The 144,179-nt window shown below is 39.4% G+C and overlaps 3 protein-coding genes across 16 annotated transcripts in view; 1 reads left to right on the top strand and 2 right to left on the bottom strand.

Moving 5' to 3' along the window:
* Positions 1-10,075, bottom strand: part of LOC122539039 (sex determination protein fruitless-like) — a 31,493-nt gene extending 21,418 nt beyond the window's left edge. For 5 of the 13 annotated variants that reach the window (XM_043673620.1, XM_043673619.1, XM_043673617.1 and 2 more), the window contains exons 1-4: positions 6,424-6,528; positions 5,231-5,784; positions 3,821-4,000; positions 935-1,061 (exon numbers count right to left, since the gene is read on the bottom strand). In XM_043673620.1, the coding sequence (XP_043529555.1) occupies positions 935-1,061; positions 3,821-4,000; positions 5,231-5,761 (838 nt within the window). In that variant the 5' untranslated portion in view covers positions 5,762-5,784; positions 6,424-6,528. The other 8 variants (XM_043673623.1, XM_043673622.1, XM_043673621.1 and 5 more) reach the window with 7 other exon arrangements.
* A 16,352-nt stretch (positions 10,076-26,427) lies between these two features.
* Positions 26,428-28,224, top strand: LOC122539051 (E3 ubiquitin-protein ligase TRIM23-like). 2 transcript variants are annotated; one of them, XM_043673643.1, is made up of 5 exons: positions 26,428-26,671; positions 27,041-27,310; positions 27,387-27,469; positions 27,677-27,880; positions 27,962-28,224. In XM_043673643.1, exons 1-5 carry the CDS (start codon positions 26,563-26,565, stop codon positions 28,094-28,096), a joined length of 801 nt encoding a protein of 266 aa, XP_043529578.1. In that variant the 5' UTR covers positions 26,428-26,562; the 3' UTR covers positions 28,097-28,224. The 2 variants fall into 2 exon arrangements, with proteins under 2 accessions (XP_043529578.1, XP_043529579.1); XM_043673644.1 differs by lacking the exon at positions 26,428-26,671 and adding an exon at positions 26,759-26,935.
* Positions 28,225-28,242: 18 nt separating this feature from the next.
* LOC122539050 lies at positions 28,243-97,839 on the bottom strand. Its single transcript, XM_043673642.1, has 3 exons — positions 97,532-97,839; positions 30,644-32,211; positions 28,243-30,353 (listed from the first exon to the last, which is right to left on the bottom strand). The coding sequence occupies exons 1-3, from the start codon at positions 97,743-97,745 to the stop codon at positions 30,000-30,002; spliced, it is 2,136 nt and encodes a 711-aa protein (XP_043529577.1). The 5' UTR covers positions 97,746-97,839; the 3' UTR covers positions 28,243-29,999.
* Positions 97,840-144,179: the final 46,340 nt, after the last annotated feature.

Below are 144,179 nucleotides of genomic sequence, written 5' to 3'. Positions count from 1 at the left end.
ATATATGTATGTATATATATATATATATTTGTGAATGTGTACAAAGTAACATAAATAATAAATAAAAAAAAAAAAAAAAAAAAAAAAAAAAAAAAAAAAAAAAAAAAGAGAAAGGAAAAAACGCAACACATACGAGACCATATATACAGTCCGTCAACCATACAGCCGTTTCAAAACAATTCAGTCAAACAGTATTGTCCATTTGCTGATACCAACAGAAGAAATGTCCACTTCCCAAGGAGAAAAACCAACTATGTGTTTTTTTTTTTTTTTTCTTTGGTTAGATAATAATATAGTTCCTATTGCATTATTAACACACTTACAGATTTTGTAACTACCACATACATATGTAACATAGCAAATGCACGATACCATCACCACAACACCAAGGATGAATATATTGTGTCATCTATACCCATATATATATATACATATATATATATATATATATATATATATAATACACGCACGCACATAATCGGTTCATGTATGCATATATATACATACACATATACAGGATACGTCGTAGCAAAGAAAGTTGTTCGTGTTTTCTAAAAAAGAGGTTACCACTCACTACGCTTGCCAGACTTGGAAATAGAGGGATGCTCGCTTCGTACGCCTATGTACGACTCGACGCGCAAAAATTCTTGCAAACGTGCATGCACATCTCCCTCGATTCCTTAGATCTCCGGTATTTCCATCGCTCTTTTGGCCATTATTCACTTTATTATTCTCAAATTGTATTTATTATCATAGAGGAGAGGCAGTAAAAGAAAAAAAAAAAAAAAAATAGATAAAGCATGTATAGAATCACTCCAAAATAAATTCTTGAACTATGATTTAGCAAGATCATCATTGCAACAAAGGAGCTAAGGAAATACGTGAAATCTAAAATGTAATTTTGATTGTAATGATAGATATTTGTAGGTCTTACCATCGAGTCCGTCGAGCATTTCTGGCGGATTATGGTGTTCAGACGATTCAATTCCTCCTGACACGCCATCGCTTAGCGTGCCTGTTGTTGCTCCACCTTCTTCTCCTAGCAGTCCAACTGGATGACCCTGCAGCACATATCAAGATTATACATTATAAATTACATTAATTTATGAACAAAGGAGGCATTTATCTAGGAAAACTTTTCTCCATCTTGAAAAATATCTATTACTAATATCTATTGTGCCAACTTAAATGACAATTAGATAAAAATCTATGCGGACAAAAATTCACACAAAATATGATTTGTTTGAAGATATAAGATAGGGAAAGAGATAATAATTCTAATAAAATTTAAATGTTATGTTTTTTAAATAAATTATACAAGCATAAAACGACTATTAATCGATTTAAATTAATAAAACAAAGTTTATGGCAGTCGCTTCTTTATTTATTATACATATAATCAATAATAACAAATAGGGAAGGAAAGAAAGTTTGATTTTAATTCACATGTTGTGATTTATAGAAATCCTAAATGCGTATTTATTCGTATATATTTTATATTTCATATTTCATATGAACAAATCAATATTTTCTATAATAAGAATATTTGGACTTCCGTTTACATTTCACGCGAGATATATTCATCACAGAAGCGCATCACCACAAAAAATGCACATGCTTTGGCAATTCGTTTTACTCTAACAATATTTCAATCTCCACAATATACATCGGCAGTTCACGGCTATGTAAATATTATTGCATAAAAATATCGAGTCGAAAAATCTACAAATATAAATTTTGACACGTGACTCGTGAAAGCATAAATATTTTTTCACGATGAAAATAATGTTAAACATAAACGTACTTATTTCACTTAAAAATCTATATTCACCTTACATAACATTAATTTTTTAATTTTTTAATTTATACAACTATTGCGTTGTAATGTAATATTACAAGTTTTCATAAAACTTTCTATAATATTCAAAATTTTATAGGATTCTATTTAAATATAATAATTATAATTCTATGCTGTATATTACAATTGATATAAAAAGATAAAACTTACAATTATTAATTATTCAAAAAAAAGATAATGCTAATTATACCAATATATTTATAAAATGTTACGATTAAATTTAAAATTCTTAATCCAATTGGAAATATAAGAAGAAAGAATGTCCATTTATCTTTCAAAATACTATAGCATAACCATGATTGTCTACTATTATATTTTATCAAAATGTGATATGACTGGTAAAATTTTAAATAATTATGAACATACATGCAACTAAAATTTTATAATAACAGAAAGTAAAAAAAACTGTTTACAAAGGTCTTTATAATATTCAGCATTCTTGTTTTGCATGATAAGAATATTTTGTTAATGATTGAGATAAAATTGAATCTTAACTGAGCAAAATTAATTAAAAAATCAGCTGCTATTAAGATAGAATTATAAAAAGAAATCAACAAGTTTCCATGATATAAGTATAATTTCCTTTTGCTTCACTCTCTTTAGTTACACACAAATTATGAGCTTTGCACTTGTCATGATGATTGACTATCTCAAGTCTAAAATTACCATTTCCAGCAGCAAATGAAGTGCGTATTTCAGGAATTGTATCACTCCATTTTCTACAGTATTTACAAAACATAAGATTTGACCTTTCATCATACTGAAGCCATGGATACATGTCCAGCCATCCAATTTTGAATTTACCAGTTTTTCTATTTTGAGGAGTTGTACGTTGTGAATTATTGCACAAAGTTGATTGTATTACTGACATGCTTGGCTGTGGATTTACAATTATTGACCTATGTACATTGTCGTTTTGAAATTGTTCAGCATTAGCATTAGTTTCAGAAATTGAACCAAGTAAGGAATTGAATTCTACATTATTATTCTTGTGTGAATTAGATTGATTTTGTAAAGATACATAAGAATTGTCATAAGATTCAGATGCAGTTCCTGATATATTGATAGACATAGAACCTCCAGCCATGATAGTGCTTTGGCACGAAACTTGTATCACAGCAGGATCTTGTTGATTTTGGGTCATGTTCTGTATATCCATTGTTTCGTCACTCTTCCCATCTCTCTGAACTTCCCACTCCACATTAGTCTGTCAACAGAGAAGGAAGGATATGTGTTTAATCAACACATTTTTGATTTTGTCTTTTAGCATATAAGAAGCCAATTTTGTATCTCAATTTAGATATCCCTTCCTTCCCATGTCTGTTTGGACTGAGTAGTTGTAGAAAAATAGTAGAAACTCATTGATTACAGGAACAGTAACGAAACTTCATGCTATTTGTATAATTTGCATATTGCATAATTTCATGAATAGCTCACAAGCTACACATGAAGAAGCTTTTTGTAAAATATGAATCACAAATATAAAATGCAGCAACAAAACAAAAATATGATAATATTCTGAAATAAAAGTAACACATGACACACGAAGTTAATTCCATTAAGGTACATTAATATCAAAATTTATACTATGTCAAAGCAACTATTAATTATTACAAATATAAAGAAGAAGAATAATTGATTTATAAAATGATTCAATATTAAAAATGATCATGACAATGTTTATTAGAATTAAATGTTGTATTCAATATTTGAACGTAAATTTAATTTAAACATATATTTTTGAAATCAATAAATAATTAATGCAATAAAAGAATTGTGAAACAAAATATATTAGAAATTGAATTCATAAATTTTATGCTTCAAAGAGCATATTCATTTTATTAGCATGTATCTACAAAGAGCCAAATATCATAAACTACATACATGCTACAAATTACATTACATGCATATTGTAACACGTTCTTTCATAAATACCTGAAAAGTATACACAAAGTTACTCACTGGGAGGGAAATGTTGTCATGGAAGTCTGGTAAGTGATGATCTAGCTCTTGCTTGATTGAAGGTTGTGGCTGTGATGCAGGAGACATAGGTCGACCACCATCTTCCATATCACCTCCCATGGCATTGTTTAACTTTGGAATCACGGGGGGACTCGATTTGTAACTACATTGAGACGATGCCTGAAAAACAATAAAATACAAGATCATGCATTTTGGAAACAAGTTAGAGATGTTGTAACTATATATAATTGTAATAACATTTATATTCAATTTATTTAAATTTACAATGTAAAGGGGAATTTTTCTTCATAATAATGACAAAAGAGAGAAAAATTGTTATGATTGACTAAAATTTTAAATTATTTTCCCTATTGTACATTATTTGTAAAGTTTCTATCAAAATGAATAATACAGAGAAATTATTTAAAGAAAGGAATTATTCAGAACATCATTATTTCTGTACATCATCTTTCATCTAATGGATTAGCTGTGACAGAAATGATATTTTAAGATCAGCATTTGCTATATATCTCAAGGTTACAAGTACAGATATTTGAAAAGCTGTCCAATCACACAGATATATAGTTTAATGATAATAAAATACGGTCATTATCTCAGAATTTTAAGCGCTACCTGTAAGGAAATTTTGCCCATGTACACGTGACTACACGTGCATACGTGTACGCATGCATGCACAACGCACGCGCACAACTTCGCGGGAGCATATGTTTTGAAAATGATTTATTCAAAAGTGATTAATTTACATTAATCTACTACTAAAATATAAATTTACACAAAACATAAAAAAAAACTGTAATTGAATCATAAAATAAACATGTAAGAAAGAAAAGACAATAAACATTTTACACATTTCATTTTTAAGAATGCATGACATGTATAATTGTTTTAACATTGTTAAAATGTTAATGTTTTCTCATTGAAACAATTTTCTCTTCATTTTATCATATCAATTTCTTAAACATTGCAAATAGGATACAGATAACCTAGAAATGGTGGCAACTAGTATTTACAGTTATCGGAGTACAAAGAAGACATGTTAAAAATCATAAAGATAATGGTCATTTTATGCTTTTTATATTGTTGAAAGAACAACATTGACAAATTCATTGCAACAAATATTCTAAGAAAATATGTACAAATATTTTTGGAATAATCTGCAAAAATGAATTCAATTAATTCACTATTTTTGCTCTATTATTGTTTTTGTAAGACTTTTTGCTAAATGCCTATTTATTATGCATTCAGACATTAAAATAATGATAATAATTATCGTTACAAAGGAAAAAAATAGGTGGTACTTGAATGGTTAAAGAATAAAAACATAAATCTAATGATACTTACATGCACACAAACTAATAACATCAGTATAGACCACTTAAAATTACATACCTGAGAATCTGACATGAACCGTTCACTGGGTGGACCACTAAGGGAAACGTCATAGCTGCCAGAAGCCTTTCGTTTCCTCTTTTCAGGAAGAGGCTGAAGGTTAGGCGATTCAGTATGCCTAATACCAGTTTGCGTTTCTGGTTCTGGTGATGGACTTTTCTCTTCTGCCTTGTTATTAACACTATTATCAGTGAGGCCTCTAATCTGTAACGCCTCAGCTGTTTTAAGGAACATTGGTAGCAGATGCTGACTAACGTTAACTTCTCCCTTATACATAAAGTGCAGCAACGCCTTCATTTCCGTTTCATTGACATCCTTCAGGAATATAATTGGATGGGGATGGGTATTCTGGAGGAAAATGCTCTCGAAATATGGACTGCATGCAGAGAGTATCGTTTGGTGTGCCTTGAATGTCTCTCCAACACAAGCCAGGGTTACATCGCACAGTGCCTCTCTGGCAAGCAAGGAGCTGAGAACGTCTGTGAGGTTGGCTGGATGATTGTTCCATCGTAGGCAATACTGTTGGTCCATCTTGTCTATCTCCAATCCCGACCCTACAACCAAACTAGCTGCCCTGAACTGTCCACACTAAAGACTTTGATCACCCTGACTACAGAATGACTCCCTAACCCTTAAAACGTTAACTCACACGCCTTCTTCACGCACACTCTCCTATATCGGCCTGACGATATCTCCTCAGAGATTATATCGCAACTCTAGACCCACACAACTTCCTCTGTGCTTCTGCAAATGTGCCACATTGCAGTATAACTGTAAAACCCTTCAGGGTTCACGCGTCGCTACTATACGTACCGAAAACATTTTTTCGCATAACCTCGACAACCGACAAATAACACTGTCCGCGATTTCACTTCGATAAATGTAGCGCGAATTAAAAGAAGGTTAGAGTATTAATTGCGACGTAGTATGTGTCACCCACGGATATGATAATATCCTATATTCGAAGATAATGTTTTCGGCAATGTCAATATTCGCGAGGCTTGGGCGCCATTGTCGGCCGTGCTCGTCTAGCCACGAGCCTTCTCGCGAAAACTCGATTTGTTGATGCTCGATTTCTAACCATTCAAACACGCTTCACACGCGGCTTTATTTACCTAAACCCAGCGCCAGCTAACTAACGCATCGTCTACACTAACAACCCGAGTTTGTTTATCGTCCCGATGATTACTCACCTTTCGCAAACTTTTTGCCATTACAACGCCACCCGACCCTTAACGTCCACTACCATACCAATCTGCCAATGCCTACGGCCTTATTTTTAAAATACTTTTGACCTTCGTGCATCTGCCGGGGGGAATGGCGCGAAGGGCGCTCGAATTCAAACGTTGCTAGTCACGCAACGCGAGTTCTCTCACAGTTTCGATTCAATTAAACATATCTTTCGCTCTACATTTACGTATCTTTGCATCGATACTTGTATAAAAATGATAATTTCATTATTAAATGCATTATTAAATGCAATAAATTAGAATAATCACTGATATTTAAAGAAATGCTTATTTGTCTTTTGAAAAATAGAATTCAATGAATTATATCAAATATTGCTATTTCAAAATTTCTCTTTTCGTTTCTGATTTTCATATACCAAAAAATTAGCAGTTATTAAAGCGATATGTAATATAATGTAATTATACAACACAGAATGAAATGGTACATAACTTTTACAAATAAAATTATCCATTGAAAACTACAGTATGCGTAAATGTTGAAAGTCAAAATAAATAAATAAATGTTAAATTTTCAGTTATCTTTTAAACAATTCTATTCAATATTCTATTCGTTTGTCAACAAAATTCCTACCATTGTAATATCCAAAATATAAACAATTTTAATCGTTTCTTACAATAACCAATTTTTCATTTTAAAAAGCTTATTACTTTGATTAAATGGAGTCGTCGCAATAAATAATAATTTCTCTTTCGCTTTTTTTTTTTTTTTTTTTTTTTTGACAAACTACTTTAACGGAAAACATCGTGTTATACTGTCGAGATATTGCAATGCACATGGTACACGTAAAATTCATAGATCATCGATCCATGAGGTGTTACAAAAAGAAAGTTTTAAAACTCGTATCTTTCTGAAACATTGTCAATTAAAAAATCGAAGTGTAATCTAGAGAACCGTTTACACGATTGTTATCTTGTAACTACTTCCGCGAATGGAGCATACGGACACGAAGATCTTTGAAAATTTTTCCCTTTATCAGAAGACCTGCTTCCCTTTTGTTTGCACTTTGGTTAAAAGGAGATGCGTTTGCATCCACGTTATTACGAGAGTGGATTACATTACACGGAAAATCATGCAGTGCAAAGGGATCGTTCGGCTTCATTTGACTCCAATAAACGATAATTCGCGCAAATCGTAAGCTTTCTGATATTAATTTTGGCCGTTTGCGAGCCAGACGATAATCGCGTTAACCGTACGAAATCAATAGGTAGCGGGAAAATTGGAAAATCTTCTTAATCGGTTTTCGAATATGGATTTACAAGCTTTGCTCGGCCATTAACAGATTTAATCCGCACTTTGATTGGCACCGCGCAAAATTACTATTCGCTTGCTTGTCCCCCAACCAAGATACGGCCGCGCTGCTAAATAGGAATTCAGTGTATTAAGCGGATAACACAACGAGCATAATTGAATTTATCTCTGGACTCGTGTGTTTCTGAGGATTTTTCAACGGGTTGCCCCTGACGACGAGGGCCCCGTGAAATGTGCGCCCGCGATGTATTTTACAGTGATAAACCGATGTTTCGAAAACGATAAATTCGTTTAAAGGAAATAAAACACCTCGCATTCATGTTTCGCGGCCTGACATCGTTATAAATTACAACTGACAAAATTGTCTCGTTTCAACAGAGACGCATAAGTAAGCGAGATGAAGAACTGTAACAAACTCGAAAAATCACCGCCGAAGGGAGAAACGATTCGTTTCTCGAAATCGCTCGAATGTTTCCACTTCGTGAAAATTTGCAGAAAATTTCTCTTTCCTTTTTTTACTCTCTCCTTTTTCCCCCCCTTCTCTTCCTATCTGATTATGACAAAACGTACAAGCACAGCAGACAAACAGAGAAAAAAAAAAAAAAAAAAAGAAGAAAAGAAATAGAAGAGCGAGTAATCGTGTTCGGTGGTATCGGGTCAAATTTGCTCGTTTCGTCGACGAATAATTATTGGAAAGCTTACGGTAATTAGCTGTTAGCGCGTTTACACACCGATCCTTTTAATCGCGCTCGGGTGGCTTTTAATCGCGTCGAAGAACAGAGAGCCTATCGCTAACGAAAAGACTGCGCATTTGCTAAACTCTGGCGCGACATCGTCCTGGCACGACTAAATGGTTACGCAATTAATTGTGCGAACTGGTTCCTCGAGCGAGTTGCCTCTAGTTCAAAAACAGGAAATCTGCTTCTAAAGTAATATATGTATGTATCATATGCAAATGCATATGACGTCTACACGACACGTCCGAACAAATGAAAATCAACAAGGATATTCAACGTCGAGTCGTGTGTATTATGTATATACGTGTGAAAGAGCAAAGATCGACGTTATTAAAGGACAGACAGACTCACAGAGAGAAAAAAAATGGCTGAAAGCTTATCTTTAGGCAATGAACGGACCTGTAGATCCTCCATGCGGCTGGGATACCGGCGAGCATCACCGTTATCTGCATAATTATCTCACGATGGCCTTGATTGTTCCACAAGGAAAACAAGTGGAGGCAGGTATTGCGGCTCGGCGATACGTCGCCGCTTCTCGCCCTAGTGCGATGAGAAGTTGCGCGACGATCGGCTGACGTAGCGCGATGGTAAGGAAAAGAAAAAAACATTTTCCTGTCTTCCGTGAGGCTAGCGTAAATCTTCAGGATCGATCTTGGCGCGTTGCATACCGGAAGCGCAGCGATGCCACGCTGCTTGCGCGATCATTTCGCGCCGCGCGCATGCTCGCGCGTTAACTGCGCGCGCATCGATTCCTCGTAAATTACACGACACGTAGAGCTATTAGCGTGGCGTTTCGCGGTAAAATTTCTCGATCGTCCTTTCTTCTCTCGTCACATAATCGACGAGACGACGTACGCATATGTACGCGACTTTCCTCAAAGTATTTGTTAAATTTCCGTCCAATCGCTCGGACTGAAGCTCGCAGCGAAGAGAACGTCGCACGCGATAGCATGGTATATAATTCACGCTCGAACAAAAAGCAACATAGATTCGCGCCAGTGCAGTAAAGTTTAATGCAGTGGTAAGAAAGTTCGCATAAAATACGTTGTCCCGATAAACAGACGCACGTTGCTGCGCTCGGCCATACGTTTTCTCAGCGACAATGCGACGGCGTCGCTTACGAGGGGACAGAGCACGCTTTAAACGCGTAATCTTGAGAACAGGCGAGAAGTTTTGCCATGGAAACCCGGCGAAATTCGCCATTCTTACGCGTTTTGCAAGCATGTAGTCGCGGATATAAGGACGGTTTGAAAATCGCGAATACGCTCGCGTAATTTCGCCGCAACTCAATTTTTCCTCCCTCTCTTTGACCAGCGATCGAAGGATTCGATCGATGCGTCATCCCGGCGACGTCACGGTACGGTACGAGAGACCGTGAGGTAAAAGGAAGACGGGAGTATTTGCTTTCTGTTCTCTCTCGTCGTCTTTTTCACAAACGATCGAATGTAAACACGTTGTTTGGCGTCGATTTATGCTTGAGCCTTCGGCGAGCTCGTTTTAATAGAAGCACCGTCTGTCGTTTGAAGCGACAGAGAATCAACGATAACAATTCATATATAAAATGCGAAATGTTTTCCCCCACCGCCACGTCCCTTTCGTTGTTACGATAATATTTTTCTTTCTTCTGGTTTCTTTCGTCTTTCTCGTTGTTTTTTTTTTTTGTTTTTTTTTTTTTTGTTTTTTTTTTTTTTTAAATTTGATTTCTATCTTAATCTATACTCGATGCACGGGAAAACAATAGGCGCACTCGGGGCTAGAGTACCGCTCATTGCGGCGGATTAAAAATTAATCTTGATATACCGTTATTGCAATATTTGTCCACCGGAATGTATCATCTAAGAAGTTACGATGTTTTGCACCCGTATACGGAAAGAACGTTATACGAAGAAATATCATGCGAATAATTTCGAGAAAATTCTAACGTAGCACGGAGTTTGTTCTTTCCTTCATTTTTTTTTTTTTTTTTTTTTTTTTTTCGATTTTTTCCCCAAAAAATTCCCACCCTGGGTTTTATCTCTTCAGATTTTATTTATAGACCGTAAAGCGACTAGCATATTTCTACGAAATTTGCATGACGGACTTTTATGGAAAAAAAAAACCTGTTCCCCGTAGGACGTTGCTTTTAAATTATATCTTAAGGAATATTTCGCTCGCACGGACCGAAGAACGTTTTACGTAGTCCGAATAAACGAATTCCAATCCAGAAATACCGTTTCGCGTATTTCGAATTCTGATTCCAGGAGGAAATGAGTTTCTTTCCTTTCTTTTCTCTCTCCTTTTTTTCTCGCCTTTGTTGCTCATGACAAATACAAAATTTAATATTTATTGCGTCACGCAACCAGCTAAATTATAATTTTAGACGTAGAATAATGCTAGATAATGAGTATATTCAGCTCTGTATATTTATTCGTCGCGCATCTTGGCTAATTACGAGAACCTTAACTCGAAACGAAGAAAAGCAACGTTTGCTCGTAATTTCTCCGACGTGAAATATCTTATCTCTATCACATTTTTTCCCCGATTTTTCTTATTTAACGCGTCTTAAAAGCTACTGAGTCTAAAAAAATAGATTTGATATCGTTTAATTGAGCAGAAGTCAGTCTTGGCGAGCGTCAACTTTCGAAATGTCTCTTGCCTATTGAAATTTCATCGCTCGTAAAAGTTCCCCTGCACTGATTTAGAGCGTGAAAGGATATCTTTCATCTCTCTCTCTCTCTCTCTCTCTCTCTCTCTCTCTCTCTCTCTCTCTCTCTCTTTCTCTCTTTCTCTCTCTCGTTTTGCTATTCGAAACGGTGCGAACGGTGCGCGATTATGGCGTGGCCGGAAATCGTCTACGTTAGCGCTGCGTTAGCACGCGTCGACGATTACGTGTATATATTCTCGAAAATTGACAATCGCGTTACCGGCGCGATTTTTTATTCGCGCTCTTCGCGCCAGTTTATGTTTCAATCACCAACGGTAGACCAATAAATGCAGTCTAGTTTACAGAGCACATTATCGAAATCCGTTAAACTATCCGGTTTTGCAATCAGTAACGGAATTTAACTGGCGGATTCTCGCCCGTTTGCCCCACCTCTGCGTTCTCTGCATATTTTCTGACGGTGTTCCCCTTATTTTCCTATTTAATTATCGGGCTGGCGTAAAAACCGAGAGGGGCAAGTGACGAAACGACGAGGCTCTTGTATCCTCGTCAAGGACTGGCCAAACAATCGTGTTTCAACGAGTAGCGAGCAGCAAGGGATATCCGGGTCGCGTTTGATCGGTGATGACGAAACGTTTCCCCCTGGTCGCGTAATTCGCACCTTAGTCTCTCGAAGGGAGATTGACGAAGCGAGAGAGGGAGGAACACGCGACGCATGCCTCTAGATCTCGCGATCGATGGGTCCGGTCCTGGTAGGTTGTTTGCGGGCCGTGGAATAGGCGCGTATCCGTTGCTGCCCTCCCCTCTAAGCGAACGGCCGCGTGCAGCAGCGAGAGGAAGGCCGAGCGCGCAAATCGAACGTACTCTCTCGATAGCGGTAACGACGCGAGGGTGTCGCGCGAAGGAAAATCTGAAAATCGACGCGCCGATACCGTGTAGGCGGATTAGGCGCATCGTTACCTGGTTTACTGAAATTCGTGAACATGAAATCCTGTCGACCTGGCGGGGTAGCCGCACCACGCAGATTCAGAGGAAGGATCCCCTTTTTTTCCGATCCTCCTACGTGACGACGATCTTCCGTGACGATCTTACGGAAACGGTCCTCCCTCGGCCGACGAATGACGTGATCCTCTTCACATACACGAAACGTGGAACGATCAGGTGGCTTCTCTTGCGTTTCACGATGCAACTGCGATCTCTGTCGTCTTGAACGGACAGTACATTCGCGCACACGACAGTTACCACCCGGGAAAGAACGCACTCGTGATAATCGTTCGATACACCGAGCCAGGTAGGTACTACGCAGTGTCTTCAATTCGTCACGGTGTGATCATGACACCCGTTAAAAACGCGTCGTGTCGAACAGACGCTTGAACGAACGAACGAACGAACGAACGAACGAACAAACGGACGAACGAACGAGCGTGCAAAACGAGTATGCCAAGAAAGTATGTCTTTGATACGAAGAGAACGAAGAGAAACACAGACGACGGCTGGACAGTGTCAGTGACCACCGATGATTAGTTTTATTTCTCGTTGAGAAAGTCGATCAGAGGATCGAGACGAAATATACTTCCGCGTATATCGCGAATTATCTCGCGACGCGACGTCGATGACGTACAAAGGCGGACGAAACTCCGAGAGGGAGAAACAACAAAGTGGCGTGTGTACCAAGTTGGCCGCGAAGCGCGACTGAGGCCAGGGGTGGCGCCGAGAGAGAGAGAGGGTGGCGTGGATGCAGGTCGACGTGTACGCTGCACGGACACATCCCCCCTAATGAATGCACCAGGCATGTGCGAGGGATTTTATGTTCGCCGCCGCCGCCGCCGCCGCCGTTGCTGCCGCCGCCACCGCCGCCACCGCTCTCTCCCCTTCAGCCTTCACCACCACTACCACCAACCCGAGAATCGGCCGCCACCCCCAATCGCCCAACCTCCGCCAGAGCTCACCTGTCCCCTCTAACCCCTGCCACCCTTCTTCCTTCTCCTCTGTCCTACTCTTCCTCTTCCGTTCTTCACCCTTCCTCCTTCACGCATCCCTCTCTTTTTCCTTTTCACGTCCCTGTCGCTCCTCGCGCAACTTCCTTGTTTCGCCTTTTCTCTCCGACGAGTGAACAGCCAGCGGGCCACCACCCAACCGAGTCGCGTTCGAGCCCGTTTTCGCGCGCCGCGGTACTCAATGTGTTGCACTCGTCGCAGCGCGAGCAGACGCGCGCCGGTCCCCAGGAAGCAGCGTGGGCGGTTTTGCCCCGTTTGCCGGAACCGTCCGCTCCTGGGGCTGTGCCCGGTTTTCGCCTCCTCCTGCGTGCCTGCGGACGTACCCTGCACCCGCGATTGGTACGCACAACTAACCCGCCCGTACGCGAATCCTCTCCTGCACCTGCCACATGCCTCTCCCTCTCTCTCTCTCTCTCTCTCTCTCTCTCTCTCTCTCTTTCTCTATTAGTCTCTCTCTATCTGTTTCTCTTTCGTCTCTCTTCACGCGCCCTCTCCCTCACCATGTCTCTCTTGCCTTTGCTCCATTTTCCTCTCTCCATCTTTCTCTCCCTCTCTCTCTCTCTCTCTCTCTCTCTCTCTTTCGCTCCTCTTCGCCTCCTCTCTTTTCCTCCTGCTTCCTGTTTAACCCTCTCTCACCCCCCTCCATTTATTCCTCCGCTCGTCTATTTATCCCCATACCGCCTGCGCGTGTTCCGTTCATCTTCGTCCACAAAGCCTCGCTACTCTCCGCTACCACTGTCCCTATCTGTGTTCGAAGTTGACCACTGAGAACGTCGCCGAGGTTCGGCTGCGGTTTTCGTCCTCGAGTTCCTCGCACGCTCGTGGCCGAACGAAGCGCAGCCGATATTATCGTTCGGATCCAACCAGCCCGTCCCTGCCAACGGTACCATGCTCCATGCACCCGCTGTCCACGTCCGCGCGAGAGAGGAACTTACCACGGACGTTACAACGGTCGGATCCATGTATTTCTAGCGAAGGCCTTGAGACCATCTCTCTCCGCGCGTTACACGATTCCGTAGGTATTAACGTCCGTAACGTAGTCGATGTTTTCGTCCACTCGCTAATCCTCCGTACGTTCCGTGTGCTCGAGCACGATAACACACACACACACACACACACGAGAGGAACTTACACGCTCTTCCAAAAACGCGCCACTGATCCCTAGTTCTAACATTCCCGGTGTTGAATCGCAACGCCAGCCCTGCGCGCGTTCGTCGACGGACGACTCGTGTATGTGAGTGTGTTTCGTAAGAACGCCGTGTGTCCTAAATCAAAGTCCTCCACGGCGAGCGGCGGAGGCGGAGGCGGCGGCAACGGCGGCAGTGGCACGCGAAGGGTAACTAACGACTAATAGCCCTAAAGGGTAACGAACAAGTTGCACGTTGTTACTCCGATACTAACTCACGGCGAGAAGGGTGTCGAACGCGCTCGTTAGCGTTCGATTCATCGTTGAACGCGCTGTTGACGCTCAGTTCTCCTCAACGAGAACCTCCGAATGAAGCGAATACTTCCTACCGTTTTCTGCTGGCTTTAAATCCAAATCCGATCTACCGGTTTTTTTTTTCTCTCTTTTTTTTGAACCCAAGTATCGCTTGCGCCCCGTATCGTTACAAGCGGAGCTTACGCGTTAATCGTTGACAAGAACGCGAGTTCTCCGCGTCCTCGTAACGATAAGACGTAAGGGGTTATCGGCGAAATATAAATCGGTACGAGTTCGGGATTACACGTGGACAAGCCTCCCACGGTCAAGCGGCGGATAATCCTTTCGGGGTGACTCTGCTTCTCGAAAAGAGCTTGCATGTCCAAGAGAAATGTACGTAACATCGTACGGGGGTGTTAGAACATGGCTCGGTTGGATTTGCGTGACCGGAGAGAGGAATTTACGTGCTTACCTTCATTTTTGGGGAACTCGTAGCCCCGTAGCCTCTACACGGCTACGTTCGCTGGCTTTAATTTGTATTCAGACCGAGCGCACCCCGCGTGGACGTCTTAAGTTTCTTCTCGTTCTCCCGGACGCTCACGCGCTCGCTTCGACCACGTATGGTAACTCGTAACTCGCGCATTAATTTCAGACTACTTTCGAAAACTATCAAGGCCAGAAGCGTGCCATTGTTCGCCGTTCCAATGATTCTCTTCGTTTCTCGTCAGTAAGAATGGATGGACGAGTACAACCATCCACGAGTTTACATCTTTCCTCGACGAGGCGGACTTTGAATGCACGTTCGCGAAGCGAGCATACTGTACATTATCCGATTGAAAAGATCGTATTGTGGACCTACCCTTTTAGATAAGAGACACCGAGTGTCTAAAGGTTGAAATAAAGTATTTACTCCCGGTTCCTCCTCCGGCAAAGCGGAGCCTTCTCCCGAAATCTTTCAATAAAAACCACAGCGCGACGACGTTGGGATTTCTTATTTAAAGTATGTATACGTATATATGTATAGGAAAGAGGAGACGGTGGTCGTTAACTGGATGTATTACAACGTTGGCCGCCGCTCCGAGAGATAAAAAAAAAGAAGAGAAAGGAAAAAAGAAAAATCGTGGACGAAAGATGAAAACGGAGGGCGAGAGAGCGAAAGAGGAGGAATTAAAGGAAGAAAAATACCGTGGACTTAGGTGAAACGGCGATTCAGATAACCGTATATATTCAGATGAAATTTTCCCGGTTGCCGCGCGCGTCGAGAGGCCAGCAAGTCTTTAATAAACCCTACCGGGATTCTCCTTGCCCCGTTTCCACCAACCGTTGCCTATTAGTTGTCAAGTACACGCTTTATAGACTGTATCAATACCCCAAGTGAGTGGCTGGTACCTGTAACGTGGAGGCACGTAAGTCCACGTAGATGTAGACGTAGTGAACAAAGGGCATGGAACCGGCGATCAACCAGCGAAACTCTTTCATCGGGGAAAGAAAATGGAGAAGAAGCGAAAACCGAGACGTTCTCTGAACACTGTGTCACGTAGACATAGTTTCCTCCACGTCGTTCCGGACGAAAAGAGGAATACCTTCTTGCTTTATTTTCCTCTTCCTGTCCGCAATTTGGAATCGCGCGATCACGTGGAACTGTTCATCATCGGGGAAGAAAAATGAAGAGGAGACTCGACTCGAGCGAGGCGAAAAAGAAATTCTCCAAAACGTTGTCGCGTGGCCATTTTTTCCACCCATCACGTCGTCCCGAAGAAGATAAAGATACATTTCGTCATTTTCGTTTCGTCTTTCGTTTTATCAGAGCCTGTCTTACGGCGATGTAGCTGGTCTTGCTCGTCGGAACTCGGAATAAAGGGGACAGATTAACTAGCGTCGAGGGTAGAGGAGAGAAATTGCAAGAAAAGTAAGGACACGCGGATCGATCGTGACACGGCGAGTGTCTCGCCGGGAGCGCGTGGCGATACACCAAGGGGCCATCATGGTCGGTGTCATTAACGAAGCGCAGTGGCATGAAGTGTCCTACAGTGTATCATCGACGTGGATGAACAATGGGGCCGGTCTAGGCACCGGCCTGTTATTCGAACATCTAGTTATACATGGTTATTCAGAAAATTGTGCTTGAATGAAGTGTGCATCGCTGATTAAATAATACCGGGACTGTGCAATAACGATTTCATCAATTTATTGCGCATCATCGATTGAACCTAACGCTGGCTCTATTAATTTACCGACATTGGGCCCAGAGGGCATCAATTTGTAGCCGTCGCGTCGGTTTGCTAACAGCACGCGCTACGCCAAATTGCGAGGCCGCGATGAATCCACGCCCCGGCTCGTGATACTAGCGATCGCCACCCTCCCTCTCCTCCCCCCTCGTGCAATTTTCCATCTCGAAAATTATAAATTCAATCAGACGCGAACGTACAGAGAGAGAGAGAGAGAGAGAGAGAGAGAGAGAGAGAGAAACAAAAAAAGAGAAAAAGAGAAGGGGAAAAATAGGGAAAAAGGCTGTTTACCATCAACTATCGGTTGCTCTCGCGCGACCGGAATAATTCACCATCTTATTCCGACCACGTTCCTGCAGCGGGATACGTCATCGTATCGGGACGAACATCTCGCAAGACCTTTCCCTTGTCTTTCCCATCGACGGGGAACTCTCCAACGATTGTTCGAGAGGCCACGAACTTGCGAAAACAACGTTTCGGTAGCTGTGCTTTGCGTGCTTCCTCGCGAGCCGATGATGATATCGACGCTGGCCGAGTCGCGGAAGACTGTCGGCACGCGGAATGTTTTCACTGTGCGTTTCCGACGCGAAAAGTGTGCGTTAATGAATTTGGGAAAGAGCCTGTAAACACTCGCTGATTGCCCAACTTGTACCCGCAACGTACAAACATTACGCTAGCGGCACGCCAGGAACACAGCAATCGGAAACAACCCCTCTGCCCGGAACCTGCACCTGCCGCTGCTGTTGCTGCTGCTCTTCGTTTTCGATATTTTTCCTTTTTTTTGCTTTTTCATTTCAGAATTAGTTGTTATCGAACAAATATTAATGATACAACGAAAAGGAAATGTTCGCAGAGTCGAAATAAAATTTGCGATTATTGGGCTGTTCGAAAAGTTCGTAGCGCAATTTAAAATAGAAAGGCAATGCATCTTCGTAGGATTAATATTTTACTGAGATACGTACGATTTTCGTATTTTAACTAACTTTCCCAAAAAATGATTCTCCGAGCAATTTTCGCAAGCCCTCAAAGTTTTATCATTGCGAACTCTTTGCGAACGACTAATACAGTGCACAGAGACGAATAGAATTGAATCCCAACTAATATCGTCTCGTTGTATCAATTTCAGTTTCCTTTTTGAACGTGGAATTTAAATATACATTAATATACGATCTACTTCCAACCAAAATATGATACTGCGAACTTTCTGATCAATCTAACACTTCCAATTTCATGGTATACGATTCCCACTAGCTTCCTGATTGCTATTTCAAAATATTCCATATTAACTTTTTGTATGAAATTATCTCTCCACGGTTAGTGACTGTGATAACAGATTCAAATATGGATTCGCTAGGTTACAAAGGATTGCGGGGCAAAAACGTCCAACTACAACTTGTAAAGTCTTACTAGAGATTTTGTATGTCTCCAAAGTGTATTGATTCGATATGATATACAGAGTTAGGCTCTTTGCTTTGATGATCAACGATGGACAAAGATGTACAATTGCAAGGGATTCAAACCAGATATTTAAATATTTCGATTCGAAGGTGGAATGAAAGGGATATTAATCACGTCAGATTAATTAGACATGAAATTCCTGTTATCCAAGTCGATGTAAGTTCGTGACTGCATGCTGCACTCGCTCCACTGTGTTGGAATTCGTTGTAACAGATTGGAAAATGGTTTTATGAAATATCCGAGGAACGAAGCAGTTGTTAGTAGAAGCCAGTTCCTGTAACCAAGTCACATTTCAGTAATGTTTCCTTGGAAAATCTTTTTGTTCGAATCATTTTCCTTTCCTGAGTAGCGGCAGGATTTCATCAATACCGTATTTTCTAGCATTGTAAACTCTTTGCACGATTATTCTAATGATATCAGCAAATTGGCAAGTTACAAGTTGCAGATTATAAATGTCTCTTTAACACGTCAGTCTAAATTTAAGATAATCAGACGACTTGTGATTTCTAAAATTTACTTGTGAAACTCCATTTACGTTATCATCAACTTGGAATATGTAGTATAACACTGTAGTAACTTGGAATTCGTAAAATGAGTCTCCGAAGAGCCAAACTGATCAACTTCAATCAATTTCATTATTCAGGCATGCGATAATCAACGAACGAATTATTCATTTCAAGAAAATGGCTCGCCACACGATTGTCCATGTCTGCTTATGATCAGTTTACGAAGTTGATCAACAGTGGTCTCTAAATAGTTCAAATTTCGCTAGCGATTTTAATTGAATCGTGTAGAAAAAGATTTCGCTCAGATTTATTTCCATCAAATAAAATCTCTTTCTAGCGATTAAATCTGTCTGTCGTCTAAACCGGTTTTACCATAATTGGAAGATCTCATTGTTTAACGCACTCGTCTGTGCGAAGGATGTAGCCCATTTGGCCGTATCAGAAGGAACAGGGGCGGAAAAAGGGTGACTGAAAGAGGGCAGAGACGCGGGCGAAGAAAAACAAGTCGTCGTCATTGTTGCTGTCGACAATGTAGCCGTACGGTTCCATTGGAACATGTATCGCAACGAACTCGTATAGATGCTGCGTTAAACTGCGAAGAAAGCGAAGCACGGTGGCCGTCGTTCGCATGGAAACTGGAGTGAATCTCGCGAGGAGGAGTACTGGAAAGGAAACGAGCTAACGGGGATGAGGGAAGCAGAGTGCTGGAAAGAGAGCATCGTGCAGCTATCGACCACTCTCACTTCGTCATCTTCTTCGCTGCTGTGTACCGGGCATATCTTGGTCGTTTCGAGTAGATCCCGTGCAATCAGCTAGTAACTAGCCAATGAATCTGCCTACCGAGCGCAGGCGAGAAGGTCGCAATAAAATTGACGATCGAAGAAAAAGAGAAGTCGTTAAATTTTCTTTCTCCCCTCTCGGCGTTACGCCCCGCCGACGTTACGACAACTTCGATCACGACGTCGTTAATCTATCGGTGTTCCAACGTCATCGTCTACCTTGTGTGCACGCGTTTTCTTTTTCCTCTTTTCTTCTTTTTCTTTTTTTTCTTTTTTTTTTTAAATAAGGAAATAAAAAGAAAAGGAGAAGGAAGTGACACTGTGACATAAAAGTTCCGAGCTACGGTGTACCACGATGACGAGGGCACGACGCGACGTTCGTTACGTTGTTTCGATTACTCGACGAAGATTAATACGCGCCGGTTAATTAATACGTCGGCTATCTCCGTGAAAACTTTCTTCTCGTCGCCGAGTGTATCTTACGGTGTTAAAGATTGATCAAAAGCATCCGAAGGAAGGAAACTGCTCGTCGCCGAAAGCAGCGTCACTGTTGGATGACCAACCCGGACAATATTGAATGTAGGAAAATACTGACAATAAGCTAGCAACAGTCCACATAAAAGTGAATAGTTGGACTGTGAATAGTTAGTCATAAGGGCAAAATCCAATAGTTGGTCATCTATCCTCCTTCCCCTTCCACTTGACGATGATAACCCAATATATATAAGGACATGCTTTAGAGACATTTGTGCTCTTACAACATTCTAAATCATTGTAGATTCAATATCGCTAACTCATAAAACATTCTAAATCATTCTATATCGTCAAGAGCATTAGACATTCATCATATTCTAAGACATTCTAAATCATTGTGTATCATCCTATTTCATACACGACCACGACTGTAAGGGAATAAACTCTTCTAAATTGTAAGCGTGTTGACTCCATTACACGGAATCCAACATCACTATCGTCTGAATTGAATTTGGCGAGGCCAGAGGGCAGAAACATACGACCGAGCAAATCTACTACGACGGACAAGCATTACGACAAATCTGACTTTTAATCGATTCATTGAGGAAGGTTCCTTCTTACCGGCCATTGAAAGAGTTGGCCACAGCTACTACAGACTACTGCACAGCTGTCTCATTGACTTTTCGCGGCACGGTCGGCTTTTTCCCTCGAGGGAGAAGATGCTATCCGGCTCAGACACGGAAAGGAAGGATCAGCTGTGCATCGCCGGGGATAGAAAAGTAAAATGGGGACGTGGAGGAAGCCGAGGAGTCGCGTGCCAGACAGCCGTCTCTCTCCCGTGCATCGAAAAAACAGAAGTTGCACGAGTAGTTGCAGAAGAATGGGACCGTCTACATGGGCGTGTACGAGAGAGCGCGCCGAGTTCTCGATTCGCTGGAAAGTGCGCAGAACGGTGAAAACTAGAGCAAAAAAATTACGAGAGAGAAAGAGAGAGAGAGAGAGAGAGAAATAGAGAAAGATGGTGAACGAAGGTGGTAGTAACGATATCTGAGTGAAAATGGTCTGAAAATAAGGGGCTGAAAGAGAGCCATGTACACGCGTCGCAACCTGGCTAAGCGACCGTCGCGAGAACGAGATAGTCGCCGCGTCTTTTTCCTTTTGCGAACAGGAGCGAGAGGAAACGGTTCGGTCGGCCAGAGTAGAGCTACAAGTGGTGATAAACGAGGCCGAATCCTCGTTATTGCCCGTTGGGGAAGCCTCGAAAATTCCTGCGGAATTTAACCAGCTGACTCCGGCCTGAACTTCCCCATCTGCTTTTATTATCGTTTCTCGTTCCGTGGAATACGGCTTCATAATACAAAATGCACGTGTTGACGCGTACACGCGTCCCGATGTTTGCATCGATGTTTGAACGAAGAACCCGAATAACGGCGCAACTTGATAAAAGTTCCCTTTTTACATGCAGAAACGCGAGGATTTAATAATCGAACGCCGCGTCGTCTTGAATTACACGACTATCACTTGTGAAAGAAAATTCTGTTCTTCTGTGTATGATGAATCGATTTCAAGGCAGAGTGAAGAATACCGTTCGGATGTCCGAGGAACGTTGTGCGATATTATTACATTACGTTTCTCATTTCTTTCGCCGCGTTCAACGAGACAGAAATATCTGGAATAAAAGTAGTTCATCATTATTCGAAAATCAATTACAAGAGGTCGATTTGATAAATACGTCTGTGCGTTCTGTTCTTCGAAATGGTACATTGCTCGGCTCCGGCTGTATTTGAGAGTATTTCCAGCGTACTACATACATACACATGTATCGTGCTCAAAGGAAACGCCTAGCATCCTAGCTGGTCGCTCCGCTCCTAGTATAGAATATACTTGTTCCAAAGGAGGACAAGAGAAGCGGTGATCGCGCAAAACCGTTCACCGCGGCTGGTGAATTTCACTCGCCGGTTCTTTCTCCGAGAAATCTCCGGTCCTATGACGGAAAATGAAACTCGATATTGTAATTCCACGCGCTTGTGTAACGCGACCTGTCGTTGGAAACGTCGAGAACGACATGTGCGTCGCCCTTTTTCAAACCCGACGCTGCTGCACTTCGTGAAATGAATTTAAAGCGTGGGCGGCACGATGACGCGAACGTGAACACCGCGATATTAAAACACAAAACGGCTGAATGTCAGACTGAAATTCACTAGAAACCGCTGGCTGTGCTTTATACAGGATACAGACACCTAATAATAACGTGACGGTGTTCCCGTCGTTCGTTTAAATTCGACGCGTGAACGCCAAATATGAAATTAACTGTATCCTAAGTTATCCTTTCGTCGAGTCGAGCGTCGAAAGGAACGGTGCTCGACAGGATTAGCTTGAAAAACCTCTCGACGACGTAATCCAGCCTGATAATTTCTCACTAAACTTATAAAAACCGTTTGAGATCTTCTCGCCCTTTTTCTTCCTCGCCTCTTTAGTCTCTTTTCATCGTCGAACCGCACGCTGTTCGTTTGCTCGTTCGTTTGCACGCCAATCCGACTTGTCTGCTTGTTCATTCGTTATTCCGTGAATAAATAATTGAACGAACATGCGCGTGCGAAAGCATGATGAAAATTTCAATCGATGGCTTTCCGTCCGTTCACTGCTGCAAAATTATTCATTGATCTCTTTTTCACAGTCTAGTCTATTTCACTATTTCACACTCCCTTCATCCATCTCTCTCTCTCTCTCTCTCTCTCACACATTCTATCTCTTTGGCCTGTCTCTGTTTCTCCCTGCGAGTCCTGCGACAAGCAATTCTCTGCTCGCGCATATTATCTTTCATATTAGCCTACCTACGAAACCTCGTTTCACCTTGCATTTTTGCCTCGTTAATGCGCCTTACAGGACCTGTTCCGCGATTGTAAAACATAAGTGGTAGATACATCCGTGTGTCTGTTTCTTTCAACGGCAACAGAGTCGAAGAGAAATGGGGAATGGCCTGTGAATCTCCGCAGCTAGTGCCTAATCTAGGTCAACGGAATTGAATGTACAATCGAGTTGGGATGGTATGACTATAGTATCAAGACCAAATATATTCCAAGTAGTACTGAAATTTGATGGAATAGATTCGAAGTAAATAGCAAATGACGTCTACGTCTGGTACCCTCTGCAAAACGTTTATTCTGCAAGAATTTCTACAATTAGTATTCCGTGTTGAAACGAAGTCACATACACGACAGACGCTACAATAAATTTTGTCTTATTTAGAATGTTTCTTACCGATGAAAATCCCTTTTCTGAAGCTACCGTCACGACAAAGTATAGCTAGGTTTTGTTTACGAGAAGTAATTTCCAGAAGCTCTGCCGTGCTCGAAAGAAACACCTAGCATCTTACTCCGCTTCCTTTTTGCTCTTGCGATGAAACAAACGAGGATAGATGAGTGAAACATTATCTATTACGACAAAGAAAATCATATTTGCAATAAGATTTCCCATTTGTATCGTTCAAATCCTGTGCTTAATAATTATATTCTAAACTTCATAGCAACGTTTCATAAATAATTCAGTTTCCGCGCGTTAAACGATGCTCGCGTAACAAGTTCTTTAACATTCACAATCACTCATTGAACTTGACCTCTAAACATTCTCAAAGAAGTTATTTATTCCAAAATAACTTCTAAAAGACTATCTTTTGTTTCTCGTTATCGTGTTCATACAAGTAAACAAGGTAGAGGCAGATTCAAATAATTCTGAAAGCCCGAGATTCCGTGTCTTCACTACGCAACAAGATCCCCGTTTTTTTTCTTTAATACCTAGCTAGGCAAGCCTATGTAACTAGTCCGCGTGTATGTATACGCGGACGTACGAGAAGAGGCATGTAAATAAACAATTTCAAGTAACAGTAGGCTACACACTGCTGCTGTTGCTGCTGCTGCTAAATTATACCGCGAATCGATCATGCTTTTATGTGTTGCGTATTACAACGGTGAATCCGGGAACGAGAGACGACGAACGCCAGCCAGGAAGTAATAGACGAATGATAGAGTTGAGCGCGGGGAATTTTTATGGGTAAATCGATGTTGCACGCGGAAAGGGCAAGGCGTGAGAGAGGAATATCAGGAGAACTCGTAGAGGGGCATAGAGAAAGAGGAAGAAGGAAGGCAGCAGAGAAATAGCAGGTAGAAAGAGAGAGAGAAGCCTCGATTGGCTGAGGAGAAGGGAGAAGCTGCGAAAGAACGAGAGAGAGAGAGAGAGAGAAAGAGAAAATGAGAGGAGGAGGGAGTAGGGAGAGGAAGAGAGAGAAAGGAAGGTGAAATGTTTGTACGCATACAGCAGAGCGACAAAGAAGGCGAGAGGCAAAGGGCGCTAGAAATCTGGAGCGGGGATGGATCCGGGGGCTTTTGCGCTGTGCACACGACCTTGAATACCAGCCAGCCTAGACCTTGCCACAGCTCTTTCGCTCGGCTTGCCTAGTCCAGAGACCGCTTCGCCTCTACATACACACACACACACTACATATACATAGACACATGAACACATGCATACATACTGTTGTTTCGAACGCCGGCCTAAATCCGATATCTCGCTTCCTCTTTCTTCTTACCTTGTCCATCCCACGGCTTGCGGCGGGTTTGGACCGCGCGCGATTGCATCGATTACGTAAAGATGGAAACTCGAATAATCACCGGCTGGATCTCGGGTAATTTTACTTAGAGCTGCACTGGACGGCACAATTATTTCTGAAATGCAACAACGTTGCAGTTTATATAGGAAGTTGGAATTGGAGTCATATTTTGCCACGACTAGAACGTAATTACGAACTGTAATTTGAAATTTGAAATTTGCACGCAGAAGCAAAGAATGTCCACCGTAGTTGAAGAGAAGATTACGATATTTTCTGTTTTCAAGTCAAACATTTGTATGCCCCTTGACGCATGTCAATGTGTCGCTCCTTTCATTTTCAATCCTGTGTTCGAAAAATTTTAAAGAAACGATCAGACTGAGAAGCCTACGAGAATATTCAAAAATTCTAAAGGACATCACCGTATTTACCACGCAAACATCGAAAGCTAGCAAACTGCAGCTTAGCTTTCTATTTATATTCTTTTAATGATGAATTCGTTGAACTGATTTATCTGACCTTTATTGTAAATACACACAAGTACAGCAGACCGACGTCTGGAAAGCAACAAAACGAATGGTATACTTCTTGTACACAAATCCAGAAATATTTATACTTACATCGAGCATTTCCATTCTATTTCCATTCTATTTTAATTTCTCATTTGTAAATGGCAGCGAAAACATCGTTTATAGTGTATGTACATATGTGTATGTGTGACGGCATGAATGACATTTCAAAACAGATTCGCGTCGAACGATCATGGAGCATTTGAAATACGTTTGCACTTTTAATATTGTAAGAACAATACAGCTAAAGTATAGTGTTCGAGGTTTACGATCTGTTCCTCGCTGAAGCGTTTGTGCTAGGCAAGATCATAACGGATCTTTGGTCGCGACCGCGCCTAGAATCCAATAGGTCCAACATAACTCCGCCGTTTATTCATCTGACTTTTTATGTTTTTGCCAAATTGTGCAGTTCTCAAGATTATAGCGGCATCTATCTCGAAAATCGTGAAACACTCGTAATCACGTGACAATTGCATCGGTTATACCAGAATGTTACCAATCACACGATCTATCAAAGTTACATTACATTTCTAAATACTCGCCGTTAAATTTGAATTATGTTTTTCTCCTTTGTGCCGTCTTTTTCTGTATTTTACGTTTCGTTTAGAGAACTGCAAATTATTGAAATGAAAATTTCCAATGAATTGAAGTTTTAAAAATTGGAACGAAAATGAAATATCTTTCTGAATAAAGCAGTAATTTGTCATACGTGTATTAATTCGTATGTTATTGCATATACATATGTGTCATTGTAAGTAATTTTGTAATTGATATACTTAAATTTCAAAATAATGAAAAATATAAAATATTTAAAAAAAATGAAAACAAGGATAAACGGAAGTGAATTCAAACATAACTGAAGTTGTCGCTTTTTCAAATTGTCACGTGGTTCATCAGCAATTAATAATGAAATGTTATAATTTATCTAATTACGTTTGATATTTTATTAAATAATAGCATTACATAAAAATAGTTCTAAGTTCTAGTTGTCTTCGTTTTAATGGAAAATCGAAGTAATATAAATTAAATTATTATTTATTGAAAAATATTTCGAAATAATCGAACTGGTTACAAATGTTATATTTAGCGCCGATATGTGGCAGTGTGCACGCAACGTATAAACTTATGAGTTTACAATTTGATATAATATTGAATCAAAGTGTGCATTCTAGCCGGGTTTTGTCTGTTGGGATTAATTTTATTAAATATAAAAATATTTATTACGTATAAGAAATATTTCATTCTTTTACTTGAAAATCGAATTTGGAGAAGGGTGCCCAATGTCTTGAGTCGGCACTGAGCTAGAATTCAAATGCGATACTGTGTTTCCGCGTGTCGTCTCGTCGTGTTTTACTTGAAAATTTGCAGATTCGGATTGTTCGTGTTTGTAGTTGTTTTTACATCAATTCATAACTAACGAAATGATGAGTACACGAAGAAATTATAAGTACGTCAAAAAGTACAATTTCCCATCTACAAAACTTCGAAATGTGTTTTGCATACAGTGTAAACATCAATTCTTTTTTCAAGGTAATCATTCACGTTTTCATTCATACGCTTGCCGGTATTATCTTTTTTTTTTTTCATTATTCACGTAATGTATGTATTGACAACAAATGAAATACTTATTTATAATCTTTCGAAATATGATTTCAATGATTTGAAAAAAACATTTTTCAATCCACGTTTGAAAATATATATTTTCGATAATATCATACGATCGTAAGAAACATGATTGCTGATATGCACGTTGTTGAGCTTTGTAAATCTAAAATGAATGATAGTATCGTGAAGGTTAGGATAATATTTCTATTGTTATTTGGATTTCCTTTGCACACATTCATTTGGGAAATGTAATTGGAAAAGATGCTAAGAAAGCATTTAATTATTTTGTTTCAGAATTTGTTCCTTTACGTGGTGTAATGCCTTTATTATTAAACTGTGGACACATGATATGTGATGAATGTGTTAAATCATTTGCTAATAAACCTTGCCCTATGTGCAACGTAGTTTCACAATGCGATGATAATCAGGCATTTTCATTACCTTTAAACATATATACTTTGGGACTGATGGTTATGTCGCATAATAGATCAATTAATTCAGATGATTTAGATATTTCTTTCTCTAAACCTTCTGCATCCAAACCAAAACAGCAAAGCATGAAAGGTCTGTATCGTTTCGAAGACTAATTAGATATATTAAACGATGCCTTAAGTTGCAATAAAATATTCTTTATTTTCAGGTTTATGTTATGAATGTGGAATTCAAGCAACCATAAAGTGCCAACAATGCTCTGTTCTTTTTTGCCATATTTGTTACTCCAAGGTATATTGCTTATTGTGCGACATTGCTTTTTATTACATTATTGCTTGCTTTTTTGGGAAATATAGTGTTAATTATGTTCTTTCTAAATATTTCAAGAAATGATAAACATGTAGAATAAAAATATATATAATATAATACTGTTGTATTATAATATGATGAAAGTACAAATAATATAGTTAATGATATTTTGTGTTTGTGTTTTATTAGATCCATGGGAAGGCATTACAAAATCATTCAAAGATTATGCTAACAGAGGAAAACAATGATAATTCTTTCAACATAATAAATACTTGCTCAGAACAATGTTTTGAACCAGTAGGGTACTACTGCGAAAATTGTGAAATATCTGGATGTTCACATTGTATGATAAAATCTCATAAAAATCACAATTACTTGTCATTAAGCAAAAAGGTTTGTATTGTAAGCGATGTAAATAATTTCATTATGTTACATTGTTTAGAAATAATATGCTTTTATTTCTGTGTTTATTAGAATAATGAATTATTGATGGATTTCTACGACACATTTGACCGTGTGAGTGAGAACCTGAAAAGAGTTCAGCAGGTGCAAAAGGTAAGTAGATTTATTTATTTTTTCTACAGAAAAGGAATCATAATGCATGTATAATGAGTAAAAATATTCGCGTTAAACGATAAATAAATAATTTTATTTTATATTCGCAACAAAGTGTTAAATAGAAATATGAAATTGAAAAATTAATTTGCTGCAATTAATTGTACAAACCATTTTTTCAAGTAAAAAACTTTTAAATTAATTTATTGTCATGCTTGTATATTATTGTGTATATAATATATAATTGTTAATTTCTAAAATGCATGTGTAAATGCAAAAGTTTTCTATAAAGTAGTAAAGAATATATTCTTTACACAGTACAAATATGACTAGAGGGAAAAGAAATGTTTACTGACATTATCAATTATTCCATATGTGTTGGTTTCTGGCATTTCCAATTGTTTTAAACACATTACAATAATTTGATTTTTTCAACGTACAGATTGTATACAAAAATTTCCTTATTAAATACACAATACATAGAAACAAATAACACGCAAACTTATAATAAAAATATTGCACATTTTTGAGTTTCACAAAATTTCTCTATATCCAACAATGTGGATAAAAGTGAGACACAACCTATAATTGTACATTGCTATTTATAACAAACAATGGCAACATGATATATGTGAGGGTCAATCAAAAAGCTAGTTCACATAATTATATTTCATATTACAAAATATTCATGGCGCTATTTTTTTAATCTCTTTGTCAAAAAGATTCTGTCTTAAGATAGTCATTCTTTGTTTAAATAATATTACTGCTTTGTTTTCATTGGTCTAAAAACATGGAAGTCTCAAACTGAAAATTTTGGACTATTTTGACTATATGTTGTCATACTTCCTACTTGAATTTCTTCAATGGGTTTTTCAGGAAGCATGTCAAATGTGATATGGTAGATATGGAGGATAATCCCTTTCTTCACTTGTCTTGGTTGTCACTCTTCAATTACTTTTCTTAGTCTTGTCAAAGTTTCACAATATGTGAATCTGTGTGTGTTTGCATTGACACTTTGAATTTGTGTTTGCAAATATAATATTTTATTGAATGAATAAAATATATATATTTATTTGTCTACAAATTAAGACTTTATTATTTAAATTCAATATATTTTTAAACAAGTATAAAAATCGTTTCTATGTGAGTAAATAGAATTCTCCAGAAGTGGAAGTGACACTCAAAGTGTTAATGATAATGCTCTTGAGGTGTGTGAATTCATAATGCCTTGATTATCAAAGAATACTATTGTCATTCTAGCAAAAAAGTGTACAGTACTTTTTGTGAACTTTGTTTCTTTTCAGAGTGATTTAACTTTCATTTCCAATCACTATTCTATCTCCAGAAATTCATTCCCTTCATTGTACCATAACAATGCAAAAATACCAAAGCTGCTCGAAATCGTTCTTGTGTTTGTCAACAATTGAGATATCCATCGAGATACACAAACTTTTTTTGTAGGAATTTTTTCTTTAGATATTTGCCTACTTGCCTCAATCGGGTGCTTAACACATTCAACATTAACATTCGTTGTCATAGCTGACAGTCTTCTCTTCTGGTAATCGTCATTCTTGAATAAAACGTATCAATAGCTTGACGAGATATCTTACTGTGATCATAAACGTCATTGACGATAAATTTTACTACGGGGACACTTGTTTGCCCATAAAAAACGAATCACAGCGCGGATTTCCAATTTGGACGCTACTTCCAGCGGACACGCCATGTTTTACGATTGATGACAAATGAAAAACCATTGGAACGTCGAAGCCGTTGACACAACTTCGGAATAGAGATATTAAACATTATTTCCACCAAGTTTCATCGGGATATCTTTAATACACAAGAAATTTCAAGCGAGTGAAACTTTTTAACTGACCCTCTTACGTTAAATACGTGCTAAGATTGAACCAGCAATATTACATAATAATTTAACTACAACCTAGACACATATCGATTATTCATTTTGTTTCTCTTTTGTTGTTGTTTGTTCTTGAGCTTTCCCTTCTCTTTCTTTTTCTCCTTTCTCCTGCTGCTTCTTTAGCTTCTTCTCCTTCAGTTTTGCCTCCATCTCTTTAAACTTGAGTTCTAAATACCGATCTACTTCTGGCCCAGTGAAGTCTTCCGGGAACTTTGGCATTATCGGCAGAATGTACTTGTAGAGTCTCTCGTTTAAAACGTATAATTGAGTTGTTGTTTCGCATTTCACGTTGAACCACCAGTCGCACGTTAACGCAACTTGACTGAATATTGTACCATTCGGGCATAAAAACGATGATTTACCACCGTTAAGGTCACAGTAATGCCATACCTGCAAGAACAATATTATTATCACTGTTAGGAAAATTGCAAATTTGTACATACGAGATGAGGAAAAATAGAGAATACATATGTTGCGTGTAGATAATTTGTTTTTATAATTGTTTTCCAACAGAAACGATAGTTCTATTAGTTTGTTAACCAATGTCTTGATAGATTTATTAACAAAAAATTGATTCGTTCTTGCCAAATTTGTCACTTGTAAGTTACTTCACAGTCAATTTTATAATTAAGATTCCAATATATTGGAACATGAAAAAAAAAAAAGAAAGGAAACGTCACCTGGCATCCAGTGTCTGGATCTCCAAAAAATCCCTTGTAACGTTGTTCCTTGCAGCTGAAATTCGTACGAGGTATGCTAGAATAGGCCGGATAGTCTATATTGGCCTTTCCTCTCGTAGCGCCATATTTTAACGACGGCACTTTCGTGGTCGCCGCCTCGTTGGGTTTCGTATCATAGCTGTAAATCGGGTTTTCCGTAGTAACAGGTGGCAAGGGGAATCGCTCCTGTTGCAATATATCGTCGCTTAGATTCTCCGTGATCGCGTACGAATGGTCAATCGGACCTTCGTTAGCTTGCGGTTTGATCGTTGGCAGAAACGGTTCTTTCTGTTTCGTTGGTATCTCTTGCACCATCGGGATATAATATTCCACCACGTTGTTGTTGGTCAAGCTGTTCGTGTTGTAATTCGACTGAAGCGGCGGTTTATACTGAGGTTTCGTTTTATATTCGTACGACGATATTTTGTAACGTTCAGGATCGTCGGTCAAGTATAGTGGATTTGGCGTAGCTTGAAATCGTGTCTCGGTGATCACTTTCGGCCTTGTTTTCGGCCTCGTTTTGTAGCTCGTTGGTTTCGCGGGTACTCTGGGTGGTAGTGGTGGCAGTGGTGTCAAGGGTGGTGCTTGAATCTGTGGGAATTCTTCTGTTTTCGTGCCGTGAAGAATATTCAATATCTCCGCGAGCGTCTTTAAACTGCTGTCTATGTTGTCCTCTCTCAACATTTCTGGCAAACGTTCACTTAGTTGAAAGCTCTCCACTATTTGCTGCAAGTTCACGTTAGGATTTTGAGGTAGTCGAGCAACTGGAGGCGGTTGCTTCTCCGCAGTCTCTGGCACAGGTTCCAGCACGCTCGGATAATCGTTGGATAGCAAGACTTGTCGATGATCTTGAAAATCTTTCACAGGATAATTAAGTGCGCTACTTGGTCTGACATTATAATCGAACGCATAGTCATCTCGAAGATTGCCAGGGATAAGCTTAGCCGGTTGTTTTCTAGGCTGGTGATCTCTGCCATTTGTCGTGTAAGGTCGTGGTGGTCTCACGTTTGCATAGAATCTATTCTCCTTATGGGCAGACTGGCTGCTGGGTACCGTCGTTATCTCGGGATACGTTAGCTTTTGATCCTGATACAGCTGGTACGGTATCGAGTATTCGTCGTAATTGATCTTCGAACTATATCTCACAGGCGCGAAGTAGCTACTATCGGCTCCCACGTTCCTCGGATCGTATTGAATCGACGGAACGAACTTCTTCTCTTGATTCTGTACATTAACACGAGGATTCGTCACTCTTCGTGGCACGGTGTTCGTCCTGGTGAACGGTTGCGGATTTTTTCTCACCAGTGGACTGCTCTGTACCTCTTTTGCAGCAGTGGCTTGCGAAATCGGCGTTTGCGCGTTTACGTAGTTGCTGGCCACGTAGAAGGTCATGTAGGGTATCAATCTTCTGTACCTCTCTTTGAATTCCTCCAGCGTGATCTCTGGCAACGATTCGTCATTCTCCTCGTCCACTGTGACTTTCGTCGAGTTCGAGCCGGAGGATGCTGCACCGCTCGTGGTAGATAGCACTGTAACGAGAAAAGATAAAATTATTTATTCGTACGTTGATTAAGCTTGGATTAAGCGTGTAACTTTCAAAGATGATTCATATCCCTAAATAGAATTCTGCAGTCTCTGTCTAATCGTAAAATATATATCGGAGTGTTCTGACGAAAGATTACAATTCATCCTTTGCCGAGGCATCAAAGTACTCGCAATCGCAAAGTAACAGAACATTAGACCATTTTATGGAAACAAGCGAATCGCATAGAGGAAAGCATAGGAAAAAAACCTCCAATCCCATAAAACGAGACGACGTCGAGACGAATAACAAAAAGACCATCTCGTTAACGGAATAAATAGATCTGCATACGCGAATCACAACCTAGATTCGGGCCGACTCTTCGGAAACGCGCTTGCATAAAGTACGTCTGAATGGTTTAACGTGGTTGAAGTGTCGGAAGGGTGGTTAGAGGGTTGCGCGTCGGATAAACGTACCGCACCGAGTCCCTCTGAAATTCAAGTGTTTTCGAGTGTCGCGCGTCGCGCATGGACGAGAGAAGGACAGTGAGAGGGCAGGAATGATCTCGTAATCAGTGGGCTCTAATTATTACGACGTCCCTGCGGCGGGGAGCGGCTGACGAGAAAAAGGAAACCAAGTGGAAAATTTAGGAAAGGAAATAGGAGGAAATTAGGGAAAGATGGCGGATGGAAATGACGCTTGTTCGTAGCATCGTGGCTGATACACGCGTTTCTAATCGGCCTTTGAAAAAAAAAAAAAAAAAAAACACCACCAGCATCGTTATAATACCGCGACGCGCGTGCTCCTTCTCTTTCGTTTCCCTCTCAATCTTAATCTGTTCTCTCGTACCCGGCGGGATACGTGCGAAGTAATACGTACGCTGCACTCCAACCTGGTAGAAATTAAATTAGAAGGAAAATATTCGTAGAGCCGGCCAGCGCTTTTGCACGTGCACCGAGATAGCAAGAATAAAGGCGGCATCGGTGTATGGCAGCCGTTACGTACGTACGTACGTACGAGCACGAATACTGATATATTTGAACCACTCAGTGCGCGAACGCGCCCCGTTCGCTTGCGCGTGTGTACACGTACTCTCGTGTGCAGGATATATTCGCTCTGGCACGTTCGAGTGCTGCAATCACTAAAAACGTACCAATTCTCTGGCTCCGCTCTCTTCTGGCTTCAACCCTCAACCCTACGCGTGCTCGGCCACCTTTCTCCGTTATTTCCGTCTTGCTCGATCGTACAGGACAGCTCAATCTTTCGCGTGTTGCGCTAGACGCGCGTATGCTCCGCTGGTTAACCGGTTCCATCGGATTTCCCCGGGAAATTGACTCTGTTCGATCAATTCCGTTGTCAATTATGCTTTGTTTAACAGCCAATTATGTTTTCTTTCTTTCGCGAGCCTCTCTTCTTCTTCTTCTCCCTCCTTTTTTTTTCTTTACATTTCTTTGTTTCGAAGTATTCGCTTCGGCTCGATTTTTCGGCTTCGGTTCGTTCTGAAAAATGTAATCGATGGAATTTCGCTTAACTACGCGTTTTGAAATCATTTTAAGCACCGTCTACATTATCGTTCGACATTTGTTCTTTGCAAACTTTTGGCTCGTCGAATGATGAGCAGCTTTTATCACAGCAATCGCAGTTACTCGCAGTAAATTTAATATTGTTACCAAAACAAACACGTGCTAATGTGTTGAAGGAAATGTTGAAGGAAATCCTTCGGTCCTCGAGTCTCTGTGGAGGACCGTCTTCCGATTCCATTTGTCACAGAAGTGATGGCATTCGATCAGAGGGAATCACATGGCGCGATCATGAACCCGAGGGCCCGTCGTGAATTTTTATAAATCGATCATTTGACGACGATGTAACAAAGTACAGACAGCTAGAATGGCTATCGTTCTCGCGGCGGAGATAGAGATGGGTTAATCTCTCTCTCTCTCTTTCTCTCTCTCTCGGTATCCGAGCGTGGCACATCAAAGGGACTCGGTCTCTCTGTTGCGCACAAATACACACCGGTCCCGACCTGGAAATCCAATTCGATTCTGCATGAAATGAGTCTGGAAACTCTCCGTGTGGCGCGCGCGCGCCGCTTTATTAATCCTGTCAGTACCGGAACGTGATTGAAAAATCCGCAAAGCGCGTGTGCCGTGACTGGCTCGCCCTCTCCTCCTCCGCTTGGTTCACCTCTCTAAAGAGGTGCTCGCCCTGAAAATTTATAAAGCACCAGGCCGGCCGTGTCTGCATCTGCACAAAGAAGATGTGCACGAGCTCCCTTCAGGAGCTAACTGGACTCTCTCTCTCTCTATTCTTTCTTCGCTCTGCGCGTGAATTCGATTCGCGAGCCCGCGGATCCGAGTTAAGACGGATGTTTACACTCGTGCTGATCAGTGTTTCATCCTGGTGAAACGGCGTCCCTTCCGTTTTCTCGTTTTTCTCTGTCTCTACTTGAGAAATATTTGGACGTACATCGAACCGATGCTGGGACAGAGGCGATCTTTTGCTGCGGTTTCATTTTTTTTCGCGGTGGCTGCTTTGTTGGGGTAGGTCGATAAAATTGAGGCGGATGAAGGGAATGTTACAGGGACGTTTCAAAATGGAAGGTAGAAGAGATTGTCAAGTTCAGTCTCAAGGTCTTCTTCTTGAAAATGTGCTTCGTATTATGTACGAAACTTGTAAAAGGTAGTAAAAGGGAGGTTACGCGCATATTTTTCATATGTTTTCTATATTATTATATACAAATACATATTTTATATATAACATAGTTTCGAATGTATTTTGCAATACAAATTTCATTCTTTTTGAATTCGAAGTTCCGATTACGGATCTAATTTAGTATTTTGCAGCTTCCTTCGAATCACAACCCCGCCCCCTCCTCCCCCAATTTTGTAACAATTGAACGAACCTCTCTTGCCCAATAAGTATACTCGAATCGCACTCTGTCTACTTGATTCTCGAATTTCATTCAGTAGAACTTAAATATGAAAACCAACGGGCTCGATTGGGATGAAAATTTCTACCGTCCACAATCGTGCCGTCGTTTCGTTAACGAACGTTTCGTTCAATTCTCGTCGTTTCGTAATTTCCTTTCGTTTCTCTTCGAAAAAAAAAAAAAAAATACTCTTGAAAAAACTCTTCTTTTTCATGATTTTTCGCGGGGGCATTCACGCTCTCGCGAGGCGGCGGGGTATTAATTTCGTACTCGCGATGCACGGGCGCGCGTAATATTTCCGGCAAAGGCGGCGCCGGTAGTGTTTCACTCGTTAAGGAAAAACTTTCGTTTTCCAACGGCGGGAAAATGAGAAACGAGTTTATTTAGTCGGCTCGCGCGTTCGCGTGTTTTTTTTTTTTTTTCGACACGGCCCCTTCGTCTCCTGGCCGGGTACAATAAATAAAACCCCGGCGGTCGCAGTAATTTCTCGCGCCGGCTCGCGCGATTGCGAATATCGACGTTATGCCTGTATATATCCATAGGCGGTTATCAATTGTCCGTAGCAGTTGTTCCCTATTCTGTCGCGGGGCTCGTGCCTCTGAATTACGATTGTAACGATTGCCTTGTGTATTACGCGACCTGGCGTCTATGGACTTTTGTTTATTTTATGCCGCGTCGAACCGCGGACAAGACAGAGTAGACACCAGAATAGTCGGGTCGCGGCGGTCGCCAGTTTTTTATTCTCCATCGTTCGATGAATTTTTTTTTCCCTCCCTCCTCTCCGCCCCGTTTCTCTTTCTCCTCTTCCCCCATCTTTTATTTTTCCAATTGCAGATCCTATAATAAATCGCGGTGTATTTCATAGCGAATCCTGACTCTTCGATTCTCTCCGATCCTGTCCGTTTCGAAATCCGGCCTGACACTCTCCGTTGTTATTTATTCAATTTTACGAGGGAATTAAGAGCGTCCAAGGATTTAAAAAAAAAAAAAAAAAAAGGAAAAAAAAAAAAAAAAAAAGAAAAAAAACAAAAGGAAAAATAGAAAAAAAAAAAGGAAAAAAAAGTGACGACCACGTTCACCGTTCGACGAACAACGCTTGTCTTTGTTAATTATCGAGGTCGCGCTAATTTGATTGTACGCACAGGTGGCTAGTCTTTCTGTAAATTCGTAAATCGAGCATTCGCAAATTTAATATTGAATGAAACCGGCAAATACGATATTCTAACATTCGCCAACATGTAACCTTTGTCACAATTGAAATTTATTCGGAGCCTTAGAATAATCTACGAATTTCATAATTTTTTCACCGTACTCTTTTTGTTTCTATTCGACAAGTTGGAATCTCCTCGACCGTTTTTTTTTTTCCTTTTTAACACGGCTGAATAACTAGTCGTAATTTAGTACGGCTGAATAACTAAGAGTCGTAATTTATCGAATATTTGTCGTAACATTTCAATTCAAGATCCATTCGTCGTGGTGCTAAGGAAATTTCAAAATCTGTCCAACAGATGTTCCGCAAATGTTCTCAATGGCATACGTCCAAACGCTTTCGCCAGCCCATTTGTATATTACGATGTTGTCGGGGATGAAACGCGAGCAATTTCCATGGGTGTCTCACCCGCGGAATTGATTACCGCATCTGTTCCTCTCTTTCCTCTTTTGCACGAACGACGTCCGTTCGTACGTACGTACATACATACATACATACATACATACATACATACATATATACATGCATACATACATATATACATACATACATACGTACGTACGCGGCGAATCGCGGCCGGATTTCTACGTTTGCGCAACGATATTGTAGCGAGAGGCCGCGAGACACGAAAACTCGACGTGTCCGGCAGAATGTCGTGCCGATTCATCGGTATCTCGATACGGAATATTAATTGCCGGCTATTGGTCTCCCGGATTACGTTATTTCGAACGCACGTGACCTGGAAGCGTGACAGACGGCGAGTTTCATTGCGAGACAACTACGAAGTAGACGCGAACGGAATTCAGAGACGACCTCCTCCACCACCACCTTTCGCTGCCAGAACGTTTCAGCCTCTCTTTTCGAAATCGTGCCATCTTAGACACAACGGGGAAACTAATTAAAATCGTCGCAAACAAGGGACGTCTTTCTCCCTGTCAAAGGAAATCTCGTTTTCTTTTTCTGTTTCTTCTTTCTCGTGCTATAACGGTTCGTCCACTGTCTCGCCTATTCTCGATACATCCGTCGAAATCGGAACGTGGAACGAGATGGAAGTGTTTTCCAATCAAGCTTAATACCTTCGTTTCTTCTGCTTCATTTTTCTATCTTTTTCCAGTTCAAGGTGGCCAGGTTGTTTACTGTTACGGCTACGGATGAAGTTTCGGCGTATATAGAGTGTTTTGCGCTCTCGTGGTTATTGGTGGATTTTCTTTTATTGGTATATCGTGGTTTTATCGAGAAGAAATGGGGGGAATAGACTAGGAAGATTTTGCTTGGGTTTTGTTTCCGATTTGATGTGTAACAATCATATAATTGGTAAGATTCTTTTCGCTTCCTGTCACTCGGTTCATCATCACTTGTCCAGGCATTGTAATTTCCGAGGTCGATTAGTACGAATTAGACTTACACGTAGAGCGGCCGACATTTGTATTTCACAAATATTGTACGTAATTCATTGTTGAACATCTTTTTTAGCTGCACTACGTAATGACGAACATACTCATTTTCTAGAGACGCAGTGTGTTAAAATAACGTATTCTTTTATAAATGTATAAACATTTTGGCCGATAATTTCAGCATAATTACTGCATGAAAAAGTCGAACGTTGTAAAGGATAATCGACCATGTGGTTGCTCGCGAAATCTTATATCGAAGCCGAACATCTCTTGTCGAAATGAAACAGCTCTGTGCGAATTCGCTTTCGAAATCCGTTCGTCGAATAACGCTAAATAGGCGAGAAACAAGTTCTTTGAAGAGCGGCGATTCTGTCGCGCGATCGTCGACACAAGTTTCATAAAAATTGAAAGGGAGTCTCTCAGGCAATTGTAAGCTGTATTCTGCCGTGTCGAGTGCACGTGTAACGACCCTTTCGCTTTCCGTATCGCGTGCATGTAATTACCTTCGTTACGGGCGCCACACGACCGCCGGGTTTTCGCCTTTCCTTCGCGTGTACGCGCGAAGATGAGAGAATACGCGTGATAATTGCGCGTTATAAAAGCCCCCGCCCGTTTAAAATTTCGAATTCGACCGGTAGGTACATGTGTATATGTACATATATACTTATATATATATATATATATATGTATACTTATGTATGTCGAAAAAGGCGTATGTCGACGACCGGTCACCTGCGAATAACACGATTAGCTCCGGCTAAATGAGATTTTAATGATGATCGTTTTAGTAACCGTTCCCGTCGAGTGTCATCGGTAATTAATCATTGTTGTCCTTTTTTTTCTTCTCTCGCTCCCTCTCTCTCTCTCTCTCTCTCTCTTCATCACGTCTCTTTTTAAGGCTATTACGTCTCGCGTATCGTTTCCATCGGGGAAATGATGTTCGTTCCTGCGAATCGAATGCGAGCGAGTGTTCGACAGGTGTTTTTCAACGCGTTAATGAACTTCGGTTAACTCGGTGAGCGTTGTGTAAAACGTTGACACTCTCCTTCCGTCTACTTTTCTTCGTCGCCGCCACTGTAAGGTGTCCAGTAATTAAAAACTGTGAATCGATCGCTGGGATTCACTTCGATCCACATACTTCGTCGAACTCGATCAATGTTGCGATTGCGAAACAGAACCTTTCAGAGCTTCGACGTGTTCCTTCCATTTCGAATTTTCAGATATAACGAGCCATTTGAAGAAATTGACGTACGTCGAACAAACAAGAATTTTACAAACCGAAATATTCTAATTGAAATTAATTCTGTAAATCACAATTGAATTACAGAAATAAATTCTACAATTGTCTACGTTAAATGAGTTGTATAAAAAATATAACTGAACCGAGTTAAAAAGTTATAATTTAAAAACGAGACGAGTTTTTGACACGGCAAAAGAACGTTCGATATATTCGAAATTTTATTCGGCGTTGCGTGGTCCTTAATAAATCGACATATAGTCATTTATAATTTCATATCATTTCAAAGTTAGCCAGAAGAGCAATTAACAAGCTTTTTTTTTTGGAAAGATTATATCGTTTCGCGGAAGTTAATGCAGATTTGAATGCATGATATTGGACTCGAACGATCCCAGTGGTAAAAAACGTGCGAATTTTTCTTTCTTTCTTTCTTTTTTTTTTTTATAATTTGTGTAATTTTCAAACTTCTCGCGGCATGGTTAATTTAATAGAAATTTGTTTTGGCCTGCTCGCACAGTTGGAAACATCGATAACGAAGGTTAGGTTAGGTTGCATCGTTATTTGCGTTTATATTACTGTTGCAGACGTGAAACGAATTGCTTTGATAAAAGTTTACCAACGCGTGCACGTATATATTTTTCCCGACAGATAGATTCTGATAGTTGTTGATGAATTTTCTTGGCGAAAGAAAAAAAAAAAAAAAAACCATCAACTTGTAACGTGTTTAAAATTAATTAATTAAATAAAATTTCAGTTTTCACGATAGAGCGTGCTAGTGCGATTCTCTTCGCAAGAATGTATGCAGGTTGATTACTTCATTCAAATTGTCGAGAGTGTAATTTCTTGCATAAATGTAGGAAAAAATTCATTTCAGCAGGAAGTCTCGTGTATAATGTACAGAGGGAGTTACATAAAAGTCTGTTGCAATGATATTCTTGCAAAAGATGCATATCTTGGTCTCTTATTATCAAGAATCCAACCTCCCGCTCTTAGATGTTAAAAGAAAATATTAGATATTAAAGGGTAATATATAGCTTATGGTTTTTAGCATAAGATTCTTACGAAGATATTAATAGAATTGAAATTTTTAATACTGACCATTCATACAATTGGATACAGTACAATCCTCATCACGTTCGACTCGTTCACGAATATTGTTTCGTGAAATTAGTTTTTTTTTTTACATTTCCAAAAGCGCAGAAATCCCCACTACGCCTACTTTCTCAGACGTTCTCAGAAATTCTCCAGTGAAACTTTCAAGCCTTCGAACCACAAAGACGGGGGAATAAATCCAAAATACACGAGAATTCGGTCCCGCGAGAATTCCACTAGACATCGAGTCGAAACCACGCAATCAGAAACAACGAGAGAAGTATCTCGTAACTGGCAAGGTAAGATCTCGGCCCATTTACAAGCTCTTCGATTTGTTACGAAGAACACTTGCCCGGTAATTGCCTGCCGTTAACCATGGGAGAACCGTGCGAACGGACTGGCACGTTAATACGCGGCCGGCGGTGGCAGCACTCATTTCTGGTTTACGGTTGACCTGTCTCAGTATGGGCCTCCGGGAAACCAGGAAAAGCGACTCGGTGCACGCGTTTCGCACGTCATTTAATTAAAACCGGAAAACGAGTCGCGTAACGACACTCGTCCTAGCGACGAGTCGCCTCGCGAGGGATCGGCCTCTATTCGGCTCTCTCCTTTCGTGGAAAACACCCTTTGAGTAACCGAGGATACTTTGAATATCCTCGGACCAGCTGCTCGCGAGATGCGCGCGCGTTACTCGAGCTTTGTAATAGAAACTGGACTTTAAGGAGATACAGAGCTGTGAAATTAGATAGAACGAGGCGGGGCGCGTTTTCAAAGCGATTGATTCGCGTCGTAACGACAATGTTCTCCGTTCTGATTTCCTCCTGTTGTAACGGTCGTTCGACGCAAACGCGCCGCGCTGATTAAATTCCTTGGCGATTCCAACGAATTTACGTTCAGTCGTCCTTCTTTCTCTTATTTCACGTTCTCATCTGGAGATGGATTTGCTGTAGGATGTAGAAAGACTTTTTGAAGATCTAAGCTAGAATTTCCCGTATTTTGTACTCTCTGTATACTAGAATGGTAGACTGCGGACGCGTTCGTGCAATTGCAAATTCGGATTTATTAACTTGGGAAATTATTTCAGCTATTAAATTTCATAAGTGGTATTACCCATATATATATATACTTTGAATACTTCATATATATTTTTGCATATTACTTGCCCAAAATATTTAAAAGTTCCGTAGAGTAACACGAATTCTCTTCTTTCGTGATACGAAAGATTTTCACTGAGAAATCGAGTTACGTTCGTCCATACGTACTACGCAAAATCATTTACAAATCTATATATATATATATATATATACTTACTTTGAATACTTCATATATATTTTTGCGCATTACTTGCCCAAAATATTTAAAAGTTGCGTAGAGTAACACGAATTCTCTTCTTTCGTGATACGAAAGATTTTCACTGAGAAATCGAGTTACGTTCGTCCATACGTACTACGCAAAATCATTTACAAATCTATATATATATGTACTTACTTTGAATACTTCATATATATTTTTGCGTATTACTTGCCCAAAATATTTAAAAGTTGCGTAGAGTAACACGAATTCTCTTCTTTCGTGATACGAAAGATTTTCACTGAGAAATCGAGTTACGTTCGTCCATACGTACTACGCAAAATCATTTACAAATCTGAAACAATCTTTCAATCAGAGTCGAGCAATTCTAGCACTTCAGAATTGAAAATTAGCCTTTTCCCATACGTTGAACACGATTACACGATACGGAGAACATTGATGGAAAACAGCTTGGAAAAAGCTTGTAATCGGTGCCCTGGAAATTGAGAGAGTCGCGGCGTAAAATTCGTGCGGGTTCTGCTCGCGCTCGATTGTGCTGGCGAACAATACGGTCTCGATTAAGCGACGAAAGGCAAGCAAACGAAAATTAATACAACGCTTGTGAACGCGTGTGCTCAATAGTGTATGCATTTGCTCGCCCTCCTCTCTCCCTCTCTCTCTCTCTTTCTCTCTCTACTCCTTTGCCCGTGTTGCCAGAGCATTATGCATCTCGCTGCTCCGTTCCTCTTATTAATTCGCTCGTTGAACACACACACATACACGCACGTACGAGTATGAACATTCGAGGACGAAGAAATATATTATATTTTCGTGTTCAAGTTTTACATAATTGCTTTTGATATTTCCAACTGATCGAATGGAGTGGCGTTGGCCAGTCAGATGTCACTTGAACCACCGATGGCGTTTTGGGAATTATCGATGAGCCACGAGAGAAGGGAAATCGATGGCGATGCTTTAAGCCAAATTGGAGAAAATTTAGTGAGAGCGTTGATTTTTTTTTTTTTTTTTTGCATAGAAATAAAAGTATGTAATACGAGGCATTGTGGAGAGAGATAGTTACGAAATGATAAGAAGGTTTAAGGTTCGTTGTTTCGTTTGAAATTTTATACAAAAACAGATAAAAATCATAGAGTTTATGTCGATTTGTTACAAAGATGAAACTGCAAAACTCTCAGTTGCTCGATACATGATCGAGAACAATCACTCATTTATAAATTATTTAGAAAAGATATAGAGAATATAATTATATATATAAAAAAAAATTACAGCAGTTATCAACTACCAGATGTTTAAACGCTTCTTTTTTTTCTCTACGAGGTAATTGTGTCTCTCAGAGAATCGTATCGATATAGCGTATGTATCAAACTCGAAGTTTCAAGCGATTTATTTCGAACGATTTCTTATGGACCGATTTATTATTTTCGCATCGGCTGCTCAATTAGACAGACGAAATCAAACCGTGGTGGACAGCGATTAAATAGAGAGACGGGACTTTCTATCGAGATATCGCAAACGGATGGGCAAACGATCGTGTTCGAACGGTTTGGCAGAAAGTGTGCAAACGTCGAAATGTCAATAAATAATCGATCAGTTTGGATTTCGATTGGTCGTAATGGCATATTTGCGATTTCGAACGATAGGCTCGTCGACGAGGCTGGAACGTGCTCGAACGTCCTGTTTAGAAAGTATTCTGCAGCGAACGGTACATTTGCTCAAATAACAGGATTAATTATTCTTTAATAACTATGCTCTTTTCTCGCTTCCTCATCTTCGATGGATCAATGGACAGTCGGACAGTAGGAAATATCAATAAATTTTCCTACCAACGTTTAACACTCGATCGAATTATCAGTTAGCTAGAACCGAAATTACAGACAAGACTACACACGAAGAATCAAACTTCACACCTCGTTAAATCTCGCGCGAACACGTTTCATTCGTTTCTCCATGGGAAACTATCTCTTATCGGTGAAGCACCCCTCTATCAATTCCCATCGACGTTGGAGGTTTTATATATTTTTTCCTGTCGACGAGGCGCCTTCGATCCTCGATTCGGAGTCGCCCTGCGAGTTGTCGTCACAATGGGAAAAAAATCGTTTCTTCCGTACGGACAATCGGTGAGGGGACGGAGATTTATTGTGTTTCATATTTAATTACATCACCGACGGGGGCCTTTTAATTTAAAATTAATTATTCGTTTCGCGCGCTGCCCCGGCAGGCCAACCAGGCTTTGTTCTCGGGTTTCATTTCCTTTTTTTCTCCGTCTTCCTTTCTTTCCTTTTCAGAAAAAAAAAAAAAAAAAGAAAGAGAACAGAGAAAGAAACAGAGCGAACGACTCGTAGGAAACGGACTCGGAATCTATTGAAACACATAATCGCGGCGCAAATGCAGCCGCTATTATTCGAATTTTCAGCCGACTCGTTCATTTGCCCGAATAATTTCAACTATTCGGTCCAGGTATTCCGCAAATTTAAATCGATTCTATGCAAACACCCCCCTCTCCATCCCCCCCCACGAATCTTATTGGCCCGGCGAGCGTACACCGGCCGCGCGTAATATAAAATTAGCAATGAAACGCTTTGATAATTGGGTATTAAAATCTTGCGATAAACCGCACTTTGTGCCCGGCCGCGGCGCGCATCCCGGCGAACGCGCGCGTGTCCTTTCCTTTTGCAAATATTTATGCCCCCGCGAATTTTCCACTGCTCGTTGCCCGTTGTTTCACGCGCCGTTTCGTCGAACGGGGTACGCGACGCGTTGTTGCTGCTGCTGCTGCTGCTGCTGCTGCTGCCTGATGGTGGCTAAATTAACCCCGTCTTGTTGTAAATTGCCTGTTTGTGAAATTAACTAAACCGCGTGTTCTCTCGCGGTACCCGCGGGCGTGTCGCGCCCGTGTTTTCCTTTTCGCGCAGTTCGCGCCGTGTCGCGTGTCGATTCCCCTCCTCCTCCCCTCCCCTACTCCCCTCCCCTCCCACCGTGCCGTATAAATAATCGTAAAATGTTGAACGTTTTTGCGAGGCAACTTTCGGGTGTTTTTTTTCTTTTTTTTTCGTTTTGTTTCGTTTGTTTCACTGTGCACGATTTTATCGAAACTGTTCTTCCGAACGTTCATACCCCTTCTTCGTTTCTCTGGATAATTTAAAACGTAACCGTATCCGTCACGCGAACATTTCGATGTACGATGTATTCACGTTGATTTCGATGTATTTCGCAAAAGTTCTCAATTTACGCGATCATTAAATTACATTCTTCATCGGGTTGGATCGTGGATCTTTGACATTTTAATTGCAATTTTAGTGCAATGAAATTAATTGCTTTTGTAAAAGGATGTATCACGTTATGAATCGAGGTTATGAAGTTGTGCGCACAATGTTCGCACAATGTGCAGAGTGTCGCTTGAATAAATTCAAATTGTTCGGTGTTCGAAACATGGAAGATAAAGTATAAAAGATAAGCGAGCTAGAATCGCGCCGCAAGGTTGCAAGAATATTGCCACGTCACGGTTGCACGGTGCTCTAAAAATTTGGAAAATTGCACGCGATAAGGGAAGTTAGGGTAATTGTGTAGGATGAATCCTTTCAAGCCACGCAATATTCCTTCGATCCAATTTTCTCTAACGCTGCTATTCACCAAGTTATTCAGGCAGTTCCAGCGAAAGTATGATAAACAAGATAATCCATTCTCGAATGACGTGCAAAACTGCGATGAAAAATACCACGTCTATCACTATATAGAAATAAGATTCAATTTTTTCTTTCTTTCTTCTTTATTTCGTGAACTTAGCGTAGTTAATAAGCATGCTAATAGGTATCATCTTTCGATAGTTTTTTTTTTTCTAACGCTGAAATTATGATTTAATTTGCTTTTCGTAAAATCGCCAATTGTCAGAAAAGTGAATTTAACTTTTGCTCGAAATGATGATCTCGTTGCTTTCTCGATGATAAATTTCTATACTGATTCTAGTATTCCGTGATATAAAATTTGAATTATACTTGTTAGTTTAAATCTATATTACGATTATAATTGTAAATATAAAACTCCGTTTCACATTTTACTCGCTACTATTTCTTCTTTTTTTTTTTTTTTTCAAATTTTGATAGCAAAACTACACAATACATTTCCCTATGATTAATTGTATCAATTTCCAGAGAGAGAAATACCTACGTTACAAAAATTCGCGTTTAAAGTATTTTTTTTCAATTTGCTCTAAACGAATTCTATTCGGATTTTCATATTTTTCAGCGACGCGCTTCGTTCAAAAACTCCCCTTGCTAAATATTCCTCTACTGTCTTCAAATATTATTCGTGGCGAAATTTTTTAAATTTATTTTCGTTCTGCTTCGTCTCGCGTTAAACGTTTTCAACCGTCTCCATTATCCGGAATATTTGGCGCAACTCTCTCTCGATTATGTGACGCGACACAGTTCTTCGTTAATCCCTTCACGGTGATCAAGATCAAACTATTCCCGGCCAGCCGGTTGTCGTCGTGTTGTACAGAGAGAAAGAGAGAGAGAGAGAGAGAGAGAGAGAGAGTGAGAGAGAGTGAGGAGAGGGGCATGAGTTCTTCAGCGAACGCGATATGGAGATGACTTTCAAAGCATATTCTCTGGCTCGAAGCAAAAGGGTATCACGGTCAAAGGATAGTAGAATCGCCCCGTTGCGATGCCGGCACGATGCCGGAATCAACGAAGGTTCCAGAGTGGATACAAATTGGAAATACTCCGCCGGAACGGAAAATGATACTTGAAGGTTTAATGCCATTTATACCAGTTTGATCGGGAATTTAATTTAGTTCTTATGAGGCTCCGTCGGCCGATGACGTTAATTGAATAGGTATTATTCATTATAAGTAATCGTGGCTGAAACGTACAACTCGTCGCGAACATGTATCTACTTCTACGCTTTTAACGAAGGGGATCCGGTGAAATTGCCTGCCAATACGTCGTTGAATTCGTAATACTCTCGAGTCAGTGTGACATTTCTTTTCTTTTCTCTCTCTCTTTCTCTTTCTCTCTCTCTCTCTGAAAGGATTAAGGGGGCAGGTCAGTTTGACGGGCTTGAAAATTACGAATACTTTGGAGGGCTAATAGAAAAAAAGTACATATTCGATCGACATGAGCTTTTGTGGTTTATTTTAACACATTATGAACTATAAAAAGCAACATTAAAAGAGAAAAGGAGAGAGCTCATATTTAAATTTTTAACGACATCCTTTTACATAACCTTCTTTTACATTGCCTGTCGGCGTGCGTGAATCCAGCCAAACAGGATTAGTTGCAACAAAAAGGCAAAAAAGTTCAAAAGTAAACGATATTCTCTAGGGATTGACGATCCAACATTTTCATTTTTGTGAAAATTATGAAAATAGCAGCTAGTTGTTTTTGATATATCGAATTTATGCCAAAAATTTCTACGTTTTTTGTTTATATTTCTCGAAATTGTTAAAAATTAAAACATGTTAGATCGTCAATCTCTGGTAAATGTTACACTAAAGATACGTACCAAGTTTCACAGTAATCGGTTGGTTAGATTCCGAGATATCTTTCACACCGTTTCTAAAAACCGAGTTTCGAGAAAAACGTGTGTAAAGTTTCAGAACGTCATTTCTCATATGTATCTTTTACTTATATTTTTTACTTATATATCGCGGCTCACAGTTCTTACAATTCACAACTAAATTGAATCCAAATCCCCTAATATTCGAGTCACACGATTTACACTTTATAATACTGCTTAAAGTTGTAAACAGTGATACAAATTCAATGATTCTGTATCCGTAGATTTATTATTATATCCCAAAATAAGTCGTTTCAAAGGCTAGGATCCTTTGTATCTTATTTCTAAGACTTCAAACTACTATTTAAAACAAAACAAAAAAAAGTCGATTTTTTTGAAAATTTTAAACTGCCCTAATACTTTGAGTGTCGTAGCTTGAAATGGAGAGAATTTAAGCGTGTATCGAGACGTAATTTCATTTCTTAATTTAAAAATGTTAAATATAATGTTAAACGTTGCGCAGAGTTAATGTTACGTGTTTGTAGATATTTTATGAAGACAAGTTCTGTTGCCTGCCAACCGTTTAAAATCATTATTTCTTCGTAATTCCGCGTCAGTTCACTATGCATGAAATTTTATATAAAACGCGTTAATTATTCCAGCTTTTGGAAATTATTCATTAAACAACTAATTACTCGTCCTTTACATTTCCATAATACATCCGAGACTTTATTAGAAAGTAGTTAATTGATTGCGAAACTGTGAAAAATGAAAAATGTTATTAAATACGGTAATAATTAAACGTGACAGTATATTACTCGCCCGATTATTATATTGTACTCTGTACGTTGTCAAAGTAGACCTAACTGATTCTCCATTTTGTTCACTCCTAACTAATCGTGTCGGAGAGGGTGAATGCTTCTAATATTTCGATTTTTGTTTTCGTTAATTGTCGTTGTTGTCAATTTTAGGCAATACTACTGTATGCTGAATATGTTGACATTCGTATTGTGAATATACACACTAGCTCACAAAAGTATTGCAACATTTATTGAACTAATTTTGAGATTTGGTCATCAATCTCTCGAATTGCTCTATATTGCTGTATATTGTATTATATTTATGAAAAATATCTTTCCTTAATCCTTGTAGATTTCAAGGAATACATGCGATAAATATTTATAGACATTTTTAAATTGATTTCTTATTTTAACAATGTAATCACGACGGCAGTGCTTTCAATGATAAAATACGATACGCGTATGAAAGTTTTCCGTCAAATCACTATTTGTATACAAAACTTACTTCTTTCCCGTTCCAGCAGCAACTTCTACTTTTGCGCTAATTTTTATTTCCATCATTCCGAGACATTCTTCCCCCGTGCTTCGTAATTATACAATTTAGTTTCAAAATCTTTCGACTCCGTCACCGGACTCCGGGACAGTTAAAAACCAGCTAAGTTAGCAAAGTTAGCCAGCTATTTGCAATTTAATCGAGTGTCGTAAAAAAAGATATTACGGCAGGGAAGAACGATTGCAGCGTTTCATACACGAATACAGAACGAGATGTTCGCGTTCGGAGGTAACCGGGACAGATGCGACTCACGTACAATATTAAACGAAAGTTTTGAACACCGCGAGCATGTTCTTTCGCCAGTTTAATTATTTTGCGCTCTCTCTGATCAATACCACATTCACAATTGCGCAAACGTTAACGCAACTCGAGGGAGCGCTCTCCGCGGTCGCTCGTTTTCTTCCAAGAACCGTTGCTCGGCGTTCGTGTTTGTATTTTCTTTAGGAAACGGTCAACATCGCCGACCGGAAGTTCTGGTTAATTACGAGCCTGAATTTTCAAGCGGGTGTTCTTCTCAAAATTTTATGTTCTGAAAACTGAGCGCCCCGGCCGAGCAGCAGCAGCAGCCATAAATATTTCACCACGTTCAACGTTCGCTTCTAATGATTTTGCTCATATTCTAGCGCCAAAAAGAGCCCGGCGCCGTTGTTTTATTAAATGTTCCAGCAGCGAATGGCGTTCTCGCTTCTTGCAAAGTTTGGTTTATCGCGCGGAAATTCGCCTGTTTGGAAAAAAATAGCAATTCTCTTCGCCGGTTAGTTCGGCTACGTGGCACCTTCGAACGAAACGAAACGAAATTCGATTTATTCTCGATTTTTTTTTTTTTTTTTTTTGTGCGTTCGGTGACGTTTTCTTGTCAGGGTAGCTTTTTCCGTTTGGTCGTAGATGTTTTCAATGTACGAAGCAATTTATTTACTTTTGTTGTACATAAATAATACTTAATATTTAGTTATAAATTTATTTAGAAGAGTCACGAGAAGCTTTTTTACGTTACAAAGGAATAGGTGTTTTCGATGATTTATTTCTTCGAACATGTCTTCAAAATTCATCAGTCCGAGGAAAATTGAATTTACATATTCCGCGATGATGAATTCTTTTTAGAAATCAGAAGTATACTTTCGAATGGCGTGTCAAATGAAGGTGATCAAATGTGTTCAGAAAATTTTCCTGACTTATGTTCTTTAAACGTAATCGAAATTTTCATATTCGAAAATTCTTGAACTTGAACATTTGACAGGAAAGTCCAGAATGTTAAAAATTTTTACAAAAAATGAATTTTTACTTCAAATAAATATCACTGTAACTAAATCTCGTTCGCAATATTATTCTTTTATGCTTTACCGAAATTTCAGTTAATTGCATTCAAACATTAAAATGTTTCGTTCAAACGAAAGACGTACGGGACGTTCTACATCTCAACCGACTGGGAGGTGATTCTACATTTCAAAATGTGTCGAAAGGAAAGAATAAAATTTTGTCGTTGAAGCTTTCGTTTTCGGGAAAATCGGGTTTGAGAAAATGTTTGTCAAGTGTGATAAACTTGAGTTTAGTTACTGGATGCGAATAATCAACACGAGGATATTGCACACGCAAAAATAAATAACAAACGTGGAGCAAAAAAATTTTTTTTTTCTTTTCAAGAAAATTGACAAATTTTCAAACTCGATTTTCTCGAAAACAGGGCAGTCCTCGCACGTAGAATAATCTTTCGTTGATTATTCTTTACTGTCTCGTCTAGAATCAATTAAATTCGAACTCGATAAATTCAATTTTCTCAAAAAAATCTTCGGTGAAGAAATTTTATTCCTTTTCTTCGACACATTTTTGCACGTAGAATTGCCTTCCAGTCGGTGAGATCCTGCGTTTCTTTCTCTGGATCACAATTTACGTATCCACTTGTTGAAGCTAGACAAAACGACAAAAATCAGCCTGCCGGATGATGAAGTTGCCAAGTCCAACTTAACGAGTGCTAGAGTTGTTTGCATTAATGCTTAGAGGCGGACGACGCGTTTGATAATCGAGTTGCCTGGCAAAGTAATACAAGGGGGAAGAAAGGCGCATTCCCAGCGGTGCGTGGCTCGTACTCTCGTACACACACACACACACACACACACACAGACACACATAGACATACACATACACACACACGCAGAGGCGAAAGAAGCTCGTGTGCTCCACGAGTCACGATGGTGTATCGGTAGCCTAGCGACATTTCACGCGAAAGTTCTTGCACTCGAACGAACAGTTTCCCACTCGACACCGAGAGGATGGCGAATACTGTCTTCGGGGCGTTGAAATTACAAACGCGACGACGGCCTGTCCTCTCTCGTTACGATCTTCGCGACCAGTTCGTGCCAGGCTAGACACGCTTGGAAGTTGAACTTGCCGACGTGAACATCCGCGAGACGCGCAGCAAGCCTCTCCAGTTACAAATAACGAAAAGTATTCTCTTTCTCCTCTCTAGCTGCCCTCCGTTTCTCTCGACAGCTCCCAACTTTTACATTCGGGCAATGCATTTCGGGTCGAAAAACGAACGAACGAACGAGAGAAATAACGCGAGACACCTTTATTCGGACAGAGAGTGCCCGCGTAAAGGGAACACGCGAAGAAAATCCAGCGTGGGATTTCTCGTCGGTGGTTGTCGAGCCAAAATGAGTTATTCAACGACCAATTTTTATTCGGACGAATGTTGTGTCTTGTCCGTGATTTTTACAGGGGAATAGAGTATGGCTTTTCACACGGTGCTAGAAATTTCATCGACGATCCGTGATATTTTTGAAAGGAGGAGAAGGACTAGAAAGATTCGTAAGATTCTTCCAACAGGATGATTAGTTCCGTAATATCTCTAATAGGAAGATTAGTTTCATCCAGAGTGACTCGACGCAATGTGGTAGGTGTCAAAGTGACCATGCGGCGAAGACTATTAGAAAGCTTCGACTTTCACAGTAATATGAAAATTCGCGAATTGCCGATAGATGATGTGAACAATTCTTTGCTAGATGCATATTAGTTGACGTCAGGCTACTCATCGGAACGCAAATAGAAAACTGTTCCACAAATCAGTATCAAATATTGTGGCATAAGGTCTACAATTCGAGTATTTATATAGTACATTTTCACACGTTTAAATTTCCCGTCGATGCACAGAAATCTGCAATCCGATCCGTGAACGATCGAATGAAACCTTTATTATTTCAACCCTTTGTCGTACGACTGAAACCAGCGTTAGATGTTTGCACAATGCAGTGCAGCGTGCATCGATTCTCGCGTTTCCTCTTCGCCCAATTTCCATGCTCTTTCAAGCCGATCTCTTCTTACCTGCGCGAAATCCCAGGTCGAGTATTATGCTAAGTAAGCATTAGTTGCCATTATACGAACGTGGTTCCTTCAACGATTGTACATATAACTTATAGCTAACTGTAGGCGAAGATGAAGACCGTGTCGATGCACGTGACTCGATCTGCGTGAAGTCGAATTAGAAGCAACGAAAGGTTCTTTGACAGAATTCCGACGAAGTATGAACGAACAGATCACGTATGTTCGAGAGTAAAAAGCTATCGCTAATAGATGGCGTGAAAAATATTTACTACAGGCATTTTAGCAAGAACACCAATTTTATGGATATTTACGCAAACTCATGTTTTTATAAATATCAGAAAAGTGGAACGCAGACAAACGTTGTATTCTGGTATTTTATACATTTTTATACGTTTAAATTTCCTATCGATGCATAAAAATTTAATCGCGAATCGAGCGTCGTTAGTTTTAACGATGACATTGAAAATTGCACAGTTTCGTAATTAGAAAATTGAATTATCAACCTTAGATATTATTTCAACCCTCTTTCCACCCAATATGAACGAACGAGGGTAAAAAAGTAGTCCGAAAATAACTAAAAGCCACGTTTATTCCATGTGACACGCGTCATACAACTAAATCGCACACAGACGGCTAGACGATCTAGATTCAACCTTGCTCGGCTAAAGAAATGACGATACGACCATATTAATGGAAGAATCTACGAGCACCGGTAACCGACTTTGTTTGCACAGGTGCTTATCCCGTGAACTAAGTTGGTCGATTCCCTATGGTCAGTCGTTTATCGATTGGCCGAAACTCCGAGCTTTCGTTGCTTTGTATTGCGGCTAAGCCTGCTGCTCCATGGGGGTTGGTTCCTTGTTTCATGAACATCGCACCATTTCCGTAACAAACTACAGTTTGGCAACCGTACCAATCGTTCTTCCACTAGGTTTCAGGGGTTGTTTCTTGGAAACTATCCTCGCGCTCCCTTCTGCGCCTGTTGTTGGCAGCATCAGTTCGAAAAATAACTTTCAACTTTACTTCCAAATTTTCTTGGATGATACAAAACTTGATAATATCGGTCGAAGGATTTTTGTAAATTCTCAAAGTAGTTCGTGGTAGTAGTTAACTCCTCGGTATACGTAATTTCTTCTAATTGCAATACACAGACGAAAATTTACCAGTGAAACTTTATTAGCTTTGTTGAAACAGGCAACTTAACGTATGTAGAAAGTATAACGTATGTAGAAAAATATCTTTCTTATATCTTTGTGCATTATTAACTTTGCGAACGTCTTCAGACGTCTCAGATGTTATTCGTCGACTTTAGCTTACGGTTAAAAACAGAATAATATAGTCACAGAATAGTGTAAATAGAGTTGCAGCAGTAACGCATAGTGATATGCATTGTTACATTCCTGATTGCGATTAACCACCTTCTCTCTGGCAACTGATTGCGAACCATAACGAGTGACCGCGAACCGTATATAATAATTTGTCGCTTTCTTTTTGAAACTCGTCGGTACAGCAATTATTAAGTAGCAATAAATTTATTATTTGTTTTGCCTATTTTATTTTATATTTTGCTTAAACATACATAAAATTGAGAAAATATTTTGGAACAATGGCACGTCATTCCAGCGCAAGAGGTTAATATTGGACCTTATGAGTTTCGCACGATGTGTAACCTTTTCGTCAGTTATTCTCCTCGCAACTGATTTTTATCCCCGGCATCGTTAAAAATCACCCTTGACTGAATTTTTCGCTAACCAGCAGCTCGAACATCTGTTGAAGCCGCTCCAAATCGTACTGACCCGAAGATAACCACCGCTTTCTGCGTCTCGTTCTCCCGACCTCGTCATTATCCCACTTTATGTAAACAATTAAAAGACATTACAAAGAAAGACTTCGGTAGCCCGAAGTGAAGGAAAGAAAGAAAGAAAGAAAGAAAGAAAGAAAGAAGGAAGAACGAAATCCAGTATTAGCTATTCGGAAGAGAGGAGCGCGGAGTAACGCGCACAATAGGGCGTGTTCCTTTAGAACGCGGCTTGAAGTTCGAGCGTACCGTACCCTTGCCAAAGAAACGTTCTCCTCCTCCTCCTCCTCCTCCTCCTCCTCGTGGATCCGTGGAAACGCGAACATTTGTTTGAAACGGGGCTGCGCTACAGAACTGGGAGAAAAGGCTAACCACCCCGGTTTAGCAAAGACATTGTCGCGAGTAAGTAGCAGTTTGTCAAAAAAGGGGATGAAGTGGCGGAGAAACGACTGCAACGACGACAGAGAGAGAGAGGGAGAGAGAGAGAAATAAAGAAAGAGAGTAATGTGGGAGAGGACAAGCGTTTTCTAATTGCATTATAAACTGTCAAAGGCCTTGGCCATCATAATTGGCTTCCGGTTCCCGGGTGCAATTTGCATGGCTGTCGGCTCGCGCTTTGTGTTAATGATCGCATCGGCCCAGCGTCGTGCACTCTTAGAAATCGAAAACCGTCTTCCTCTCTCTTATATTTGTGCCGCTGTGTTTCCTCCCCCGTGAATTGACTCGCGCTAAAGGGTAGCAGCGGTGGCGACTGCCAAGGTAGATCAGGCAAATGGAAAAGGGGAAAATGTCTGAAATAGAGAGAGAGAGAGAAAGAGAGAGAGAGAGAGAGGAGGAGGGAGAGCCGGGGCAGTCAATCGAGCAAAATGAAACGCCTCGGCCGTTTAATTAAAGATCGCCTGGAACGATTTGCGTCGAACGATTCCCGTTGTCAGCGACGTTGTTGCATCTGCTAAATTACGATCGAGACTCGTGTGTTCGTCGAACGTTCTATCTTACGTATACTATAGTTTTAAGCGTCTGAATATTTTCCATCGACTCGCGAAAGCATTGATCTGCCACGGTATTATAAATTCATCAGTTCTTTCTAATTTCGCAAGTGGATGATATAGGCGAATCCTTGAAATTCTGTTCCTCTAAATATTTTGGAACAAGGTGAATACCATCGACAAGAAAATTTCAAATGACGATATAATTCGTTCGTATAATTTTATTATTCTCTACTAGAAATGATTTATAATATATTATACAATCGTTTGTTGTTAGACTGTTAGGTATAATTTTAAATATTGTATCATTTAGAAATAAATCGAGATGTCCTCTTTCTCGCTCTAATTCTTCGCTTGTTCTTTGTAAAATACGATACACATCGATAACGTGTTTCATGCGCAACACTTATTTAATATTAGCAACACTGTGTAATCAAAGTTATTGAACCAGAACCAGCAGTTTATCTCTTTATAACGCGGCTAAATCACCGAGGTCGCGTTTCCATTTCGAAAGTCCGCGCTAATTGCACTATTTTTTATCTCGCGGAAACAGTACATTTAACATCGGACCAGCATTAACCGATGGCACACGCTTAAAACTATATTACCGCATTCACGCACAACGCGCGTCGCTTCTTAAGGCTATTTTCATTCGAAATATTCGCATTAATTAAACCGACTTTCTACGCCCCGAACCATCCAAATTATCATTCCGTTCCGCAACAGAAGCGCAATATCGGTAACAACATCTACACTGCATTATGTTATACTACACGGCACTCGAAAGTCTAAAGGCTTTTAATTTCACCGTAAGGTTTTTAATTTCACCGTCGCTTTGCAATATCAATATTTACTCAACCTTTTTTTCCGTAACTGCCACGTGCAATTTTGAAGTCCTAAAGCGAATATTTGAAAATCTTGAAATTCTAGAATCTGAAAATTAAAATCCTCTAAGATTCTGAAATATGAGAATTCTGCAATATTAAAGTTCCAGAATTTTGGTATCTCAAAGTTCTAAAATTGTGTAGAGTTTCTTTCAATAAAACTCGATGTATCAAAATTCTAAGATTCTAACATTTGAAAATCTATAAAATTCTACAAAACTCCAAAATTTCGGAATGTCAAAGTTCTACAATTGTAAAATCTGAGAATTCCAAAATTTCCATACATGTCTACGTAATTTCTTTCTTAATTTTAAAACTCAAGATATTGAAACTAAACTTTCTACAGATAAAATTTTAATTTCTCAGAACCTTAAATCCTAAAAAATCCCAAAATTCTACAACAATCAAATATTCTAACATTTTGGAATCTCATATTTCTAAAATTAGGGCTCGTGAAATTTTTAGTTTGGTTTCTAGGAAATTTCAAGTTTCTTCAATAAAACTCGATACGTCGAACTTTCCATCAAAATTCTGAAATATCAGATATCTATCTAATTCTAAAATAATTCTAAAGTTCTGAAAATTCCGTGATTCTGCAACATTAAACGTTCCAACATCTTGGGATCTCAAAGTTCTAAAATTGGGGATGCAAATTCCTTTCGATGAGACTCGATATATCGAAACAACTTTCAAGTTCTTCCTTTTTAGTCGGCTAGCATAATTATTCCTCAGTCAAGTAGCTCACTGTCCTCTGCAGTGTGCTCGTGCTCGCCTGGGAAAATGAAGCGAATCCGCGATAGTCACTTTTACGCGTTACGAAGCACTCGTTAAGCGTTTTGTCGTCGATATAACTCAGGGCGCGTTTAAAGGGTGGAAGATCAGTAGGCGATCACATCGCGGGCGCATAATTGTGCCGCTTGACTGAAACAATGACGCGAATGATAATTCTCGCTGTTGCACGGTTTCTTCTTCTGGTCTGACACGAATCTCAGCGACAATAAGACGGCAGCTCAAATGGAATTTAAACGACAGGGTGTCGATTTGATGCACCGGATAAAAAGACTTCGAGTATTTATGTCGTCTCGTCAACGAGCTACCACTTTCGTCACTGATCGCGATTGTCAGTGCTGGATAAATTTTCCGTACTTCGATGGAGTCAACGCGAAACTTCTGTGTGACGTTATCTGTAATATAAAGAATATGAAATTCGTTTATACAGATTACAGTTCGACGCGTGAAACTGCTATTTTTATACTTTTCTGTTTCTCCGAGAAGCTTATATAACCAGCGAGTTAAAAAATTTTATAACATATAAATTAATTACAAAAATATAAATTAATTTTATTTTTATTACAAAATATAAATAAAATTAATTAGAAAGTTAGATCAACAAACTCTGTAATTCCACGCTTCTCTGTCGGTTAAAATAAACAACGTGAACATTTCATAGAATTAAAATCTGTCTTACGTCGGAAAGCTCACGGACCATGGATACACTTATCAACAAGCATACTGCGTTAATCTAGTGAATTTAAATAACGAGATACTTTCAGAAACGTTGCAACAGTCCGCAAACACGCGCGGATAAATCGATTGATTTTCACCAACAAACGCGGTCAATTTCGAAACTTGACGAGACTTAAAATTCAATCTGAATCGAGAGAACGAGCGGCGACAAAGCGTCTCTCCGCGTGAGACTGGATTTTTCGGCGGATACGAGAAAGTGGGAAATGGGCAGCGCTTTTATTATTTACAGACGTAACAGAAGGAGCGTGAGAGAAAGCGAACGAACGGGTCAGTCCGTGTGTCCCGGTCTTGGTCCGTTGATTTTACGGTGTCCTCCACGGTCGCTAGAAGGTTCCACTTCCGACCGTGTTTTTCGTGCCGTTCGACGATCGATACTTTACGCTCGAAACGTGCCGTGAATGCCGCGTTACGTAATTTCCGCGCGTTTTCCTTTTCGCGTTACCGCGTGTCGGATTCGATCGGATATCGCAGGCGACTCGATGTCTCCACGGGACCGTGATACACGTATTTTTGCCCCGAGTCGCATGAAACGAACGAACTCTGCGCGAACTACCTTGAAATCACTGTTGCTACTAACGACATCTTGTGTTAGTCGTTTGTTCGCTAGGAATACTAACAGTATAATAGTTTGCCTACTAATAGTCTAAACGTTTCTTTAACATTTATATTTTTTATTATATTGGTAATTATATTTCTTTAACATTTATATTAAAATGTCGAGAGCTTTGATGATTTTTGTACGTAGGTTGTTTTTCAATTCGTTTTTTAATACTTGGTACGTAATTCGATTTTCTGATCGCCTGTGCACGAAATTGGACGAAACAAGTTGCAGAAATTCTTTCGATTGTAAAGTCACGAAATCATTTGATTTCTGTTTGATTTTATTATGTAATGGAGCAGAAGAACTGAGACTGAACTCTTACGATAATTAATTTCTTACGTAGAAACGTAATATATAGAAAATAAGAAATTTACGAAGCTTTCAATTTAATTTGTAGTTTTTTTTTTTTGAGAGTATATAATTATTGAAGAAATCTGACACGTTATAAAGGGACCAAGAAGATTCATTGAATTGTTGCTTTGGTTTCTTTGAATCGTTGTGTAAATCCGATCTCAGTCGTTGATACGTATTATCAAGATTATACGTAACGCGGATTGTAACGAAGTAGAAAAACGCAGAGTTCAGTAAAACAAAATCAGAAAGATAAAAGAAAAAAAAAAAAAAAGTAGCGCAACGTAACGCTAAACGGTCGAAGAAATCTGAGGAACGATAGAGAGTTAACTTTCCTCGAATAATTGTTGCCAACTGTTCTACTATTCTACCTGGAATTATTGCTGTTTTATTCGGAACGAGTTATGAGACTGTGTTAAACGCTTGAGTAATGCGCTGTTAAAGGCAGCGCAATCAGGAAACGATCGTTCAGGAAACGTGGAATAAATCGGAAACAATTCGTGGAACGAACTATTATTTAACTGCCGAGCTTTAAAATATTCGCCAGCAGTAATCAATATGAAACGCAAAATCAACGACGTTGGATTTCCCATTTCTATTGTTGTCTGAGAAATCTAAAATTCCCTTAAGGGCTTTAAATTCTCATTTTTCAACAGTCGGTGTAAGAAATTATGTTCACACTCGTACTAGCTGGGCCATCTATTCTTTTTTTTTTTTTTTAAATAAAACATCAATATATAAGAATAAAATTAAATATTTAAATTAAATTGAAGTTCAAACATGGTTTTTATGTTTCAAATATTGACCGCCTGAATGTTTGCAAATTTGTAAATATATGATAAATTACAGATTTATTTACATAGGACGTGACTTTTGGCTCATCCTATATATTGGAGAATTTCTCTAGAAATGTTTAACCATCGTATCATGATGGACTTAAAATTTGTCTAAATCGTCGAAATTTCTAAATATTAGTCATCAATGCGCGATATTTGCAACTGCCAGGTTCACACTTAACAGTTTTAGATTTCGTGTCAAATAGTTTTAGCCGCAGCGTTTGGTCACTTTGATGCTCAATTTACAATGCGCTCGGTTTCGATTATAGCGTCATATATAGTCGTCAGTCGTATCGAAGCTTCCTCTTCTAATTAATTTTCTTTCAATTCAACCTAAACCACACGCGTGCATAAATAGACGCGCATGCTAGAAAATTTTTACTTTATCTAGAGGATAATAGAGTATTTATAAAAATATTTATTTATAGAAATACCTAATGTATTCAGCTTTGTAGCAAAAAGAAAATGAAATTCGCATCTCTTAATCGAACCTTGTACAATGAGAAAATGGCCGAAAACTTTTTCGGAGAATATTGTTTCGCTCACCGAGAAATAAAATTTCCAGGAGGTACGCGAAAACACCTGGTTTTATCCTACTTTTCTCTACTTGGCATTTCTCGCGTCGCGTGGCACTGTCCAACACGATTTCTTTTTTAAATAGGCGTTAAAACTCCACGAATCCAGTTCAAAATCAAGCACGATCATCAACTGTATCATACTCTAATCGATTGATATCGATGAACATATCGCGAACAGAGGTTGCCACGTCGCCGATCGTGTGAAAAGTTGGTCGGGGAGGGATCATCTAGTCCGACCACGAACGGTGCTGATTTCACTGGCGTCGTGGAAAGGCCTTGGCTGGGAAAGCCAAGAGGCCAACTCGGTCGAGACCGTGCCTCGAGGAGGTGAGAGAGGAGAGCCGTGGAGCGCCAGGGGTTGCGAGATGGCAGAACGGACACGGACGGACAAAAGCGCGCAAGGGTGAAAGTGTGACCTCGTAGCCGACGTTGGACGTTGTCGAGTTTCCAGCTAACGGGTGTGTGTCTTTATGCCGCGTTTGCTGCCACGCACACGAGCACACGAGCGCCGGGGTTGCATTATGCAAACACGTTGACAGAGGGGTTGAATGGGGGGAATTCTCGAGGCGGGGCACGATCGCGACTAACCGCGAGGACGAGCGTTACTACCCGATTGCGGTTTCTAAATGGCCAACTTCGTTCGGCATGCCAATTAATGGTATCCACATTCCTGCGAGGAGTTGCTAATTAACGCCTTCCGCTAAATCTTTCCTTCTTGCTCGGCAATCTGCTCTCTCGCTCGCTCTTGGTGTTTTTATGTTTTCGCGCCTCGTTCCTTCTCTCTTTCCCTCTTTCTCTTCGTCTCTTTCTCTTTTCTTACTTCCGCAGCCATTGTCTCGACGTTGAAGCGGTATCGTTATTATTTTCGCGACGCCTCGCGCGGCGGCGGGGCGGCGGGAGGGACAGGAATCACCAGGCTAGACTCTTTGTCGTCGCTGCTCGCAAGTTTCTGGTCCAGCGTTGTGACAATTCGTCGCGAAACATTTCCATTCCGGTGATTCCGGGCTCGGTAATTGCGTTACTCGGCAGACAGACGACAGGAGTCGGACTTTCATCGTCTGACGTCGAACGAGGGACAACGTCTCTGCCGAGGTGTCTCGATACGCATTTTTATGTTCGATACGCGCGAGCTGTTCGGAAAAGTCGAGGACAGGTAACAAACGATCCGCGCGAACGAACGGTAATTATCGTATTCGATGCTGGACTCGATGCTAAGATTTATCGTCTCGGACGGTTGATTATGATGAGACGTAACGCTAATGGAAATCCGATAGTGTAAAGTTTGACGAGGGGCTCTCGTTATTGGCTGTTGAGAATTGGCTGTTTGATAGTTTTGATTTTCTAGAGCTAGATCGAAATATCACACGCTGTAAGAAACGTGTATTAATTAAAAAGTATTTTCACCCCTTGACGTACAACAAACGTCGTCACGCGTTTACTAAGGTAATGACGTTTCCGAGACGCACGCAGATATTTAATTTACTCGTAATAATTATATTATTCACTGTTAAAGTGCGAACCGTAGAAATATTTCTCGTAAACTGTCTGTTTTGAATTTTTACAAAAAATCACGCTGAGAGCCAGATAGACTGTTCAAGCGAATTCGTAGGGCTGAAGACTCAAGTTCAAGTGAAAGTAGCCTCGTCCAACATAATGGCCAACATCTATATTTATATCAAGCGGTGATGACTCGTAAAAAAGATCATTTTTTAGTTATATTGAATTTCATCTAATTCGTACGCCAAGAGAGATATGTTCACGCGTTTATACGTTGATACAAATTTGATAAATTTTCAATTGGGAAATTAAAAATTGTTTCTCCCTCTCCGTAGTAACGAGGTTGCCCTCGTTTCCTCTTGCAAAGCACGTTTCATCTTTCTTTCCTCTCGCGTTTACCTGTTAAAATCGCTCAACAATCTCGCAATTGTCAAACACGAGGGTAATTGCGAAAGATCGAGTCGTCGCACCGTCGGATCGTTACACGTCACAGATCGTCCTATTTCCCAACCGTACTCGTTTCGAATTTTTCTTCGTTATTTCCAGCGTAGCGTTCTGGCACCGCGTTGTAAGCGCCGCCGTCTCTCCATTTTCTCGTCGGATCCCACACGCGCCGAAGCAAGGGAATTTTCACGGTTCTCCACCGCTGTAAACAGCTTTTCCTCTCCTCGACACGGCGGTGACGGTGGCTGAGTTGTGCAGCAGGGCCCTTCAGATTTTCCTTGTCGCATTGAAAAGTCCTGTCGACGACGACGACGACGATGTCGACAAACTAGATGCGACGCGCGGATGTTTGCATGTGAGGGCCAGGACAGAGATCGATGAGAATACGTACGCGTTTCCTGCAGCCTCGTTGAACATCAGCCCAGGACTTCCAACGACGAGATAGACGACGAGTTCTCGTTTTGGAAAATTTCAATTATTCGCATCGTCTCATCTCTTCGGCTCTGCCCTCTACCACCAGAGCAGTGCAGCCTTTTCTCTTCCTCTAAGAAACGTCGATTATTTTCTCCTTTTTCGTACTTCCTCCTCTTCCTTCTCCGCCTTTTCTTCCTTGTCATCGTCGGCAGCGTCGCCGTCGCCATCGCCATCGCCATCGCCATCGCCATCGCCATCGCCATCGCCATCGTCGTCGTCGTCGTCGTCGTCGTCGTCGACGTCGTTCCTTTTTCCCTCCCCTTTCATATCTGTCTATTTGTCGCGCGAGCACTCGTGCTCCCGACTGAAATACATTTTCCCTCGTTTATAAGGGGCGCGCGCCCGCGCGACTGCCTGAAGTTTCGCTAATTTTGATGCCGCTCGTTGCTCAACCCTCTGTGCCCCCCTCCCTACCCCGCGCCCCTTTGACGCGAACGCGAACGCGCGCGCCAATGATCTCTCCTCGGGATGTTTCTTTTCAGCTATATTTATCGCCGGTCGGAATTTTCAACGGGAGGAATACGGTAAAGAGGAGTGCCAGTTATGCGTGGAATTCAACGCGGAGGGGGTGGTAAGAGGCTTTCGCGAGAGTACGACGCGAGCGAGCGCGCGTAGTTTCATGTAAATTTCGAAAGGGTTTGAAACGCGACGGAGAGCTCGCGAATTGATGGCAAAGATTGCAGAAGATTGCCACCTTTAGGGGAATTTAGACACCGTGCGAATTTCGCACTATTTAGGTTTTTCGTCTTCTGTTTCTGTTCTTGTCTTATCGGTGCGTAGAGATTTTTTAGAGAACGTTGATTTTTTTTACAATTGGATTAAATATGTAGATCGAATCGCTTTTGAGAGGATTTTGTTCAGGCTCGCGTGAGACTTTTTGCTCGAACTTTGCAAGCTGATCATCCTTTGAGCCATACTTTCGTCGTCGGTATCGTCGTGATTGTTTTTTCTGGAGTTTTTGTAATTTCGCAATAGCGGCGCAAGAAATTTTCTTTTGACGAGCCTTGTTATTGTATTCTGAATTAAATTATTATAAATAGAATTTCATTAGCATTCGCTGTTACTTTATGAACGTAGAAATAATAGGAAAGGGGAGAAAAAGTAGAGGCGAGTTTCATTGCAATGTATAAATATTCATTTTGCGAGGGAGATGACAGACAACATTTTATTGACGTCGTCCTGCATAAATGAATATATTAACGAGAAGAATGCGAGGGGAAAAAGGTAAAGAAAGGAAAAGAAGATAAAGAAAATTATTCGTGATTTTCAGAATTAGATTCTCCAGTCCGATTTTTCTTTCCTCCAATGATTTTTCTATATGTCGAGTATATGTACAGCGAAGAGCATAATAACTGAACAATGATGAAAAATTGTTATTAGTTCGTGGAAAAGATCGTACAATCTACTTGGTTACATCTTAAAACATAAACTTTGACTGTCTTAAATTCGTTTCTTTCAAAAATGTTTTCACATTATACAGCGAGTGCGAAAATAAGAAAATTTTCATTCTCGAAGATTCAAACATCTCTATGAACATTAAACAATTTTTTTCACTATTTGAAAATTGAAATTTTCTCTTTATTATTTAATGACTTCTTAAACTTTGCTATACGATTTTTTAGTTTTTTATTTTTTGCCATTTTATGGAACTTGGAACATTAAGATTAGATAATAAAATGTTAGGATTTCTTGTCTTGTCCTAATGTTTAAAGTTCAATAAAATAACAGAAAAAAAATCGTGCAACAAGTTGTAGAGGAGAAACTTCAATCTTCAAGAGCAGGATTTAGTTACAAATTTAATAAAAATACAAATTAAATAAAATGTTTCAGTACTCTTACATATTTTTTTCAATTTAGAAAAAAAAGATTGTGTATTTTTCCAATTGCTACATATTAAAATGTCTGATTGTGGGAAAAAAAAAATGAAATCGCGAATATCAAAATAGAAACTTTAAAATGAGACATTGTGTTATATAATTTCTTTGCGGAGTTATAAAACAGTCTGAAGTACCGATAATTTTTCATTTAAATTAATCGGAGTGCAAAACTGACTCCACGAGAACAATTTACATATTTACCAGAACAGTGACGACAATACTGTAACAAAAAACTTTCTCACGAAAGCCAAAACATTACATATTTTGCTTTGTTCGTGCACCCTACGCGCAAACACTCGATAAAATATTATTTGCGCTAAAATTCAGTTTTGATCGTTGCTGTAACTCGAAACGGTCGAGAATGATAGATGACGGAACGCGCGTCTGCTGAAAGCAGCACACTCTTATTCCCGACCTTGTTGTTTCACACTTTGATTAATATTTTCTTTTCATCAGCGGCTCTTACCCAACTCAGCGAGCCTTTTTACCATAAAACACTTTCGTCTTCGCTATTCAGGAATGTGCAAACTCGCACACGGAAGAGGCAAATATTTGGCAACCGTAATATCGTAATGGCAAAAGAACGATATCTCCGGCGTAGCTTTTTAAACAGGAACTTCTTGGCTAATCACCGTGAACGTCCAGTTTCTCCGCCGGTAAACACCATTGTCATTCTACCGATGTTTTTACCGTGAACGCCGAGGGAATTCTCTCCGTTTCTACGCCTGCGAACGCATCCAGCCTTAACGAAACGAAGAAACCATCCGGCGCAAGCCATTTTTTATAGCCTCTCATGCTGAAAGCCTTACGATTCTCTCATTTGTTCTCGTAGCTTCCATCCTTAGATGGTAATTCTGATCTGCAACTACTACGTAGGACTCTGATCGACAAGATTTGTTACGCGATCGCGAAGAAACGCTGACTCTTGGATGATGAAAAGTCTCGAGCACTAGTCTCCCCTTATTTAAATTACTTTGTTTATTATTCTGAAATCTTCTTCTTATAACGTTCAGGATTTAGGTGCAATCACGAAAATTAAAGTATTTCGTTGTCGAGTAATGTATTTATCTCTTCGCACTCCTATTTGACGATGTAGCAGGAGGGGAGATGAAAATATTGTTAACAAGTTCTATCTAATTGCTATTGTATAATCAGTCGGTCAGTGTTCTGTCATTTCTCTGATTGAATAAATCGAAGAATACCTCATTGTACACCGTGTCAAGAAACACAATAGAAAACGAGTTACGTGAAGATAGCTTGTTTTTGATCGATATAAAAGAATAATGTAGATAGCGATTGTTTTGAGACATTGATTCGACATTTATTCTACGAAAATGTAAGAAAGCAAAACACACTTCAACTTAGTGATACCAGTGATCGTGAAAGATGAAAGCAACGTGCATAGTGAAAATTGTCGTTGAGGAAGACAGCATTCTCGAACGGTTCGAGATAAATAATTAAAATGGCCCAGTGGATGAATAGTTTGAGCGAATCCATCGGATACTTACGTTTATTTTATACAAATGAGAGTCACCGGTAAGATGATACATCCTGCCAGTTGCTTTAAAACTTACATACGAATTTTAAACAATCGATGAATTCAGCTTGTCACGAACTCTTACTCGTAATTTTTACTTTCAAGTAAATAATTTACTAGATACGCGTAAGCAGCCAAAAAAAAGTCGAGGTTGTTGCGTAAGAGCGTATGCTTGAGAAACAGTTGGATTGCATTGTACAATACTATGATATGGCGATCGAAAATCAAGGGCCAACGAGCGAATGAAAAATTTAGTCATGCGTCGGGCCGACTGTCGGCAACCGGTCACGGTTTCAATCATGGATTCCGCCTAATTCTCGTTCAAGTTCTAGTTAGTTACCCTGTTAAAGTTTAATCCGCAAATGATTTGTTTCCCTATATTATTGCGGTTAGAAATTGAATCGTCAACTATGCCGTATTGTTATGCACCCGGGGTTTGTCGGGGGCTCGGACGGATAGAGAGAGAGAGAGAGAGAGAGAGAGTTGAGTGGCAACAGGCGAACCGAGAGGTTGGAAAATAGAAATTTTCAGCGAGTGCTGGAGTAACAAACCGGCCTTTTGTGCGAGCAGGGCGATTCATAGACGACGGTTTGCGTCGTGCGTAAGCGTGCTTGCTTCTGCACACACGCTATCTGGGGTGGGTTATCGTTGTCGGTTCACGAGTTTAGCGTGCCAGGGAATTCCTAATATAAAGCCGGTATAATTAATTGTTACCGCGTACCGTTTTAATATAATTATACAAGGCAGCCAATGGTACTGCTAATTGCGAAAGTTTCGCCGAGTCTCGCGGCCACAGCTACACGCTCCGTTCGACAATTAACCCGACGTCACGACCTAATTGTCCACCTTTTCTTTCTTTCTTTCTTTCTTTCTTCTTTTTTTTTTTTTGTAAGTTTCGGTCGGATAACATCGCGCGCCAGATTATTAATTTCAGTTTCAATTCGCAGTCAGTTGAGCTGGTTTCCTCGTTGCATCGGCACACCCGGTTAAAACGAGCTCTCGGTGGAAATTTCAGTGCTAGTCGAATGTTACGTTACATTGAGTTGCGTCGAACTCTGTACTTCAACTTGGCATAAAATGTTTATTCGAAGAGTTTCTGTAAGGAAATCCCTTACTTCGAGCTTTTTCCAAAAAAACGACGTTTAAACGCTGGCAACTGGTTGCGCGGACCATAACGAGTGACCGAACCGTATACAATAATTCGTCGCTTTCTTTTTCTTTTGAATTCATGTCACTGGAAAGAAATTATTAAGCAGTAATAAACTTATCATTCGTTTCGCCTGGGTTACATTTAAATATACGTAAAACTGAGAAAATGTTGCAATTTGGGACAAAATATTCTGGACGTGCGTGGCACGTCATTCCAGCTCCTCTGAACGAGTGCAGAAATCACGTATACAAGAACAGGAATATATCTAGTCGAAACGACAAAATCTGTGTTGCACGATAAAACTTGTGTCCACTCGTAACATTCAGAACGTATGTTAGAGACTATATTAAAAAGTGTGTATGAAAGAAATGTACTTCAATACACATCTCTCAGTGGATCGTTCCACCTCACACACGCGCAGAAATTCTAGTTACCTTGGCGAGTAACTCTCGAGCAACAAGCTGTATCGACGAGCACTCGATCTCGAGGATGCAGTGGCTCGAGGCCACGCGTTAAACGTTGGCATCTTATCGCTTCTTCACCGGTTGAGCCTTCAACACCGATTCGTCGAGACTCGTCCTTTCAGTGTATATCGTCTATAACATCCGTGGAATATTGTATAGCAGCCGACAGAGTGTGAGCGTCGCGAGATACACGGAGACGGACGCGTGACCCTGTGACACTGTGACACAGGGTCCGGAGGTGGCGAGACACCGAAAATCCGACCTTAAACCGGCCGTTCTGGTCTCTTTCTTTCACAATGACCCGCTGGCTCCGTTCTCTCGGGAAACGGCCTCTTGAACGGCGCCGTAGTTTCACGCCGACGAGCGATTCGGCTCTCGTGCAACAGGTAGACGTGGCTACGGGCCAGCTGCTACCCCTATTATGCATAATTGCTCGAGAGGGAACGAGGAGTGGAAGACTCTCTTCGCAGCAATCGAACACGCATCCTTCTGCGCTTTGTCTTCCTCCGCTTCTTCTCTCTCACCCCTCTCTTCTCCTTACTCTACATCTCCCGCGTTCGTCCCCTGTCTCTCGTCTTCAGCAATCTTTCATCTCCCGTCGCGACGGCGGAATTTCTTTTCTGTTTTCATTCGACGGCTGATCGATGAGTTGTTTCGTAACAGTCGCAATCGTAGCGAAGGCTCGCAATCTGTTTTTTCTTTTAACCTTTTGCGGAAAATTAATTCTAATCGTCGCTCGAAACTCGAAACGACAGCCTGAATGCGCTGGCTGGCAACTGATTGCGGACCATAACGAGTGACCAAACCCGTATACGATAATTCGTCGCCTTTCCTTTTGCACTTCGTCGGCGTGATGTCACTGGATAGAAATGAGAAGTAATAAATTTATCATTTGTTTTGCCTATTGTTTCGTTTTACTTAAATATAATTAAAACTGAGAAAATATCACAATTTTGGAGCAAACAATTTCTCGAGGCTGCCGTGGTACGTCACTTCAATGCAAGAAGGTCAAACGTTACTTGGGTTTTATTATTTATTGAATATTGTCTCAGATATCCTTACGTGAAAATGAATATATCGAGTGTTGTAAATATTGAAAATTTCAGTATCAGATTGGAATATCTCTGGAATATGGCTCTGGCGTCGATTCATCGTCTTGCCAAAGTGGAATTAAGCGTTACGCAGCGTTCCGTTGGGCTGGACAGGCCGTAATTAAAGTTGTTTAATTTTTCAACCGCCCGGGAGAGGAGCTATCTTCCACGCGGATTTTAAATAGATTGTAGCCAGAGTTGCCAGTTGTTCGGCATACTTTATTCTCAGACGGAAAGTTTAATTGACTGGAGTTATTATTATAAACAAGCTTTTCTCGCTGGACGCCTTCGATCTTTCTAGTTTCGTCCCGTCTTACCTGTTACGTTTGGACAAACACCATCCGTCCGCAACTATTAAGATCTCGTCTGATTTCTTTTCAGCACGACTACTGTTGTCGGATAATGATATTTGCCGATAAGAACTGTTACGATACCGATCAAATTCGAAATCAGTCGAATTATAAATTTCTTTTCTCGTTATTATAAAATTCTCATTTAATTAGACCACATTTATTCTCTTATATTAAGCAGATTATATTAGAGAGATCTATAAGCAATGTCGTTTTCTTCAAATTTAATAAACATTGCAACTTATAACATAACCTATTATATTCTAGTTAAATATGTTGACATTCGTGTATTTATTGTTAAATTGTATTATAGATTAAAACTCTCGAGTAAAATTTTGTACAGTATCAAAATTGTAGGTACGCCTAATACAATAGACTTGCAGAGTGGATGATAATGAGGATAAAAAAGTCTAAATTCTGGAATTGTTTAATTAATTTCGATCTCCGTTTTGAAATACTCCAGTAAAATACACAGTAAATATTAACCCTTCAGATTCATCGTTGATCTCTGCAAAACACGAAAATATCTTGTAGCATCTACAATCTACTACATCAACAATAATCGTGATCGTTTGTAGTGAAAGTGATTCATAAAAAAGAAAAAAAAAAGAAAAAATGTTCAAATATTTTCACGAGTCGTCGTTTTTAATACATTTTTACGCAACTTTCAAGTTCCACGATAACTGCCAAAGCTTTCGACACTTTAATTTCTGATTGTTCACGTTTTCTGCAGTTGCTCCGATATTTATGCGCGCCGATGTATTATACATATGGTATATTATTAGTTTGCTCTTGGAAGCTGTCGAGTGGAATTTCGATAGGACGAGGTTGCGCGCGCGCGCGCTTCAATATGCCAATCCCTCGCCGATGGATCCCAGTGTGTTTGAAATATAATAATGCGTCCGTCGATCCGTCCTCTGTGTCATGATTCCAATGAGCGATATGAAATGACGTACACTTCCGTCGAATATCCGTGACCAACAATCCGCGACTCGATCGTTCGTCGCCAAGTATTAACGACGGAATAACCACTTCGCCGGAGGAATATCGCGCGTGCCTTTCTTTCGCGTGAATTCGAGTGATCGAATATCGCTCGTCACCGACGACGAGTCACGACGATCATGCTCTCAATTCACGATCATGCGCGACGAGATATTTTTTTCTACGGGCGTGAAAAATCGCGAGAAATAAACTTCACGGAGCAGCGGGGAAGATAGGTGAATGATCGCTCCAAGTTCCGGGATTTTTTTTTGGAGAATTTATGTATATTTCCGTGAATAAAGTTTCGAGGGTTGAAAAGAACACTTTGCTTGGACTATTGGATCATTGCCATGTTACTTTTTTCTTTGCGAATTTGCTTATTTTGGACAAAATTTATATTTTTGTGGCAGGTGTGAGAATTAGAGTGTAGAACAATAGTAATCAATCTTGGGGATTGTCGATCCCCTTGGTATTATAATACCAATATTGTAATATTGGATATAATATTTATATTATCGACAGTCTTGGTGTTACTTTTGATATTAAATACATTAGTTTGTATATATGCATAAATTGCAATGTCGAATCTATCGTTGATTTTACGATTCATATTGATTGTATCATCAGATTTCTATTTAATCACAGTTGGATTACAAAGTTGATAAAATTTTATGGCCACGTTGGAAATTTGCATTTCCATACGAATTATCGTTCGTTGTGTCGATTATTTTCGTTTACCTTTTTTGTCGATTCGTTATCTCCCGAAAAAAATTGATACATCGTCCGAAAATAGGATACTTGAACGAACAGTAATAGCTTCCGTTGGAACAAACAGGTGATACGAGAAGAAAATCACTGTAATGAAACATGGTCGCGGCTGTGCGCTTTGAGCCTGATTGCTCAACATTGTACCGGACGTCGATAGTAACGGTGTAATAAAACTGAAATTACGGAAGCTTGGCTATTTCAAAGGCTATTTACGCGGGTAATGAAATTGGTTAGACAAATATGGAAAGTAAATAACGAAAAATAACTGAATCCTCTGCTCAAGGCAGGGAGAAAATTAAAAATTAAAAGAAAATTAAAAGAAAAATGTTATCTTATTCTATACTCTAATTCCAAATCTGACGGTTATAAATATAATTGTCATAAATATATTAATAATTATTAATATAATCGCCAGACTTGCGATTGAAATGAATAGCTAGTAATCAATAAAATTCTGAGTTTTATAGAATGGTCGACTTGGAGTTTTATACTATCAAAGTTTCTCTCGAATACTTGAAATGATGAATTCCATATATGAAATATGTCTAAAATTCCAGATTAACCCTTTCAAACCAAAATTTCCCGCTGTAATTTAAATTTTCATCCATCGCAATATTAAACATTAAAATATTAACGTTAAATATTGAAATAAAATTTTCAAAGTATCTGTCTCAAGTTACACGGGCTGATTAGCGATCACTTTACGGCGATTCGTCGCAAAAGAAGAAGAAGAAGAAGAAAAAACAGCTTGCTAATTGAGAACAAAAGTACGGCAGATCGTACTTTTAATTCGCGTGAATAGCGAGACAGGACAGGACAAAATGAATTCGACTCTCGAGGCAGTACGATCATCGTGGTTTTGATCGATTTCTTATCAGCGATTTGCCCGTGAGCGTGTAGGATCGTCTGATACTCAACTACCTCGTAGCCTGGGCTTCTCGTCTGCGTTGGAGAAGGGAAAAGGGATAAACAGGGTGTGCTGGTTTTACGAGCACTCGACGCGTTCGAAACAGGCGCCTCTCTCTAGATGCAGAGCCGTAAAACTTAATTGCCATTGCAATTCGTACGTATGTACGTACGTACGTCTGTATATTTCACTCTTCCATGCACCATTGCCTTTCTACGTGCGCCTCTATCCATCATTATACTGATATATTACGTTATATATGTTACGTTTCTTCCAGTTTGTACCCGCGTTTCTTATTTTTCTCGGTCGATTCATTTTTTTGATACCTTCTTGGGGTGGGGGGAGTTAAACGTTATTACTTTTTTGTATATTTCGTTTAACTCGTTAGAAGCATGAAACTTCCGTGAGAGACACGTCGAAACGAAAAGCTACAGAAGCTTACACACATAAACTTTTGTTTATACATTTTACGAAGGAGCGTTTAAAATCACTGAAAATGCATCGATCAATTTCTATAACGAAAATTATAAATTTTTGGTCAGTTTGTTAAGTATCACCGGTGAGAATTTCATATTATATCACATTATACCATATCGTGTATTTTATAGTTAAACTCTCGAGTAATATCGTTCGGATCAGATTACTAAATTGCTAGACATTCCAACTGCGTCGAGTCGCTAAAATTTAGACTGGGTAAGAAAATCCAGTTGAACGAGAAATATCAACAGCAAGTCCGACTTAGAATTACTATAGTTCTCGATGGACCGACGATCGCGCACCGTACAATAAGCAAACGTCCGCTTGTATTTTCGCGCGATGCAGCGTGCACACACGGACTGTTAGTGAAATACAACGTGTTTAAACGCATTTTGGACGACGGCGAGAGAGAAAGAGAGAGAGAGAGAGGTACGGAAAGCGCGATTAATCAGGGATGCTGCAGAGCTTCGACTAGGTTCTGCCACCATGCTCTGCTCTGTCGTTCCGATGAAACAGAGAACAACGTGCAGCTTGGATCGGGTTCGTTTAATCAAATTCACCGATTCGCTGTCGGAGGAATAACGAACGACAAGGAGGTAGAAACGGTGGGATTGGCGATGCCAGTTTACCTCGTAAAATTTCGTGCTTGTTGCGCGTGAAACGCGCGCGTAGAAACAAAAGGGTGGACGGAGAATGTCTGGGAACGTTTATGCGGTGCAGAAGCGAGAGATTGCAAGGGAACGGACAAAATTCTATTGTAGCTAACGCGCTTGCACCGCACGAGTTTTAACCCTGAACCAGTTAACAGAGATATTCGCCAAATTCACCAGCGGAAAGACGAAATGTTATCGAGATTGGAAGTAACTCGGTTCATTGCAAATGATTATTTTCATATGTGAAAGAAAGCTTTAAGGATTTCTGTTTCATCGTTATGTTTTCTCAACTTAAATTTTGTCATTTTGTTTTTATTTTCATTATTTAAAGTCGATCAATCGCGTGGGTTATATTAGGCGACTTGGAATTGAATATTATTAAATTTATTATAAATGTGTAGACTGTTTTAGAAAATGTATTAGTTTTAGGAAGCTTCTTTATCCTTTAGGTTGCCAGTCAGGGAAGAAGATTTCAGTTGATTTGTGTATTTTCTACACTGGACAATAATATGTTCCACTGTCAATTGATCTTTGCACGAAATCACAATTGAAAGGATCTTCTTTGTACTATAAAATAAATTGTACTTTTACGAATTTTTTATAAAATTTAAAGCTTTTTGGCTCCTTGAGGACCAAGCAACAATTCATTGCTGTATATTAGAAGCATCTCGATTTCTTGATTTCGTAGAATATCGAGCGAATCTTCTTTCTATTTTTAATCTCGACGTTATTAAAAATATTCGTCAATCCACCGAGGATCAACGACGCATACAAACGAAACGGATATTTTTAACTCAACGTTCGTGCAAATTCTTAAATATTCAACGTGAAACAACCAGCTGATGTCTTGTCAAACGTGAGGGATGTTCCTTCGAAGATCTTTCAAGATTCTTCAATCACGGCAGAGAGCGTAACCGTGGCCAGATACGTTGGAAGTCGTGACACGTACGAGAATTACTTCACTCGCAGTTCCGAGGATCTGTAGCCTGTGGAACGAACCAAAGGGCAGCCGAAAATGGGGAAAGGAAATGGAAAGGGAGAAACAAATATCGATAACGTAGAACCATTTAATCACTGGATACTCATTATAAAATGATATCCTTGAACGGCCTTTAATTTCTGTGTACTTTGCGGGGTAAAGAGGATTTCTTACGCATCCTTTGGAGAGTAGTTGTTTTTTTCCTTCAGTGGTTGATGATTTCAACTTCAACGCGTCGAAAATGATAGAAATTCAGATTTCTGGAAACGTTGGTGAGGAAATCGTATCTGAATTTCTACAATTTATTATTGTCTTGAAAGTGGGAAGAAGAATTTTGACTCTATTTTCCCAAAGATATTCCCTTTGGAAATTGTTTTTTAAACAATTGATCGTCAGACTTTCTATAATTAAAATAACTGTCTATAATTTGATCTTCGTTTGCCGTAAATTTACAAATTCGCGTGGATATTCACAGAGTCCATTTACTGTTAATACAAATCGACACAAGTGTCTATACCATGGAGGATTCTTTGTTTAAATTGCGAGTTTTGTTAGTTTCCAATGGACTAATTTGTTAATTTAGTTTCTACTTGAAATCAGGTTGTTTCTTTCTTTTTTATTTTTCTCTCATTAATTTTAATATTCTTTTTATTAAGCGACTGCTTACATCGTCGATTTTAATCCCAATTCAGTTCTTCTTTAAAATTAAGCTTGAAATCGGGTTGTTTAATATTCTTTTCGCGATTGCTCGTGTCGTCAAGCTCAGTCCCAACGAGACTGTGAAACCAGACAAAAGAGTATACGTACATACTACAAAGTGGAAACTCAGTTACAAGTAGAGTTAGAGAGGGTCGGAGGATTCAAATGTCAGATTTATTCTGTATTCCTGTCTGATCCAAAATTCAAACTCCACTTTGTAACATTAATCCGCGACGGAGAGATAACGCGCGGAAGTTAGGCCGTAGCTGATTAAAAGTAAAACAAACGTCCTTCCTTTCGAGCCCAAATTGCTGTTAGTTTTCGAAGGTGTAGTGGGAAGTTGTCCTTTCGGATTAATGTCAATAGCTTACGCTATCTGGTTTCAGTGGCTACACGACTTACACTTCGTAATTCCCGATTACACAAATGAGAAGCAAAATGATACTTCACCACGCTTGCAACCGATATTCGTAACCTTCCGTTGCACAAGTGTAACTCCACATCATCGTACAGACATGTTCGTCACGTTTTCATTTTTAGTAGCTTATTCTCCTTTTCTTTTTTACGATTTATCTAAAATTCGCCTAATGAAATATCAGAAGAGAGAAAGAATCTTTGGATCTCTCGTCACGTGACTTTGAATTACATAAACATATCACTCGTCGTAAAAATTTATGTAAATGGAGTTCTATTACAATCAGAAATTTCAGTGCTATAGTGCCAAAGCCTTCTGAAATCCCTCGTTTTCCGAGAAGAAAACGACCGCAAAGACGGCAAAGTTGTATTTTTCAGCCTGTGTCGCAACGACAGCGATCAATCGCTGAATTTTGGAGAGCAGCTCCGGGATTTCGAGTTAATTGCGCGCTCTAACACGTGTTAATGGGACTGGCAATAGGGCTGTCAGGTATTTTGTGCCCGCGAGGTAAGCAGGGACGCGTAACGGTGAACGAGGGTGCGACAGACGGTGGTGTCAGGGCGCATACACGTCCTCCGATCGGGCGAGCTACGTACGCTGGAACGAGATAACAGTCGGTTAGGCCGGGCGAAGAAAGGGAAACAACAGAGAGAGAGGGGTGGGCTTGTGATAGCTGCGGAGCGACAGAGACGGAGATGGAGCGAGTGAGAGAAGAGAGGGGAGGTTGCAATCTGTTCCCGATGGCCCCGCACCGCGTGCTCTGTGGTTACCACTTTACAGTCCCTCCGCCTGTAAAGCCATCCTTCCTCTGCGAACCTCTGTTGGTGTGTGCGTCACTAACTTCTCTCTCTCTCTCTCTCTCTCTCTCTCTCTCTCTCTCTCGCTCTCTGTCTTTCTCTTTCATCCCTCTCCTCTGTTCTACCCTCCCTCTGTTCTACCCCTCCTCTGTTCTACCCCTTCGTCTGGCCGTCATCTCTCTCCTCTTCTCGCTCCGCTCCCACTCTGGAACCTATCAACGTCAGGGCAACCTCATCTGCCTGGCTGTCCGCAGGACATTAACCGAACTCAACGTTTGGTTTCCGTTTATCCGCGTCCACTTACGCACTGCCGCGCTGCACATACCTCCGCGTCATCCGCTCCTCGCGCATCCTTTGCGCTGTCATTTCGTTCAATAATTCCAATTGAAGCCAAGCTGGGGATCGGGTCCGAGAAATTCGCTTTGCTACTAACTGACTCTCACTCTCTTTTCAGCGAGGGGAGGTGGGTGGGTGGGTGGAGAGCCTGTAACGTAATATGCGCAGCTCGTCGATGTAAAGTAATTTCCATCGGTTTCTCGTTATTTTCGTTTAGCCTCGCCTCGCCGAGTTTTTTTCACCGGACGATCCCTTTGATCGGTTAGTACCTCTCGCCGGCTAACGATAGAGACCGGTTAACGTTCTGATGACCCCAGGTCGAGGCCCCGGGAACGTTAGGGGAGTGTGGCGGGTGAAATTGGTAATTCCCGTCGGTGAAGGGAATGGATATGATGTGTATATGCTTTAATTGAATAACCGGTGACAAGATTTCGCTCTTTTCGGTGCTGCGTAGGAATTTTCTTTTTTTCGGCGATGCGACGCGAGATTTTGATGAGCCGAACGTGAGGTTTTTCTTTTCTTTTTCTTTTTATTTTTATTTTTTTTTTTTTCTCCTGTTTCTAGTTATCAACTTGGTGTGAAATTGTTTTATCGACAGTGAAAAAACGAGGAATTTCAGGTATGCTCGGTCGACGAATGCAAATCGGAATTCTCTTCGTTGAAACATTCAAATAACAAAATCCAGAGGTGCAAGTCAAGAGTTACAAATAGCTGATGAAGCTACGAAGTTTCGAGAGAGTTAATATCTCTCCTCGTGTTCGAGGAAACGTCAACCCCGAACGAAAGGAGACAAATGATATCAAATTAATTGACATGACGTTTTATTTTTAAAATGCGAGAAACAGAACGCTATCGAAGAAGTCAAACTTCAAACAACAGGGAACAGTTTGTGCAACGGAGTAAAGACCAGAATTCCATTTGAAAACGTCGCAACACAGATTTTGACTGGGATATTAATAAATTTCGAGTGGCTGAATTTCCAAAATGAAATATCAAGAGAAAAAGAAAAAAAAAAAACAAAAGAAAGATATCACAAAATTGCTTACTTTCTGATCATTCGCTTATTATATCGATAGTTCCACCTGGATTTCTCCTGAAACTGTGGCGGTGATTTACTGTCCGCGATTGCGAGTACGTGAGGCTGTAAGAAACCTCGCGATGAGTGTTTTTCATCCGACACTCGGCAGTTACCACTGAAATCATAGCGGTATCGACGGCAAACGAAACGTTTTACGCACGGCGAGAGAGCATATTCGCGGGGAGGTTCGTAAAAGGCGAGCACCATGTGCACCGTTCGACCGACAAACGGTCGTAAAAGTCCATCCCGCCGTTAGAAATTATAGTAATTCCGTGATATACGAGGAGTTTCCTGTAACGATCTCTCTAAACAGAGAGAATTGCCGACCGTTAGTATACCGAGTGGCGGAAAACGCGAGCAAAGACAACGCGTATTGTCGACCTGGCCATCGTAGTTAGTAATTGATTTATCGATCGATTGTTCGGAGAAGCCGCGATATTATAGTATTATATACATTCGCGACATTGTGCTATTTTCAATTGTCTGTCTCATTTTCCGTTCGACCGCGTTATAACAGTGCGCCACTTTCTCTCGACGATCGTGCACATTTTTACCGCCCTTCTCTGTTTAACTTAACTTAAATTCTCGTGAGTTTTAGGTTATGATCTGAGGGTTATTTCAATTATTTCCATCGTGACACGGAGGAGTAACTTTCCAATTTATTTCGAACCAGAGAGTAACATCTTGTCTTTTTGGATTAAAAAAAAAAAAAGAAAAAATTGAAGAACACCATTCTCATGTTGTGTTTTTCTTGAGCTATTTCATACTGCAGAAAATCGTGTCAAAATATTCAAAATACATAGAATATTTTAGCTGTCGAGTGACACGTGGGTAAAAATGAGCTCATCATCTTATCTTCCTCATACAGTAAACTAGTGTGCTACGTGTTACATCGTAAAGGAACGTAAAGAATCCATCTATTGCCGTGCCTACTAAATTTAAATTCCACGATCCTCCATTTATCACCTTCGCTTCTATCCGGCCTCGATTCCTATAAAATTCACCGGAACCGCGTCAACCTCGATTGATCGTCCGATAAGACTAACATTTCAGCGCAGCGTGAAACTCTCCTTCCCCTTCTTTCTCTTCCTCTCTCTTTCTCTGTCATCCTGGTCGCAGCGACGATCGCTATAACGACGATAGATCGTCATCGGTTTCGCGAGCCATCGCGTCTGCCTTTTCCGTAAACGATGCCGGCGTATTGGCCAAAACCGTGTACAGCCGCGCAAACCCGTCTGCTTTACGAGCCGCGGTAAAAATTTTCCACGCTACAAAGTTATGAATTTGTTCCTCGCCATAAGATCCTCTCCTTACTCCGCTCGTTCCCTCTTTTCTCACCCTCTCGCCACCCGCGCTTCTCTCAGCGGAGCCTTTGTTTCTCTCCTCGTGCGTTTCGCGAAGAACAGCAGACGGGGGGTCGTCGTCGTCGTCGTCGTTCTTCTGCACGACGTTTGACGACTACACCGCGCTTTATGATACGCGATATCCTTCATATCCGAAATATTATGCCTTGCTGAACCTCGTTGGCCCTCGTCGCTCGTCCGATAGACACGCGGACGGCCAACCGAGCTCTCCTCGTTCCCCGCGAGCTCGCAAACGCTGCGCACAGTCGTTCTGCAAACGGAGATGCGCGCCACACACACACACACACACACACACACACACACACACACATACACACACGGTGCAATGCGTACGCGCGGCAACGACCAAGAGATTATATTGAAACCGTAGTAAACTTTAATTTTGTCCACCCCCTCGAGCCCCGGGCGAATCTAAGAAGCAGAAACGAGCCGCTCGTACAAAGAACGTGCATGTCAAAGGACACGCGAAAGCGGGAAGCAGGTCTGATGAAGAACTGCCGCTACTACTGACGAATCTTCGGCTACTCCTAGCGGCGTTCTGTCGTCGAAATTTCGCGATTTATCAGACGTTTCCACTCGATTCCATGGTGAGCGAGTATGTTGCGTCATTGTTCACACTCTCGCCTCGTTGTTCGTCGCGTTGATTCGAAGAAGCGTTTGAACAAAAATATATAACATGCTATAAATTGGTAGTTTCTCGTAACGACCTTATGAATTTACAACGATGCGGTTTTGAGAATTCTAGTGACATTTGCAAGTGCGGTAATTTTTTAAAATGTATTGTTTAAACGAAAGGTTTTTTAACGAAAGGCGAAACGGTATACACCATTAAAAACACTAAATTTCATCAATTTACAATAATTTCCGAGTATAAAATAATAACTTCCGATAAAACGGTATATCTTCAATAATTCCCGAGATATTTGACAAAATATGTTTCGCACCTCCAATCTTGAGGGTAGTTTTAACCGCTCGCGCTGGCAATTGATTGCGGACCATAACGAGTGACCAAACTGTATACAATAATTCGTCGCTTTCTTTTTTTTTTTTGAACTCGTCGGTATATCACTGGATAGAAATTATTGAGAAGTAATAAATTTATTATTTGTTTTGCTTAAATATACTTAGAATTGAAAAAATATTGCAATTTTGGGACAAAAAATTCTCGACGTGCCTTCAACATCGACTATTGCCCATTAAAAAGAAAAAAAAAAAAGATACGGATAGAATATTTTGTTGAAAACTACATTCATGCCAAATTTCATTAAAATCGACGATTCCGACTTCGATATGTCCCCCTGTAAGTTTTATAGTTACGAATGAAGTGGACGAATACGAACAAGTTAGTTGCATAGAAAAAATATATCAAGTATAAATATGTACATTTATTGCGGTTTTGTGATGTAATACACAAAGATTATGTCTGAATGATTTGTTACGAAAATTTCGTCGAAAAAGATGTGTCAATCACATCCGTCAGACGAACGATCAATCGTCTTCCAAGCGGGTCAAAAATTTCGAAAATTTCCATTTCTCTCTCGCCTACGCTAATAATGCTGCAGCTTCTAAAGTAACTTGTCTGCCATTGTAGGTGTCAAATCATGTTGTGCTACAAGCACTCGGAACAAGTTTTTACTCGCCAACCTATTAATCTTATTTCTCCGTGTTCCTAGAAGGATATACTCCAGAGAGGTGATATCAGCATTGACAAGTTGGTAGCTGGAAAAGTGATCGAGAAGAACACCGAATGTTGTAAATTGATCTGAGTCGTCTTGATCCCGCTTTCTCTCCAGGTTTTCTTGTCGGAGGGGAACAGTCATTCTGCCGGAAAGTAGAATTGAAAAACTTGACACCACGTGGTTCCACGTCGGCGTCTTTCAATTGATTCTTTCGAGTTAGAGAGCGACTAATCTTACAAAGTTTCTCCATTTTGCGGAAAGGAAGGAAAATAATTTTAAAATGTATAACGATAAAATGTACATCGGCAAAATGACTCTTTTCGAAAAAGAAAGAAAGAAAATGACTGAAAGAACTCGGCAGAGGTTGAGAAGGAAAAATGTCGAAGAAGGATATTAGAAGGTTGTCGATACGTTGGAATAATTCAAGATCTTATTAGTTAGGAAGCCTCCTGAAAGTTTCCTGATAATAAATCAATTTCTACAAGCTTGGTTCTCCCCGTGGCTGCAAATAGGAGCATTCTTACGTACCGGCATCTCCTCCCCCTCCCCGAGAACTTTTACGAACGTAAATAAGTTCGGGCATAGATACCCGTTTTATAAATTCCAATGTACCGAACTTTTAACAAGGATCGAACGTTCCATGATACGATGATCATCGTTGAACCGCATTGGACCCGTTACCCGTCTCGCTGTACGTAGTTGTAAAATATAACTATACAGATTTTCAGGTTGCATCGAGCCTCACACTCGGGGTGAAACTTTTAAGATTGAATATTGATACGCAGATGGTTACGATGGAAAAACACTTTAGCTCACGATCATTGTTGCCTAATATTCTTAACTTACAATCTTTCGAACTTTACAAATTTTTGTCGGTAATTTTTATAAATTGTTGCATCTCTTCCTATGATACTTTCCTCAAGTCGCGGCTTTTGTCACATCTGTTGCACAAACAACTTTTAGGATTTACCATAACCTTGCAGGACTCACTTTATTTATTTCATTGTCAAGCTTGCCAGACGAAAGAAAAACTATTACGTTGAAACGTTTACGTTTCAAAGAAAACGTACTTAACACCAAAACTACCGACGATTAAAACGTAATATTTCCATCAGAGATGTTAAAGTAAAAAAAAATATATATATATAAAACTTTATAATACAATGAAATATACAAGCTTTATATATACATTTTACGAAAAAGATCTCTAAAAAGTACATTGTCTTATGTCTGTAAAATATCCAACAAAAATATCCAAGAATTGGTCATTTTGGCCATTTTGATTAAAGACGAAGCAAGGAAGATACCTAAGGAGAACCAAGGAACTTTGAAAAGTATCTGACAGTACTGGCCAGTGGTCTAATTCTGGGAAAGTCAGTCTGCCAGTCGCGTGGGTAAAAGTTGCCTGTTGTAGAGGCACGCCGAGATGTAGAAAGCCGACGGGTGACATGCGTCGCGTTGGGGGGAAAAAAAAAAAAAAAAGGCCGCAGCGTGATTTCGTGGTCACGTAACCGTGTAGAGCCGGTTCGTGAAAATTTCATTGTACGTTCAATCCCGCATTCCTGTAATTGTTGAGATTTGTTCTGGCACCGCTCTGGCAATGAATATGCATGGCCTCATCCCCACCTCGGGCCGTGTTAATGCTCTTCAGGCCGCGGAACGTGGTCGCCGCGCTGCTACGAGATATTTCTAACGGAGCTTTTCGAAAATAAACTCGTTCGGAAAGGTGTCGAAAAACAAAGTGCGCGCCACGCGGCTTTCCCGCACGCGTACGTACGTACGTACGTACGTACGTGCGCGTTCCCGCGTTGTTTGTGCACGGATTCGCGATTTAGTTGTTCGGGTTTGTCTCTCGTCTGGAATACTGATGATCTTCCTCCGATACTCGGCTATTGAGACACCTGCCGCGGTGCGAAAATTCATTCTGCTATTCCGCTGCTGATTGCTCGTATCCAGTTGATGATCTTTATTATATATATATAAAAATTTATTTTATATAAATTATATGAAATTTTATTTAATTATTTTTAAGATATAAATATAAAATATAATTATGGTTGGATTATTAATTAAATTAACATTTTATATATAATTTATTAAAATTAAATATTAAATTTATTAAATAAAATAAAATTAATTAAAAAATTCTTCATTACTGATTAATGAAAATTAAATAAGGGAATTAAAATTAATAATTATAAATTAAAGTGCCAGCAATAGCAGTCAAACTTAAATTATGAGTTAATAATTAATAAACTTTATTAAGATAAAATAATTTTATATAAAAATTGATAATTATAGGAATATATATATTTTCGTATTTTCTTTCGTTTCCTTTTTGAGATTGTAATTAGAGAGATTGGTTTCCGCGTACAATGACATAATATAATAATGTGGAGATGAAACGTGACGCAACGTACGAATTTCAGTTGAACAAACTTCTAAACTTTCGTTGGGAGAATTCCTATCGTGCTCTTATCAACAAAAACGAAATTTTTATTCCGCGTAAATCGGTGTATCAAGTATGTAGCAAGTATAATTCAACTGTACAATTGAAGGTAGTCGATTTAAAAAAAAGAACGAACCCTTTTCATAGAAACTTGAAATTTTCCCGGAATCAGTCACACGTGGGCGATTATTCCTCAAAGAGACGCAGATTCTTTCAAATCACTTCGTTGCTCAGTGCGAAATCGCGAAACTTGAAACAGTATCGCTGTTGGATGGAAACTTACAGCCACCACTCGCCTCGAGTGTTATTGCATCAAACGAAAACTTGCTACCACGTTTTACCGTGTTTATCTTCTTCGTTCTTTCTCTTCTGTTTTTTCTTTTTTTTTTTTTTTCGCCATCGGTCGGTTCGTTCGTCCGTCGAAAGATAAAACGTTGATCCAAAAGCGTGTGTACGTCTCGCGTGTACGCTTCGGCTTCGGTAATAAAAACTTGCTGCACGGTCGTCGGGCTCTGTGATAAGTTAAGCAGAAAAGATACCAGTTGCGTTGCCCGTTCCCTCTCTTTTTTCAAAGAGTGGGAAATCTCTATCCATCGGCGAGCGAGCGCGATTGGAGAAAGGATCGGAGAAGAATCTCCAAAGGATAGATGGGATTTGACAAAAGTTATTCCTGGACATATATCACTTTGCTGCGGGTGCGGCTTTTGAGGACGTGGACGTCGTTGCTAATAGCGCGTATCCGCTGAAAGGTAGAAATTCTTCGCGGAAACGGAACGGATAGCGACATTTTTGCGTGGATATTTGCTTGGATACACGGTCTGCTTTTTCGGTTCCCTCCCTCTTCGTTCATCTTTCGCCCTTTATTTTTACCTGCCATCACCCGATCTCTCTCTTCCTCTTTCTCTGCGCGTAGCAACCCCCTGTTCGTCATCCTCATCCCTCGTTTAGTATTTTATCGCCGAACGTAGCCGCGAGCTGTTTCCTTTTTGCTATCGATATCTCTTTCAGTCTCGACGAAATTAACGACGGTATAAACGACACCACTTTGAAGCTCGTCCTCTCGATCACAAGCGCTCGGTTCGGTTCAGTTCGGTTCGCTCGATGGATATCCGACCTTCCGGCTAAAGTAAGTCGTTGATCGCCGTCGTCTCTGTTTTATCCATTGGGTTTTCCTATCTCTCTCTCTCTCTCTCTCTCTCTCTCTTTCTCTCTGTCTCTCTCGTCGTTCTGTCGCAACGTCCGGGAGAGGCAAAGAAACACGGCGACCCTGAGCCGCGGCGTTTTTACGCGTTGCGCTTGCCAAATAACCCCCCTGCCTCTACCTGGATATATCTCGTTGTTGCAATATGCGCGTCGCTCAAAGAGAATTTTTATCGGACGAACCAACCCCCACCTCCCCTCCCCCCTCCCTCGCTCTCGATCGCCGTTCATTTTGCGTTGGCGATCGCGTTACGATCCCGATCGCGACGATTGTAAACCGTTCTCGCGAATCACGCGATTCCACAACTGGACAGCTGAAATCACCGGACTGTTCGGATGTCGGTCCTTCATTTGGAGCAGCCGATTGGTTTTGACGTTGAAACCAGAGCCCAGAGTTCGTCGTCTTTTCGCATTTTCGGCAGCGTACGCGAACGACACGCGTTTAAGCCCATTAATCGTTGCTCGCCGGTCCCGGCTACGTCGATTTAATTGCATTAAATTTTAATTAATTTAATTGCGTTAAATCGCGGAGACTGAATTTCACGCTCTTCTCTCGTCGAAGGTATCGAGAAGAAAAACGAAGTTCTTTTTTTTTTAATAAATTTCGTTTTTTTATATTTAAATTTTTTATTTAATTTAAAATTAATTATATTAATAATAAAATATGAATGTAAATTAAATGAAATTATTATTGATGTTAATAAACATGGAAAGAAAATTATTAATCAATAAATTGGTATTATTTGCGGAATAGAAGATTAATTTTTATTTATTTTAAAATGACATTTTAATGTTATATATATATATATATATATTAACTAAATTTTCCAAAAATTAATTATTATTATTATTAATTCAATTAATAAAATTAAAATAATTTGTTCTTTCTAATAGATATAAATCTATGATTAATACTACAAAATTTCAGAACATTGGCCAAAAAATAATCCTGGTCGAATTGAAAATAAATTTAATTGATTAATTCGACCAGGCATATCGTAGCGTTTTATTCTTCCATTGATAAAATTGAAAAGAAAAACGTATATTTTTCGTGAAATTTGCGAAACCGATCGTGTGTTGTAGTTACACTTTACGTGATCTAACAATATTGAGATGCAGATACCAGTCTATTTCAACGAGAGAATATTTGATCGAAACTTACAATTTCAAACGATTAGTTTTGTTGCTGCTTGGAGTCTAACATCCATCTCGAACGATCCTACTCGTTCCTCCCAAATCGCGACCGCGTAGAGGAGGACTCCAAATCCAATCGGCACTCGCGAAATTCGCTCAAACACCGTGAGCGTCGCGGTGATCGATCGCGAGCAATTTCCATCGCGTAACATTTTCACCGATCGTAGTCCTCTCGCCCCATCGGATCATCGCGACGCGTTTTGCAAACTCTCCACTTATTTAAAAGCACGAGCAAGGAAAGCTAAAATGCGACGGCAAACAGACACGTGGGGCGGGACAGCGCGTTTTCGTCCATACAAATATTATCGGGCCGATAGTTGGAAATCGAGGCGGCACTATCGTCGGGGCTGCCATCCAAATCGAACGGCACTTAATCCTGGCAAATACAGTTCAGAATTCCAAAGCATTGTTGCGCATACGACGGCCAGATTCGAATATCGCTACTGCGCACCTAATCGCTCCGGTCGTTCATCCATACGCCGATTAATTATCGGTCGACTGTGTAATCCCAGCCCGCTCGAATCACACTCGCATCAGATTTGTCGTTTCCTCTCGCGTCTCCTCGAATTTTCATCAGAGGGATCCCTCGTCTGATTTATCGCCTGCCGGGCTCTTTGCTTTCGTTTTCGTTCACACTCTTAACCACTGATTGCGGACCGTAAACGAGTGACCAAGCCGTATGCAACAATTCGTCGCTTTCCTTTTGAATTCGTCGGAATGATATCACTGAATAGAAATTATTTGTGAAGTAATAGATCTATTATTTGTTTTGCCTGGGTTATACTTTAATATACTTGAAATATATATTTTTAATATACTTAAAATTGAGGAAATATTGCAATTTCGGAACAAAAAATTCTCGACTGTAGCGGACTGTAGAAATTGGGATCTTTCTCATTCTTACCATCGTTTCTTAAAATATTTGCGATACACGCGCGGGTTCTAACAGCGACCTTATGGTTCTGGATGCGTGGATGTAACGTTTATATTTCGAATAATTTTAACAATTAGTTTTTATCATTTAATTAATTAGACTCTCACTGATGCTATAACTGTGACAAATCAAATGAAACATATTAGACATCTACATTCAGAACTATAAAGTCGCTGTTAGAACCTACACGTTCGTAGTATTAAATAATCAAGAAACCTTTTCTCTTTCGTTTTCGTTTTTCGTTACACTCTTAAGTATGTACTGTAAAAATTGAGTTCTTTCTCATTCTTACCATCATTTCTTAAAGTATTTTCAATACACGCGCGGGTTCTAACAGCGACCTTATAGTTCTGGATGCGTGGATGTAACGTTTATATTTTGAATAATGTTAACAATTAGTTTTTATCATTTAATTAATTAGACTCTCACTGATGCTATAACTGTGACAAATCAAATGAAACATAATAGACATCTACTTCAGAACATAAAGTCGCTGTTAGAACTTACGCATCCGCAATATTAAATAATCAAGAAACCTTTTCGCCATTTTTCAAAAGAACTATTATTAAGTTCCTAGGAAAAGTTTCACCTTCGTAATAAGTGGAATACAATGCAAGAAAAAAAGAAAAAAATTGTTGAAATTCAATTCTTGCGGCAGGTTCTTTACACGTATCTCCATCAAATCGAAGGCGTAGAATTCACGTATAATAGTCGCAGACAAACTTTTCTTTTCACCCTGTACAATCTAGCAGAAAGTCGACAACGTTTCGAGAAAAAACGTGAACAAGCATGCTATTTGTTCGATTGAAGCGACGCGGAGAGAAGGGTGATCGGCAACCCCCGTAATCGTGCAGCGCGCTCGCAATTCACCGCGCGCATACGTGGACGTCAGCTATGGGTATATCAACCGGTGTACTACCTGATCACCATAAAAATTTATACGCCATCGTTCGCGACCGTAAATTGTATTATCGAATGCATACCGTCGGCCTCTTCTCGTTCCTACGCGTCTCTCTCGTCACCTGCCTCTCGTCAACACCCCTTTCTGTTTTCACCCCTTCTCTCTCTCTCTCTCTCTCTCTCTCTCTCTTTCATTTGCATCCCTTCTTTCCAAACGCTACAGAAACAGCACGAAAGAGCTTCGCAGCAGCAGAGTATGGTGGTTCTCTTGAATTTCCCGAGTTTGTGGCAATCAGCCGTAAGAGGAACCGGGACAAAGCGTGGAAAAAAGAAGGAAAATGTTAGCAAATTACTCGAACTCGAAGTGACGAACAAATCGTAATACGTAATTGCTACTTTTCGCGTAAAAATTTTCTCGGACATTGCTGTGTAACCCAGAACAGGGTTGGAGCATTGACGAATTATCATAATTATCATGTGATTAGTAGATTTTTTTTTATTTTTTGGTGATTTTTTTGTGCGTTCCTGCGAGATTCGAAGATACGGAAATGCATAGAATAATAATGCGAATATGTAAAATGTTCAAAATACAGTGTCTGCTGTAATATTTGAAACGCGTATCTCTAGTTTTTTAATTATAATTTGAAAATACGAATCTGTACGTGTTACAACTCTTATTGTACCTACTTCAGATTTTCGAGTGAGATCCCATTGGTTGGTGTACTAGTGTCAACGAACATTGTTCATCGTTTTGTCCTTTGTCTCGGTCATCGTGGAGAATATTTGGCGGATAAATTCTGACGGACGGGGACGGCGTGGTCATTTTTTGAAAAATAAACATGATTGTATGGGGATGCTCGACAAGTGAGTTTTGACGAGTGGGAAAATAAAAGTGAATTTTGGTGAAATTGAGATATTTCGAAGAGTCAGTTTTGATCGATGGAGAATATAATTTTCATTCTTCTTTTTTTTTTTTTTTTAAAGATGAAAATTATTGGAAAGTACAAGAATTATACTACAAGTACTAGAATTTGTATTAATTAATCCTCGATTTGACGTTCATTTCATTAAATTTATTTTCGCTACTGATTACGTCAGATTGTGAGTTTTTTTAAACAAGCTGTTGCAAACTTCATCTATTTATCTTCAATTCTTATCGATGCATGAACGAATCGTGTAAAAAGAAAAATTTCTTTTAGAAACTCTATCGGTAATAAGTTTCGCTTTTCGAGAAAATCGCGATTCTAACTGAATTGCGCTGAAAATTGCGCGAACAAGTGCTTTACAGATATTCCAAACAAAGGAGTTAAATTCATTTTCACGTGCGTGTACATAATCTTTTGACCAAGCACAGTTTGAAGTATTTCATGCACGCCTGACGCATACTTTGTCAGGCTTTGTGTGAATGCACATAGCTCGCAGATAGTGAGAAAGCATATCCTTCAACAGCGACGTTCCCCGATTTACGCTCGCGACTGAGAATTTTATTTCACAGGAAGAAAAATTGAAAGGAATTTTTTGGCAAAAAACGTAGTCGTCAATAACACGATACAAAGAAAGAAAAAATTATAGTTGAACATTGATCGAGAACCTACGTTATTTACAATGAACTGGTGATCAAAATTACATTTCAAAATATCCTTAAAAAAATCATAAAGTTCATTTTTCCTCAACGAAAAATTGCGTCACTCTGTAAAATAGTGCAGAGCTTTTAGCACTCTGTTTAATTTTCTCAATTTCGAAACGTATGTGATCCTTGTCTTTTCAAGAGCGGAATTGTAGAGCAAGTCCTATAGATTGTCAAATATTAATTGTCAGCTTTTTTTATTTGTATGTCGTATCTTGATCACCAGCCAATCGTTCTTCTCCTGTTCGTTTTTATTTGAAAAGCAACATTACGATTCAAAAATTCTTTTTCCTCATGCTCACTGACATCTCACCGAAAAGTAACTTCGACTTTCTCGGAACACGGTGTTTAAATTGACACTGCCTTATCTCTGCCTCCACAAATATACATTTATTTTTCTTTTCTAGACGTCGATTGCATTTAATACGTAATAATTCTTTTTTGAAAAAAGCTAGCCGTCATATCGCCTGTATAAAAAGTGTCGCATTTTCGAGAAATACCGTCCACTTACAATCGTAGTTGAAAAGATCGTGGTGTCTCTCGATCGCAATGACGACGACGCGAGAACCTGCTTCGCGGAAGCTTGGCAGTCGATCTTTCTCTTATACGCCTCCCGTATAAAGAACCTACGTTCCTCGCGTGCCACGTTCCGCGATGAGAATTCGTTGATAGCGGCTCATTTCCACGATCGAAGGGGGATCGATCTCCGGCAGAAGTGGATTCCTCAGGAAGGAGGGATCGGAGGAAAGATTATCCCTCTAACGCGGAGTTCACTTTCTCGGAGTTGATCTTGATAACGGCGGAACGAAACTCTCTCTCTCTCTCTCTCTATCTCTCTCGACGGGGAGCGTCGTTATTTCGAGTTGCGACCAAATGCAGCGATGGCTAAGTGAAAGCTAAAGACCGGTGAACGGTGAGGCGTGCTAATTTGCGTTAGACGCTCGTGACGCTCGAGTCCTTGCGACGTGTGGGAAAATGGCGAAAGCATAATGCCTGCTGGCTTATTGTTGCTAAACGATGGGTGTTAAGTAGGCTGCGTTGCTCGTTGGAGATTTGACGATTTTGTCTGCGCACAGACTGTGACTGCCTTTGCAAAAATATGCGAAACACCGTTAGTAATATGATAGCATTGGATTGAGGTATTGTACTTAGTAATTAGTGTAGAATTGGATTAATATCCCTTTTTTGGATTTTTTTCTAAAATCGTGACTTAATTAATTCGATAAAAATGTGCGTTAACGCGCATAATTACACGCACTGTGTATCGTTGTTTACAAGAGTTTGCTGACAGTTCAATTTAACGAGATTTATACGTGTATTCGCGTGACCAAGAATTACGCATGTCTACTGCAGTTGTATAACGCGCACGTTTTCGAGCATAAACGCGAAAAGTAACATGCATTATGCAAAAGATACATTTTTTGAATCATCTGATATGTAGATCCCATACTGTGTAAAATTTGCACTTGCATGAACTATAATTACAGAGTATTTTCTCGTTGTAAAGAACACAACGAGAAAGTACTAAACGGATCTTTGGAATTTCGTTTCAGCTCCGATATTAAAAATTTTAATAGAATTTAGTGATCTAAACTGATTGGAAAGTCGTTTGGTTTTTAATTTTATCAAAGTTTTACCTTCGTACGCGATTATTTGAATAACGATTTCGAGGAAAGTACATTGAAACGAACGCTAGGAAATTTAATACGGTGGATCTCTATCCATAAACGCGTTCATTGCGCAGACTGTAAAAAAGAAAGTATATAAAATAAAATATTTGCTACGAATTATTCAATTAATTTGAATTAATTCGACATGACATTATTGCGCGTTCCCTTTTATTTATTTTAAGATAAATCAAGTAAATCATTGTGCAACGGTAAAATTCAACGTTTCTTTATTTATTTACTATTATCTTTTCTAATTTTTCAAAGCCCGGCAACTTTTGATCCAATTTCCAAATTTTTACAGCAAATTTGCATTGTGTACCACCTCTAGCGTGATGTACCAAAGATCTGAAGTTTTATTTCGTTAATTTAAAAAATTGACGCGAATCCTAATGATCAAATAAATTTCCCTAAAAAAAAAAAAAAAAAAAAAAAGAAAACGGAAAATTCCAAAAAAAAAAAAAAAAAAGAAATGAAATTTCACAACGTGGACGTTGACGATGAAAAAGAGAGCAACGTGTACACTATCCCGTGTCTCTCGCGTATTTCGGCGAGCTCGATTCCGGGGGAGCGAAAAGCGGAATGCGTGATTAGAAAATTTCGCGCGTGCACGAGACAAGTAGAAGCGTCGAGTGTCATTTTTCCCGACAGCCAATAACATTTATAACGTCATATTTCGACGTGGGGCGGGACGGGTAGGAAAAAGTCCACTTTTAAAACGTCCAAATAAATTAAAGCCGAAATTTATGGTATTATTTGCATTTATATATTTTTTCCCCGACTCGACCAGTGTCGAGCGCGCGTGCGCGCGCGCGCGCATCACCGGGCTCCGGATATTTAAACACGAAATCAACATGCACCGTGGCGCATCGTCGCTTCTTTTTTTTTTTTTTTTTTTTTTTTTTTTACGCGCAGGGATAAAAAGTGACAGGTGACAGTAAAACACTGGGAACAAATTTTCGTTCCTGTTTGCTTTTTTTCTTTTTTCTTTTCGTCATTTCGTTCGTCCTTTTTTGTTTCGATTCGTTCGCTCTTTCTTCTCATTTCTTCTTTTTGCCCCTTTTTCTATATGCCTCTTTTTTTTTTTTTTTTTTTTAAACGAAGCTGGCACCGGTAATTGTAACAAATGTTTTGAGCCTGCCAACGCGAGCAATAAAAGAACCGCCATCGTTCGTGAATTTAGATCGACGTCCGAGCCCGGAAGCTCCCTCGAAATCAACCGAAAAAACCTGCTGATTAACGATAAGCTCGCTTCTCTCCTCTGGTTTTTTTTTTCTTTTTTTTTCTTTTCTTTCATCGATTATCCTCTCAGTGACCGGTTAATTAACCATCGGTATATTGTGTATTGTTCAGAGAGGTAAAGGAAGAAAGGAAAGGGAAGAGAAGTCGCGGCGAGAGCGGCTAAGATGCTTGCCAAGCAGTGGAACGAGATCGATCAGTTCGATGGACATGATCGCGACGACGTAATGATAATGAACGCGTTCGAGATAATCCTCTTGTCATTCGTTAGCTGTCGGGGATTAAACTAGTTTCGTTACATGCACGGCCATATTAATCAAGCTGACCCTGCAGGGACTAGATACGCCTAATTAGGAATTACGTGTACGCTCGTTCGACTGTGCAACGTTTGCTCCCTTCACGGTTAATTATTGGGAGGAAAGTGGTAATTTATCGTAGACGGTGAATGCTGAAACACGAAAAGATTTCATCGATTTGTCTCTCTTCGACTCGTTCCAGCGAGTGTGAAGCTAGATGTGTATGTAATTTTATTGGAAGGTGCAAATTTATGTCGAAGAGTGATAATTATCGACAGCTTTGTTCGTCTATTAGTTTGATTATAAATTAAATTGATTAAATAAAATAATCGAGAAGAAATAAATCCCTGTCTAATTGTTATAAAATATTTTCTATATAATTTTGTTGTTAATATTATTCTTGTTAATATAATTCCTATATGAACAATTGAAGAAATAGCAACAATTAATTTTATATCTAATTGACAGAGACATTCAATTCTTAAAAATAATATTTCAAATGAATGAATTATTATTAAATATAAATAAAATTTATTATATATAAATTTTATTATATATATATATATATATATATATATATATATATATATATATATATATAATTCGTAATATTCTGTATCTTCTTAATTTTAGCATAACTGAAGCTAAAATTATTGAATTAAAAAAAGCAACTTCAACATAAGTTTTTAATAATCATCGATGATGAATCATATATATTGGAATTTTTACTAAAAAGGATAAAATTATATAAATAAATTTACAATTAATAATATATATAATATTTTATATTATAAAAATTTAATCTACAAAATAAGTTTAATAAATTAAATAATAAATATAATAATGGTAAAAAAAAATATTAAAGTTTAAAATATTATTTGTTCTTATTTTATAAAAATCTGTTAAAATATATTTTGAAATTATTGATTTGCATGATGATTATTAACTACCGGACCAAATGAGGTTACGATATGTTCAGGAAATTTGTTAGAGTTTGAAGAGGTTTTAGAATACCTTTAAATAGAAATTGATATAAAAAAATCATAATCCCACTGTTTCAATTATCAACAGCTTTCTTTTTATTTTATTTTATGAAAATCTGTTTCGAAATATATTTTCAAATTATTTCAAATTTAAACGATGATTATAAGATCCCAGACCGAATGATATTATAACGCGTTTAGAAATGTTAGAATTTTATCGAAACTGGACGCATCAATTTCTCAAAATTTTAAAATTGTCGAAACAAAAACATATCGTTCATTCTCGAATGAAAAAAGAAAAAATCGAGTCTCGTGGATCGTCATTGGCGGACGTATAATTCGCCACGGGTCAATACCATTTTCACCGTTCGTGTCTTTCCTGTTACGCGTCAGCTTCCGTTTCGTCGCGTCGCGACACCGGTGACGTCAACAATGAGGATGATTCGTTTTCAATGCGTTTCCCACAACGCGCTGGCAATGATCGCGCCCGATAATAAACGAAATTGAAGTAACGCAGACGGCGATACTCGGGCGACGATTGGCCCGTCGTTATTTGTTCCATCTCGCCGTTGGCTTTCTTGCATTTCTCGCGTTTCCAATGGAAATCCATTTTCCCTCCCGGTGCTTGCGGTATTTGTAGTCCCCTAATCATCGGGAATTGGGTTTTCGCGAGCACCGTGCGTGTACCTGTTGTTATTTTCTATCGAGTTTAGTGAAATTCTATCTACAGTTTAGCGAAATTCCCGATGTCGATGGTGCGAAAGATGGTATTATTTTCGGACATATTTCCGACAATGATTATTTAACCCTGTTATAATAAGAATGCATAGTAAATATGAAATTCTGTGATTACCAGGTTGGCCGTGTCGTTTACTAAAATTTCATTGCTCGATTTTCGGGACGGGATGCGTACACTTATTATTTGAAAAATATACCGATTGTATCGTATCGGTAAACCGTGGATGTTTGCGCAAACTCGCGCAACCCGTCGAAATAAAACTAGAGGAACGAAAATAAATATTCGCAGCTTGCTCGCGCATATTTCGTAGGTAGAGTTTCAACAGAATTATCTGTGTTCTGGAAATTGTCCGCAAATGCATAAAAATCCTGTCTGTGTGTCGGTATTGTAGTTAAAAAAAAATAAAAAAGAAACAAAAAAAGATGCAAAGTGATAAACCAGTGAGATACGAAATTCAAGAAGGTATTACGATTCAACTGGAAATGATTATAAAGTAAGATAGGCGGAAGAGGGGCGAAGGGCGAAGCCGGAGCTCGAAGGAACAAAGAGTAAAATTGGAGACGGAGACTTAATAGAATCGGAGAGTTGAAGCGTACAAAGACCGAGATATGTAACAAGTTTAATTTAAAGTATCCTTCGCATCTTCAACTTAGAATTCGAAAGAGAGAGAGAGAGAGAGAGTTTCTACTTATTACAGGATTCCTTCGTTTCCTTTGACAACTAACGTTCAAGATATTCACAACCAGGTTTCCTATCTTTTCTGTCTGCCAGTTACCTTTTCACCCTTCTACGATCGTTCTTATTTATTTCACAAATTATTATTAATGAAAGAGGGAAAAAAGAAATTTTTGGAAATTTAAGAATAATTTATGCAATATTAGGAATTGGATTTTTACGATTTATTGTATGAGCTCATCGTATATTTTACTGTAGGATTAGATATTGATACACGAGCATATTTTACACCAGCAACAATAATTATTGCAATTCCAACAGGAATTTTTAGATGATTAGCTACATATCATGGATTAAAATTAACTTTTAATATTTCATTTTTATGATCAATTGGATTTATTTTAATATTTACTATTGGAGGATTAACTGGAATTATACTTTCAAATTCATCAATTGATATTATTTTACATGATTCATATTATGTTGTTGGTCATTTTCATTATGTATTATCAATAGGTGCTGTATTTTCAATTATTGCAAGATTAGTCATTTGTAAAATAATTGGAGTAAAATAGATGGAAGATGGCGCTCGTCCTATGTAATAGTGAAATTTTTAACAGAAAATTCCGATTACATATACGTGGAAAGGAGATCATACGATACAGCGTTTCTCATTGTATTTTTACGTTCTTCAATGGAGACATAAAGAAACTTTGAAGAATATTCCCGTACAAAAATCTATATCGTTTTCTACACATTTTCGCATAATTTTCTGAGAAATGATAATTGTAAATTGCAAGTACCGTATTTACAATTATTAATTACACTTAATAATACTCGTAGTACTCGTCACTGTTTCTCTTGAAATTCTTTGTTCCTTTTTTCAATCGTCGCTGCGGTACATTCCCAGTATATTCCGCTTATACTGAATTTTACCTGTACTTTCCATTTTTATACCTCTCGCAGCCTCCTCAACTACGTGATCTCTCCGTGTCCATAGCTGCCGCGACAGAAACGCGTCCCCAATACGAAATCGGAATAACAAAGTCGCGAGAAGTACGAATACCTTTGCAATCAGCCTCTGGAAATCAGAATTCTCGCGCAGACCGAAGAAGAATTGAATGGAGAGAAACAAAGAAACGGTGGCGCTACTCTTACGCGGAAAATCGGGTCGCGGCAATTCGGCGTTAATCCGAAAAATCCGGAATCCGGCGACAGAGCCGGCAGGAAATTCCGGCGAGAAAATGCTCGGCCGTCCGGTTCTTTAATTTGCATCTACTTTGGTTTGGCTTAATGATCGGAGACGCGATCATTGTTGCCCACGGAATCGCCATGGGGCCGTCACGTAATGAAATTTGAAAGGAAAATCAGCGCGAGCCGCGCGAGCCACGAGCCACGAGGCCGACGTTTCGAACGTGACGTGGCCAGTCCCATCATTTTATGCAAATAAAACCGGAGAACGCTTGATTTCCCTTGGTGTTCGCCGACGACGACGATGTCCTCGACGTCGTTCAAGCACGCACAGATGCTGACCGGAAACACCAACCACGTTTCGCTTGCTTTCGTTCTTCCCCTCCTTTTCTTTTTTTTTTTTTTTTTTCATTCCTCCCTCTGTTCTTTTTTTTCCTTTTTTAAATTCCTTTCCCTCCCTTTTTTTTTTTTTTTTTAAATTATCCGACGAGGGGAGAAAACGTGCGATCTACATACACGTGTACATACGTCTGTGTTTGAAAGTCGAGAGTTGGCGAGTCGACGGGGAAAATGAAGTTGCAAACGTACGAGGGGATTGAACAGAAGTGTGCAACTGATTTGATATTTTTGTGGTATCTGTCACTAGGAGTGGAAATTAAAAGAATTTAGAAACACTGGTCCTTCAGGCTGAGGGGAATATGCAGAAGGGTTAGATACGAAGACACGTTGATGCGTAGCGAGTTCTAATTAAAAACAGAAATTGAAATTCGAGAGTTACGTAAAGCGAAGAGCAGAAAGAAGATCATGGACGTCACTCTTCCCTCTGATTTTTATAAAATACACAATTACACACCCTTTGAAAAAAAAAAAAAAAAAAAAAAAAAAAAAGAAAGACACTACAATTCCGTTCGAATTGATTCAAAATTTTCGCAAGACAGAAGAATAGAAGTTGTACGTACGATTGAAACGACAACGAAATGTATACGATTTGAAGAAAATAGATCGGTGCTTCATTTCGAACCACATTTTTTCACCTTTTTTTTTTCGCGTTATGGCACCTCGCGCGTGGTCTCGACGGTCGCATCGATTCCCTGGAGAGCAGAGATGCACGTGTCAGCGAATACGTGTTTACACCTTCCTGGGACTCGCTTTAACGCCGCTACGTTCGCATTCTACATTCGAAACGCACCGCCTCTATCAATTTACACCTGCGCAACAACTTGTTTTTTCCTTCGACTTCCTGCTCTCGTTCTACTGCCGTCGTTCGAACGTTATAATTGTCGCGTTTCCTCCTCCTTCTTTTTTTCTTTTTTTTAAATTCAACTTACGAGAAACGTAAAATCGCCACGAGTGCCAATTCTTGTCTAGCAGAGACATTGAATTTCTTCATTGAGCTAGATCGCGCAATAGTGAACAGTTTCCAAGAAACGAATTCCTGAATTTTTGTGTCAACGCGTTTGCGTTCATTTATTTCACCGGCATTTTCAAGTAAAAAGTAATGGAAGTCGAGGCTCGAGGTTTGCAAGCTGCAAATTCGAATTTTTGTCGGTACGGAGATTCAACCTAAGGACTATTCTACAGTATAATTATAATAAGATTACAAAAATTATCTTTGTCAAGTTTACACAAATGTTGGAAAAGAATGGTATCATTTTTTTGGTCATATCGAATTTCATTTAATTCGTATGTCAAAGGGTTAAAGAAACAAAAATTCGCTGCATCCACTGGACATTGCAACGAACAATTTTCTTTCTTTTCGGTATTTTATACATTCTCGTGTTTCACGTGTATTTGAATTGCGTGATTCTACGTTAACCTCTTGCGTTGGAATGACGTGCCACGCACGTCGAGAACCATTTGTCCCAAAATTGCAATATTTTCTCAGTTTTAAGTATATTTGAGTATGTCCCAGGCAAAGCAAATAATAAATTCATTACTTCTCGATAATTTCTATCCGGTGACATCGTACCGACGAGTTGAAAAGAAGAGGAAAGCGACGAATTATTGTATACGGTTTGGTCGCTCGTTATGGTCCGCAATCAGCTGCCAGCGCAAGCGGATCGTTCGTGCCTGCGTTAAATCAGTACGTAACGCTACTTGTTCAATCGAAGGTTGAAACAAGTTCTTCGAGGATTTTCCAAATATCTGCAAAGTGAAATCGGCGAAATCTCTTCGTGTCGAAACGAACTTTCAATGGAAGTTGAAAGCCACGATTTTGATAATTGGACGATCGTAGAAGATCGTGGCGAGCGTTAAATCTCTGACCAGGTGGTATAACCAGGAATAGTCCGTTGCTGCATTAAACGAAAACGCGAGCTTCGAACATAGCCGGGCTCCCATAGCGATTGACGTGTCATAAACCTGAAGACGCGTCGCAGCAATTAACGGGTCCGGCAGCTTGGCTGAACACCTGGGGTCTGTTCCCCTGCGGGTCTTCCCCGTAATGGACGTTATCCCCTACGTACGATGCTCAGTTGACTGCTACCTCGAAATCATTATCCACAAAGGGATAGTATAGAGATCGTTAATGTGCTAACTCCGCCGTCGTTTTCTTCAATTACATTCGTATTTCGTACACTGAAAGACTGAAATAGTGGGAAATTTGTGTCTTTCGATTTCGGGATTTCGTGTCCGAGAGTTTCGACTTCAAGGTGCAGGAAATTTCGTTTTATTTAAATCATTGTCGCTAGATGCCGATGTTTATTAAATTTCAAAAAAAAAAAAAGCGACATTACTTACGAGTATCCCTAATACAAACTTTTTGTTGTAAATTTTGTGAATCTCGAGGGATACACTATTTATTTATTTATTTATTTATTTTTTTTTTTTCTTCGTGGAAATTTGATGATCTTTTGCGAAATTCATGAATATATACAAAAGACTGTATTCTTCGTTTTATTGTCTTCTATATTTTAAGTCTTATTATATTCGTACTGTCGTAAGCGTAATCAAAGATCAGTCTATAAAATCTACAATCTTCTTTTCTTATTATAATAAACTTTTCAAAAGTACTTGATAATCAACTGATGGCACAAAGAACAAAGAAGCGGTACACTTTCTAAGGACAAAGACAAACCTTTACAACAAATCGTAAAATTTAGTCGCACGCAGGTGGCCGACTAGGTGCGACAATAAACAATGAGAAAAAAAAAAAAAGAGAAAGATATTTAAAAGAAATTTCGCAATCACCGAATCCACCAATCTCGAAATTTTCTTTCTACATACGAAAACCCTTCTCTGTTCACATCTTGAGACTCGTGTGTGTGTGTGTGTGTGCCACACCACGCAAGACGAGGGAGATTCTCTACTCACCGAGAGCGCACAGGAGAATATGAACGAAGCTCACGTGTCTGACGACGATACCGGGTGACCGCATTTTTCCACGGGGACGCGTTTGTGCACTCGATGTTGCGCGACACGCAACGAGACACACGACCGTTGTCCGTGTGTTGTGTCGCGTCTCGTGTTGTGTTGTGCAGGCCGCGCGTGAAAAAGAGGACACACACATACACATACACACACACATACGCACATGCACGCTCGCGCGCGAAAGGATCTCGGAGCGTACTCGTTGCGACCAAGTCCACGCGGAAACTGGCTGGTTCTCGGCGTGCACACCGCCGTTAGTATTCCCATACCCGGCTTCCTTCGAGCAGAACGGAACGTAGTACGTTAGCCGACTTTTGCCTTTGCCAGCAAAAGGCTGCGTGTGCGAGAGGGCCTCTCCTCCAAGTGGCAGATGGTGGGAAAGAAGGAAAGGAAGCGGCGCTGCGCTTACATCCTCTCGCAGAAACGCTTTCGAGACAATCCACTCACTTCTCTCTTTCTCTCTCTTTTGCTTTTTTTTTTTTTTTTGTTTCTTTTGTTCTCGTTCCGTTTTCATTTTTCACAGTTGCCTTATATCGTGTCGATTGCTGAGAACAGCAGAGGCAAAATTGGATGGCTCCGATTGTATCCGATTTTGATCGTTCAGTCTAAATTCTTGCACAGAGTTCCTGACAGTTCTTTCACGAATTCTTCTTCGCTTTGAACACTTGCGGCAAGATTTCCGAATATTCGAAATACATGTCTTGCTACACACAGGCGATCCGATCTAATTTATCTAATTTAGCTTTGATCGAGAAAGTATTAAAGTTGGTGAGAGGACAGGATGGGAAATTTGTTTTGTCCGATGCTGCGTTTGCGATTAATTTGCCGTTGCTAATTGCTCTGAGATTGTTCGGTGTTTACTTCACCGTTAATGAAGACTCGAACGTCCTTACACTTGAACTACTTGTCACCAGTGTATCTATGCACACAAGTCTGACGTGAAATTTCGAAATTTTGATAATTCTGTTTCAAAGCAGAATAAGACGTTAACACTGTGTTCAAAAACTTTCACGTTCGTCTTAGATGAAACATTTTGGAGTTTCGTTAACAGAAATCTGATAATCTTCGTCGCAAACGTGTATTTAAAAAAAAAAAAAAAAAAAAAAAAAACGACAAATTCGATCAGTTTAATCGTGTAATAAGAGCTAAATACAGCGGTGGAATATTTGTTAATAGAACATGAAAATTTATTAATTTGAAGGTATACTTTTGTGACAAGATGTCGTATTCACAAAATCTTCGTCTACAAACGTTCACACGCCTTCGCGAATCTCCAGATGATGAGAACTCGATAGTTTCTAATTTTCCCAACTTCGCGATGACAATTCATTCGTTAAATACTCTCGTATGTACGAACGATATCGTATGGTATCTGCAACGCACTGATAGAATTCGCAAGAAAGCTCGCTGCCGTGGACAATTGTGCATTCGCGCTGGCGTGCTTCGCCGCTTGTTCCTCTGTTGCTTCCTTTTCACGCCATAATTTTTCTACCAGTACGATAACTTTCGAACGTTGCGCAAGCATACCGAAACGATCGAATTTCTATTCACGCGGCCAAATTGAAAAATTCTGTCCGGCCGAACGTTGAAGATGTCGGTTCGAATTCCGCTCGTATAAACGTGTAATATCCACAGATTCGACGTAACGAGTATGATCGATCGCTGCTTTCTCTCACTGTTTACACAGTTTTTCGATGTTTTTTTTTTTCAAAATTCTACCAAGTTAATTTTACGATGCTATGTTTTTTCTAGAGTCTTTAGAGTTTTTTCTTTTTTAGAGTTTAATACTTAAAGACCTACAGTTTTAGTCACAATGATTTAATAGAAATAATATTTTTCGACTGCCGTACCTCGTTTTTTTCTTCTCTAAAAAATTCTTTAAATTATATTCGTATATAATTTTCTACCAGTATTAATTTTTCTTTCTGTCATTGTTTGTTGAATACGCACCTGTTAAAAACAAGTTGACCCACGAGTCTTTAATATAAAAATAACAATTTATAAATTCAATTATTCTTCAAGGTGTTGTGTCATTTTCATTGAAAAAAAAAAAAAAAAAAAGAAGTCGTATTACAATTACAGAGTTTACAGAGACTAAGATTGAGCCAGTCTTTAATTAATCGTCAGCTCTACAATTACAGAGATCTTTGATCAAGAAACGACTCGATCAGCAGCTTAAATATCATCGTATCTTTCACCTGATTTTCTCTTTCTCTTTGCTGCTCTAAACGATCATGATTTTCCTGTATGATTAACATTTTTTGTTGCTATTGTTGCTGGACACGCAACTGCATTATTCCACAATATGTAAACGTAGTATTAATAAACGAACATGAACGATATGAATATTAATACGTGCATTTGTGTTTCAGGTACGTACCAGTTACCAGAGCGCGATCGCTATTTGTAGATAAATCATCAATTGTGAGTAATTTAAAATCGCATTACTATTCATTAGTAACAGTAACTTTCCCGGTAATTATCCAGGCGGATCGCCGCGGCTGCTTTACACCGGTGGATTTGTACGTAAAATCCTGCGCCCGTACGAAATCAGTTGTCCGGTTTTCGCAATTTCGCTGAAAACAAGATCGCAACTGACCGTCGGACGGAGTGACCGGTCGCGCGATTAAAAGCCAGCCAACGATTCACGCGGTCTGCTTTTTCCTTCTTTTCGGTAGCCACTCGGATTCGAAAGCGACTCGACCACTTTCCATCTGCTACGACAGGGTCGTTTTTCGTGTTGAAACGGTTGAATTTCTAAGAAGCCGTCTCCAAGAAAAAGAAAAGAGAAAAAACAAAAAACATAGACGCGCAATTAATCTAAGAGCGATTAGAAAATTAGAAAATTACGACACATGCGTTCGCTGCTATATGAAAGTATTCGGCAAGATTCTTTTGACAAGGTTCGTCAACTATTTCAATTAGAAAACGTACCAAGCCGCAGTGATTTTATTCCGTTATCGTTACGTCTTTAATGAATTTAATTATAAACAGATTAACATCGAAACGTGTTTCTTCTTCAGATTTCTTTGATTTCCAAGTTCGATGTCAGATTGAGAAAATTTCTTTTAGGCTAGACAGAACGACTTGGAACGTTCGTCAGAATATAAATGAGAAATTTACGCGTTTTGGATAATTTTGTCTGGTATGTTCAATTACCGAATTCGTCATTAATTGTATTCGACGAATTAAGATTAATGTAGCAGCAGCCTTGTTAAATTGTACAAGTCGCTTTTCCAAATTGAAACCAAATTCAGAATTACGCCGATGGAGATGCAAAAAAGTAGCGGGAAGAGAGAGGAGATTAGGTAAAGAAACACGACGCCGCACATAGTAATATAAAATCCCGTCGCCGTCCCACGGAATTATACGAATCGTATTTTCTTGCACGGTCGGATTCGTTAATTTGACGCACGAACGTGTTTTTAACAAACAAACTTGGCCACTCGAGCGTCTTGCACACCGTTTCCCCAGTCCCGTTATCTTTATTTCGCTCGCCTGTCCTTCATTTACTCGCCTATTGAGCCGCGTTTCTAGCGAAACGTCACGCCTTTCCAAAAGCAGAACTACGAGCATAATTACGATTAATTACACGCTTTTAATTAAACCATGTCCCTCTCTCTCTCTCTCTCTCTTTCTCTTTTTTTGCTTTTGCTTCCTCGTGTATTTACGCTTATTCACGCATTATTATAACATGCTTCAACTTTCTCTCTCGATTCTCTCTTTTCCTCTGTTTGCGATTTTGTTCAATCTTTTTTTTGAGGACAGATTGATCTTTCTTCTCATATTTTTCTAAATTTTCCCTTATATTTTTTTCTCTTTACTATTTTTTAATACCTTAAAAAGAAATGAATTTGCTAGATCACGGATGTTGACGAAAATTCATATTTTCTGAAGGTACAAGTGAAATTGCCTCGTGTAATATTATACAACGTTACTATACTTAGGGATATTTCACACGCATTCTGCGTAGTTTCACCATTTTTAGATTTTCTACGAATATACAATTCTAGCAGTCTATTATGAATTTTATTTTCCTTGAAAGAAAATTACATCGGACGTTCCTGCTTTTTGAAAGTTTATTTCTTACTGAACTAAAAACCGCTCGTCCGTTTGACGAGTTGTATTCCTCACTTTGTTCATTTCCATTTCACTTTTCATGACGAGAAACGAATGTAGTTGTTTCAATAGAGGATGTTTTTAAATTCCTTATGAGAAATACATTGATACAAATATATTAAAAATATAGGCGACACTTTTATTTCGAAATCTCGTTTCAATGCTGTACATGGTTATTATTATTCGTCCTGTACAAAATCTAGTACTAATATCGATACGAGAATTATTACTTGTTACGGATTCCGCTCTTTTTCAAATCCTCCAGAGGTCGACAAGCGAGAAACTGCTTTTCTCACAGCTAGCAGCATTAATATAACCACGAAACTAGATAAATTTCGAAATATTCGTTTTCACTAATCTGACAGAAGCGAATAAATCTTCCGTGGGCTGAAACGTGCGCGACGAAATTTCTCTGGAAAGCCATTATACGCGTCATAATTGCACGATTTTTGTTACGTCGCGCGCGGAAATAGGAACAACGCGACAGCGAAACGGTTGTGCAGTGTAATATTAGAATGCTAATTAAACAATTACTTTTTTTTTTTTTTTGTTCCTTTCTCTTTCATTGCTAATGTTGTCACGTACCAGCGACGTTTAATCTCTCGAAATTCTTTAATTTCACAATTTGGACGATGGAAGAAATCAGTTCTCTGCATGCAAATTTAAATATCTTCCAATTACGAACATTCAGTTTCAGCACGTGTAGATAGCGCAATAAGGAAAGTACGACGTTCATTTATTTTTTTCCAATTCAATTGCTTTTATAATTGATACAGAGATATTTTCGACTAATCTTCCGGCAACGAATAATTTCTCAAAAACTGGGCACGACTTTCTGAAATCTCGAGTATAATAGAAAGTCCCAAAGCGACAAATGCGAACGGGATTACGAAACTGAATGAAATTATGAAATCGAACTGTGCATTGTGAAAATGGATCAAATTATACCGCACCGTTGTAAAATAAAATTACACGTGATTAAACTTGGCGCCGTGAAATCAAGCAAAATTATAAAATTAAATTACAAGTTACCCTGCGAAATGAACTGAAATTACAGGATCAAACTGCACGTTGCATAGAATTAAACAAAGCTTCACGTAATTAAACTTCGCGTCATAAAATGGAGCAAAATTATGAAATTAAATACGAAACCTGCTGAAATTACAGAATCAAACTGTACGTTGTAGAACCGAATGAAATTAAATAATAAAATCGTCTTTGGAAACAACAAATGCAGAAGGAAGATCTCGAGGGATTTTCGAAAATCGATCGGCGGATAATCGCCGAATCATACGCGTGCTACAATAACTTGAGTGATAATTTATGCATTTTCGTTTATTACGTTGGTCGGACGCGCGTTAAATTCGGTTGCGTTGAATTAATTGGGACAAGAAAGAAATAAAATTTGCAGCAACGCGCGTGCCAAGCGATCGGTCGAATCCAAGCGCAAGCGAGGAAGCTGTATGCAAAATGCAAATAGACTTGCAGCGATTAATCCGCGTGAAACAAAACATCGTGCCGCGAAAGTGCGTGGAAAACGCGCGCGCGTGCCAAGAAGCAAGCAACGTTTCGATTCAATCGCGCAACATCTGATTACACAGATCGTTTGCGATCGTTCGTCGTGTTAATCGTTGTTAATTTGCGAATGCTTGTTAATTTTTTGAACGACGATGACTCCCATCGATTACATTATCAACTCCCTGATCGAACATCGTGCAATTATTATCTTTCACGAGTCGTTCTTGATCGGTAGAATCGGTGATTGTTTATTTATTAACACGGGAACTACCAACAATTAACACTAAGTTTACAGCGCCCGTTAGCTTGACAGATTTCCCGATTTTACGAGCAAAATTTTAAAAGTTTTTAAAACTTTTTTTTTTACTTTTATTAGTGGAATAATAATAGATGTGTCAAATCTACTTCAGTAATAAATGTAGAAGATAATGTAAATGTAGAAATCATAGTACGGTATTTTTACCGTTTTGAAAAAAAACATCTGACATCTCAAACGTGCCGTGACGATATATATTCCAAAACGGATCTCAATATGCGTATATCATGTTGATATAATAAACATTTTATAATCATATAATATCGTATAACAAAATGTATAAGTTAATAGTGTACAATCAAATTGTTTGTAAAATGATTAAGTCGATTTTTCTAGGAATGCACGTGTTTTCATTCATCCGTCAATTTGAGGAAATAAGTATACAAGAAATGCCTGTAAATCTAGTGTTAAAGCATAAAATTTCCATCAGAAATATTGTAAAGCAGAGCTAACTGGCTAACTGGCGGCCCTTGCCCCTACTTTTTTATCCCCCTCTCCACTGCTACCCCCTCCACTGCACAGTTCTCCCCACTACATTGAAATTTCCTCGCCGTGCATGAGCCCCGCTCTCTTTTAAATCTCCGAAACTGTACTGTAAGAAATAGCAAACCAAAAACATTTTTTTAAAAAGAAAAAAACTAGTCATTTTATTCACGGTAACTATACAAAAATGTATCACTATCACAGATGATACTTGAACTACTACCAGAACAAACTAGAAAAATATCTATCCGAGATATATCTGTGAAATAAAATAAAAACACATTTTTACACATTAATGTTCGCCAATACCAGTTCGATATTTTCGCTCAACTGGTTTCGTAACGATTAAAATTAATTGTTCGATCATTCGCTCGATAAACTTTGGCTGGAAGGCGAACCGTCAATTGACTGGCGTGTCGGTACACTGGTAAGAATCAACAGCGCCATAAATCTCTGCTCGCGAGATAGCCTGCTCGTAACATTTGTATAATTCGCAATATTGACGCCAAGTAAATAATCCGTGTAGCTGAACATAAATAATAGTTGCGAAACAACGAGGCTGGTCCGTGCCATCCACCCTTCACGCTCTCGTCCCTCCGCGCTCCTGTCCGCCGCCTCGGCTCGTAGTTTTTTCTGCTTTCATTACGAATGGAAATTTTCCCGCTCGTGTTTTATCCAGGATATCCCTGGTGAAAAAATAGCGACGATAACGAACACATCAGCGGCCGCGGCACGTAATTGTCCCGCGTGAAAACTGTTGCTCGACGTTGCGCTGCCGCGAAAAAAAAAAAAAGAAAAAGCTTTTTCCACGCTTACCCGCCCCCTTCCCCCGTTTGCCGACTAATTTCCGTTCTCCGTCGCGAAACTCATCGATCTCTACCGTTTTCTAATTGTCGCTGAACACTTGCAGGGACAATTGAAACCTGCCTCGTTCTCAAGACTTCGTTTGGGAAAGTTGTTTCGAAGTCACGGTGTGATTTCACGTTTATCTTTATGTTTATATGGGTTGATTGACTTTGGCAGTTGGAAATCGTTGGAAAAAGTTGATACGTGTTGTTATTGTCGGGGAGTACAGTTCCAAAATACCATCGTTAACAAGCATTTTTGAGAAATTGACGATTGTGGCGATTTGAAAATTGGCATGTCTGTAAAATGAATTGCGGAAGATGTTCTAGAAATTTAAAACCAATGGCATTAAAAATTAACTTTCAACGCATTCATATTTTTTCATCGTAAGGATGAATGATGTAACGTTGGATTAAAGTAAGAAGTTTCGAATATTTTGGAAATTTCTTTATTAAATTGTCACGATTGTTGCTTGTCATTTTCTTCCTTTTTTTTTTTATTAGATTGCGAGCTGCTCTTTTTTTAAAATTAAATAACCAGTGTCGCGTAGCTTTCTCGAAGATGATATTCATCAAATTTCTTCTCACCAAATTTGGTACATTTTGACAAAGTACGCTGTAATTAAACTGTATATGTTATTATTATGATTAGATTATATATATGTGAATAGTATGATTAGATTAATTTTTACTCAAATTTGTACTTTCGAAAATAAATAACAATTTAACAAAATATTATAGAAAGTACTGCACTTTGGTACTAATTTTTTTACGTTTCTTCATGTCACGTGCCATTTTGCACCATCCAAATTGTCTGCAAATGCGTAGAAACAGAGATCGAGCTCAAATTGTTCGAACAGGTCGCGTCATTCGCAATTGTAACAGTTGGTACGATCGTGACGCTGCTTATGACTATGAGATACACTGTGACGAGGACATCTCTTCCTCTCCCATCTCCTCGAGCAAGATTATTCGAACCTAGACGTTAATCTGTCCTCGAGAGCGAGTCGAGGGTGCTTCTTGTCTCTGGAAACTCTTTCTGCCCGTGGAGTTTCTCGCACATCTTGCCTGAAATCAAAGTCTCTCGAACTGCAGACGCGGAGGATATATTATTAAGTATTCAGCGAGTAGAGACAAATTACCGAAGACTGCCGCGTGAAATTTCAAACTTTTCTCATGAAACAAGTTCGCGGGCGTGAATCGTTCCAACGACGGAGGGTTCTTCGTCCCGGAATTTGCCAGGATACCCTCGTGTTTCCCCCGCCGCTGTTAATCGTCGGCCTTTTAGTTTCTGCTCGACAAAGGAAAAAACGGGGAGAAAAAAAGAAAAGATACAAAACACAACAATTTTCATCTGCTCCCATTCGACATCGTTTCGTCCATTGCGAACAGTTTCTCATTCTAATCTTCTAATCTAATTTATCACGTGATCTATATATAAGTATAAATCTAAATGACAGATTGTCTACTCTCTCACTGTAATTTTTTTTGCCAACGTGTATGTTAGCATTGTGATCAACACTCACTTAGATCGAAATTTCAAGTTTTGTTTTAAATTCACTGAAAAGATCATGGTTCTTGTCTTGAAATCTGACAAATATCATTTAACAGCACATTCAGTCAGCCTCTTTTTGTTTTCGAAAACATTCTGCTTAATGTTATACATTTCGCGTAAAAAAATATCTGCTTTTTGTGGAATTCTTTTAGAAAGAAATGCTACACTTTTGAATAGCGTTCTCATATAATAGATATCAGAGAGTATAATAAAAGTTCCATGGACACAAGTTCTTTTAAGAACAACTAAATTTAATTAAAAGTCCATTTTTATACCCGAATACTATTCGTTGAACAGTACTCAGCGTTAGTATCTGCTGCAAATATTGAGAACTTTTCTTCTTTTTAAATTACCCAGACAGAAAAATTTTTATTTTCTATATTTTAAACTCTTCTCTCTAAGAACATTTATTTGTCCATTCTCGTCGGAACATATATGGTGATCTAGGAACATATATTCCTACGATCCGCGTATCAAACTTGTTTAAAAGTTCCTTAAAACTTTCACTTTCGTCCCTTCTTTCGATCTAGAAGAGATTCTAATAAATGATTTCTCTGTTTCATGCACGACTTTTGTCTCGAATTTTCGTTGCAATACTCATAAATTCTTTTAAACCATCGAGACACGTTCGCGAAAAATCGCCAGGCAGAGAGAAATGTAGCCAGGAATTATGTGTTTTTTTACGCAATCCGAGTCCGGAGGTCTGGATTACACGTGAGAAGTCTGCGATTTAACAAAGTCTGCTTGACGTAAGGAATCGCGAGCGCGTGCTCGCCGCCCTCTGGGGCTTTGTGCTCCACCGCGGAGGGATGATGCGCTGCTAATGTTGCACCCGCTAATGAAACGAACTAGAACGATTAGAGAATAACGAGCCACTTGCTCGCGGATCTGCCTTTCGAGAGAAAAATCACCGACCATCGCGTACTACATAGTGGTGCCCACTTAAGCGTCCGTCACTATCCCCACTCTACGCCACCTTATCGTGAAATATGAAACAAACTAAAAATATACGACACCGATATTTCGGTACATTATGATATAGCAGACACATATCGATGAAAGTTCGAGACAAATTTTATATTAATCAACAAATGCATATCCAATTTATATTATGTTGTTGTGTTGTTAATTTAATATCGATGAATGTGTAACAAGACCTTTGTTCGAAATTTTCATTCGACTATTGATAATTGTCGATTAACATCTAGTTTTATAGGGATTTCAACAAATTTTGGAGAAACTTAGATCAATTACAATCATTCGATAATTATTGCTTTACTTAAGTTTAAAAGTATGTATGTAAAATTTAAATATATTAATAAATAGTTTAAATTAAAATATAAATATATTGTAAAATAGTTTAAATGTATTCTATTTAAATAAAATGTTAAAGTTCTTTACAATCGAATAATGTAGCAAACAATACTGAAATTCGCCGCACGTGGTAACAGTTGACGCTCATCCCCACTTTTTCTTTCGGCGCCAGTTCGCACAATACGCCACCCTTTTTAAGTGTTGCGACTGTGAATGCTTAAGAGGGCACTGCTATCTAGGACGATTTGTAATTGTGTTGCGATTCCCCACAACGTCCAATGAGAAAGATAAGAAAAATTGCAATTACTACGCAGATTCGTTTTGAATTGTTTTTATTTTTTAAATTTTGTCGCTGGGTCACAGATGACTGCACTGATTTTTCTATACTCGATTTTGGTAACAAACATTCGGCGAAATTTGATTTTCGATGTTGGCGATGCAATTCAGCCGAATTGACAGTTCAAAATTCAAATTGGGTAATTCGAGGTTAAGTTTGCTTCCCCCAAATGGAGATATCGATATTCAGATGTTTAAAAAAGTGGCTAGGAATTGAATGATCAATTAAATAACAAAAAAACGAAGCCTCTAAGATCTCGTTTTCTTGGTTTGTCGGTCTTCTACGCACTCACCAAGTTTTAACATCCTATATAACCATCAAAAACGCCTTTCAGTGAATCATCGTCAGAAAAATCTTGGGAATTTTTACCCCCAAAAAATAATAATAATCGTATGTTGTACGTCAAACAAACCGCGAAATGAATATATACATATATCGCGCGAATGTCGGGAATTCTGTGGGAAAACGAGGCGAGGTCCACTCTGCGGGTTTCCACATTTATTTTCCCACTGATTGTGAGTATCACATCTTTATGAAATGCCCGGTAGAACGATTATTATAACGACCGTATCCCTCCCTCCCTCTCGAAGCTCGGAATATTAATCTGATCGAGGAGGGGGTAACACGTGGAAACACTGTTATAATATTGATAACGCGAAGAAAATGGTCGGTTCGCGGCAATCCTTTTTTCCACCCGCTCTAATAAAGTTTTATCTTCTCCCGGCTGGATGCTGGGTCGAAAAAAACTTGAGAGATATGGAAAAAAAAACAAAAAAAAAAAAAAAAAAAAAAAAAAAAAAAATTGGAGGAGGTAAAATTGAGAGAAAAAAATACAAAGAGCGGGGAAGAGCGGGGAGGGGGGGGAAAAAATAGTAAAAACTGTATAATCGCTACATAATCGGATCAGAACCGGGCATTCCGAAAGCCGATTACCGACTAATAGCATAATGAATTTTCATACGCGCCGAAAAGAATCGGTGTAAAGTAAATTACTGCTCGACCAGCGACTCGCCCGAAATACTTTCGAATCCTTTCATCCCGCTGGAAATATCGATACCTCGCCGTTGGATCCGCGAGGCGCAGAATCTTTCGCCGTGGAGATTTAAATGTTTTTTGAATTTTCGAAGTAGGAACGTAGCAGTTTTTTTTTCGTTGCTTTTGTTATGGAAATTTGGAAAGATTATATAGAGTTGAATCATTTTCGTTATTTTAGCCAACGGTCATGGTAGGAATTTTAGGATGATCTGTGCACCTTCGAATTAAAATGTGCAGGCGAAATTAATTTTTTGAAGAAATTAAATTTGAAACGTGAAAGTACAGGTCATTTAATTTAAATACTAAAGTATTCAGAAGAGTTGAATAAAAATAATTGCTGATGTTGTGACCAGTAAAATTGAGCACACGCATGGATTTTTAATATTAATAATTTTCTTATCGATTGTATGCAGCAAATGGTAAAGTGTTCTTTTCTTTAAAGAAAATTGTCAAAATCGAAATTTTATTTGTAACCAAATTCATCGTGATCTTGAAGATTGAAATAAAATTTCCTCTTTACATCGATCTCTTAAAACTTACTCTATAATTTTTTTCTATGTTTTATTGAACTTTGAGTCAAACAACAGAAGTTCAAAAATCTCAACATTTCAAATAAAATTCAATAAAATTGCAAAGAAAGAAAAACGAGAGTGTACAGCAAGTTTCGAAGGATGATAAAGAGAAAATTTCAATTTTCAAAGTCACGAACGTTTTTTTACGCAGATTTTTTGAGAATAAAAGTACTCTTACTTCCCCAACTATTGCACGCCGTAAAAATTTCATTGGAAAAAACAAACATGGGACAGTCAAAGTAGCAGCTTTACGCTTCAAAATGAGATCAAGTGGATCCTCGTACGATATTTATGTTTTTACGAAGTTGTAACAGTTTAAAATATCGACGATTTTTCGTCGTTACGTATTCAGTTATGCTCTTTACGAGTATCTAACGAGTGTCTTTCCTTTTTCAAAACGAAAGTTCGCTCTCAACGCGAAAGTTGGTCGAATTAACGCCGGAAACATTACGTATCTTTCGTTCGACGAACGAGCTGTTTAGCGAGCAATTTTCGTCGGTTATTACATTTAATCGACTGAGCCATGAACAGCATTCGTTTCCATAGACTGGTAATCAAGGAATTGAATGGCTGAACGTTCAAACGAATCAGACGGTACAGCGAGCTCGATGCAACATGCATATTGATGTAAATATTGATGGAATCATTTTTGTCGTTGCAACGTGACGTGGCTTTCAATACAGTGTATCAATGAGGCAACAAATGGGAAAAGAAATGGAAAATGGAACAATTTCGCGAGTTGCGAATACCAATGTTATTGGTATTCGTAATTCAGTATTTATAATAATTGTAATTCGCAATTCACTGTTTGATTGTATTCCGGAATAAAATTACCGGGATTGCTAACGATAAAAGATAAAATTATTAATGGGAAAAAAAGTTGTTGATAAAGGAAGATTAAAGCAAGGAATTATTATTTTAGAAAAGAAAAGAAAACGAGAGTGTAAATTTCGTAAAGAAAGTTAGACTATATTTTTACACCAGTGGAGTATCCGTTTCACTTGTGGATTCGTTTAAAAAAAAGAAACGAATAAAAGTCGCATAAATAGTCCGTCAGTCAAAAAAAAAAAAAAATAAAATAAAATAAAATAAAATAAAATATTGGAAAAAGAAGCTGGTAAGTTATAAAAATACATTTATTTCACATAGATTAACAAAAAAAAAAAAAAGAAAGGAATAATAATAATATTTCAGAAAACAAAAGTAAATTTTATTCGTTGTAACTATCGCTACTGCAATTCAAAACAGTCAACTTTTTCTTCTCAGTTGGCACAAATTCATTATTCTCGTCACTCGAAATATTTGCATGATATCATTCTCAAATTCATTCATTTGTCAATTTTCCCGGATGATTTGTTCGCAAACTTCCGAGCTTTCGTAAATTCGACGTGCCTGAATGATTATAACTAGCTTGTAGAAAACAGATGGTATGAGTTTTCTTTTTGTCGGCGTTGCTGTTACTGTTGCCTCCAAAAATTCTAGGAAAATGTATTTTCTGGCCGCGCAAAGATGTAAATTCAGATCGCGTATCATATAAAAGTATCACGGTAACAAATAGTGTTATATATAATTTGACCGCGTATGCATTTAACTATTTGGGAACAATCGTAATCCCAAGCCCAATGAGATCGTCGTAATCGTGTCACAATTCGTCTTATTATTTTCACAACCTGCATCGAACCTTTTTTTTTTTTTTTGTCATTTATGACCGACAGTTAAGAGTTAAGGTCTCGATATGAGTGGTCGAGGACGTAGCGAGTCTCGAGCAGTTTCATTGTTGCACTTATTGAGATCGTTCATGGGAGAGTGTTCCTCTCATTACTCGAAAGCAAAGATCTATTGTTCGATCGGACGATGGGACAATGTCTTGGAAGGCTGGAGGTGCCAGGTCAGTTGGAATATATACATCGAGAGAATTCTAGAGCTTGTTCCCGATAGAAAGCTGGTAGAATTCAGTTTTCGCGAGGTTCGCCCGGCCTTGAAAACTGTACAATTGAAATCCGAAGAACGGCGAAAGCAGCCGAATTCTCTTCCATCAATGGTTTCAACAGGTGAATTGACAATTCTCGTTTCATCGGTTACCATTTGATCCTTGACAAATCATTATAGCTACGCTATAAGTTAATGTAATTCTCTTCAATTGATCTGTGTCATTGAATTTTATTTTTTAAATCCTCAGGTTATGAAAGGAAATGGCAAAGATTTTCATTATTATGTAGATTTCTATGTACAGTTTATAATTTTGCGAAATATAAATTTTATAACGGATCGTTGCTTGGTCTTTGATGGGTCAATTCATTGTACAAGCTGTGTAATTCGTTTTTTTAAACAATCAACCATATCCTAATAATCAATCTCACTTAAAAAGTAAAATTTCATCTTGTTTTAATTTCATCGAATTCTGTTTTTTTTTTTTTTTTTTTTTTTTTTTAATTTTTGTTTTCGTGCTTTTTATTTCTCGTTTTCAGTTTTCGACTTTTAATAGGTCACACACGGGCCGAACCCCGATTGAAAATTGTTCGCTCCGACGTGTTTCCGCTCGCTATAACTCGCATTATTCCTACTTCCGGTCAAGCGGATAGCCAGGTGGAAGCCCGATGGTGGATTAATCTATTTCCTTCTTTTTTTCGTTTTTCTCCTTTTTTTCCCGCCTCTCTTTCAGAGAAATCTCGTCGATCTCCGGCCGCTTTTTTCCACCGCTCGTTACACGTTTTCGGGTTACTTGCCTGTTTTGCGTGTAACATCTCTCTCTCTCTCTCTCTCTCTATATATATATATATATATATTTATATAGGAAACGAATGAGGTATCGTTTTAAAATCGCTGATGAATATCGCGGTTTTTCGCCGGGATTTCTCGATTCTCTGTTTGCAAAGGAACAGAAGATAGTTTAATAATGAACGTTGAACCGGACGGTCGAATGTTGAACACGTGAAACCAGCTACGAATCGACTGTTCCATCTTCGTACGTACGATTAATTGTTTTAGTCTTTCTGTTTGTCGATGGTAATCAAGTTCCTCTGCCAAGTGCAATGTTAAAACTTTTGTTCCGACAAATATCGTTGCCGATGTCTTTAATTACATAATAATGAATTATTATATAATTATAATTATGATAGTAACAATTTTACAATAAGTCTAATTATACAATGTGTACAATTAGGTTGAAATATGCGGTCGGTATACAGTTCGAAATAACGATTGAAATGATTATTGAAGTAATGATTGAAATAATTATAGAAACAACGATTGAAACACAAACGATCGAAATTTGTTGATTAAAATAGGGATCTCTTCGCCTCTCATTCAAAATTCCGTCGATCTAACAAATCAGCTCCTTTTATAAAATGCTTGAAAAATACTTGAGCAACTGAATGGCACGCTGATTGTGTAACTGATAAAACTAAACTGACAGAACACACGCGTTTGGATTTCGCAGAGTTAAACGATAGGACCGCGAGAAATTTCGACGATCGGTAATCTCGCCTGACTCTGACTCAATTTCAGAATATATTATAATCATTGTCGAAGCATTTCGGCGAAGCACGCAGATAAGTGAAACTGTTTAGTTGGACAGATGATGAATATCGTTAACTGATTCGTTCGTCAAGCGGAGAGACTATGGCGGCGACAGCAAGAACCGTGGCGATTTAATTAGACCTGACAGTTTCGGCAATCGTTATCGATGGTGTTCCCAGCCGCGATCGGCCGCGTTTCAGAAGGACGTGTTTTTATTTTTTTCTTTTTTTTTTTTCGTAGCCCCGGGAGACAAACGAGCGTTCCCACGCGCCATGATGTCTCTGATTAATTGACATTATGTTTATCGGACGCCGATTTCTACCGCCGATTCGGGCAACACTCGGACGCCACTCGTTGCGCGATCGATACATCGAGCCGAGGGATGGCAGCTGATAGGCATTAATGACACTGGCCATTGCGTAACATTTGATCCATTGTCCATTGAAATTTCGTTTCGTTTCCCGCTGTGAAAGTGAAATTCGGGGTGAATGTGTTGGCGATGGAAGACACGGGACTTTGATCTCATTTCGATCGAAATTATTTATACGTGTTTCGTTCTGGCGAAATTTTCAACCGAATTTCAAATTGTCATTACTCGCGACAAGACCGCGCAGGATTTTTTACGTGGATTCACATTTTTTTTTTGGGAGTATAATTAAAAAAAAAAACGAGACGAGCGATTTTACGTACTATAGAAAACGTTATATGTCGGATATTTTATTTTATCTTGTGTATAATTTTTTTTTTTTTTTTTTTTTTTTTTTTTTTGTTTCGTATTGCGAACATTCCGTTTGATCTAGGATTTTAAAATTTTTGTTGTACAAAGGCATAAAAATCCGCAGTCTGGTTTCCAATCTAATCTAGACACGCGAAACTTTTTTTACGAGTTGCATTGCTAAATTCTAAAAATGGCCAGAGACGACTGACTGAAAACACAGAGGGATGCGAGTGACTTTGATCTGATTTCGATCGTAATATTATACGCGGTTCGTTCCGGCGAAATTTTCAACTGAATTTCAAATTGTAAAAGTTGTTATTATTTGTTTCAAGGATGGGACATTTAAACGAGATATTCATGACTGGATTGCGTGGGGTTTTTACTTGCGAATTCACATTTTCGAGAGTATAATTTAAAAAACGACACGAGAGATTTTATGTACTAATAGAAAATGCTTGATATTTTATATGATCTCTGTTTTTTTTATAATCATATTGTCAACATTTTATTTGATCTTGCGTTTTAAAATTTTTGCTACACAGGTATAAAAATGGATAATCTAGTTCCAATTTGGCACGCGAAATCTCCAATTTTTAACGAATTGCGTATATTGTAGAAAGGGTGCGTTTGTGCAGGCGAAAGTTAAAAAATATTGAAATTATGAGTGTCAATTCGTAATCCTTTCGCAGGCAATCTGAGCCGTTTCAGTGTCAAATTTTTACTCTTCGAGTTTCTTCGACTATTTGGTTCAAGAATCGATTGAGTATCAAAGTCGGGACTCTGAGCAAGATATCTCGGAATCTTTTTTTCAGACTTTTCAAACGTCAAAAACGGCAGAAAGAAAACTGGTCGCGGTTAAAATAACCTATAAAAGGATAAGTATATTTATTGGAAAGTGAAGATTTAGAGAAATGACAGGACGAAATCCGATATTTCGCGATCTGATCTATTTGAGTCTGAAATAACATTTATATTCGGTTTGTACGAGGTGAAAAATAGAGAGAAAAATGGCGGAAAACATGTTTCTTCGCGAAAGTAAATGAAAGTATTGGAAACTCGTTCGCTTTCAAAATAAGCGTAAAAATAATAGTGAAATTTAAATCTTATCCACTGAGAAGTACTGTTTATCATTTTATGAAAATATTTTAATATCTGGTTATTTGAAACTTTCTTGTTCGCTATTAAACCAACGTCGAAATGAAAGTGGCTCTGAGTGAGGTTATTATCGATAAGATCTGAGATAGTCGTAGCCATTTAGAAACGTATGATGGTGCAGTTATACTGATACCGTATCGAGACTCAACTACCTTTGCTCTATCTTCTACCTCCTTACTAGAAAATATTCGAGACGTTTTAAAAAAATTGTTGAAATGAAAAAGAAATATATATATATATATATATATATATATATATATATATATATATATATATATTGTCCTACGGAAAATATTTTAATATTTGAGGATAATTATCTCACGTGAAATGTTAGGTCAATAATGATAGTGTAATAGAATGTAGACAATTTTTTTTTATCTGTACCTGTGTCTTTGTATCATTTTTTTAGAATCCAGATTTTGAACCTCGACTTGAATTTAGAATTTGACATTGCTGTTTTTCAGATTCAGATTCGGAGCTTGGCAGGATTGTCAATACATAATTATTAAAATTCGTGCAAACCAACTTTCGATAAAATTCGATCGATAAATATATATATATATATATATATGTTTCTCGTTCTCTCAACGATTCGGATTAATCCTGGTATTTATGCGTTCGACTAATTAATTTTCGTGCGTGGAAATAGGAGAATCAGGATTCGAGTTGGTATTTCAAACCAATAATCCGATCCGCTTTTCCTTTTTTCCTTGTCATTAAATTCAGTTAGGTACGTCGGGTGCATCCAGTTGTGAAAAAAAGTGGAATGAAAGAGAGAGAGAGAGAGAGGGAGAAAGAGGAAAAAAAGAAAGAAACAGCAGAAACATGTAGCGACGTTAATTTAAGCCGCTCGTTTTGGCGTGTAGCGAACACCGAGGCAAGCGTTAATTTGATAAAAATATCAGCGAAAGGCTAACCCAATTTTCTCGCTTCTGAGCCAGCTTCTGAATTAACGGGCTAACGTCTACTTTGTCCTGCATTATTACGTTAACCTGATTGCGCCGGCAAATTAATCTCGTTGTCCATTATATTGTTGCTTAAAGCTTGTGTGCAGGTCGTGTCCTTGCGCGCTATGTGTCGCGCCGTTCTTTCACACCTTATTTTCCTTCTATCAATTTTTCTTCTCAACTTTCTTTGGAAATCAGTTGGCACCAAAACTGCGGACGTTCAACCCCTTGCGCTGGAAGAGCAATTTCGAGAATTTTTTGTCCCAAATTGCAACATTTTCCCAGTTTCAAGTATATTTAAATGTAATCCAGGCAGAAAGAATGATAAGTTTGTTATCTCTTAATAATTTCTATCCAGTAATATCATGTCACATTGACGAGCTCAAAAAGAAAGCGGCAAATTATTGTATATGGTTTTGGTCACTCGTTATGGTCCGCGCAACCAGTTGCCAGCGCCAACGGGTTAAAGGTACGAACCTTTAATTGTGAAATGTACGTAATACACGCGGAAATGTGACACGTACGCCAATAGAAAGGAAATATCGTTACGATCGGTTATAATCAATTGTGGATCGCGTTTCTTTGATCGTTAAAGAAAATTTTATAAAAACGTACAACGACTTTTACGAAATTACCAATCTAGTGGCCATCGTAACACTTCTGGTCATGCTCGTTAAGGTATTCTCCGTGTCTTTTTGGATTGCAATAAATCTTCAGTTTAAAGAACGAGCGAATCGCGAATTTTATATTGTTAGGAATATATGTTAAGAATAAATTATACAGGTAAATTATACTACAAAGATGTCCGAGGAAATTAAATTTGCGTGAATTTTACGTGAAGTTCTAGCTGTTGGAGACGAGTTGTTGTTAGTCGATGTTCTAATTACTTAATTCTGGAATTTTTAATTCAATTTTCATTTTATCGTGAAGTACGTGGCAAATACATTTTAAGTAATCCAGCATAAATTCTATAGTTGTCTACGATTTAACGATACTGGAAGGTTCGTTACAATCATCTTCGCGACGATTAATCATAACCAACCTTCATCTGCACATTCATTACAAGTAGACTGAATTTTTGTACTTCTCATATTCATTTTATTACGAAAGCACCAAGTGCCTTTTAGTAATCGAGGATAAATTCTATAGTCAACCAACAATTTAATGAGAGTTAATTGTAACAATCTTCACCTGCATTCATTATTAGACTGTAAATCTCTCTCTCTGTATTTATCTGTACCTACGTATTTTTCCCGTACTTAAATACGCAGCTACGATATTTTTACAATTAGCAGATGAGTCTACTCTTTACCTTCCACTTCTTGAATTACGTAAAATTGCAAAAAGTATTCGCCTCGAGTCAACGTAAAAAGCGTCCTAAAAAGATGTCCATTTCCACGTGCACTCCCTCCCCCCGTCGAAAAGAAAAAAGAGAGAAACCCTCGTCTCTTCCACAAACACGTAATACTCTCGGAACGTAGAGTCGTCAGAGGAGTGTAGCGAATCGTAAGGGAGGAAAAGGAGTGGCGACGGGGTGAGGATGGTCCCGTAGCGGTGTTTTTCCGGGTAACAAAGTGGCAGTCCGCCCGGTGGCTGCCGTATCAGCAGCAGCCGGTTATGCGAAACAATTTCACGGTGGAAATGTGTTAGACGTTTCATCCCTCTCGCCAGACGTTGTCAGGGAGTGGATGGTTCGGCGGGGCGCGGCACGCGCGAACACGCGATGGATGAGAGATAGCCCGAAGACACGCGGCGCGGGGTTGCTGGGTTTTTATTGCTCCGCTCGTCCCGATTTCGCGAAACAGAAGGAAACGCGACGAGGCTCACTCGTTTTCGACCCCATTCTCTCCGCGCCTTTTGTTCCAGCTGGAGAAATAACGCGAGCCACCGCGAGCAAACAGATGTGGCCTAAACTCGAACGTTCTGTGTTCCGTGTCGTTTCCTGACCAATGGTCAAAGTGCTGTATGTGCTATAACTGTGTAGAGAAAGGAAGAAGAATGCAGAGAGAGAGAGAGAGAGAGAGAGAAAGAGAGAGGAGTTCGATAGTTTTGTGAATAGAATTGCTAGGAAAATAACTTTCGGATCAATTGGGAAGGGGAGGTTTTCTCTAAATACGTATGTATGCGTGGCGAATTGGCCAAAGGTTTGAGTTTTGGGATTTTTTTTGTATTTCGTACCGGTCAAGTAACCGGTTTAAAAGTCTGATTTAAAATTCTGCATCCTTTCATGCAATTTTAATTCTTTTTCTTACTATGCGAAAGTTACTTTGCGTATTGTATTTCTGTATTGAATTAACAATTATTTGTAAACCTGACTGATTACAGTAGGAATATATATATATATATATATTGCTGGTACATTTAGTGTCAATTCAATATTAATATTAATTTCTATATATTTTTGATTATATTATACAGGCTACAGCAGACACGTTCGTTTTCTGTACACGATATACCAAATAAATATATACACATATAATAAAAAAATAAATATATACACATATAATAAAAAAATTTATATTCGAGGCAAGGAAATTACTATTGATATTAAGAATCGTGTGTTTCATAAACAAAATAACAGTTCAAACACTAATCTTCATCGTGTTTTTTGCTTGATGCGGATTTTCGAACAAATTGGCATTCGAAGTGGAGGTGAATATTTTGATTAATTGGTCGATTGACCGAAAATACGAATCTGATACATTTTCAAAGTGATATGACCGATAAATTCGAAATGCAAAGCATTTCGAACAACGTCTATTTAAATTCCACGGGCAGATCTTTCGTATCGACGTTATTGCGATTTCTTATTTATTCCTTTAAAGTCGTTCGACCGGAATGCAATACACGCGAAGCGTGTTCGAGAAATTTAGCTTTTTCCATTCGAACGAATTTCAACGCGATTGATCGTGGTTAACTCTCTTCCTCTTTTTTTCTCTCTCTCTCTCTCTCTTTTTTTATTAACATTTTGCGTTGTCGGCTGTAGTTCGATTTCCAATAAAAACTCGCTAAATATTTGAGAAAGCTTCTTCCCGCGTTGAAGTTGAATCAGTTTTCCGCTTTTGCAAATAAACCGCCGATTGCTTTTAGAGAAGATGAAAAATTTGAGAGCGTTTATATTAGTTTCGACGGCAGTAATTGCAACCACGTCTCTAAGAGAAACTTAGTTCTCTGTCCCTGTAAATATAAATTGTTTAATATCGATAATAGATACATAACGTTGTTGTTTATTGAAAGCCGCCGCCATAATATAGAAATTGATGTAAATATAAATGAAATCGATTATCCGCACAACCATCAAAATATGTTTGCAATCTTTTATTTGCCAAGCTGTTTTTACTGATACGGATTTTCAAACTGTTAATTGATGGAGCAAGCTAAATATTAAATTTGACGGGACGGAAATAGGCTACGAACGAAAGGCTACGAGTATTTTGCTCTTGTAATAATATTTAGAAGTTGCGACGATTTTACAGATCGAAGTTCCTCTCTATATTATTCTGCTTTTTTGTAATATTTATTATATTATTAATATTTTATAATACCTTTTATATTATTTACCGTATTGTTATATTGTTAATATTTTATTATTTACATTATTTATGTTATTTTATTATTTATATTTACCGTATTATTATATTATTAATATTTTACAATACCTTTTATATTAGTTACCGTAACAAAACCGTAAGAAAGAAGAGGAAAATCCAGATCTCCCCTTGCACGTACACTTCGTATCATATATTATACCCAAACTTGTGACACAACCAAACAACACGTGAACCCACGAGTTCGAGTGTCGCAAACTTATTCACAAGTGAATTGCTCAACAACGAGGGGAGACGGCACGTTCCCTTAATATCGATACGTTGCGGGCTCGTTCGGGTGTTGATTCAAGGGAGGAATCCCACGGGACAGGGCAAGGGTGCGGATTAAAGTGTTACACTGGTCCTGAGCCGACGTAACAGGTGAATTTACGAGTACGGTGACTTTTTATATCGCGCGTTCGCGTACATATCTCTTCTTGGTAACCGTGCAATTTCTCTCTATAATTTCCACGTGTCGTTCGCCACCGTGCGATTTCACGCACGTACGTATGTACGTATGTGTACGTGCGTGTTGCACATGCCAGCGTCGTTGGAACCGTCCTCGATAACGTCGGCGACGATTTTCAGATTTTAATGAAATTTCTGGAACACGTAGAACACGTAGGGGCCGTGATTCCGGGAACAATTCCCGGGTAGAGCGTGTCATGTATACCGATTCCTGAGGCGCCGAGATAAAAGTGTCTCGTACCCGTCCTGTCATTACGACTGCGACTCGCGCGCTCAATTGTCGCGAGCAAGCCGCTGAAGTTTCGCGATACGATACCACAGATCGTCGCGGAAAGTACGTACGTAGTTACGTGAAATCTCGGCGAATTTGGCAATTCGATTCGTTGGGGGATCGAAATTCGAGGAATTTCAGAAAACAGAGACTCCAAAAAGCGAGGATCTTGTTCGTTTGAACGTTGAACGATCTATGTAGTCGAAAATTTGGGAGTCGTTGAATTTACAAGTTCGAAACGTTTGAACATTTGAAAATTCCCTATTTGAGAATTGAATCGTTCGTGAATTTGGGCATTCGAAAATTCACGGATTCGAGAATTCGCGGGTTTGGGAGGTTTGGGTCATGTCTGATAACTGAGGATTGGAAACTTAGAGACTCGAGAATCTGGACATTGCGGAATTTTGGGCGTTTGAGAGAGTTGAAGACAGTTGGAGAACGTTAAAAATCGAATGAAGAATCCTAGCTATCCGAGAAATTAACGAATTAAAGTTCTAAGTTCTTTAATTTAAACTTTCAGCGTTCGGGTAATCGGCGAGTTAAAATTCTAATTTTCTTTAATTTAAACTTTAGAAATTCCAGCGTGTATATAAACAGCTGAGGCTTTGACGCGTAAATTATTGCGGGAACCCGAACTATTTTGTCGAATATCCAAGCGTTCACAAATTCGGGCAGTCGAGAAATTGACAAAAGTGGAAATTTAAGAAACTTTCAGGGAAACTTTTTTGGAAAAATTCCATCGTCGCGAAATGAAGAAACAACATGGAGCGTCGAGAGTTGCTCGGATACGTAAATTATTAAACGTGGAATATCGATCGCCGCGCCGGCGCGAGCTAAGCTAAGTTTCTGCCAGTTACCGGGTTAACCGATCCTCGGCGTCCCGTCCTCCACACTGTGTGTCATCGAGTTCGAAGTTGAAAAACCGGGTTTCCGTCTGGCGAGCGAACGAGTAGGCGGCGCGGCCAATCCATTTCACAGCTCGTCTGCCAAACACCTCTCCCGTTTCCCGTATCTACGCGTCCCCGAACGTATCGAGTGAACGTTCGCCCGGTCGGTGGCTCGTTTGAAAAAAGTAAAGCAAAAATTCCAGGAGAAAAATATCAGCTCGGGGCCACGTCCTTTTGCTTTGCTCGGAAAGCCTTCGCTTCCCGAGCAACTTCCTCCCCGTCGATGGAACGGTAGAGCCGTTTTCAGAGTTTTTCCGTTCAGAGTGTCCGAAATAGTTATCTGGCGCGAGTTTTTAAGAAGAGAAAAAGGCGAGCTTTTCGTTATTTTCGTTATATTTCGTCGCTTCTTGGTGTTGGCGTGTCCCGCGTGGAAGCGGGAATTAAGAGTTCTTGCAAGCAAGTTTGCTTCAGAACGTTTAATTACGCGGGACTGCGAACTGTTTTTTCGTTGAAGTTTTAGTAAATTAGTCCAGTCTCGGGTGAACGGGACATTTGTATTGAAGAGAGAAAGACGATGTAATAAATACGACAGTGTAAAAAAATTGCCGTGGCTTTCCCTTTATGGGGGAAACTCTACTTTCATTTCACTGGGATTTTTGTAAATAGTAATATGAAGCAAGATGGTGGTAATTCTGCCTGATGTAAATTTCAAGTCTGACGTATTTTTAATAATTCTGATGTTTAAAGATTCCTTATTTGTTATTCTCCATTTCGATTATTGCTTTTCAGTGAAATTTACATGTATAGTTGCATATAGTGTAAATATATTCATAATTAGGCTTGCATGATACATAACATACAACGTAATCGAAATTCAAACGATCGATATTTTAGTTCATCGAAATTTGAACGATCGACGTTTTGAGTCACCGAAGTTCGAATGATCTACAATTCAAATAATCAAAATTCGAACAGACGTTTCGAATCGCCGAAATTCGAATAATCGGTATTTCAGAGCATCGAAATTCGGATGATCGACATTTCAGAGCATCGAAATTCGAACGGTCGACGTTTCGGATCGCCAAAATTCGAACGATCGACGTTTCGAATCGTCGAAATTCGGATGATCGATATTTCAGAGCATCAAAATTCGAATGATTGACATTTCAAAGCATCGAAATTCGAATGATCGACATTTCAGAGCATTGAAATTCGAATGATCGACATTTCAGAGCATCGAAATTCGAACGATGGACATTTAAAATAATCAAAATTCAAACGATCGACGTTTCAGATCGTCGAAATTCGAATAATTGACGTTTCAGAGCATCGAAATTCGAACGATCGACGTTTTAAATTACCGAAATTCGAATGATGGACATTTCAAACAATCAAAATTCAAACGATCGACGATTCGAATCATCGAAATTCGAACGATCGACGTTTTAAATTATCGAAATTTGAATAATCGATATTTCAGTTGCATCGAAATTCGAATGCACGACATTTCAGTTCATCGAAATTCGAACGATCGACGTTTTGAATCACCGTAATTCGAGTGATGGACATTTCGAATGATCAAAATTCAAACGATCGACGTTTCGGATCGTCGAAATTCGATCGTCCTTCTATCGCGTTTTGCAATTCGCGTCACGCCAGTGCGCCAGACTGTATCTATTCGCGTGTCGATTGTAATCGTTTCGAAATTAATTCGAAACCGACACCGGCCATCATCGAAATGACGCGACGGTGGAAAGCAGCGCGAAGTCGCGGATAGAGACAAGGGTAAAAGAAGGATTAGACGGTGAGGGGTTGGGTGGGTGGAGGGGGTGGATGGGGTGGAATGGGCGGCAGAGGTGGGAGAAGAAGCGTGCCGTTCTACCGACTACCGATCAATACACCTGTACCAACGCTATCGGTGGCTGTTTATGGGGTTCGGGACGGGTTTCCGGTGTTTTCGCAACCAAGAAAGTATAACTGCATTGAAACTGCACGGAACTAGTCTATAGCGGTGTACGCGTTGTGTTTTTAGCCAGTTAACTCTCGTGGTTGTTCCGCGCTTCGCATCGCTCTGCGTTCGTCGTTCTATAACTAGAGATGGAAATTATAATAAAACAATTACGTGGTCGTATACAAATATTTTGTTTTCAATTTGCTAGAAGTAGAAATTAAAATGATTCTTTGCTCTTTGAATTACATTGCGAAATGTTTCGAATGGTTTCAATATATATTTTTGGGAATTTTGAAGGTACTATGTGCGTTGATTGAATTATAATGTTGAACGAATTGTTTGTTGATCGAATTGTGATATATTTGTAGGATTTTATGTATCAGTTATTGTGTAACTCAATATACTTGAATGTTATTTCTTTTTGGTTACATTGTTCTAAATGCATTCTTCTTGAATTTGCAATTTTATCTAAAGGAGTATGTTTCTAGAATGCGTAGATTGCATTAACGTGTCGATTTTTTTTTTTTTTTTTACGTTTAATTACGTGCAACCGCGGATGTTGACTCGAATTTAAAACGAACAGAGACTTATTGTCTATTGTTGCTTAATATTTAAAGGGATCGAATCTTTTTATAAATTGTTCTTTAACATCATAATTGAACGTTCTGAGATAATCTGTACTTTTTCGCACGCAAAATCTGCATTTTAGATATAACCATGCCAATTAGGTGTTAAGATTAAAACTCATTTCTGAGAAATAACAGTTCTCACGTTGCTATAATGTAGGAATGATATCGGACGATCTGCGAGCAAACCAACCTTTGCCATATATATATATATATATACTCGATCAAGGTGAAGCCTCGTTTCACAAGCTTGGCGTCCATTAAATCTCACCAACGTCGTCGAATTTATCCGAAAAACGTCGCAATTGTGAAACACACTTGATCTTTATCTCTCTTTCCCCTTTTCTTTCAATTTAATCTGGCTGTTCGCGTCTTTGAAACGTCTCGCTTCCTCTCTTCTCACGGCTGAATCGCAAAAATGTATCGCGAATTCGCCAGCGCTCACCGTTTCCCCGTTTGAGCAGAGATTAAATAGAGAAACGAAAAAAAAAAAAGAAAGAAAGAAAGAAAAGAGGGAGGCGAAATTCACTTATAAGCAAGAAGCGAGTTTTGCCTCCGGAACGTTTTCTTACCGGTTTGTGCGGAAACTTGATGATTAAAATAACTCTGGCGTAAAAGAGCGTCTATAAAAAGGGACTGAGAGAGAGAGAGAGAGAGAGAGAGAGAGAGGGACAAGAATGAGTTTGAAATCCGCTTGAATATAAAAATGTATCATCAGCGTGATTAATGTCGTCGCGGCTTCAATCCCGCGCGATTACTCTTGGATCGTTAACCGCTTTTAAAAATTGCCCGGGAAAATCACGCTTTATGATTTTCACGTCAATTCGGCTTCTTAATCCGTGCATGGATTTTAAAAAAACCTCCTCTCGCTCTTTCTTTCCTCCCCCCGCCCCTCCCCATTTTATATAAAAATTCAATAGCGTCGGCGATGGAACATATGTATGTACGTTGCTTCGAACGAGTGTACTCGTAATTGGTGTAATTTCGAGGACTAATGAGACCTTGGACGTGCCTCGCGCTCCAAGACGAGTTCTCTGCTTATTTCATTAATTATATTTATTTTCCATTAGAACCGCTGTATATTTCAGCATCTTTTTTATTACGCAGGAAGTTGGACATTTGCCGGACGAGTTATTTACAAGCGCAACGAAGTTACGACTGATATATTATTTCGTCGTGCCGTTGGATTATGGTTCTTGTGGAATTGTGTTGCACGTCGGTGCAGCTACTTTGTAAATAAGATATACTAAATGATCACATTGACGAAGAAACTTAACTTCTGGTATTTCTCAAGCAGCTCAGTTCGTTCATCTCTTAGTTGTGATTCTTCCATCAATAACAATATTTCAGATAATTGTGCAAACAGTTACAACTGCGATGTATTATTTTCTCGTGCCGTTGGTTTTTTGTGTCAATCAAGTTGTCACTGTAACTACCGACTTTGAAAATAAGATAACACTAAATGACTACTGAGAAAGAAATTCAACTTCTCTGGTGCTTCTCAAGTATCTCAGTTCACTCACCTTCGATAAAATATAAAACGAAACACACAGTGTGAAAATGTATTCCTGTTACGAACGAATTTTTCCAGATTTCTTTGAACTCAGAACTTTGTTCCGCGAGAGGTAAAGACGCGTACCGTTCGAAGCGAACGAACAAGCAGCTTAACTACGGTCCCTTCACGGGAATTTTCCATGTATTTAATGTGCAATGCTGTCCGAGCTAAGCTCGAGAGATTAAACAGCCGCCCTTACCGTGTCTTAGTTATCGTGGGATTCTAACGTTAACTGACAATCACCAGACTGGCGCCACGTTTTACACGAGAAACGCATTTTCGTAAACACACAATTACTTTTCATGAGAATACGTCGACTTCCGTGCAACCATGCCAGCGCTTCGTTCAGGAAAGAAACGGACGAGGGAACGCACGCGTTAATATTCCAAAGGATTGTATTGTTCGCCCCGAGAGAACCTGCACAACAATTTCCTCAACGTATCAAAACCAATCGGAAACTGTATTTTCTTTTATGAAATATTTTTCATTGCAGTTGAAGAGCAGTTTTGATGATCGTTGCGTTGTATTAAGAGTCAATCAATTACACGCGCATATGCCGAATTAACGAAATTTATGAGGATACTTCAAACATCAAATGGGCCATGTTCGATCGAATCAATCAATCTGATTTCTGTCTGATTTCTTTCGTTACAAAATATTTGCCTGTGCCATTTGTAAATCAAATATTATAAAACACTTGTAAACTTGTTTAGATTCAATTTAAGTGGAACACTCAAGCATAAATGAATCAATTTCCAAATCGTTGATACAACAAAACTTTGCTTATGCGTATAGACTCCATTCGTTCAAGTCAAGTTTCAGTTAATAATTTTGCTAGCTGGATCCGCTTGTTTGAATCTGAACTTCCATTAAACAGAGTGTTCTCGAAATCGCGAAAACAATTGGTCAGAGTGTGATCCTACGTGTGAAAAAAAGAAAAGAGAAAAGAGAAATGAAATTTTCCAATATGACGCTCCGTTTTCGAGCAAGTCGAGTTTGAAAATTTATCAAGTACACTTGAATATAACTAATTCTAGAAGTATTAATCGAATCGCGAAAGGCGAAAACAGCGCATTGCATCTGACAAATTTTATTTCAACGTTTAATTGCATTTACAACTATTTAGAAATAATATTTGATTTACAGTACTTGTTTGTATTCGTTTCTATTTTTTCTCTTTTTTTTTTACCGCGAGTACAGACGTTGCCATTAGGTTCGGGTTAAAACAGAATTTTTCAGAAAAGTTGAAAAAATGTATACTGTCGCACACATAAAACGGATCAATAATTAAATCAAAAATTCAATGCTCCTCGAGTCAGTGATTAAATGAAAAAGCGTCCAAGTTGCAATGAAAATGATTATAAAGCAGCTTCGAATAAGATATTTGTGAGGTTTCGAATTTATTCGATTCTACATGAAAGTAAGTTTTTTTAATATTACAAGGTATAGATTCAAGTTTCGATTGCATTCGAAAGTTAAAAATTATTTTTTTCGAAAGTTAACAGTTACTGTTTTCAAAATACTTACAAAAGTTTCGAAAACCCAGTTTGTCCTTGTTCGAATCTACTTGCAACGTACTCGAACCCATCACTACCAATTACGTACGTGTATAAAATATTCGTCTGACATCGAGTAAGTCTACAAAGAGATCATCGGTACAAAACGCTAATTATTTTTTCAGAAATCAGTCATTCTACTTAATCCCTTTCAACAAGCATTCGACTTGGGAATTTCCCCTCGATTTTCAAACCCAATCGTCCGCGTTTCCAATTTACGTCACCCACGCTCGGCCATCCATTTTCAGCCTGTCGGCGGCTGAAACTTAAAGGGTATGCTGGACGAAACGTAGCGGAACGCAGCGTCTCGCGAGATTGTTTTCAATCGGAAAAACGCGAACGTAAGCGGGTTTAGGAAGAGTTCACGGAAGTAAATTAGACGGGTTCGAAACGTCGGAAGGGAAAGGGCAGACGATGTTGTCCCTTTCATTCCTTCCCCCAATATTCGCAACCACTCCTCGCGATATTTAGAAGCTAGCTGTCGAGTTGCGTTTACATTCGCGAATCAACTTCCGCGTCGTTTCCTATTTTCGCTCTCGGGGAAAAATCCCGTTCGCGGGCGAACACGGCCACGGTTTCTGGCGTTTTAACGTGAATCGTTTCTATCGTTTGACGAGCAGTTGCGATGTTTCGGAAGGGCACTGTTGGATGGATTTATGGCGCGGATGATGGACATTTTTCGCAAGCGTGTTTCAGGAAGAGAGAGAGAGAAAGAGAGAGAGAGAGAGAGAGAGAGAGAAAGAGAGAAAGAGAGAAAGCTTGCGTACGTTTTTACTCTGTTGAAAAGATGTAGCCAAGGGAGAATTTGATAATACACTTTGGCAATTTCGTTCGATTGTTTGTGGTAGAGTGATGTATTAGGTTTCATGGAAGAATCAGTTTGAACGTTGCTTCTTATTCTGAAAGAATGATATTAGTTTGCTATGTTGTCCAATATATATTATGCTCAATTGCTGTCAATAACGTTTTAATGTCTTCTTTGTTCCGAATGTTAAACTTTTAATCTCAATTCAATAATACAGAATTCGAGAAACGAATTTGTCCGAAGAGTGAAAAATTAAGATGCGCGTATTATATATTTTCATCTTGAGAATCTCCGTCTAGAAAAACAGATCGAGATATTTGAAAAGAAATTGAAATATTTTTCATGTCACGAATGTTCATACTTTTAATGTTCAAACACGAAGAGATGATCGATTTCTTATTTTTTCGAATGCAATTATCGGACGTGAAAGATTATCTAATTAATCCCTTGACTTGTAACATCGAGTTACGAGTCATGGTCTCTATTTGAAAGAAAGAGTAAGTGGTAAACCCACGAATGGATCAGTTCAAAATTTATATTTAATTTCCTTAAATTAAATTCGTTTAAATACTCTAAGTTAATGGTACAATTTCAATAAGTAACCCCTTAAAATTGAAGAGGAAATCGTACAGCAAGAGGTTAAAATAAGCTCGCCAGTTCCAAAAATTTAGAACAAAACAGAGAAGAGAAATGGGACGTTTTTCGCTGCGTTTCCCACAAAAAGGATGAACGTCTTGCCTGTCTAAAGAAGAACGTGCATACATTGTTAAGGAACATCGTGCTGTACAAACACTCTGTGTCGAGACGCTAACCAACCGCACAATACACCTCGATACGTGTCAATAAATGTTTCCATCAAAGAGACGATCGCGTAAAAATTCTGGTATCCGCGGGACCGATATTTCCGTTTCCCGAGCTTCGACGTACGGTTACGTAAACCGAGAGCAAGATGCAGTCGAGTCGAGTGTTACGCAAAGAGTAACGGCGGCGGCCGATCCCTCAAAACGCGGAGTATCGCAAATAAAAGAAAGAACGAAAGACGACTGACAAATACAAGAAAAGAAAAAGAGAAAGAGACAGGGAGGGGTAAGCTACGAGGGAGTAGAAAGATTGACAGAGTAATTACAGAATAGCTTCTAGGCTGGCAGACCTCGCGAACGTAACGCGAAAGGAAGGCACAAACACGATGAGGGGAGAGGGAAAGATGAGAGGCGAGAGAGAATAAAAGAAGGTATCAATTCTCTCTCGTTTTCTCTAACGGGCGCGTCCCCCTCTTTAAAAAAAATGGGGAGCGGATACGCCGATGGCGTGGGTCCGAGAAATTGCTCTAAAAATAAGAAAAACGGGGGGGGGGGAGGGGGAAGAAGGAAATACAGAGAGAAACAAAAAGAAAATTGGGGAAGAAAGGAGCGATGAGCAGAGCTTGCCTCTTTTTTTCTTTCTTTCTCTCCTTCTTTTTTCTTCTTTTCTTCTTCTTCTTCTTTTGTTGCGAGCGCGAAAGTTCTAATTTATTCGACGCGAAGCCGGGGCTTTCCCGCAGGACGCGTTACAAGCGGCCCGGAAGAAATTCAAAGACAGAGCCCCGTCTACTTTATTCTCGCCTCGTCGAGCATCAAGAATTTTCCGCGGGCTACGGGACTAACGCGTGTGACACATGCCATGCCCGTCTGAATTTCAAGCCTCCGAGCCTGGATTCAGACGCGCCCCGGGGAAAGCCAACCGTCTTATTTTCGCGATATATACCCACACACACACACACACACACACACACACACACACTCTCTCTCTCTTCTTCCTCTCTCGCCTCCTGTTCTCTCAACCCTCGCCAGCGTCAAACGTCAAGAGAATTTGTAATTGAACGTTGCGTCGGAGGAAATTGTTGGCGATGGCAGAAAGAATGGTTAATCGGAGGTTTGACATCGATCATTCGTAATTCGGGGTGGATTTAACAACGCTGAAAACGACGATCGACGATCGGGGCATAAATTCGTCAGAGACATTAAAATGAAAAGAATAGGAAAACTTTGTGGTACGAATCTTGGATACGTGTTGGATGACCAACTAGGACTGATAATATTGGCTCAGTGCCAACACTGAGTTAGATATATTCTGAGTCAGTAATAAACCTTGGAAAGTGCCCTACGAAAAATTTCAGTAGTTGGTCATCTACGCTTCTTGTGAGTATGAGTGAGAGTCTTTTGTCTCTAGTTATAAAGTCTGTGGTGTAAATGTGATGTGTCCCATCTAGTGTAAACGTTGTTTGGAAGAATGTTCTAGAGCAATGATGGCGAACCTATGACCCGTGGGTCAGACACTCACCCACGCGTTGATTTTTATAAACTTATCATCATATATATAAAAGAATTTTAATTATTTTTCGAACCCCTTTTTTAAACAAATGTTAAGAAAATCACAAGTGTTCGGTTAGAGCTTAAAAGTGAGAAACAAATGCATAATTGCGTTTTATGGAGGACTTACGACTTGGTTATGTATACATATAGGTATTTTAAGTCTTAAATGTTATATAAGTTGGTTGTGTCTAAAAAATTTTATATAGCGCTTACGATTAAACAGATGTAATAAATATTAAAAAAACGCACTAGATCTCATTCTCAGAATGGGTAGCTTTGCTAGTTTTTTATATAATGAAAGAGAGAACAGACAATAAAAAATATTAAGAAATAAATTATATATATATATGTATAGTGCAGGGGTGACTGGGCATGATGACACCCCTTTTATATCAATTTCTCGACATTTATTTTTTGCTCTTCACTTGCAAAAGTAAAAGTTGTAAAACAAAAAGGAGACGTAAACTTTCTATAAGAGGATTATAAAAGTGCGAACCAAAAAAAAAGTAGTTTTCAACCATCCTCTCCTCCCCCTTTTCAAGTGACGCCACTGACTTAGTGACCCACGAGCTAGTACTAAAAGAAATAATGAACAAAATTTGACCTACTTCTCAAAAAGGTTCGCCTTCACTGTCCTAGAGAGTCGGTTGTCATCGAAGAGTCAGAAAGTCAAAACAAAGAGGTAAAGTAACAAGAGAGTGAGAAAAGAGGACTGATTCATCATCGATAATAATATTTCGTGTTTATCGAGTTATTATATTTTTGGGTAACTATACTTGTGTTTTTCATGAAAAGATATTATTGTCCCAATCTACCCACGCTTCTTTCCATCTCCCTTCGACGTACGATTCTTTATAAAAAAAAAAAAAAAAAAAACAAACGTGCTAGGAAGAAGAAAATTTTTTCCATCAGCAAGACGTAACGTTATCCTTGACGGCGGTTACTATGTGAATAAATCCTCTCGAGGATATAAATCCAACACTTGTACAGAGACTTTTATCTGTACATTTTACAAAAAAATCATTGCTTTGCACTTACATGTACAATTTCTCAAAAAAATCGATTATTCTGATTATTTTAAAGATTGAAGATTTGGATGAAGACTGGCAATGGGCTCGAAGATACAGCGTTTTTAATACAAAGAGACGTTTGAAAATGTTTGGAGGGAAGCATTAAACATTTGCCGGTCTGACTGTGTAAATCTGTACACACGAATTGCCTGCTTATATTTAAATTACTACAACTCCAACGAATCATCGTTTCACTTAGATAATCCCATGTGAAAAGCGACGAACTCTTTTCCTGTTCGCGGGCACGTGAAACTTTAATCCGTCGCCTTGAGGGATTGGAAATACGTATCCAAACGCGTAATACTAAAATTTATTAACAATCGCGGTATCGAATGTACAAAGATTAAAACGCCGCGGCGCTGCGTTAATTTGAAATAAATTTCGTAATATTTCATCCTCGGCGTGATTTTCTGATACTCCTGGATGGAGAGTATTTCGCGCGTAGCGCGTGTGACGCCGTATTATGCAGTAATAAACTGCAGCGTCGTTAATTAAGCGACATTACGCGAACGAGTTTTTATCCGATAAAGCCGCTCCGGTTTCTTTTGAGGAAACAACGGCGCGTTGTCACCGCAACGTTGTGACCGCACGTACTCCATCCAATGAGCATGATCCACTGACCTCTTTGCCTGCGTTGCATCATTAAAAGCCGCCCCTGTTAAGTGCTTCAAGTGGCGACGCCGTCTTGGAAACATTCTCTGGAACTTCGTCCGGAATACTATTATTTTCGAGTATGCGCGACGAAGGAAAAATAGCGCAATTGTTTCACCTGCCAGCGACCTGCCGTGTGGGGTGTTCTCCGCATCCGACACAGCGGACAGGAAATCGTTCTGTTTCAGCCAATAATTACGTGCGAGCGAAACGATCGCAATGATTCATACATTATTCGAATACATATTATAATACGTCCAATATTACGCTTGCAACGCGGTTTCATGCTGATTAATGATTATCACGCGTTGTTTGTAAAATGAAATGAATTTTACAGGTAGATTACGTTTGAATTACGTTATGTGTTTAGTACGTCGGTCGAAGGTTTCCTGTTCTGGCTGTTGTTGACTTTTCAATCTTAATTCCCGCTTGGAGATTGACATTGTGCGGAAAAAGGTTGAAAGAAAGAGCGAAGTTCTTATTAAATATAAATAACGAGTCTACGAAGTTAATTAAGAACGAAACATCTTCCAATGTTACAATAATTAAAATTTTCGAGATATCCCGCGGAACGACGGGGAAATTCGACGGGTGTTCCATAGTGACAGAGCATTAAATTTTTAAATTACGCTCCTCGGTAATTAAAAATTTCACAAAATATAATGGCCGAACGTGATCGAAATCGTTGGTAAATTTCTCGTTCTCTCCCCGTGGCGTGTAATAATCTGCGAATGAAAAGTCCAAGGAACAAGCGGAGGATAAACTCTCTGACTCGGTTTCCTTGGGAAAACGTTGAAACCGGCCATGCACAAAGCGGCAACCGGGGCAAATTTGTTAACAAGTTTCGATACACTCGATACACCTCGGAGTTTGTTTTCCTTTGACATCGTTGCAACGCAACACGAAGATGCGACCTGTAAACCCGATTCGTGCGCCAGCACGAATTTTCTCTCTTACTGACCAAAAAGTTCACGCTAATATAATCCGGTGTCGTTGCTTCTTTTTTTCTCTCCCTTTCTCTTCCCACACACTCTCTTTCTCTCTCTTTCTCTCAGCGTGAAATCGACGCTGACGCGCTTCCCTCTATTTAATACGACTCCGCCAGCGTCGGCGAAACCGGCGAGATTAGTTTCTGAAGTGGCTCGCGCCGGCTCGTTTTATAAAATTAAACCAGCGAAGACGCGATTTTTCGAAATTCATCCCCCCCCCCCCCCCCCCCCCCCCCCCCCCCCCCCCGTATGGACGGATGGGGTGTCCGGCCGCGTCCTTTGAAAACGGAGCGTCGCGTGAAAATTCGCGCTGTTGTTCCACGCTCGAGTTTCGAAACGCAAAGGAAGGAAAGTATATGTGTATAGACAAGAATTTTCCCGCCAAACTGCGAGAGCTTATTCCAAGGGGCCAAAAGAAGAACGTTTATTGATATTTAAAAAAATATTTCCCGAAGTTACATCCGCAACTCTGTTTACAATATTCTACAAAATGTAATATTTCTCTCTCGACACGATCTGAGTTAGTGCGCACTAAACGCTAAAGTGCAGTTGTACCATTCTTGCTGTAAAATTCGAACAGTAAAGTTAGTTTTCATAAATTTCGTCAATTGTTTTTCACTTTCTCTTCAATGGGATATTGATCTTTCCTCGAGCATCCGAATCATTGAAACTAATTTAATAAACCGGGAGAATGGTAGTCGCAGAGTACTCGTCGGGAAAGGAAATTTCGACGAGCATTTTTTCTTCATCAGCATGAACGAGTCGTTCGTGAGTATTATAATTTGTCGCGGCCCGGATAAAACTTTGTTCGAGAAGAAGCGCGCGAGCGGTTGGTACTCTCAGATAAACGAGCGATCGAGGGGATGGGGATGAAAAGAGAGGCTCTGCGGCGTGGTAACTTGGGATTGGATGGAGAACTAAGAATCCGAAAGCGGGATTAGTGGCTTAACGAGGAAAAATAGCCGGGCATTGTTCGCGGAAACTCTCCGCGGGGCTATCGTACGCGAAATTATTCACGGTTTGGAGAACGATGGCATAGGTGTGTCGTTCTTTTAACGAGGGGAGGATCAGCCATTACCTTTGACATGGCTGGTCGAAACAAAGGTTCACATCTAACTTTTCGGTTAATTACACGAAACGAACGTCGATCTGGTTGAAACACCTGAGTAACTGGATCTATTCAAATATATATCGCGTCAATTGTGTGATTAGTCGTGTGTCGCAAATGGTCACGTATCTACTTTGAATGCTCTGAACACCTTTAAATAGGAAAACAGATTGAATTGGGTATTTGTCGGTGACTAAATTTTTAATGATTAGGTTGTAAAGTGAGATCGTTAGAGACTGAGTTATGTATTTTGTTTTTTCAAATATATATCGGTCTATTCAAATATATATCGCGTCAATTGTGTGATTAGTCGTGTGTCGCAAATGGTCACGTATCTACTTTGAGTGCTCTGAACACCTTTAAATAGGAAAACAGATTGAATTTGGTATTTGTCGGTGACTAAATTTTTAATGATTAGGTTGTAAAGTGAGATCGTTAGAGACTGAGTTATGTATTTTGTTTTTTCCTTTTTTTTTAAGAAAAGCAATGCTTGCTTTTAATCTCATGTTGTAGAAACTTCATCTAGGTATCTAGTTTTGAAATTAATAGAATGCAATAGAACACAAGGAGTGTCTGTACGTACATTTTATTTTTCAATGGTGCTTCAGGTTTTCACGTTCTTCGCTCACTTTCATGAAGCCAAATTCTTGTAATTACATGGAAGTTAATTTGTGTTAATTGATACCAAATTTGACCTAATTAATTTAGTTGAACCTAATTAATTAACATGTGATTCCTACATAATGAACAATGTAGTTCCAATATTTTATACACTAAAATGAACTGTACTGTGTCCAAATATTTCATTTTACATTTAAATACATTTAAATTTCTACTTCGTCATATCTACTTGTTGTCTTGAGTTTTTTAATTAATAATTTAACACGTCGCTCTTGAACGTTGAAATTCAACAAGATGGAACATAATCAAGATGGCAGATCTTACGCCGAGTAATGCTCGAGATGAAAACAAATTTCCAATTCGCTAATTTGTATAATATTTCCAAAAAAGAAGTTTTCGCGTGCATCAAATCGCTGTTCATCGGCTGTTGTCTTTTCCTCTTTTCACCAGACGATAAAAACATGGATGCATTCGCTCGCGCGCGGTTGTCCATCGTTGTTTTTAATGCCGATCTTGTCACCGGTGGTATCGCTCGATAAACTGTCGGCTGGATTGGCGGGTACACTCGAAACGACGCGGAACACTTGGTTGTTTCGAATTCTAGCCTCTCGCAGTGGAGATTCTTCGCGCTTCGACAAATGTAAAGAGCGAGTTCGTCGTTTTTTTTTTTTGTAAGTGAACATAGAATTGTGCAAGACAGTTTAACTCTTTGAGGATGGAACTCTTTATCAACTTATTCAACTCCTTGAAAATGAAATTCTTTTGTTAGATCTGTGACGTTCCTAGATGCGACACGCCTTCTAAGTAACATCACACATGGAATAAAAGTGTCACTTATGCGCAGTATCGAACACGAAATTAAAATTTGTAGAATTGATATAAAGGTCGTCGATGTCGGTTCCAGTCGCATTCAGAGTTTATCTTTACCTCGGTTTTCGTAAATGCAATCGCTTTCTTCCTTTTCGAGAACTTTCGCCTTCGAAAAATTTCCATCGCAAAGGGACCACCTAATTCAAAGTTGTTGATTAGTTGCTGTACGAAGCTATAATAGACGAAAGAATCCGAGTGCCGACGATTAAATAAACATTGACGATCACGCCACGGTACTCCACTCGCGCCAATAAAATTAATCTATTGTAATTAGAAAACTTTCTGTCAACCAGTTAGCGTATACTTATAATTCTGCTTATAGTTTCGAAACATCTTGCACTCCGGCGAAACTACTCTGGCAAACTTCACGAGCAGCGCAGCAAATGGAGCGTCTTACACCATCGGCATCGTCAAATACGCATCTACGTTAATATCAGAACACCACCGAAATACGATGGATTTATAATTTTTCCTAGAAATTTTACAGACGCAAAGCAATAGAAACTGATCTTTCGTGGAGCTTTAAATGATCGTCGCAGAAGGAAATAGAAAATAGTAGTAAATAGAAGATAGAAAATAAAACAGTAATAAACATTTTAGGAGTTTGGTCGTGAAATAGTCGTTAAAGCAAGCACTCATTGTTTATAAATTGTGTTGATGACAGACCTCGTGATATTTATTAATTAAAAGGAGTGGGTAATTGTATTCCAAAGTTTATCCTAATGTTTCCGATGGAAATTTTATGCTTTGGTCTTCTAGTAGTTCTAGTATTAAAACGAACCAGCGAAATCTACCATGAAACACCTCTATTCAATAGTTCTCCTCTCCCTACTGATAACGTCCTCCCATCCTGTGTCCTCCGTGCAAGTGAACATGACTCATTCGCGGCGAAGAAGTAAAAAAAGAAAAAAAAAAAAGGGAAAGAAGAAAAATCCCGTTAAAAAATGGACGATGAAAAATCGACGTCGGTGGGTGGCGAAGTAGATCCGACGCAACGAAAATCAAGGACGCTTCTTTCGCAGCATGGTCGATACGATACGACCCGGCTCAAGTGGCGCAAGAACGTTTTCAATAGGGTCGTTCATTATCAGCTTGCACGTGGTATCCTCCGGAGAGGGAAAAAGAGACGGGGGCAAAAGGGTGAGAGGAAAAAACGAAAGGAAGGAGAGAACACGACCAGGCGTCAATTTTTTGTTTTTTCTTCTCTCTTTTTTTTCCCTCCTTTTTCGCTCTACGTTGAATTTTCTCCATCTCGCGTTCGCTTCTGCGCCGTAATGACGATCCTCACGGATGAAGCACCACCATCGATCCGCGGTTTCTCTCGCGGATTTACGATCGAGCCGGAGTACGTAATCGAGTCGCGCGAGATGTCGTTGTCCACGGATCGTTGGACGGAAATTTCTGATGAGTTGATTTCACGACGCGATTTCAGGTGATTTTTGATCGTTTCCATTTCGTAGAAATGGCGCTCGACTTTTCATTTAGTCGCCAACTAAAATTTTCACTGGCGACTAAATGATCCTTGTGGATAATATAGTGTCACCAACGGAGACAACCGGTAAGTAAGTGACGTAGCTGCCAATTTTTGCAGTAGGTACACCATCGAACGAACTCGTATATTTCAAATGTTATCATATTTCACACGAATATTACATTGCACGATGCACTTTTTATTTCTACATATAAATTACACGTGCGAATTATAGAGAATATAAAACAACGGTTATTTCATTGCCAGAAGCTGTTCGCATGTTACACGGATAATTCGATCAAAAATTGATCTCGTTCGTACAAGATACACGATATTGTCAGCTACATATCGCATCAGACTCGCTTCGGGGTTTTTTAATAGCAAAAAAAAGTCAAGCTACAGAGACGTAATAATAATTATTTTTTTTTCTCTCAACAGATGTTACAAATCAAGTAGCTGACGTATTGGATATAACATATCCAAAATTCTATGAATGAGAGTGTAACATTATTCGACGACGAATTTATCGAGGAACCAGTTTTGACGTCGATCGATCGATTCGCGTGCGAATTTTCATGGGTGACAATAAAAGTCCGTTTTCTCTGCATCTCTCTCTCTATTTCTCTCTGGCTTCTCTGTTTTCTCCCAGATGGCCACTGTTTTTATGGTGTGCTTTGAAAGGAAATATAACGAATTCAACGGCATTCCACCGTCAGCAAACGAGCATTGGGACCAGTGACCATTCATCCGTATCGCGTTACCGATTTCCCGAGGAATTACGCCGTTCCCCGATTGTTCTTTCGATCCTCGATACAGACGTTTCGATTTTCGTTTCCATTATTCTCTGTTTCTCTCTCTCTCTCTTTTCGTTCTCTGTCCTTTGCAGCTTTCGTTCGTTCCATTTTCTCGAACGTTTTAATATTTCTGGCAAATGTTTTCGATGTTTCGAAAATGGTGCTGGCAATTTTCCTGTTTTTCCTTGGAATATAAACGCCGATTTCCTGGATATTTAGGGATAAATACACAATCGGGATAAATTCTTGGATAATCATGGAATAAATCGATTCTGAAATATTACTATCGGCAGCTTTCTTAGACGTACAAGTTTAAGTCTGTCCTACGCAATTACAAATATTTCTACCTTCTAAATCCATTTAACCATAAAGTAGCAGCTAATATGAAACGCCGTGTAAGAAATCACGTACTCGTAGTTGTTACGCTGTATTTTCTCATCTCATCGAGGCTTGGAAAATATTTATTAACTCGAGGCAGCTGATAAGAAGTTGTCGCAACAATTCTTCGAGAATTCCCAGTAGATCGATGAAACGCATTAATTTCGAATTCTTTTCAAATTTTGTAAAGATTTCGGTATTAAACGCCGGGAGGAGAAGCTTCGGGGAAGAATTTAATACCACGAGTCAAAGAACTGCCACGTTCCAACCTCTCGCTTACCAACAAGTATTTTAATCTGAACTGGTGTTATCTCAACAATTTCTAACGAAAACTTATAACTGTCTATTTTTCTTCCGCCCGGCCGCCTTTTATCTTTATCCGGCACCCCTGGCGGGAAAAGATTGCGTCCTTGAAAACACAGTCCGGAGCCGCGCGACTCGTTGATTACCGGCGGAAAATTCTGTTCGGTCGGGTTACACGGAGAGAGCGGGCTAAGTAAATCCATGAAATTAACCGTGAAATAACCGGGATTAAAAGTTTGTCATAATATGAAGGAAAGCGTTTTATGAAGCGCGGTGGGAGATAATTGCGGAATAATTTGTGAGTAATTTATCCGAGAGCATTTAAACTCTCGGGAGGGGGGATGGGAGAAGGGAACACACGTGTTAGAGAAAACACGGGTCCATTCTCCTGGACTGACCGCCCGTCTGACCAGTCGCGGTTCTGTTCTACTTGCGCGACCATTTAAACAAGCACAGATCCATTCTACTCCCCCCCGTTGATTTATTCGTGTAAATACATTTCGTACCGCGTTTGCACAGGGGTGATAAGACCTTCAAATAATCTTTAGCAATTAACAGTCACGATGTATCTTTACATGTACTGCATGGATCTTTCGATTGCATTCTATTTCGATACGGAGTTGAAAAGTGCTCGAGACAATAATGAGAACGTTGAAAATTAACGTTGCCGCTTGTTGCATTAGTTGACGTTTGTTTCAATTAATATTTATTACGAGTACTGATGGTGTTTCATTTTTTAAATGCCTCGCGCTTAACGTTCTCCAGTTTATCGTGTTTACGCTCAATAGCAAATGAAAACTTTTATAGACAATATTTGTCACGGCAAGCTCGACGGTGAACGTTGGTTGCTGCCCGCTTCGCTCGTCGCTCTCTCGTCGTGCCTTTTACAGCCTCCGGAGAGATGTTTNGCCTTTAGAATTGGTAGGCGACTTTCTGGAGCCGGCCAAGGCGCCTTGTTTCCTAGACAAGGCTTTGTTTATGCCCTACCGTGCCTTTCCGCATACTGTCTCTCTCTCCAAGGCCAGAGAAAGTGTCCTTAGATGAGAGGTATGTTAGCACATCTGGCAATTCTCGGCAGGGCCGAGGCTTTGTAGGAATTGACCTGACTGACGCCTCGGAGGGTTCTGTTCTGCGCCAGAACAATATTTTTTATATTGTACATGTATATTCATCAAGTAGTGTTCAAATTATTCAGCAAGTGTAAATATCTGGCGCCTTGAATTTTCCATCGACGAGAAATCGAAATTGAAATTTATAATACTGTGCAGGTACAAAGTAATAACGTATACTATTCTAGACGAGAAACGACAAATTTATCGAAAAAAGAGGAAGAACTCGTTGTTGGTTAATAGGTTGGCAAATTATCGAGCAAAGGGATGGTCTCCTAGTCTCATATCGCGGGACGGGCAAAGGTCAAAAGAGAACGAATGAAAAATAGAATTCGAGCGAGCGAAAGAAGAGCCGGTGCTTCGCGCGCGTGAAATAACAGACGGTCTAACAAATAGAAATTCGACGATGCGGAAACGGATAGGTAAAGTGTGTTTGCGTGTGTGTGTGTGTGTGTAAACGGGAGGGGATAGCAAGCTGGAGGAGCATTCCCCGTGGGACGCGTGGCAGAAACGAAAAACCTGGACTTTTCGTTCCTCGACTCGATTTAAGTACATCGCGCCATATTTTCTCGCGCGAGCCCTAAGATTCCTGTTTCCGTTTCAGCTTCACGGATACGAGGCTACTTTGTTCGCGGTTTCCTCGCGCGAGTATTTCACCGTCTGTTGTTATCTTTCCGCGCTTCTTCTCTCTTTCTTTCCGTGTCTTCGTTCCACTGTCTGCCACTCATGTACATATTTTCCTAATAAATTTTCCCCCCCCACTCGCCACGGAGAGTCTGTTATTCAAATAGGAGCAGGTTTGCCTGCTAAACGACGACTATATAAATTCACGGGAAGAGGGACTGCGATTACGTGCGCATCCGTTAGAGTTGCTTAGAGGCGAACGCCGGTTTTTAGCGGTGGGATTTAGGGAGTAGATCTTCCGAGAGAACGAGAATTATGGGTGTTAGCAACTTCGCTCATCGGCGAATGAACGACCGGCGAATTGACTTTGCAGCGGGGATTTTACGTTCCTAACGTCGGCTTTGCGATGATTCCTCCTCTTGTTTGATTTTTCGTTCCCTTTCGGGCCTTTGAACATTTTCACTTTCGACCGCGGATATCCTCCAGGATCGAGATCCCGTGCTCGAGCCTTAATATTCGAATTGGAAATTTGAGGCTCGGATCCCGAAGTCGCGTTCGAGTTTCGAGTTTGAAGGAAATTTCAATTCGAAAATACCTTTTTCAGGATACTTGGAGGTGAATTTCGAAGAGTATGAGATCGTGATTATCTCCAGCTGTTTTCGAAATACGTTTTACTCTCGTCAATTAACTCGGAGTCCCTTTTCGTTACGTTCGTTCGGTGACGATCATTTTTTCGTAATAATTCGCAGTGGATAATTGTCACATGCAGTTGCATGTCCCGGCGTCCTATTTGCAATTCCCTTTCGGCCAACAGCCTCTGCCCGGCGTATGCTATAATAATTAACTTCTTTTTTTCTACGTCAATTAGCCAGTGACGTGAATTAATGACGAATTGACGATGAACGCAAAGGTAGCGTTGGCAGCGTTGTACGTTGACAGAACGGTTTATTAACAATAATGAGCGTCTATTGCAACGTCCGAGTTGAAAGACTGCAACAATTAACGAACATTATCGTTCGATTATTTCAGACAAGTGTATTATACGTCCCGATGTAATAATTATATATCGATGCAGCGTGATATACGATATAACTTCGAACAGAATTACTTTCCATTAGTATGAATAATTTGTCAATCAACTTGAACAGAACTTGATTTGACACACGATATTAATGTAATAACGTGTAATTACAGATTTGCGGGATTTTCTGTTATATTCTGTTCACTGCGGCGTAATCATACTTAACGCGTTTTAGCCCGTCTATCGAATATTTTCGGGGTATTCCAACATTTTACGTCGGGTATAAAAGCTGACGGAAAATGTGCTCCCCCTCTTTTCTCCTTCTTTCCTTTTTTTCCCCTTTCCCTGTTATTTCGCCAAGCAAAAAACGAATCTTTTGAAACGTTAAATGCGAAACGCGTGTTCACTCCCCCATAATAAATGAATTTTTGTAACAATAAATAATGTTTCACGGTTATAATACCGCAAGTACAGCGTGATGTTTCGAATAATATTTGCCACAAACCCGGCAAATGCGCGCGACATGTTCACTCGCGGGGATTTGAGCATTTCGTTTTCAAACACGAATAGCTGAAGTTTTTTAAATTTTAACAGGAAGGTACGGGAGAATTGGGGGGAAAGGAGGGGGGGGGGAGAAGGGAGGAGGTGAATATTTAACAATCTCGTCCGTTATTTGACGGTCGAAAATTTTTTTATTTAATTTTAAGACGTTAACAATTCGTTTAACAGTTAACAACTCGATCGATTTCGTTGGGATTTTCTTCTTTGTGATCGCGTTCTTTTTGTTTCTCTTACGAATCACAAGATTCCTCTTTTTCTGTTTCAAATTTATTTCTCATCAAACAATTACAACGGATTATCTGGGATGCTAAAAAAATAGAAAATTCAGTCTGCAATTTTAATCAAGTCCCGTGGATTATTGCAACACAGTCAAAGAAACGAATACGTGTTTCTGTACCTTCCAACTTTCTGTAAAATTTATAAAAATCCGCAGTCTAACAGCAAGCTTTATCATCGTATGGTCGATGTGACTGTGAACAATAAATTTCGTGCGACAGTGGTCGATTTTGTACGATCTTATCTGTTTTACAATTTTCGGAATAGATCCTTCCGAAATAATTTCTCCCTCCTTCTATAAAATAATAATTTTACTAGTCTGATCTCCTGTTCGTCTTGAAATGATCGTTATCTTTGTCTAAATATTAAATGAAGCATAAATATAGCTCAGACATTTAAGATCTGTCGTTAAATTAAAAAGTAATTCGCAAAAATGTGCTCGCAATGATCGGAGAGTTTCTGCCAGGTTTCTCCGATCTAATTGGAAATCGATATTCCCCGGTGAAAAACGTCCCCCTATCGTCCTAATGTCCTGAATGCACGATAAATTTATAACACATGAACGAAGATAAGCGGTGGCACGTTAACGACATTGTCAAGACGAGGAAGCGGAGGTCCCGAAGGGATAGTAAGATAGGAGGAAAACATTAGGCCCTCCATCCTGATGGATGTATTTGTTATTTGCAGTTCCTGCTTGTTCATACTGAAAAGAAAAGAAGGAAAAAAAAAACCGAAGAAGGAAATGTGTGCTTTACGAGGTCGTGAGCTTCTAAATTCTAAATTCCCATTAAAATGGAAATGAAATTCCAAGGAGTAAAAGCTCAGTTCCGAAGATTTCACGACGTTTCTTTTCTATAAATTTTTATAAACGAGAGAAGGCTGTGCCTTTCTTTCCAATTCAGATGAGTTTTGAGTCAGTTTTCAATTATCGTGTTATAGTTGTTGGTTACGAGATTATTCGAATTACATCGTGGAGAAGATTACGGACGGTGTATTTAAAAATTTATATACAAACATTTGTTATAATTGGAAGGAAACGTTGTACATATTAGCAGTTTATGTGTTATACTTTTATGATCATACATTTTTATATTGCGCTGCACTATCTTAGAAGTATAACGCAGTTTGTGTTACACTGTACTATTTTATGTTATGTACTGTATTATATTTATTAATATACATATTACGATATATAATATATATATATAATTTATATAATAATAATATATGCGATAAATGTAATATATTACATTATAACTGAAAGATTAAATAACGAAAATACGTAAGAAATGTGTACAATCGTGTTCCTTAATATTACAACTTTTATTTGTCTAACAAACATCTATAGAACTAGGGAAAACTATAACCTGAACTTCTAGAAAACTGACGATATTCAACACTTCAACACTTCGCTGTGAAAATCATCGGATTACCCAATACATATGCCCCCACTGCGATTCACAACTTCGCATTACTCTCCATCATCAACTACTTCTCCCTTCACTTTACATTCTCTCCCCCCAAAAAAATCTTCACTAAAACCCTCCTCCGCACTCACTCATCGCCACCACTTTCAACCCCTATCTTCCATCCCCGCCATCCCCAGCACCTTTCCTCCTGATACCGAAACTTCTCCTCCATCGACCGCCACCAAGGAAACGTGCACGTGCACGTGAACGTGAACGTGAACGTGAACGTGAAAGCGTGGAGAGGAAAAACGTCTGGCCACTTATCTCGCCGACCGCGGGACGTGTAACGAGTCGATCGGGAGTCGCGCAGGAATCGCGCGGGTTGACAAGTCGACCGATAAAAATGTCGGTGGAGGGGCGTGGAGGGTTCGGCGAGAGCGACAGCCGGCCCGTCGAAGCGGAACGACGCGGAGATTAGCCGCGTACACCGACGTTGCAAGATCAAGTGAGGGTAATCTGACTGGGAACGAACAAACAGAAAGAGAGGTTGGGCCACGAGGGTGAGGCTGGGAATGAAGGACGAGAGGGTGAGCCAGGGTTCTTTCTAAAGTAGTGGACCGCGTAAGAAAGGGTGAGTGTGTGTGTGTGTGTGTGTGAGAGAGGGAGAGAAAAAAAAAAATAAAAGAGAAGAGAGTAGAACGGAACCGGGCCAGCCGTTTTTCCTCCAGGTTTTTCGCTCGCTTATCTTCGCGCGACGTTGATTGGACGTTGACAAACGATTCCTGGACGGCCGCGTCGTCGTCGTCGTCGTCCTCGTCGTCGTCGTCGTCGATATAAAATAGTCGT

This window comes from Frieseomelitta varia, unplaced genomic scaffold (genome assembly GCF_011392965.1).
Source record: "Frieseomelitta varia isolate USP_RPSP 00005682 unplaced genomic scaffold, Fvar_1.2 scaffold_189, whole genome shotgun sequence".
In the NCBI taxonomy this organism is placed as follows: domain Eukaryota; kingdom Metazoa; phylum Arthropoda; class Insecta; order Hymenoptera; family Apidae; genus Frieseomelitta; species Frieseomelitta varia.
Note: the sequence above shows the minus strand (reverse complement) of the source record. Positions and strands in the feature narration are given on the sequence as shown.

Bases quoted from the DNA above. Each gene is read 5' to 3' on its own strand.
- LOC122539051 (XM_043673643.1), top strand. From the start codon at position 26,563: ATGATGAGTACACGAAGAAATTATAAGTACGTCAAAAAGTACAATTTC. The intron at 27,311-27,386 runs GTCTGTATCGTT...CTTTATTTTCAG, and splicing joins AAAACAGCAAAGCATGAAAG to GTTTATGTTATGAATGTGGA. The intron at 27,470-27,676 runs GTATATTGCTTA...GTGTTTTATTAG, and splicing joins GCCATATTTGTTACTCCAAG to ATCCATGGGAAGGCATTACA.
- LOC122539050 (XM_043673642.1), bottom strand. From the start codon at position 97,745: ATGTGTGTGTGTATGTGTATGTGTGTGTCCTCTTTTTCACGCGCGGCC. The intron at 32,212-97,531 runs GTGAGTAGAGAA...TTCTCGTTACAG, and splicing joins TATTCTCCTGTGCGCTCTCG to TGCTATCTACCACGAGCGGT. The intron at 30,354-30,643 runs GTGACGTTTCCT...TTGTTCTTGCAG, and splicing joins ATCCAGACACTGGATGCCAG to GTATGGCATTACTGTGACCT.